General features: G+C 46.5%; 2 protein-coding genes across 2 annotated transcripts; both read left to right on the top strand.

The window, feature by feature from the left end:
- Window positions 1-29,470: 29,470 nt before the first annotated feature.
- Window positions 29,471-86,547, top strand: prkg2l (protein kinase cGMP-dependent 2, like). Its single transcript, XM_078199295.1, has 18 exons — window positions 29,471-29,940; window positions 32,252-32,418; window positions 40,311-40,424; window positions 42,354-42,459; window positions 43,425-43,488; window positions 44,462-44,539; window positions 47,894-47,988; window positions 50,754-50,822; window positions 52,356-52,454; window positions 55,224-55,365; window positions 57,469-57,605; window positions 65,329-65,418; window positions 68,391-68,532; window positions 71,002-71,165; window positions 77,580-77,702; window positions 80,228-80,290; window positions 82,600-82,666; window positions 85,148-86,547. Exons 1-18 carry the CDS (start codon window positions 29,471-29,473, stop codon window positions 85,241-85,243), a joined length of 2,286 nt encoding a protein of 761 aa, XP_078055421.1. The 3' UTR covers window positions 85,244-86,547.
- A 15,799-nt stretch (window positions 86,548-102,346) lies between these two features.
- Window positions 102,347-108,422, top strand: LOC144480183 (protein FAM241B-like). Its single transcript, XM_078199338.1, has 2 exons — window positions 102,347-102,588; window positions 105,137-108,422. Exons 1-2 carry the CDS (start codon window positions 102,490-102,492, stop codon window positions 105,380-105,382), a joined length of 345 nt encoding a protein of 114 aa, XP_078055464.1. The 5' UTR covers window positions 102,347-102,489; the 3' UTR covers window positions 105,383-108,422.
- Window positions 108,423-144,179: the final 35,757 nt, after the last annotated feature.

Below are 144,179 nucleotides of genomic sequence, written 5' to 3'. Positions count from 1 at the left end.
GGGGGGAATTTTCCCGTTCTGCCCACCACGGGAATCATAGCGGAGAGGGGGAGGTGCAAAGGTTCATTGACCTCAGGCAGGATTTTCCAGTTTTGGGACAAGCGCGGCTGGGAAATCCCATCCGAAGAGTGAGAGTCAATGGGTGGAATCTTGTGCTCTCATTGGTGGTGAGCTTGAAGGCGGGAAGGGCATGTAATCAAGTGGGATGGTGGCAGATTGGAACACTGGCACTTCCTGTCTCCGCCAGAATTAGATTGTGGACGGGAAAATCCATGACCCACTATCTATTGAGGCCTTTAAGTGGCCAATTAATGACCACTTAAGGGACTCTTCCCACCACGGTGGTATTAACTGAGTTGCGGGACATCTATTACAATGTGCCGTGCAGGGCAGCTTCACTGTGTGGCCAGATTGCCACATACAGTGTGTGGGGAGGGGGGGAGGTGCACCATCGCAGGCATTCAATGCCTGATTCAGGGATTGACTCCAGGATGGGGGTTGGAGGGGGGTGCCTGCAGAGAGTGACCCTCCTGCATCCCTCTCCCAGCAGCCCCCCACCCTACAAACCTCTCTGTCCCCTCACCACAACTCCCCCTCCCTGGGAGGCAGTGGCGTAGCGTGGTATTGTCACTGGACTAGTAATCCAGAAGCCCAGGGCAGGTTCTGGGGACCGGGGTTTAAATCCCGCCACAGAGGATAGTGAAATCTGATTCAATAAAAAACAAAATATGGAATTAAAATGTCTAATGATGACCATGAAACCATTGTCAATTGTCGTAAAAACCCATCTGGGTTCACTCATGTCCTTTAGGGAAGGAAATCTGCCGTCCTTACCCGGTCTGGCCTACATGTGACTCTAGGGTCACAGCAACGTGGTTGACTTTTAAATGCCCTCTGAAATGGAGGGCAGTTAGGGATGGGCAATAAATGCTGACCCAGCCAGTGACGCCCACATCCTGTAAATGAATTTTTAAAACATTCGTTCTCTGTGGCCTGGCTCGCTCCTGGGAATCTGGTCGATGTTTTTATTTCCTGCAGTAGTCGCTGCCTCTCCATGGTGCTGCTGATTGGCCGGCAGGACCAGGCGGGCAAGTCTTCCACTCCCAGAGGTTGTGATTCTGGCAAAGACTTACTCATCACCTCGCCACTGCCCGATTGGCTTGTGATCCGGCACACCTTCCCCAGAAAAGGGGGAGCGTGTCTCTGGCCGGCTCCCAGTCCGCAGGTGAGACCAACAGCCCCTCAACAAGATTCCGCCCAATGGTTTTGGTTTTCAAATATGGAATTAAGCGAACACATCTTCCAGTTTCAACACAGGGGCCATGTAGAGCCTTAAGACAAGGCTGAAATCCTTACAACAATCACTGGATGCCAATGTAAGCAATCTGTAAAACTGAAACTGCTTCTGCATTTATAAACACAAACACCTGGCTGTTTGCAAGGTGGACCCAGTATCAGAGTTCGAATCCTGGTCTCGTCTCGGTGGTCACTCTCAAACTTTGCCTCTGTGCTGTTTGCCAGAAACTGAAATCTACAATGACGTTAAAGTTTATTTTTTAGTGTCACAAGTAGGCTTACATTAACACCTGGTCGCCTCATTACAGGAAGGATGTGGAAAAGATTGAAAGGGCGCAGAGGAGATTTACAAGGATGTTGCCTGGATTGAGTGGCATGCCTTATGAGGATAGGCTGAGGGAGCTCAGTCTTTTCTCCTTGGAGAGACGTAGGATGAGAGGAGACCTAATAGAGGTATATAAGATCCTGAGAGGCATAGATTGGGTGGACTCTCAGAGGCTTTTTCCCAGGGTGGAAATGGCTGCTACGAGAGGACACAGGTTTAAGGTGCTGGGGGGTAGGTACAGGGGAGATGTTAGGGGGAAGTTTTTCACACAGAGGGTGGTGGGCGAGTGGAATCGGCTGCCCTCAGTGGTGGTGGAGGCAAACTCAATAGGGTCTTTTAAGAGACTCCTGGATGAGTACATGGGACTTAATAGGATGGAGGGTTATAGGTAGGCCTAAAAGGTAGGGATATGTTCGGCACAACTTGTGGGGCCGAAGGGCCTGTTTTGTGCTGTAGTTTTTCTATGTTTCTATGTAACACTGCAATGAAGTTACTGTGAAAATCCCCTAGTCGCCACACTCCGGCGCCTGTTCGGGTACACTGAGAGAGAATTTAGCACAGCCAATGCACCTAACCAGCACGTCTTTTGGACAGTGGGAGGAAACTGGAGCACCCGGAGGAAACCCATGCAGACACGGGGAGAACGTGCAGACTCCACACAAACAGTGACCCAAGCCAGGAATCGAACCTGGGTCTCGGGTGTTGTGAGGCAGCAGTGCGAACCACTGCGCCACCCCAGTGTCCTTCCAGTTGAAATTTACAATTGGAATTCCTGACTTTGTGAGGATCACAGGAATCTGAAAGAAATTGACAAATTACTCCGGTTATTTCGCATCATCATTGGCAGCATCGAAGGCAGTGATTAAACACACGCTGTTAATTAAAAAGAAAGACTTGCATTTGTGTAGCACCTTTCACAACCCCAGCCCTCCTCAAAACCCTAAAGTTTGTTTATTATTAGTCACAAGTAGGCTTACAGTAACACTGCAATGAAGTTACTGTGAAATTCCCCTAGTCGCCACACTCCGGCGCCTGTTCGGCTCAATGCACCTAACCCGCACGTCTTTCAGAATGTGGGAGGAAACCAGAGCACCCGGAGGAAACCCACGCAGACATGGGGAGAACGTGCAAACTCCACACAGACAGTGACCCAAGCCGGGTTCCTGACACTGTGAGGCAGCAGTGCTAACCACTGGGCCGCTCCATGCAACCAATGCAATGGTTTTGAAGTTCAGTCACTGTTGTCGGAAACAAGATAACCAATTTGTGCACAGCAAGATCCCACAAACAACAATGTGATAATGACCAGATAACCCATGTTTGTGATACTGATTGAGAAATTATATTTGTCAGGACACCGTGGCTAGCTCTCCCTACTCTTCTTTGCAAGAGTGCTGTAGGTTACAATGCATCAATTTAACAGTAAGCGTTGTGTGATATACCATCTCCCTGCACTCCTCACTGCCTCAAAATCAAAATTCCTGAATGGGTGGAATATGGAATGATGTGGAGATGCCGGCACATTTCCACTCCATCTGACGAAGGAGCAGTGCTCCGAAAGCTAATGGTATTTGCTACCAAATAAACCTGTTGGACTTTAACCTGGTGTTATGAGACATCTTACTGTGGAATATGGAACCCAATGTTGTCCCCTCCTTTATATCATTGCTTCCCAGATATCAAAGGTGTGAAATTCCTCTCCTCTCACACTCTTGTCCTCTTGCCAAATTACAAACTTCAAACTCCAATCTTCATGCCAACTCTGCCTTTAACTTTGCTGACTCAGTTTCTCAAGGTTAACTCGGGGTGGAGGGGTGGGGGGGTGGGTGGGGGGGGGGGGGGGGGGTGGGGGAGAGAGAGAGAGAGAGAGAAGGGAGATGAAACACCCGACCGAAAAATCACGTTTCATGAAGGACTAGAAATGTTTACGGCCAATTTCAAGCAAGGGTCACATTTTCCTGCAAAGTTTCAAAGCCCAGTAATGGCTACAATATGGGAATGACATCCCACCATTGCTGGTACATAACTCACCCCAAGTACTTGCATAATCTGTTTTATCAGAAAATCTAAAGCTCCAATTCATTTAAACGCATGTCAGCTACTCCCTCGGTCCACTTCGACAAGTAATCCCTACGAGACTGTCTGTCTTTTGGTGTGGAGGAAGGAAGCTGTAGCCTTGTCAGAAGAATTGAGATAAATGCAAAAAGAAGACAGATGTGTTCGGACTTGAAAGAGTCTGGAAAAGCTTGCAAGTTGCATAATGGATACTTGACATGACACCGACTGTCCTACCAGTCAATTGCTCAATATTTTATATTCAGTGAGAAGATGTGAAGATTAATTCAGGAAAGGAATCAAACTGCTGCGTCTCTTTCAAATAGATCTTCAAAAACAAAACACAAACAAATGTAGGAAATAGAATAGAGACTAGAGTACATAATGATGATGAGTGTTTACATTTAAAGTTAAAGTTTATTTATTAGTCACAAGTAAGGCTTACATTAACACTGCAGTGAAGTTACTGTGAAAATCCCCTAGTCGCCACACTCCCACACCTGTTCGGGTAACACTGAGGGAGAATTTAGCATGGCCAATGTGCCTAACCAGCACATATTTTGGACATGATGTGGAGATGCCGGTATTGGACTGGGGTGGGCACAGTAAGAAGTCTCACAACACCAGGTTGAGGTCCAACAGGTTTATTTGGAATCACGAACTTTCAAAGGAGCAGCGCTCCGGTCTTTCGGACTATGGGAGGAAACCCATGCAGACATGGGGAGAACGTGCAGACTCCACACAAACAGTGACCCGAGGCTGGGAATCGAACCCAGGTCCCTGGCGCTGTGAGGCAGCAGCGCTAACCACTGTGCCACCGTGCAGCCCTTTTTACAGGATGTTGTCACAGGTTAACTTCCAAAGATGGTTCTCACTGAGTAAGAAAGCTTGTTGAGGAAATTTTGTAAGCTGTTCCTTCTCGTTTATCATTCAGAACTTTGTTCCAGCAATGTTCCTGCGATTGTAGCTAAATAAAGCTTTTACTGACAGAGAAATTCATTATTACACAGCAAGTTGTTATGATCTGAAAGGCACTGCCTGAAAGGATGGTGGAAGCAGACTCAATAATAATGGCAGATGTGAACTGGATATATACATGAAGGAGAATAAATGTCCTGGATTGCAGGAAAGGACAAGGGCAATGGGACTAAGTGCTTAGCTCCACGTCCTCTGCTGTGGCCTGTGCCACGACTGTAGTTCAGTTCAGTCAGAGAGAACACTCGAGAGGAGCTGAATATTGTCCTACCTGACATCACCATCATTGCCATTTTCCCAGATTTTCTTGTGATGGCACAAGTCCAAACTTCTGTTAATATTGATTCAAATCGGAAAGGTTTCAGCTGATAAATGACAGCAAACATGACGTTGAAGGAACCGTAATCCTTGAATTCTTCGGCAGACATAGTTCCTTGAGAACCAAGCTTTGTCACTATCCTCTCATAATGTTCCTCATGACAAACGCTGCTTGTAGCATATCTGCAGGTTTTGGGACATGTATTTCAAAGTTTAAAGTTAAAGTATTTATTAGTCACAGTGAGGCTTACATTAACACTGCAATGAAGTTACTGTGAAATTCCCCTAGTCGCCACACGCCAGCGCCTGTTCGGGTCAACGCACCCTAACCCGCACATCTTTCAGACTGTGGAAGGAAACCAGAGCACCCTGAGGAAACCCACGCAGGCACGGGGAGAACATGCAAACTCCGCACAGACAGTGACCCAAGCCGAGAATCACACAGGGGTCCTGGCACTGTGAGGTAGCAGTGCTAACCACTGCACCACTGTGCAAGTAGATATCCCCAAGTATTTTCTACATTTTGAATACTAGGTTCTGTGGAGGAGTCAAGAAACTTGGGGTCTAAGTACTCGAATCAATAAAGCCAGTCGGCAGGTACACAAAGCAAACAAAAAAGCCAATGGAATACACAGCAAAGTAAGTTATGCTTCATTTGTATAAAGGTTTAATCAGACCCTGTCTGGAATACTGTGTTCAATTTGAGGCAACATTCTTCAGGAGGTGATAGCCTGGTGGTATTATCACTAGACTATTAATCCAGAAACTCAGCTAATGTTCTGGGGACCCAGGTTCGAATCCCGCCACGGCAGGTGGTGGAATTTGAATTCAATAAAAATATCTGGAATTAAGAATCTACTGATGACCATGAAACCATTGTCGATTGTCAGAAAAACCCATCTGGTTCACTAATGTCCTTTAAGGAAGGAAATCTGCCGTCCTACCCAGTCTGGCCTACGTGTGACCCCAGAGCCACAGCAATGTGGTTGATTCTCAACTGCCCTCAAACAACTAGGGATGGGCAATAAATGCTGGCCAGCCAGCGATGCCCATGTCCCACAAATGAATAAAGGAAAAGGAAGGATATAATTGTCCTTGGTGGGAATGCAGCAGAGAGTGCAGATGTTAAAAGCACTTGATGAGGTAGCTCAGAAGAAGCATTTCTTCTGTTGAAGGAATCGAGGGGGCATTATCTTAGGAAGTGAGCCAGTCCAAGTGCAAGATTCAGAAACACTTCTTTGATAAGAGAATTAGTAGAAATTTGGAACTTTCTGCATCAGTGGTTATGGAAGCTCATGAAATCACAGCTTTCGGGACTGAATTAGACTATTCTTAGGGAAATACGAAGGTAAGGAATTGAGGTGCTGCCAGCCTTGATCTAACTGATTGGCAGAGCAGGACCCAAGGGGCTGAATGGCCTCCTGTTCCTGTGTGATTTGGTTCCAATAGAACTTGCAGTGTTTTTGGGTGCTACGGTCTGAATGTGGTTTTAACTGTAGTCGAATCAGTCTGCAATAATTGAATCATTACTGCACCATGAGATGTTAAGTGTTTGGAATTGGCTGAAGATGGAAAATACAAACATCAAACTGGGTATTATTTTAAATTGTGACTACGCGGAATAAAAAGTTCTCTGTTTAAAGTTAAGCTGTTATCAGTGTACCATAGCAAACAATGATTGGTTGCCAAATGCGTAATAATTTAATGCTTTGAAAGCAAGTCAGCTGGAAACGCAACTAAAACCAAAATAGAACTCCTGCTTATTGAGAACAAACTTTAAAGTAAAAAGTTGTTTTCTTTGTGTCGGTTAGATAAGGCAATATTTTCAGCTTGTGAGAAATGTTCAAACTGTAAATATTCAACTTTTTCATAGAATCATAGAATCCTACAGTGCAGAAAGAGGCCATTCGGCCCATCAAGCCTGCACCGCCCACAATACCACCCTGGCCCAATTCTGTAACCCCACATATTTATCCTGCTAATCCCCCTGACACTAAAGGGCAATTTATCATGGCTAATCAACCTAACTCGCACATCTTTGGACTGTGGGAGGAAACCAGAGCACCTGGAGGAAACCCACGCAGACATGGGGAGAATGTGCAAACGCCACACAGTCACTCGAGGCTGGAATCGAACCTGGGTCCCTGGCGCTGTGAGGCATGATGTGGAGATGCCGGCGTTGGACTGGGGTAAACAAAGTAAGAAGTTTAACAACACCAGGTTAAAGTCCAACAGGTTTATTTGGTAGCAAAAGCCACACAAGCTTTCGGAGCTGCAAGCCCCTTCTTCAGGTGAGTGGGAATTCTGTTCACAAACAGAGCTTATAAAGACACAAACTCAATTTACATGAATAATGGTTGGAATGCGAATACTTACAACTAATCAAGTCTTTAAGAAACAATGCTGTGAGGCAGCATTGCTAACCACTGTGCCACCGTGCTGCATCTAAACACATTTCCTAAACACAGGTTTTGAATAACCTGCGTAGAATATGATCCAATTAATGTTAAAACTCTTCACATGTGGGACCTTTTGATCGTTTCGGACAAGCTGTGAAAAGGCTTGCCAGAGTTTCACCGAAAAAGCTCTTCAGATACAATGCTTGGATCGGTGCGTTGTTGCTGCCCCCTGGGGGAGCAGAAATAAATTTCACTTTATTGTGGGACTGAGATTATTCTTCATAACAGAGTGAATAGGAGTTGGAATAGTCCATTTGGGCCTGGAGTTTTCTCAGCCATTCAATCAACCCCCCTTTCCTGTCCTGTCCTCATACTCTTCCATTTCCTCTTATGGGACCAATGTTAGCATTCATGTTGAAAGGGCTCGAATACAAGAGCAGGGATGTATTGCTGAGGCTGTATAAGGCTCTGGTCAGACCCCATTTGTAGTATTGTGAACAGGTTTGGGCCCCATATCTAAGGAAGGATGTGCTGGCCTTGGAGCGGGTCCGGAGGAGGTTCACAAGAATGATCCCTGGAATGAAGGGTTTGTCATATGAGGAGCGGTTGAGGAGTCTGCGTCTATACTCGATGGAGTTTAGAAGGATGAGGGGGGATCTAATTGAAACTTACAGAATACGGAGAGGCCTAGATAGAGAGAACATGGAGAGGATGTTTCCACTATTAGGAGAGACTAGAACTCGAGGGCACAGCCTCAGAGTAAGGGACACCCCTTTAAAACTGAGATGAGGAGGAATTTCTTCAGCCAGAGGGTGGTGAATCTGTGGTGAATCTGTGGAACTCATTGCCACAGAGGGTTGTGGAAGCCTCAATGGCCTCTGTTCGCTCCAGTTAGGTCGGGCCGCCAGCCCATTAGCGGGGAGCAGTTGTAAACCCCGCTGGAGGGAACCACTCCTGGCTCGGTGAGTGGGGGATGCTAGCAGACCCAGAGACTTCAGTCCCAGGCACTGATTACTCCAAAATTCCTGGAGCTGGAGACACGTGGAGGTGGTGGTGCCCAGAGGGGAGGCTGCTAAATGGCCTCTGCTGATGTCTCCTGGCCTGGTGCACTGCCAGAGCAGCTCAGCAGGCTGGGAGAATCACCCCCTGTGTGTCGTCAGGGACCAGATCAGAAACTCCAAGGTATATTATGAAGTTAACCTGGAACCCCGACTTTATTTGATTTTTAGCATTAGCGCGAGCATAAAGTGTTTCACTCCAGCTGTGATTTGACTGGCCTACTTGGAAGCTTTTATCAAACGAAATTTGTTTAACAACTGTTGAGAAGTTGCATATGTAAGATTAGAGTGGTGTTCGACAAATGTAAATAGTGAAAAGAAATGCTAAAAAAAAAGAAATCATACAGCATTGTCTTTAAAAAGCAGGTATTTTTATGCGTGGATTTTTAATTACAGAGTGCAGGCCGCAAAAGCTGATTTTTGCAACATCTGGTATCAAAGCCTCGAATCAGTGTTCCAACCTAACAAAACAGGCTTTTGAATTGGACCAATGGGTTTAAAGCAAGTACGCAGAGACACAGAACCAATAGAATTCAAATGTGAGGCTAGTTGACAGCCTCAAACCACTCAGAACACTGTGAGTGTAATTCCAGGCTTATAAACCCAGAAAAAGCAGGGGTGGGGGGGGGGGGGGGGGGCGGGTGGTGGTGGTAACTGTCAGAGTATGCTTGCCGCTTCTTGAGTCGGAAAGAGGGAAGGCAAGGCTCTCATGTAAATCCTGCAATTTCATGAATGTCTTCATAAAATCATTATCCGAATAGAGAGAGAGACCAACTCAGAAAGTGTTCCAGATGAGAACATCACCGGAGAAAGTTCATACTTCCAAAAGAAGCCTGGTTGTATATTATTTGAGAGTGACTGGATTCTGTAATGATTTATTTCATTATTCCTGAAAGAGTCTTGTAATATTTGAACAGCATTCTATTGGGATTTTATTCAGTTTGTTCATTGTTTTAATAAGGTTGTCACCAGTTTAAAAAAAATAAAGACCTGTTATTTGTTCATGATAGAGAGTGTCAGATCCTGCTTTAATTTACCAAAACCAGTAGCTTCTTACTCCCTCACACGCACGCATATAAGATTCTGAGGATTAGAAGAGAATTAGCATAACTTCTACCAGTTGAAATACTTAAACATGACAAGGTATAATTTTTAACAGCTAGCTATCTCTATAGTTCCAATTTAAGCAATATCCCCACAGACATTAATCCCACTTCAGTATCAGTTAGCATAAAATCATATAGGCTTAAGTGGGTGTTAGACTTCCAGCCTTTTAACACACATGGGCAGAGATACAGGAATACATCTGTCTTCTCACTCCCATACAGCAGCCTCCAGCGAAAGATCTCTCTTCAAACAGCAAAACTTCAGAGAAAGAGACCTATTTTCTGGCAGGTCCCAGATTCCAATCTCCAAAGAGAGACAGAGACACACAGAGAGCTACTTGTCTCTAGAAATCTCAAGCAGCAACTGAGGTTGTGTCTCTCTCTGTGAACCTAGCCCCACCCAGTCACATGATTTTTCCTGTTAATAAACCCAATCAAGCCCCACTCTGAAAAACCCCACGGGAAAACACTAAAATAACAACACTGCATTAGCCCAGATTAAAACAGACACTCCAACAATTAGGATCAATTCTGCTTCTGCAGTATCAGCATGTGGGCTGCCGGTTATAGACAGAGCGGCACCGAGTTAATAGAGCTGACTGCTAAAAAACATCCTGCACAAGAAACATGACACAAATACATTTCTGAAGGCACAGTATGGTCACACGATTGTCATTATCAGACTGTTGGACCTGATTCTTCCATTTTGATGCTAAGTTCCCGTGCTGGTGGGAAAACAAGAGTGTTTCCTGCTGGCGCGAGCAGCGTCCAAAGATACTAATTAGGGAACTTCGAGCAACCTGCCAGCCAGCCCTGCTGTTTCGAGACTGGGCTGCCATTTTTAAAGGGCTCCCCAATCTCCGTCCTCAGAGGTAGACCCCCATTCCCACAAAATATGAAACAGCGCACGCCTCCCCCAAGGATCAGCCACTCACCAACCTCTCATCGAAGAGGGACATCCTCCCCACCTACAATTAACAGGTAACCCCCCACGCCGTGCATGAGGGTGACCCCACCCATCCTCCCCGCCTCAGCCCCCCCCCCCCCCCACTCAGCTCCTGATCATCTCAGAACTCCCACTCAGGCCCCCTTCCCCCTCAGACCCTCCACTCAGACCCCCCTCTTCAGGCCATGTGGCATTGGAAGTGCCCACAGTGCTCTGCCCCTCACCCTAACCCCTTTGCTGTTGGCAGCCTGCAGGGAAAGTGTCCCTCAAGGGTCCTGGGGGCTCGGCTGGGGGCCACTAGATTTATCATATTTGGTGATGGGACAAACTAAATATAGGGTCAGAGGGGCAAACAAGAGTCTCTACTTAAAAGAGGTCTAATGGAATGACAACTTTCATTTTTCCAAGAATTTTAACCCATGTAATGATTTCTTTTAACACAAAAGTAACAATCAAGGTTACAGGCAAGAATTAAATGGAAATTAAAACAGTAATTCCATGTGATGCTCATCACTGTCCAGTAAACCCTTATGTGGTGATCAATTGTTCTGTGTTTGATTACGTGAGTCTATTTACTGTTAATGCTCACTGTGCTCAATTGGTTTAGCCTGGGTGTGGACTCAGAGGAAAGTAAAGAAAACTGGAGAAAGAGTTAAAGCATTCCATGGACAATTGATCCTAAAGCACTGTGACCAAAATCAGTTACATACATAGACACTGGTGTGATTGCTGCACACCTCTGGGATATACAGAATATACAATCCCCCCTCGTCCCTATATTTTGCTGCTTGGTTGTGGGGGGGGGGGGGGGGGGGGTGCTGCTTGGGCTGTGCAAAAAAGTTTGGAATGTGGGAGAGCAGACGGCCCCAGAGATCTTGCCCTGTTGGAAGGATTTCAAACATAAAAGTAATTCTCATGGAGACACACCACAGAAACTGGCTGGTTCACCCGATCACTTTACGTTCATGTTCATCCTCCGCATGAACAGTATCTGAATCCCATATTACAGAACAGAATCATAGAATCCCTACAGTGCAGAAGGAGACTATTTGGCCCATCGAGTCTGCACTGACCACAATCCCACCCAGGCCCTATTTCCGCAGCCCCACTTATTCACCCTAGCTAACCCCCCCTGACACTAGGGTCAATTTAGCATGGCCAATCAACCTAACCCGCACATCTTTGGACTGTGGGAGGAAACCGGAGCACCCGGAGGAAACCCACGCAGACACAGGGAGAATGTAGAAACTCCACACAGACAGTGACCCGAGCCGGAAATCGAACCCAGGTCCCTGGCACTTTGAGGCAGCAGTGCTAACCACTGTGCCACCGTGTCCCTGGGAATCGAACCCGGGTCCCTGGCACTGTGAGACAGCAGTGCTAACCACTGTGCCACCGTGTCCCTGGGAATCGAACCCGGGTCCCTGGCACTGTGAGACAGCAGTGCTAACCACTGTGCCACCGTGTCCCTGGGAATCGAACCCAGATCCCTGACGCTGTGAGGCAGCAGTGCTAACCACTGTGCTACCGTGCCCCCGGGAATCGAACCCAGGTCCCTGGCGCTGTGAGGCAGCAGTGCTAACCACTGTGCTACCGTGCCCCCGGGAATCGAACCCAGGTCCCTGGCGCTGTGAGGCAGCAGTGCTAACCACTGTGCCATCGTGCCGCCCTAATATTCTCACTCTGTTTCCCATATCCCTTTCCCCCTTTCCTGCAATCACCTAATTGAGCTATTTAAACATTTATATGGCCTCTGATTTTTGCTCTATCATTTTTAATCTCCGCGCTCTGGTTTGCTATATTTCTGAGTTTCGAATCATCTGAAATTCTGCCCGGTATCTCAAATCTATTTCAAGAAGGAGCAACACTGTACTCCAACCATGGCCTCCGCTGTGAAATCATTCTCTTTTAAAAAGAATCCCTTTGGTATAATTAATTACTGATGATATCCTAATGTTGCTGCCTTGGTTTTAAAACACCCCCTTCACCCCTTGTACTGAAATCCCACTCTCAGCACATTCTCAAAGCCAGTCACGCACACCAGACCTTCCCAGTTATTCAAATAGTTCATAAATAAAAACAAAATACTGCTGGAAACCTGAAATAAAAACAGAAAATGATGAAGTACTGGCAAGGTATCTAGAGGGGATGGGTGTGCAGGCAGTGCAATGTTCCTCTTGCACTATGTTCGAGGTGAGGGACGACGTCAGTGTCCCTGCTGATTATACCTGTGAGAAGTGCATCCATCTGCAGCTCCTCCAAAACCGTGTCAGGGAACTGGAGCTGGAGTTGGAGGAACTTAGGATCATTAGGGATGCAGAGATGGCCATAGACAGAAGCTTCAGGGATACAGTTACTCCGAGGAATGAAAATAGATGGGTGACGGTGAGAGGGGCTGGGAAGAAGCAGTCGGTGCAGGGATCCCCTGTGGTCGTTCCCCTTAGCAATAAGTATTCCGCTTTGGATACGGTTGAGGGGGACGACATACCAGTGGTGAGCCGCAGTGAGAGGATCTCCGGCACTGAGTCCGTCCCTGTGGCTCAGGAGGGTAAGGAGGAGAGCGGGAGGGCAATAGTTATTGGGGACTCATTAGTTAGAGGGATAGATAGGAGGTTCTGTGGCAGCAAAAGAGACTCGAGGATGGTTTGTTGCCTAGCGGATGGCAGGGTCCGTGATGTCTCGGACCGTGTTTTCCGGATTCTTAAGGGGGAGGGGAAACAGTCACAAGTCGTGGTACACATTGGTACCAACGACATAGGTAAGAGAAGGGACAGGGATTTAAAACAGGAATTTCGGGAGCTGGGCTGGAAGCTGAGAGCAAAGACAAAACATGTGGTCATCTCTGGTACGCTACCGGTGCCACGTGATAGCGAGTTGAGGAACAGGGAAAGAGTGCACTTAAACATGTGGTTGCAGGGATGGTGCAGGAGGGAGGGTTTCAGATACGTGGATAATTGGAACACGTTCTGGGGAAGGTGGGACCTCTACAAACAGGACGGGGTGCACCTGAACCAGAGGGGCACCAGTATCCTGGGAGGGAAATTTGCTACGGCTCTTCAGGGGGATTTAAACTAATTTGTCAGGGGAGTGGGAAAAGGAGTTGTAGTCCGGAAGTCAGTGTTGAAGGTGGTGAGATATTGGGGAAGGTATCAAGGTCAAGGGTGGGTACCGGTAGACAGGAAGATGGGTTGAAGTGTGTCTACTTCAATGCAAGGAGCATCCGGAACAAGGTGGATGAACTTGGGGCGTGGATTGTGAAGGAGGAAATTTTCCAGAAAACCATATTTGCATCATCAAACATATTTTTATTGGACTAATTGGCACCACTCATAACGGGCCAACAATGCAGAGGGGCACCCCCGGATGGATATTCGATCGGGTCTCCCCCTGCACAGCTGAGAGACTCACGAATTTCAGAAACTACGGAAGATCCCTAATCTGCCTAGCAACAGCACGTAGCGGCATTTTTAAACTGGCCAAGGCAGACATAAAAATCTGATAAACTAAGAGATAAGGATAAAAGGTTAAGAATGAAATACCCCAGACACCCAACAGGACAGGATGACATTAACACTCAATCTCACAAGCAGGAAACACAGACACGGAACAATAGGATCAATTTAAATAAGAGGACACATAGAGATGGTAATGGGAAACGCATTTAGACACCGGGGCAGGACCAAGTAATCCCATTAACACGAACACACACCATACAAATGCTAATCCATGAAACTTCCTAGGGACTTTTGAAACTGACAGACCACTTTATACATTGTGTAAAAAAAGGCATAATCAAATGTTCCCGCGCGAATTTTGGATCCCTATAAAGATCCAGAGCTGATGTGATTTAATTGAGATCAACGTGGCCAAGCCACTGTTTCTGAGCTGGCTACGGGGGTCTCCCTGGGATCCCAGTAATTGTACAATAAAGACACGCTTTGAACCTTGATTTGCGACTCAACTTCTATTCTGCACTGGTAAGGGATATTTCCCTACAACAAAATGGCGTAGTCGGCAGGATTTGATATCTGACTTCTGACTGATGGCCACAGTTTGAAAGTCGGGATCAAATTTAAACGAATCTGATACAAATCCAGAGCAGTCAAAGGCGAGTGCAGGTCTCCGTTCAAAGTGAGGTACCTTTAAGGGTTAGGGTTTGTCTGTTTTAAGTATTGTTGTCTTGTAGAACTGTATAATCTTGCCTAAGTTTTTAAATTGAAACAGAAGTCCGCACTAAAGAGGTACAGGTCAGAACGACCGCGTGGAAAAAGGTAAGTAACTTTTAACTTTAATAGGAGTAAAGGACCAGAGGTAAAGATAACAGGTTTTGGGCTATTTGATAACAGGAATTAAGACTAATATAAAGATAAGTACCGCATGCAGAACTAATTGGTATAACTAACCCAGGATTGTAAATGAAACCGCTGTCTGTGCCAAGGCAATAGGACAAGGGAGTGCTTGACTCAAGGTGCCCTACCCTAAACTGGACGTTAAGAGGAGAAATCTCCCACGCTAAGGTTGGGTTTTGAAGCGGGCGCTAAGAGGCACAGGCACTCAGGGTGCAAGGCACGGACAGTGTAAATCGGGTAACAACACTGACTCTGAAGGGACGAACAACCTCAGAGTCGATACAGTTACTAACTATAACAGGGGCTTTGATAACAGAATACATGTGTGTAAGTGTTGAGGAAAAGGGGACCCGATCCATCCTGACCAAGAGACACGACGACGGAGGATCCATTAGGGACCCGGGCGGAGTTTGATAACCTTGTTCGTCTGTAGGGAACACCACAGCCCATAGCAGGATACCCGGTTTTGGGGTAACGGATCAACCCTGCTAGTGGGGGTGGTGGCCGAGCGGGAGGCGTTGTACTTAGAGGGGCTGGGAACAGGGGCGGACAAACCCACTAAACAACCAGCACACATCCCAATAAGACAACACAAAATAGTCCAAGCGTGAGGTGTCAGGAATAGTTGGGGGAGCCCAGGGGAAAGAGACCCACTGGAACCTCACTACGAGGCCCTACAGCAATACAGACGGTGCTGGGGCAGTATCAGTGACAGGAGATAAGGGAGAGAGTTGAGGCACTTTTACTGTAGCAGCCAGCATACGGGGGTTGCAGGACTGCTAGACAGAAAAATGGCAGACCACGTTGTTAAGGGAGAAACTGCAGTAGCTCTCATTTTGAAGTATCTGTTAGCCAGAGAAGCGATTGTTGCAAAGATGAAACGGAACGGGTGGAACGCATCACAAACTTTAGAAGATCAAAGAAAGTGGGTAGACGGAGTTAAACGGGACAAAACAAAAGTAATGGGAGTAATATTAGTGACCCAGTTAGCTGGACTAATTGAGGAAGTAAATGCCTCAATGGAGGAGAGACACAAAGAGACAGAACAAATTAAAGTATTACAGGAGAGAGTGAGGGAATTAGAATACAGAAACCACACTGCGGAGATAACGCAGAGATCAGAGGAAACGGACCCTCGGCGCCCATACGAGTCAGTGCAGAAACATACAGCCACTCCAGCATCAAAAGAAAACATAGACAATTATAATCTAGCGCCAGTCACGAGAGGAGGGACGTTAGCACAACCAAAGGCAACCTATAAGCCTTTTACGCCAGGGGAAAGGCAGCAGATGGATAGGAGAGATCTTAGTTTTTGTATTTCAGTGTGTTTGTGAGATCTGGTAGCTTGTCGAATGTAGGTGGTTGTTGTTGTAATTAGATTGAGAGCAGGGAGCTCTTTGTTCCTGTGGAATGTTTGCTACAGGCAGTGGGTGCAGTACATTGCACCTTGGTTTAGCCTCAGGGGGCTGGGAGAGTGTTAAAACTGTTAAAGATTAAAGTGATAGGATTTCTCGAATTTACTTCTGTTTTGAGTCAATTACAGTTTGGAAGAAAGAAGAATAAAAGCGATTGTCTTAATCAATGTTCTGTATTCTCTTTGAATGTTTTACACTCATCCCAGTCTGAAATGATAAGTTTGAATGAAAAAGGATGTACTGTGGAATGACTTTTGGAAGCTTCCATGTGTGTGTGTGTGTGTTTAAACAAAGTGGTTGCGTGGATGCTTTGTTGTTGTTTGTTTTAATGTTAAGAAAGGATTTAAACCTTGGAAGGAAGCATGTGCTCTTTCCTTTGTCTTGAAGTAGAAATTATAAGAGTTAGTTGAGGCGTTAAGAGAAGAAAATAAGTTATTTTGTGGAAAGGTAGAAAAGCAGGAACAAAAGACTGAGGTCTATGAATTAGTTTAAAGTATATCAAGTCAGTGAAATACAGTATTAATCGCAGAATATCGCGATTTGCGAACGTCAGATAGTTTAGTATTCTGAACTAGTTAAAATTATGTACTGCCGTCAGAATTTCATGAGCCATCAAGGTTCAAGGTTTGCCAAATATAAAAGCACTGCAAAGCTTAAAACCTAGCCAGTTAAGAAACCAAAATGTTCCTAATCAAATAACTGGTATGTATTGTACCTGCTTTGATTTTGATTCGGCGCCTGTTACTTTTCCTAGAGTGCGGGGGTTTCGATCTGGAGCTCAGTTTAAAAATAGAAACGGCTTGAATTAAAAGGGTTTGGATATCACGGGTACGATGTGTAAAGTGGTATGATACAACTGCCGCTTGATTATTTTCATTATACAGTATAGCACTGCCATATAGACACAAGAATAACATCAAATCCTGAAAAGCCTTAACCAACTTTGTATGATATATTCATATACTATATTGGGCATTGATAAAGACATAATTATTTTGTGAAGTACTGTGGTGTAGCGCTTGCACGCAAACAAATGATCAAATTAGAGATAATGTAAGAGTACTCATATAAAGATCGGAACTGTATGGCATGTGATTTTAATGGGGAAAGCGATGTCTTTTGATAAGATTACATACAAATGAATGGATGTCCAATTGCAGCCAAAAAAGGCCAGTACAAAGTGTTATTTAATTCACACTAAGCTTGCTATGGATGGGGGATGCCAATTCAAGTTGATTCGGACCAGGGAACACATTTCACAGGAAAGGTTCTGAAAAACATTTGCCAACTATTAGGAATAAAACAAAAATTTCACATCCCCTATCACCCACAAAGTTCCGGGATGGTGGAGAGGATGAATCGGACTCTAAAAATAACAATGGCAAAAGCAATGCAATCCTCAGGTAGAAATTGGACAGAAGTCCTACCTGCAGTTCTGATGAGGCTTAGGGCGACCACAAATCGAACTACTGGCTTGACTCCATACGAGCTGATGACCGGGCGAGCAATGCACTTACCCGAAAACATTATTACAGGCTGGACAGATGTGGGTCCGATAAAAGATAGGATCCGACAATACATCCGAGACCTTAGCACCCAATTGAAGGGGATGCGCCGGTCCGTAATTTCTAATCAGGCACAGGTCGACGCAGAGGGGGACTCAGAAATATTACCAGAAGTCCCAAAGGCCGGGAGCCGGGTATTAACAAAAGTGCTTCCTGCAAAACCAGGATTTGCCCCAAGATGGCACGGACCTTACGAGGTCATTATTAGCGGAGATACCTGTGCCTGTATAGATATAAGGGGACAGGGGGTCTGGAAACACTGGACCCAATTAAAACTATATGAGGACAAATGAACTAAAAAAATACCGTTTTGCTCATTCAACTTCCACAGGAACCAGGACCAGATCTACTATCAAGACGTCGGAACCAACTACTTTTAATTTGATTGCCTGTTTATTTTCTGTATATACTGTAATTGTAAAATACTGTTGAAAAAAAAAAAAGAGCGATATGGGAACAGGGACATATCTGATAATAACCCTGACCATTGTAAATACACTCCAACATATGGGGGTTAGGGGAGCAGAACCACCAATCATGGAAGGAAACCTATTCCTGAAAACACACATCCAGATCTATGGGAATAGGACCGCTTGTTACCCCTCAGCGCGATCAGTAAACTCCCTATTCATCGCAACACCAGGGTGGCTCCCACAAGAGTTATTCACTATTGACACATCGGGGGCCCCCTGCAAAGAACATATTGGGTACTTTAAGCAAGGGATACAAGGAAGGTGTGTAGAGCTCACTGAGCCGGGAATTCTAAGGGGGACGGGACCCCAACCGGAGGAGACACATGGGAACTACCCACAATGTTTTAAGGGAGAGGGATGGGGGTGCGTGCATGCCTTTGTCCCTAAAAATGATTCGTGCGCTGAGGCACATTGTGCTCTCCAGGAGTGCCGGGTCCGGGAAGGACACTTCACTTGTGACTGCAAGCAACAAAAATGCATTGCAGTCACCGCGGGTAGGCAGCTTATGTGTGGCAAGTGCAACGGCACCCACGTAAGCTCAGCCTCGGGGACATATCCATTTGATTCTCGCCAAGAGGTACAATCAAGTGGACAGTCAAGGGGGAGGGAAGGTTCCACAAGATGGGGCCATGCGGTCAAACGACCCCGGGGTAATGCATGTTATCGGGTTAAAGACGGGTACGTGTTTTTATTTAAAAATGTATATATGACGGCCACAGACAGGCCTCCAAGGTTCTTTTCCGTAGGGACAATCAGACCTCTCACGGTTCCATGCCCAAGTGAAGGGCATGTCCAGAAACGCATAGTGACCAGGGCCATCAGCGCAGAATTTTGCTCCGACTGGCAGGCCCCTGTCACACTAGGGTCTTCTTTAGGATATGGATTTCTGGGGACACTATCCCTGGGAGGCGCCGCAGGGGTGATCAGTGCCAGTAATAGGAACTTCTTCATATGTGGACTGACCATTTTAGGAAACAACACCCTACAAGCATTAGGCGCAATTGACCAAGAACTCGCAGAACTCAGACTATACACACAACAAACGAGATATGCGGTGGACTATCAGCTAGCCAGACAAGGGGGGGTATGCACCATCATCAAGGAAAAATGCATCACATACGTACACGACGAGACACTAAACATAACAGCAGCCATGTCCGGGATACAAAAGCAATTGGATAACTTTAAACAGGGGTTAACAGGGACTGATGGGTGGTTAGGATGGCTGTTTAACACAGTTTGGGGAGCATATATTATGAAGGGATTAATCCTAGTAGTAGCCATCCTGTTCACACTCTGCCTTGGCCTAACCTGTATTAAAGTGATATGTGCAAATATTACATCAAGAATGCTACCCACTGCCAGTATCCAGATGCAAGAACTTAACAACGACCCAGAAGAGGAGGAACAACGGCAAGGACAACAGCTGTACAAATCACTGTTCCTCTGAAGGTCGTCCATGGGGGGTCAGCCATGAATGGCACCCCCTGGACGAGAGGAGGGACTGAAGGAGGAAATTTTCCAGAAAACCATATTTGCATCATCAAACATATTTTTATTGGACTAATTGGCACCACTCATAACGGGCCAACAATGCAGAGGGGCACCCCCGGATGGATATTCGATCGGGTCTCCCCCTGCACAGCTGAGAGACTCACGAATTTCAGAAACTACGGAAGATCCCTAATCTGCCTAGCAACAGCACGTAGCGGCATTTTTAAACTGGCCAAGGCAGACATAAAAATCTGATAAACTAAGAGATAAGGATAAAAGGTTAAGAATGAAATACCCCAGACACCCAACAGGACAGGATGACATTAACACTCAATCTCACAAGCAGGAAACACAGACACGGAACAATAGGATCAATTTAAATAAGAGGACACATAGAGATGGTAATGGGAAACGCATTTAGACACCGGGGCAGGACCAAGTAATCCCATTAACACGAACACACACCATACAAATGCTAATCCATGAAACTTCCTAGGGACTTTTGAAACTGACAGACCACTTTATACATTGTGTAAAAAAAGGCATAATCAAATGTTCCCGCGCGAATTTTGGATCCCTATAAAGATCCAGAGCTGATGTGATTTAATTGAGATCAACGTGGCCAAGCCACTGTTTCTGAGCTGGCTACGGGGGTCTCCCTGGGATCCCAGTAATTGTACAATAAAGACACGCTTTGAACCTTGATTTGCGACTCAACTTCTATTCTGCACTGGTAAGGGATATTTCCCTACAACAATTGCTACTTGGGACTACGATGTTGTGGCCATTACGGAGACATGGGTAGAACAAGGACAGGAATGGTTGTTGGACGTTCCGGGGTATAGATGTTTCAGTAAGTGTAGGGAAGCTGGTAAAAGAGGTGGAGGAGTAGCATTGTTAATCAAGGATAGTTTAACGGCTGCGGAAAAGCACTTTGAGGGGGATATGCACACTGAGGTAATATGGGCTGCAGTTAGAAACAGGAAAGGAGCGGTCACGTTGCTAGGAGTTTACTATAGGCCCCCAAATAGTAATAGAGATGTGGAGGAAGAAATTGCAAAGCAGATTATGGATACGTGTGGGGGTCACAGGGTAGTTGTCATGGGGGACTTTAACTTTCCAAATATTGATTGGAACCTTTGTAGGTCAAATAGTTTGGATGGGGCACTTTTTGTGCAGTGTGTGCAGGAGGGTTTCCTGACACAATATGTGGATAGGCCGACAAGGGGTGAGGCCACATTGGATTTGGTACTGGGAAATGAACCGGGCCAAGTGTTAGATTTGGTTGTGGGAGAGAACTTTGGAGATAGTGACCACAATTCGGTGTCTTTTGTTATTGCAATGGAGAGGGATAGGGCCAGACGGCAGGGCAAGGCTTACAATTGGGGGAGAGGTAATTATGATGCGATTAGGCAAGAATTAGGGGGCATAAGATGGGAACAGAAACTGTCAGGGAAAGGCACTGATGAAAAGTGGAACTTTTTCAAGGAACAAATACTGGGTGTCCTTGATAGGTATGTCCCTGTCAGGCAGGGAGGAAATGGCCGAGTGAGGGAACCGTGGTTCACAAAAGAGGTGGAATGTCTTGTGAAAAGGAAGAGGGAAGCTTATGTAGGGATGAGGAAACAAGGTTCAGATGGCTCGATTGAGGGTTACAAGTTAGCAAGGAATGAGCTGAAAAAGGGGCTGAGGAGAGCTAGGAGGGGACATGAGAAGTCCTTGGCGGGTCGGATCAAGGAAAACCCCAAGGCTTTTTACTCTTATGTGAGGAATAAAAGAATGACCAGGGTGAGGTTAGGGCCGGTCAAGGACAGTGGTGGGAACTTGTGTATGGAATCAGTAGAGATAGGCGAGGTGATGAATGAATACTTTTCTTCAGTGTTCACCAAGGAGAGGGGCCATGTTTTTCAGGAAGAGAAGGTGTTACAGGCTAATAGGCTGGAGGAAATAGATGTTCGGAGGGAGGATGTATTGGCAGTTTTGAATAAACTGAAGGTCGATAAGTCCCCTGGGCCTGATGAAATGTATCCTAGGATTCTTTGGGAGGCGAGGGATGAGATTGCAGAGCCTTTGGCTTTGATCTTTGGGTCCTCGCTGTCCACGGGGATGGTGCCAGAGGACTGGAGAGTGGCAAATGTTGTTCCTCTGTTTAAGAAAGGGAATAGAAATGACCCTGGTAATTATAGACCGGTTAGTCTGACTTCGGTGGTTGGTAAATTGATGGAAAAGGTCCTTAGGGATGGGTTTACGACCATTTAGAAAGATGCGGATTAATCCGGGATAGTCAGCACGGATTTGTGAAGGGCAAATCGTGCCTCACAAATTTGATAGAATTTTTTGAGGAGGTAACTAGGTGTGTTGATGAAGGTAGGGCGGTTGATGTCATATACATGGATTTTAGTAAGGCGTTTGATAAGGTCCCCCATGGTCGGCTTATGATGAAAGTAAGGAGGTGTGGGATAGAGGGAAAGTTGGCCAATTGGATAGGTAACTGGCTATCTGATCGAAGACAGAGGGTGGTGGTGGATGGAAAATTTTCGGACTGGAGGCAGGTTGCTAGCGGAGTGCCGCAGGGATCGGTGCTTGGTCCTCTGCTCTTTGTGATTTTTATTAATGACTTAGAGGAGGGGGCTGAAGGGTGGATCAGTAAATTTGCTGATGACACCAAGATTGGTGGAGTAGTGGATGAGCTGGAGGGCTGTTGTAGGCTGCAAAGAGACATAGATAGGATGCAAAGCTGGGCTGAAAAATGGCAAATGGAGTTTAACCCTGATAAATGTGAGGTGATTCATTTTGGTAGGACTAATTTAAATGTGGATTACAGGGTCAAAGGTAGGGTTCTGAAGACTGTGGAGGAACAGAGTGATCTTGGGGTCCATATCCACAGATCTCTAAAGGTTGCCACTCAAGTGGATAGAGCTGTGAAGAAGGCATATGTGTTAGCTTTTATTAACAGGGGGTTGGAGTTTAAGAGTCGTGGGGTTATGCTGCAACTGTACAGGACCTTGGTGAGACCGCATTTGGAATATTGCGTGCAGTTCTGGTCACCTCACTATAAGAAGGATGTGGAAGCGCTGGAAAGAGTGCAGAGGAGATTTACCAGGATGCTGCCTGGTTTGGAGTGTCGGTCTTATGAGGAAAGGTTGAGGGAGCTGGGGCTGTTCTCTCTGGAGCGGAGGAGATTGAGGGGAGACTTAATAGAGGTTTATAAAATGATGAAGGGGATAGATCGAGTGAACGTTCAAAGACTATTTCCTCGGGTGCATGGAGCTATTACAAGGGGGCATAACTATAGGGTTCATGGTGGGAGATATAGGAAGGATATCAGAGGTAGGTTCTTCACGCAGAGTGGTTGGGGTGTGGAATGGACTGCCTGCAGTGATAGTGGAGTCAGACACTTTAGGAACATTTAAGCGGTTATTGGATAGGCACATGGAGAACACCAGGATGGTAGGGAGTGGGATAGCTTGATCTTGGTTTCAGATGAAGGTCGGCACAACATCGTGGGCCGAAGGGCCTGTTCTGTGCTGTAATGTTCTATGTTCTATAAAAATCTCAGCAGGTCTGGCAGCACCTGTGTGGAGAGAAACAGAGTCAGTGCTTTGTAGCATTCCCACAGTGCAGAAGGAGGCCATTCGGTCCATCAAGTCTGCACCGACTCTCCGACAGAACATCCCACCCAGGCTCTACCCCCGTAACCCCACGTATTTCCCCACTAATCCCCCGAATCTACACATCTTGGGACAGCAAGGGGCAATTTAGCCTAACCTTTAAATCTTTGGAGTGTGGGAGGAAACCGGAGCACCCGGAGGAAACCCATGCAGCCACAGGGGTGGGGGGGAATTTTCCAGCTGCGCTCACCACAAAACTGGAAAATCCCGCCCAAGATCAACAGGCCTTTCCATGGTGTGCCCCTCGCCCGCTACGATTCCGGTGGCGAGCGGAGTGGAAAAATTGGCCCCGGGGGGAACGTGCAAACTCCACACAGAGAGTGACCCAAGCCGGGAATTGAACCCGGGTTCCTGGCGCTGTGAGGCAGCAGTGCTAACCACTGTGCCACTGTGCTGCGCCCTAATACATGAACATCTCCCCTCCCCTCATCCCCACCTCTCTCTCATTTTAACATGCTCCTCAAAACCTACCCTTTGACTAAGACTTTGATCCTAATATCTCCTTGTGTGGGCGCCACGGTGGCACAGTGGTCAGCACTGCTGCCTCACAGCGCCAGGGACCCAGATTCGATTCCCGTCTTAGGTCGCTGTCTGTGTGGAGTCTGCACATTCTCCCCGTGTCTGCGTGGGTTTCCTCCGGGTGCTCCGGTTTCCTCCCACAGTCTGAAAGACGTGCTGGTTAGGTGCACTGACCTGAGTGTGGCGACTAGGGGAATTTCACAGTAACTTCATTGTAGGGTTAATGTAAGCCTTACTTGTGACATTAATAAATAAGAAAAAACTTGTCAAATTATATGAGCAGCCAGAATTGGTGAGTTTTTCCAGCAGTTTTTGTTTGGTACAGATAGTTCCAAAATTCCCTTCGGAATCCTTCCTTTGCTGATTATACACTGGCTCCTGGAACACGCATGGAGCCTTCATGGATACGGCAGATCAGTTCTCCGATTTGTACACATTTCCCCCGACACACACACAATACATGGCCCTTCTCCGCTAGAGGGAAGCGGTGAGATTGAGAGCTGTTGTCCCAAGGCTGTGGGATCTCATCCCCTCTCCAGCAGTGCGTCTGAGCTGTCACTGGGCGAGGGGGTCTCCCCCATCACAACAGCAGCCAGAGAGAGAGAGACGGGGCAAAGCACACACCCCAGCATTGTCGCTGCTGCAATGGGGGGTAACCAGGATTTCTCCAGCACTCACTCAGTCCAGCTCTGAGAAATAAATACTGGCGGATTTTCACCAGACTGGGAGCAGCCAGCATCATTATCTGTGAGTTTTCAGTGTCAGCGCTGAAAAAAACTGCTGGATATTTCCATTTCGATCAAATTCGATTTTAATGATATTTTTATATCAATATAACTGCTTTCTTCATCCTTCCTACAGTGGCTGCCTGAAACCTGTTACTTTCCACCAGGGGCTGAGGTGAGGGTTAATATTTAAACCAGCAACGATTTCATGACAATTTGTCGATTTATTTGCAGCGAGCAGGATTGTGCATCGCGTTTGCACAGTTCCTCAAAGGTTTCCTGATATCATTGTTCAAAACGCAGTTTATAACTCTGAACTTTCACCCTCCCTCCTTCAATGCTGCAGCCTCACGTACCCCATTCCCAATCCCCCCACTTGTTTGCAAGTTTGGAGAGTGAGGGGAGGGTTTGGTGTGATTATTATTTCTCTCTGTCTCTCAGAAAATCACAAGGTTGGGGTGTGCAGATGTGGGTAAAAAGCAAATTACTGCGGGTGCTGGAATCTGAAACCAAGAGAGAAAATGCTGGAAAATCTCAGCAGGTCTGGCAGCATCTGTAAGGAGAGAAAAGAGCTGACGTTTCGAGACAAGATGACCCTTGGTCCACAAGGGTCCCCACCAAGGGTCGTCTGGACTCGAAACGTCAGCTCTTTTCTCTCCTTATAGATGCTGCCAGACCTGCTGAGATTTTCCAGCGTTTCCTCTTTTGGGTTCAGGTGTAGGTCTTTGTTTCGAGTTCTCCGAAAGGTTTTGCCATCCATTCCCTGAACCGTTGCCACTTCCTTTGTGATTTATTTTTCAGAGCGAGTTCCAGCATTAATGGGACAACATTCAGACAAAACCATTTCATCCTCAACTGTATGAACTATTGGAACATAACCCAGGATTGCAGTGAATCTGCGCTGCAAAAAAATGGGTGCTGTTTTTATTCAATGATTATTGCTGATTGGAGTGAAACTATCAGGGCAAAGGCTAAGATTTGAATTCCCCAATGTGAGGTCCCAGTCCCCATCCTGTCCCATTTCTCTCAGGCCAATCCCCATTTCTGAATGCTGTGGTCACTGGACATTTCCAGCGATTGGGGTAATGCTGCTCAAAGGCAGGGTTTAAGTTTTCTTAAGTTTATTTATTAGTGTCATGAGTAGATTTGCATTAATGTTGCAATGATGTTCCTGTGAAAACCATAGAATCATAGAAACCCTACAGTGCAGAAGGAGGCCATTCAGCCCATCGAGTCTGCACTGATAACAATCCCACCCCAGGCCCTATCCTCACAACCCCACACATTTACCCCATTAATCCCTCTAAGCTACACATCCCAGGACACCAAGGAGCAATTTAGCATGACCAATCAACCTAACCCGCACCCCCTTGGAATGTGGGAGGAAACCGGAGCACCCGGAGGAAACCCACGCAGACACAGGGAGAATGTGCAAACTCCACACAGACAGTGACCCGAGGCTGGAATTGAACCCGGGTCCCTGGAGCTGAGAGGTAGCAGTGCTAACCGCTGTGCTACCGTGCTGCCCAAATCCCCTAGGGTCTGGGCTGGCCTGGCCAGCTATGGGAAACCATGCTGGGCAAGGGAACCTCATTTGGCATGAGACCAAAAATGTGCTTCCTGATGTTGGGATGAATTTTAGCAGCTAGATTCTCGGGATTTTGCAGATGGTTAAAAGCGAGTCGAGCTTCCTGACGGACAACATAAGAACATAAGAAATAGGAGCAGGGGTAGGCCATCTAGCCCCTCGAGCCTGCCCTGCCATTCAATAAGATCATTCAATGCCAGGAAGGCCTAATACACGCATTAACATGCCATGCATGCTCATTAAAAGTTGATGTTATTTATTAGTGTCACAAGTAGGCTTACATTAACACTGCAATGAAGTTACTGTGAAAATCCCCGAGTTGCCACACTCTGGCGCCTGTTCAGGTACACTGAGGGAGAATTTAGCATGGCCAATCCGCCTAACCTGCACGTCTTTCAGACTGTGGGAGGAAACTGGAGCACCCGGAGGAAACCCACGCAGACATGGGGAGTACATGCAGACTCCACACAGACAGTGACCCAACCCAGGAATCAAATCCGGGTCCATGGGGCTGGGGGGCAGTAGTGCTAGCCTCTGTGCCACTGTGCATCTCACCAGAATTAAGTTCCCCACTGGTAAGAAATTAGACCGTTGGCATTGACGGCTGCACAGATACTGACGAGGTAAACTTCTTCCATGACTAACGATGTGTTGCTGCTCTCTGAGGAGTGTCTGTAAATGCCTGCCTGTGCTTGAAACTAGGAAGTGGTCACGGAAGCTGGCTGGAGGATGACCAAGGGTAAAGGGTTAGGGGGGTGGGGGAGAGTGGAGTAGCGGCCAAGCAAAGGCGGAAAGGGATCGTGCAGACTGTCAGGGTGTCTTTAAATAAGGTGCCTGGGCCTTCGTCGCCATGTGGTAAAAGCAAGAATAGCCCTGCCCCCACCATTCCACCATGCTAATTGGCAAGCTTCTCACAGGTACATATGTGATGGGCTCAGCAGGGCAAGATTACATGGGGTCAGCTTGCTGCAACCCTCCCCCATCCCATTCACCCCCCCCCCCCCCCCCCGCTGCCTCCCCCCACCCCCAGCGGAAACCACTCTCACTTTTCCACCTGCCACTAAACTCAGACCAGAATGATCCATCCCAGCCGGCGTGTCTGGGAGCCTGAGATCAACAATATTCAACGTCCCTCTCCATTCTTCCCCCTCCCTCATCCCTTCCTCTTCCTCTCCACCATCAACCCCCATCCTCTCACTCCCCTCTCCACCCCCACCCCTCAATGAGCCTCAATCTTGTTTTTCATTTTTGATGTGGTTACTTTGTTAAAATCAGTAATTTAGTTGCCATGTTACCACTTTCCGTTAACGTAGATGTGTTGGAACTGAGGGCGGAGCAGAATCACCAAGGAACTGGAAGATTATCCAGGAATTGAAGACACCCCAAACTTATTTCTTCTTCTTCTCCCAGTCCCCATCCATCTGCAATTTTCCCCTTTGTCTCAAGATACTCCTCATGCACAGATGCTTGAATTCACAGCCATCAAACCCCTTACTCTGAGAGTTCAGAGGTTGCAGGAATGGTAGAAATGTCACTTTATTGGTTTAAGCTCAGCTGCTGATTTATATTCTGATTGAGAACTGATAGCGTAGCAATCGCTGCAAAATAAACTCAACATGTGAATAATTACACAGGAAGAGTTTTGTTGCGTACTCGCTCAGTGAGGGATAATTCCAGCTCCCAATGTTTGTCTTGATGCAGGATTCATTTGTTTAGGGTGTGGCTGTTGGATATCTCCTGTTTCCCGATTATTCCTACTGGTAATAAAGTAATAAAACTATAAAAATAAAACAATGTGCAGAGGTTATTTAGACCGGAAACATTTAACAAACAGATCATTTTGAAATTCCGGCCATCTGTCTGATTTAAGTCTGGACCAGTTATCGCGAAAAGTAATTTGTGGTAATCATTATACAGATTAATTGCTTTGAGGAGGTTTATTTGATTCAATCAATGCTTTCCCCTGCAAATAGAAATAGTTATTGTTTCTATTCCACTCGCCAAGGGCTAATGGTGTCAGTCATGGCTTTGTTGATGGCGCGCTTGTGTCTGTGACTCAATCATCATAGAAATCATAGAAACCCTACAGTGCAGAAGGAGGCCATTCGGCCCATCGAGTCTGCACTGACCACAATCCCACCCAGGCCCTACCCCCACATATTTACCCGCTAATCCCTCTAACTACGCATCTCAGGGACAATTTGTAACCTGGCCAATCAACCTAACCCGCACATCTTTGGACTGTGGGAGGAAACCGGAGCACCCGGAGGAAACCCACGCAGACACGGGGAGAACGGTCAAACTCCGCACAGACAGTGACCCAAGCCAGGAATCGAACCCGGGTTCCTGGCGCTGTGAAGCAGCAGTGCTAACCACTGTGCCACCGTGCCACCCAATACACTACCGCTCTTTCTCAAAATCCCCTCAGTACAATCACAAATCAGAACAGTGTAGTTCTCCCTGGTGTCCAGCGCCAATATTTAACCCTCAGTCAAATCACTTAAAGGCAGATTATTGCGTCATTATCACACTGTTGCCTCTGGGACTTGCTAAGTCCATTGGCTGCTGTGTTTCTGACATTACAACAGATCATAAGCTCAGTTTGGGTGATTAATGGAGTGGAAGACACACCCCACCACATCCACCATCGACTCCCTACAGTGCAGAAAGAGGCCATTCAGCCCATCCAGCCTGCACCAACAACAATCCCACCCAGACCCTATCCCCGGAACCCCACGTATTTACCCAGCTAGTCCCCCTGACACTAAGGGGCAATTTAGCATGGCCAATCCATCTAATCCGCACATCTTTGGACTGTGAGAGGAAACAGGAGGACTTGGAGGAAATCCACGCAGACACGGACAGAATGTGCAAACTCCACATAGACAGTCACCCAAGGCTAGATTTAAATCTGGGTCTCTGGCGCTGTGAGGCAGCAGTGCTAACCACTGTGCCACCCCCCAAGCTGTGCCCTGGGGATATTGGGCAAAGCGTTAAGGAAAGCTATTGCATGTGAATTTTAAATATCACTGTTATTTTCAAAAGAGTTGATTGTTTATGGAACAGAAAATAGTTCTGAAAGAGTTTCAGGCAGTAGTCACTCAGCAACCTGTGGTTTCAATGATATTCCCACTGTGTGAATGTTTGTATTCCTACAGCAGTCTGTCCAGGACCGTGCGGAGAGGTGTTGGGGATGATTTATATCTTCACAATGGGAAACGGGTCTATAAAAGCACCGAGACCTGAGGAAGCCAATTCCACTCCCAGCCTGATGGGACCCCCGTTGGAGATCTTGGAGAAGCTCAAGAGGAAGATTCTCAGCCTTGAGGAAGAATTAAAGAGGAAAGATGAGCAACTGAAGCAAAAATCAGAGAAAATCAAGTTCCTGGAGAAAGAGCTGAAAGGGAAGCATTCTCAGATAGACAAACTTCAGGACGCTATCGGGTACAACACAGATCCTGTGTCCCCCACTGTCAGACAACACAAGAAACTGGTCAGTGTCATTAACGAGGGGCCAAAGCGGTTCGCACAGGTGGCCACAGAGATTCACCGACGTTTGAAGGCCAAGGAGGGCGTGTCTGCAGAGCCCACCTCCTGGAATTATTACTGTCACAATGTTCAGAAGTCCCCCATTGAGCAAGTTCGAGTGCGGAAGGACTCTGGGTGAGAAAGTAGAATGTTCCTGTCCTAGGAAACACACACACTCACTAATTCCCCATAGCAATACAGCAGATATGTAACTCCCACAACATCCCACCCTCCACCAGTTAAAATTCTGCTCCAATCACCTATAAAGCCCATCCACCTCTCACCCCGAGAAACCTGCCACACATTTAACCTCAACCCAGTTACAAATCCAATCAATTGTGGGCTCACTAGAATCTTCCAAAGGGGCATTCTCCCTGTGGTCACCACCCATCCTTCACCCAGCATCCTGAAAACAGACTATCTGTTATTTAGCACAATGCTGTGTGTGGGATCTTGCTGTGTGAAAATTCAGTGCTGCGTTTCTTACCTTACAGCAATGACTACACTTGGAGAAAGCACTTCATTGGCTGTAAAGCGTTTCGGGATGTCCTGAGGTCGTGAACTGGGCTAGAAAATAACAAGAAATAACTCAAATTTCTAAAGGATCCTTCTCAAGCCCAGCTTTTTCCAAAGAGCCAATGTGATTGTGAATGATGAACATTGCGTTCATCCATTCTTGCAATGTAACAGGCGGGCATGATGGGTTAATCCTGCAGGTTAACTTTCTCTGCCACATTGGCATGAGTTGGCAAAGAATCCAGTTCCCTGACACTCCAGAAAGATGCAGAGAGAGGCTGGCTGAAATTATAAAATCAAGGGATCATAGAATCCTACAGTGCTGAAGGAGAGGCCATTCGGCCCATCGAGTCTGCACCGACCATAATCCCACCCAGGCCCTACCCCCATAACCCCATGCATTTACCGTAGCTAGTCCCCCTGACATCAAGGGGCAATTTAACATGGCCAATCCACCCAATCCGCACATCTTTGGTCTGCGGGAGGAAACCAGAGCACCCGGAGGAAACCCACGCAGACACAGGGAAAACATGCAAACTCCACACAGACAGTGACCCAAGCCAGGAATTGAACCCGGGTCCCTGGCGCTGTGAGGCAGCAGCGCTAACCACTGTGCCACCGTGCCGCCCCGGTATCTCTAGCCTTACCTGCAGCTGGAATTCTATGGTCTCACATTCTCCCTGACAGTGAGAACGGAGAATCGCAGCCACAGGCGAGGCTGGAGAATTCCATCCTGTATCACCATCTCATTGCCACCAGCTGGAGATCTGGGAACTCAACTCCCTCCGTGAGCTGGAAAAGTGAGTCAAGGATGGCCTAAACGTTTATGCGATGATCTATGTTGAGATGGTCTTTGCAATGATGATTAAGAAAGGGAAGTTTGCTGCTTCAGCTGGCAGCCATCTCACCTCTGAGTCACAAAGTTCTGGCTTCAAATCCCATTCCAGGGCTTCAGCACAAAAATGTAGGCTGACATTCCTGGGGCAGCACTGAGGGAGTGCGCCACTGCCAGCGTTGCTGCCTTCTGGGTGAGATGTCAAACTGAGGTCCCACTTGCCTCAGGAGAATGTAAAAGATCCTGTGATGCTGTTTCAAAAAAGAGCAAGGGTATTCACCCTGCTCTCCGGGTATTCATTCCTTAACCAACATTGTGAAAAAGGCAGACTACCTGGTCATTATCACATTGCTGTATGCGGCATAGAACTTAGACCCAGTACCGCCCAGGAACAGGCCCGCCGGCCCACGATGTTGTGCCGAACATCACGCCAAATTGAACTAATCCCTTCTGTCTCCCATGGTCCATATCCCTCTATTCTTTACATATTCATGTGCTTATCGAATCCTGCCACGGCAGATGGTGGAATTTGAATTCAATAAAACTATCTGGAATTAAGAATTTACTGATAACCATGAAACCATTGTCGATTGTTGGAAAAACCCATCTGGTTCATGTCGTTTAGGGAAGGAAATCTGCCATCCTTACCTGGTCTGGCCTACATGTGACTCCAGAGCCACAGCAATGTGGTTGACTCTCAATTGTCCTCGGGCAATTAAGGATGGGCAGTAAATGTTGGCCAGCCAGTGACGGCCAGGTCCCACGAATGAGTAAAAAAATCAAAAGCTCCTTAAACTCCCCCATCGTATCTGCCTCCACCACCACCCCTGGCAGCGCGTTCCAGACACCCACCACTCTCTGTGTAAAAAAATCTTGCCACGCACATCTCCTTTGAACTTTCCCCCCTCACCTTAAGTGCACGCCCCCTAGTATTAGATCTTGCTGTGCCCAACTTGCCTGCCACGTCTCCGACATTGTAACTCATCTCTACACTTCAAAAACCCCTTCATTGGCTGTAAGAACACTTTGAGATGTCTGCTGCTTGTGATCACTGTAAGTCTTTTGTGATAATCAGAATAACAATCTACTTGACAGCTTAAAGAAACTGATCACAGATGCAATCATGCATAATGACTTCCTGAAGAAGCTGGAATCCCTGCACGTGCGGGAGATTGTGGAGTGTATGTACGAGAGGAGCTACCAGCAAACAGACCTCGTCATTCAGGAGGGAGAACTGGGAAACCACCTCTATGTTCTGGCAGGTGAGTCTGAATTTATTGGTAACCGTGTGCTCCCAGTGACAAGAGGCTTCAGGCATGTGCTCCTTCATAAAGAGGGACTCATGGCTCGGTAAACTGAGTTAGAACAGTGAGGAATTACTGAGGGACAAGCAACAGAAAATCCCCTTTAGTCCAAAGTTTGTCTTTTGATCCTCGTTAAGATTCATCTCAAGTATTTAAGTTGATTTATTAGTGTCACAAGTAGGCTTACATTAACACTGCAATGAGGTTAATGTGAAAATTCCTTAGAATCATAGAATCCTACAGTGCAGAAGGAGGCCATTCAGCCCATTGAGTCTTCAACCACCACAATCCCACCCAGGCCCTATCCCCATAACCCTATGCATTTACCCTAGCTAGTCCCCCTGACACTAAGGGGCAATTTTAGCAATGGCCAATCCACATCACCCACACATCTTTGGAGTGTGGGAGAAAACTGGAGCACCCGGAGGAAACCCACACAGACACGGGGAGAACATGCAAACTCCACACAGGCAGTGACCCAAGCCAGGAATTGATCCTGGGTCCCTGGCGCTGTGAGGCAGCAGTGCTAACCACTGTGCCACTGTGCCACTGTGCCTCCAGTATAGAGCCAGATCCTAATCCTGAAAACAAAAGGGAAAATGCTGAAAAACCTCAGCAGGTCTGGCAGCATCTGTAAGGCGAGAAAAGAGCTGGCATTTCGAGTCCAGACGACCCTTTGTCAAAGCCCAAGATTTCAGATTCCAGCATCTGCAGTAATTTGCTTTTATCCTGATTCTGAAAAGTTGCCGCTTCCACCTGCTTGCCCGTTTCCAGTCTTCTCCTTTTCACCTTCTCTTTTTCCCTTCCCCTACTACCCCCAACCTTCCCCTCTTTATAGAGGAGGATTGTAGAGATCGACTGTCCTGTCGGTATGTGTTGAGTTGGTTGGTATGTATTGAATTGGTTGGTATGTGTTGAATTGGTTGGTATGTATTGAATTGGTTGGTATGTGTTGAATTGGTTGGTATGTGTTGAGTTGGTTGGTGTGTGTTGAATTGGTTGGTCTGTGTTGAGTTGGTTGGTATGTGTTGAGTTGGTCGGTATGTGTTGAGTTGGTTGGTATGTGTTGAATTGGTTGGTATGTGTTGAGTTGGTTGGTATGTATTGAGTTGGTTGGTATGTGTTGAGTTGGTTGGTATGTGTTGAATTGGTTGGTATGTGTTGAGTTGGTTGGTATGTGCTGAATTGGTTGGTATGTGTTGAATTGGTTGGTATGTGTTGAATTGGTTGGTATGTGTTGAGTTGGTTGGTATGTGTTGAATTGGTTGGTATGTGTTGAATTGGTTGGTATGTGTTGAATTGGTTGGTATGTGTTGAATTGGTTGGTATGTGTTGAATTGGTTGGTATGTGTTGAGTTGGTTGGTATGTGTTGAATTGGTTGGTATGTGTTGAATTGGTTGGTATGTGTTGAATTGGTTGGTATGTGTTGAGTTGGTTGGTATGTGTTGAATTGGTTGGTATGTGTTGAATTGGTTGGTATGTGTTGAATTGGTTGGTATGTGTTGAGTTGGTTGGTATGTGTTGAATTGGTTGGTATGTGTTGAATTGGTTGGTATGTGTTGAATTGGTTGGTATGTGTTGAGTTGGTTGGTATGTGTTGAATTGGTTGGTATGTGTTGAATTGGTTGGTATGTGTTGAATTGGTTGCCAACTGGATTAGGACTGAGTATTTTTTTTGAAAACTGCAAGTTTTACACATTAATATAATATCAGCCCCATTCCCACTTGTGAAATATTCCTATAGGTTAAAAACTATTATAATGGCGACAACAGATTAATTCACTCAAGAGTGAATGAAGGACATCTGGATCCTCTTGTTGTCTGAATGTAGCTGTCCATCCATCCAAAATTGAAGATGTATCAGTTTAACATGTGACTGTGACCTCATTAGAATCAGACCAATATGTAGAAAGTGCAACCGTCATCTTTTATATCATTATTAAGGTGACTATTGAAACAAGAGAGTTCCAGCACAAGTCTCTAACTATCCTTGTCCACTTCAAATAATTTTGACCAATGCTTTCCAGAATGCTGCAACAGTATCGACTAAGTTGTGATGAAGAGTTAGCGTGCTGTGAAAATACTTAACGGATTACAGGATAGGATAGGATCATTATGAACAGGAGGAGGCCGTTCAGCCCCTCAGGTCAGCCTCACTATTCAGTCAGACCACAGCTGATTTGTATGTCATCTCTAGTTAGAATCATAGAGGTTTATTGCATGGAAACAGGCCCTTCGGCCCAACTTGTCCATGCTGCCCAGTTTTTACCACTAAGCTAGTCCCAATTGCCAGCGTTTGAAACGTTTATGCGATGATCTGTGTTGAGATGGTCTTTGCAATGATGATTAAGAAAGGGAAGTTTGCTGCTTCAGCTGGCAGCCATCTCACCTCTGAGTCACAAAGTTCTGGCTTCAAATCTCATTCCAGGGCTTCAGCACAAAAATGTAGGCTGACGTTCCTGGGGCAGCACTGAGGGAGTGCGCCACTGCCAGCGTTGCTGCCTTCTGGGTGAGATGTCAAACTGAGGTCCCACTTGCCTCAGGAGAATGTAAAAGATCCTGTGATGCTGTTTCAAAAAAGAGCAAGGGTATTCTCCCTGCTCTCCGGGTATTCATTCCTTAACCAACATCGTGAAAAAGGCAGACTACCTGGTCATTATCACATTGCTGTATGCAGCATAGAACTTAGACCCAGTACCGCCCAGGAACAGGCCCTCCGGCCCACGATGTTGTGCAACCAATCTTACCCATGTAACTGTCTAAATGCTTTTTAAAAGACAAAATTGTACCCGCCTCTACTACTGCCTCTGGCATCTCGTTCTAGACATTCATCACCCTCTGTGTGAAAAAATTGCCTCTCTGGACCCTTTTAAGTCTCTCCCCTCTCACCTTAAACCCTTTCCCCATATCATTGATGTCCTTATCAAATAAATCAAATCAAATAAAAATCCAATCATCTCAGACTTGAAAATTCAAACTGACTATTTCTGAGAGAGAATTTTAGATTTCCAGAATCTTCCGTGTGAACCAGTACCTCTTGATGTTGTACCAGACGGTCTGGCTCCAATTTAAAGATTGCATTATGGACTGACGGATCCCTAACTCATTGAACACACTTCGTGAACACTGTGTGTACATCTGGGAGAACATGGTGCGGTGATGGACATATGCACCATTTAATTTCCAAAGTGCTTATGCACCAACGTTACTCCTGTACACTAAAGCAAGAATCAGTGTGGTGTATCAGTGCTGTGTATCAGTGCTGTGTATCAGTGCTCTGTATCAGTGCTGTGTATCAGTGCTGTGTATCAGTGCTGTGTATCAGTGCGGGGTATCAGTGCTCTGTATCAGTGCGGTGTATCAGTGCGGTGTATCAGTGCGGTGTATCAGTGCTGTGTATCAGTGCGGTGTATCAGTGCTGTGTATCAGTGCTGTGTATCAGTGCTGTGTATCAGTGCGGGGTATCAGTGCTCTGTATCAGTGCGGTGTATCAGTGCTGTGTATCAGTGCGGTGTATCAGTGCTGTGTATCAGTGCTGTGTATCAGTGCTGTGTATCAGTGCGGGGTATCAGTGCTCTGTATCAGTGCGGGGTATCAGTGCTCTGTATCAGTGTGGTGTATCAGTGCTGTGTATCAGTGTGGTGTATCAGTGCTGTGTATCAGTGTGGTGTATCAGTGCTGTGTATCAGTGCGGTGTATCAGTGCTGTGTATCAGTGCGGTGTATCAGTGCTGTGTATCAGTGCTGTGTATCAGTGTGGTGTATCAGTGCTGTGTATCAGTGCTGTGTATCAGTGCGGTGTATCAGTGCGGTGTATCAGTGCTGTGTATCAGTGCGGTGTATCAGTGCTGTGTATCAGTGCAGTGTATCAGTGCGATATATCAGTGCTGTATATCAGTGTGGTGTATCAGTGCGCTGTATCAGTGCGGTATATCGGTGCTGTGTATCAGTGCGGTGTATCAGTGCGGTGTATCCGTGCGGTGTATCAGTGCGGTGTATCAGTGCGGTGTATCAGTGCGGTGTATCAGTGCGGTGTATCAGTGCGGTGTATCAGTGCGGTGTATCAGTGCGGTGTATCAGTGCGGTGTATCAGTGCGGTGTATCAGTGTGGTGTATCAGTGCTGTGTATCAGTGCGGTGTATCAGTGCGGTGTATCAGTGCGGTGTATCAGTGCTGTGTATCAGTGCTGTGTATCAGTGCTGTGTATCAGTGCGGTGTATCAGTGTGGTGTATCAGTGCTGTGTATCAGTGCGGTGTATCAGTGCGGTGTATCAGTGCGGTGTATCAGTGCTGTGTATCAGTGCTGTGTATCAGTGCTGTGAATCAGTGCTGTGTATCAGTGCGAAGTATCAGTGCGGTGTATCAGTGCTGTGTATCAGTGCTGTGTATCAGTGCGATGTATCAGTGCGGTGTATCAGTGCTGTGTATCAGTGTGGTGTATCAGTGCGGTGTATCAGTGCTGTGTATCAGTGCTCTGTATCAGTGCGGTGTATCAGTGCGGTGTATCAGTGCTGTGTATCAGTGCGGTGTATCAGTGCTGTGTATCAGTGCGGGGTATCAGTGCTGTGTATCAGTGCGGTGTATCAGTGCGGTGTATCAGTGCTGTGTATCAGTGCGGTGTATCAGTGCTGTGTATCAGTGCGGTGTATCAGTGCTGTGTATCAGTGCGGTGTATCAGTGCTGTGTATCAGTGCGGGGTATCAGTGCTGTGTATCAGTGCTGTGTATCAGTGCGGTGTATCAGTGCTGTGTATCAGTGTGGTGTATCAGTGCTGTGTATCAGTGCTGTGTATCAGTGTGGTGTATCAGTGCGGTGTATCAGTGCTGTGTATCAGTGCGGTGTATCAGTGCTGTGTATCAGTGCGGGGTATCAGTGCTGTGTATCAGTGCTGTGTATCAGTGCGGTGTATCAGTGCTGTGTATCAGTGCGGGGTATCAGTGCTGTGTATCAGTGCTGTGTATCAGTGCTGTGTATCAGTGCGATGTATCAGTGCGGTGTATCAGTGCTGTGTATCAGTGTGGTGTATCAGTGCGGTGTATCAGTGCTGTGTATCAGTGCTCTGTATCAGTGCGGTGTATCAGTGCGGTGTATCAGTGCGATGTATCAGTGCGGTGTATCAGTGCTGTGTATCAGTGTGGTGTATCAGTGCGGTGTATCAGTGCTGTGTATCAGTGCTCTGTATCAGTGCGGTGTATCAGTGCTGTGTATCAGTGCGGTGTATCAGTGCTGTGTATCAGTGCGGGGTATCAGTGCTGTGTATCAGTGCGGTGTATCAGTGCGGTGTATCAGTGCTGTGTATCAGTGCGGTGTATCAGTGCTGTGTATCAGTGCGGTGTATCAGTGCTGTGTATCAGTGCGGTGTATCAGTGCTGTGTATCAGTGCGGGGTATCAGTGCGGTGTATCAGTGCTGTGTATCAGTGCTCTGTATCAGTGCGGTGTATCAGTGCGGTGTATCAGTGCGATGTATCAGTGCGGTGTATCAGTGCTGTGTATCAGTGTGGTGTATCAGTGCGGTGTATCAGTGCTGTGTATCAGTGCTCTGTATCAGTGTGGTGTATCAGTGCTGTGTATCAGTGCGGTGTATCAGTGCTGTGTATCAGTGCGGGGTATCAGTGCTGTGTATCAGTGCGGTGTATCAGTGCGGTGTATCAGTGCTGTGTATCAGTGCGGTGTATCAGTGCTGTGTATCAGTGCGGTGTATCAGTGCTGTGTATCAGTGCGGTGTATCAGTGCTGTGTATCAGTGCGGGGTATCAGTGCTGTGTATCAGTGCGGTGTATCAGTGCGGTGTATCAGTGCTGTGTATCAGTGCTGTGTATCAGTGCGATGTATCAGTGCGGTGTATCAGTGCTGTGTATCAGTGCGATGTATCAGTGCGGTGTATCAGTGCGGTGTATCAGTGCTGTGTATCAGTGCGGTGTATCAGTGCTGTGTATCAGTGCGGTGTATCAGTGCTGTGTATCAGTGCGGTGTATCAGTGCTGTGTATCAGTGCGGGGTATCAGTGCTGTGTATCAGTGCGGTGTATCAGTGCGGTGTATCAGTGCTGTGTATCAGTGCTGTGTATCAGTGCGATGTATCAGTGCGGTGTATCAGTGCTGTGTATCAGTGTGGGGTATCAGTGCTGTGTATCAGTGCGGTGTATCAGTGCGGTGTATCAGTGCGGTGTATCAGTGCGGTGTATCAGTGCGGTGTATCAGTGCTGTGTATCAGTGCGGTGTATCAGTGCTGTGTATCAGTGCGGTGTATCAGTGCTGTGTATCAGTGCGGTGTATCAGTGCTGTGTATCAGTGCGGGGTATCAGTGCTGTGTATCAGTGCGGTGTATCAGTGCGGTGTATCAGTGCTGTGTATCAGTGCTGTGTATCAGTGCGATGTATCAGTGCGGTGTATCAGTGCTGTGTATCAGTGCGGGGTATCAGTGCTGTGTATCAGTGCTGTGTATCAGTGCGGTGTATCAGTGCTGTGTATCAGTGCTGTGTATCAGTGTGGTGTATCAGTGCGGTGTATCAGTGCTGTGTATCAGTGCGGTGTATCAGTGCGGTGTACCAGTGCTGTGTATCAGTGCGGGGTATCAGTGCTGTGTATCAGTGCTGTGTATCAGTGTGGTGTATCAGTGCGGTGTATCAGTGCTGTGTATCAGTGCGATGTATCAGTGCGGTGTATCAGTGCTGTGTATCAGTGCTGTGTATCAGTGTGGTGTATCAGTGCGGTGTATCAGTGCTGTGTATCAGTGCGATGTATCAGTGCGGTGTATCAGTGCTGTGTATCAGTGCGATGTATCAGTGCGGTGTATCAGTGCTGTGTATCAGTGTGGTGTATCAGTGTGGTGTATCAGTGCGGTGTATCAGTGCTGTGTATCAGTGCGATGTATCAGTGCGGTGTATCAGTGCTGTGTATCAGTGCTGTGTATCAGTGTGGTGTATCAGTGCGGTGTATCAGTGCTGTGTATCAGTGCGGTGTATCAGTGCGGTGTACCAGTGCTGTGTATCAGTGCGGTGTATCAGTGCTGTGTATCAGTGCTGTGTATCAGTGCTGTGTATCAGTGCGATGTATCAGTGCGGTGTATCAGTGCGGTGTATCAGTGCTGTGTATCAGTGCGGTGTATCAGTGCTGTGTATCAGTGCGGTGTATCAGTGCTGTGTATCAGTGCGGTGTATCAGTGCTGTGTATCAGTGCGGGGTATCAGTGCTGTTTATCAGTGCGGTGTATCAGTGCGGTGTATCAGTGCTGTGTATCAGTGCTGTGTATCAGTGCGATGTATCAGTGCGGTGTATCAGTGCTGTGTATCAGTGCGGGGTATCAGTGCTGTGTATCAGTGCGGTGTATCAGTGCGGTGTATCAGTGCGGTGTATCAGTGCGGTGTATCAGTGCTGTGTATCAGTGCTGTGTATCAGTGCGGTGTATCAGTGCTGTGTATCAGTGCGGTGTATCAGTGCTGTGTATCAGTGCGGTGTATCAGTGCTGTGTATCAGTGCGGGGTATCAGTGCTGTGTATCAGTGCGGTGTATCAGTGCGGTGTATCAGTGCTGTGTATCAGTGCTGTGTATCAGTGCGATGTATCAGTGCGGTGTATCAGTGCTGTGTATCAGTGCGGGGTATCAGTGCTGTGTATCAGTGCTGTGTATCAGTGCTGTGTATCAGTGCTGTGTATCAGTGCTGTGTATCAGTGTGGTGTATCAGTGCGGTGTATCAGTGCTGTGTATCAGTGCGGGTATCAGTGCTGTGTATCAGTGCGGTGTATCAGTGCGGTGTATCAGTGCTGTGTATCAGTGCGGTGTATCAGTGCGGTGTATGAGTTTTGAGTAAAGGTTACTGTTGTTGTGAATAAATTTTCTCTCTCATTTTAAAGATGGGGTTTTGGAAGTTATGCAGAATGGCAAACTACTGGGACAGATGCATCCTGGGACTGCGTTTGGAGAGCTTGCGATCCTGTACAACTGCAAAAGGACAGCGACAGTCAAAGGTAATAACTAATTCCCTCAGTGAATATTTGCCTTTTTCATCCTCTCTGCACCTCGGTTCACAACTGGCCTGGAATCATGCACTGAATCCCGCAGAGACGCCTCTGAGCTTCTGGAATGGACATCTTCACATTCAGCAGCATAACCCCAACCTGTTTCTGGGGCTAAAGAACTGAATCCAGCCTCAACAGCTCGTGCTGTGTGTGCATGTGTGTGCATGCACGCATGTGTGTGGGTCTGTGTGTGTGTGTGTGTGGGTCTGTGTGTGGGTCTGTGTGTGTATGCATGCATGTGTGTGGGTGTGTGTGTGTGTGTGCATGTGTGTGTGGTGGGCATATGTATCATAGAATAGAATCATAGAATCCCTACAGTGCAGAAGGAGGCCAGTCGGCCCATCTCATGGATAATTAGTATATCATTGCGGGGCTAATTATAAAGAACAGAGAAAAGTGCAGCTTAAGGACAGGCCCTTCAGACCTACAAACCCATGCTAATTGGTCTGTATCCCTCTATTCCCTCCCTATCCATGTACCCATCCAGATGCCCCTTAAATGTTGCTAATGTGCCTGCTTCCACCACCTCCTCTGGCAGCGCGTTCCAGGCACCCACCACTCTCTGTGTGAAAAGCCTCCCCTGCACATCTCCCTTAAACCTTCCCCCTCTCACCTTGACACTTCCACCTTTGGAAAAAGTCTCTGACTGTCCATCCTGTCTGTGCCTCTCATAATTTTGTCGACCTCTATCAGGTCTCCCCTCAGCCTCCGTCTTTCCAGTGAAAACAATCCTAGTTTATTCAACCTCTCCTCATAGCCAACACCCTCGAGACCAGGCAACATCCTGGTGAACCTTCCTTGCACCCTCTCCAAAGCTTCCACATCTTGCTGGTGGTGTGGCGACCAGAACTGCATGCAGTACTCCAAATGCAGCCTAACCAAGGTTTTATATAGCTGCAACATGATTTCCCAACTCTTGTACTCAATGCCCCAGCTGATGAAGGCAGGCATGCCACATGCCTTCTTAATCACCTTGGCCACCTGTGTTGCCACTTTTAGGGAACTATGGACCTGCATGCCCAGATCCCTCTGTATGTTAATGTTCCTAAGGATTCTGTTATTTACAGTATAATTAGTATACAGTATTATTAGTATATCATTGTGGGAGTATTTAGCATATCATCGCAGGGGTAATTAGTATATCATCGTCGGGGTATTTAGTATATCATCATGGGTGTAGTTAGTATATCATTGTTGGGGTATTTAGTATATCATAGTGGGGGTATTTAGTATATCATAGTGGGTGTAGTTAGTATATCATTGTTGGGGTATTTAGTATATCATAGTGGGGGTATTTAATATATCATAGTGGGTGTAGTTAGTATATCATAGTGGGTGTAGTTAATATATTATCGTGGGGGTATTTAGTATATCACAGTGGGTGTAGTCAGTATATCATCGTGGGTGTATTCTTTGTTGCCTTCACTGAGACAAGTCTCCCTGTTCTTGAACCCAATCCCGGATGGGTAAGTGGCAGAGGAACATTCTATCTCACTGTGAAGGGTTTAGTGGCCGAATAGCTCTTGTATATGTAATTCTGCCTATCGACAGGTGGAGATTGTCCAGGGGATGGAGGGAGAGAGATGGAGGGAGTGGAGAGAGGGTGAAGAAGGGGACACAGTGAGGGAGATTGTCCCAGGGGCTGGAGGGAGAGAGATGGAGGGAGGGGAGAGAGGGTGAAGAAGGGGACACAGTAAAGGAGATTGTCCCAGGATTGCGCTGTGAAGTAGATTGTCAGAAGTTCGAATCCCTTTCACAGTTTTATCACCAAACAACATGGTCTTGAGTTACCATTCGTACAAAAATGAAACCTCAGTCCTTTCAGTTTTTCTTCTGTGATTGGAAGTGTTAACTGTTTCAGTGCTGTGTGTTTTTCAGCTGTGACAAAGTCTTGGATTTGGGTTCTGGATCGCCAGGTTTTCCAGAGCATCATGATGGAGACAGCACAGGCGAGAAACAAGAAATATTTCAATTTCCTCACCAGGTGAGAGCTCGGAGCCACTGGCTGCCCGAGATACAAAAACGGATTGTGTGGAATCAAGGCCTGTCCGGACTGGGGACTGATTATCTCACAGCTAACCCAATGTACACTGCGCTCCTGGGGAATGAGTGCACAGATTCTACCCTGGCCGTCGCTATCCTCTTTGCTCTTGGGCATTTGAAATTGGCAATAAAACATATCTTCAGAAACAAGTGTTGGAATAGTCAGTGTTATAAATTGAAGATAGAAACCTGGGGGTATCTAGACAGAGAATACAATTCAACCCAGGCTTTCACACTGCGTAATTAAAAATATCCAAGTTGTTTCTCACTTTCCGTCCCTTTGTGATCTCATTCATTGATAGAAAGACCAAGATTTCTGAACCGGGGAACGAATGTTACATTTCATGTGTTGTGTTCATCCACAGAGGTGAAGGAATTAGTCCATAAGACCATAAGACATAGGAGCAGAATTAGCAGAATCTGCTCCGCCATTCAATCATGGCTGATATTTTTCTCATCCCTATTCTCCTGCCTTTTCCCCATAACCCCTGATCCCCTTATTAATCAAGAACCCATCTATCTCTGCCTTAAAGACACTCAATGACCCGGCCTCCACAGCCTTCTGCGGCAAAGAGTTCCACAGATTCACCACTCTCTGGCTGAAGAAATTCCTCCTCATCTCTGTTTTAAAGGATCGTCCCTTTAGCCTGAGGTTGCGCCCTCTGGTTCTAGTTTTTCCTGCTAGTGGAAACATCCGCTCTATGTCCACTCTATCCAGGCCTCGCAGTATCCTGTAAGTTTCAATAAGATCCCCCCTCATCCTTCTAAACTCCAACGAGTACAGACCCAGAGTCCTCAACCGTTCCTCCTACGACAAGAGTTCAGGGCTTGTTGTCTGTATATTGGCCAGTGCAAACATGGAGAATTTTCAACATTTAAAAATAAATGTGTATGTTTTTTACTCAGTGTTTCCCTGCTGAAAGATTTACCTGAAGAGAAATTGTCAAAGATTGTAGACTGCCTGGAAGTTGTAAGTAAAATCTTTCTCTAAATGCAAGAATCTCTGGAAACTCATTCAGTTACAGATAGAACTTAGTCTGAAATGATTAATTTTCTCTCCTATTTAACAGGAGCTCTTTCAAAGGATAATCTGATGGCAAACATAGAAACATAGAAGATAGGAGCAGGAGGAGGCCATTTGGCCCTTCGAGCCTGCTCCGCCATTCATCACCATCATGGCTGATCGTCCAACACAATAACCTCATCCTGCTTTTTTCCCATAACAAAGAACAAAGAAAATTACGTCACAGGAACAGGCCCTTTGGCCCTCCAAGTCTGCACCGACCATGCTGCCCAACTGAACTAAAACCCCCTACCCTTCTGGGGACCATATCCCTCTATTCCCATCCTATTCAAGTACTTGTCAAGACGCCCCTTAAAACTCACTATCATATCGGCTTCCACTACCTCCCTCAGCAGCGAGTTCCAGGCACCCACCACCCTCTGTGTAAAAAACTTGCCTCATACATCTCCGTTAAACCTTGCCCCTCGCACCTTAAACCCTGTGCCCCTAGTAATTGACTCTTCCACCCTGGGAAAAACTTCTGACTATCCACTCTGTCCATGCCCCTCATAATCTTGTAGACTCCTATCAGTTCGCCCCTCAACCTCCGTTGTTCCAGTGAGAACAAACCAAGTTTCTCCCATCTCTCCTCATAGCTAATGCCCTCCATACCAGGCAACATCCTGGTAAATCTTTTCTGTACCCTCTCCAAAGCCTCCACATCCTTCTGGTAGTGTGGCGACCAGAATTGAACACTATATTCCAAGTGCAGCCTAACTAAGGTTCTATAAAGCTGCAACATGACTTGCCAATTTTTAAACTCAATGCCCCGGCCAATGAAGCTTATCAGTCCAGGGTTTATTGTAATTATTGAGCTTTTTTTTTGTGAAGCTTCTTTTAAGTGCCTGATCACGGTTTGTAATCTCTCCATATCTGTTAGGATTATTACGATAAAGGAGATTACATCATTCGAGAAGGAGAACAAGGCAACACCTTCTTTGTTATTGCAAAAGGAAAGGTAAGAACTCAAACGGGGAATTAGAAGGGCAAAAAGGGGTCACGAAATGCCCTTGGCAGACAGGATTAAGGAGAATCCCAAGGCATTTTATTCATACCTTAGGAACAAAAGGGTTGTCAGGGAAAGAATCGGACCTCTCAGGGACAAAAGTGGGGAATTATGCTTGGAGCCCAAAGAAGTAGGGGAGATCCTAAATGAATACTTTGCGTCGGTATTCACAAAGGAGAGGGATGTGTTGACTGGGAGTGTCTCGGAGGGGAGTGTTGAACCGTTGGAGAAAATCTCCATTACAAGGGAGGTAGTGTTAGGTTTGTTAAAGAATATAAAGACTGACAAATCCCCAGGGCCTGTTGGAATCTATCCAAGGCTGCTCAGGGAGACGAGAGATGAAATCGCTGGGCCTCTGACGCAAATCTTTGTCTCGTCACTGGACACAGGTGAGGTCCCAGAGGATTGGAGGATAGCTAATGTGGTCCCGTTATTTAAGAAGGGTAGGAAGGATAACCCGGGAAATAATAGGTCGGTGAGCTTGACGTCCGTGGTAGGGAAGTTGTTGGAGAAGATTCTTAGAGATAGGATGTATGCGCATTTAGAAAGGAATAAACTCATTAACGATAGTCGACATGGTTTTGTGAGAGGGAGGTCATGCCTCACTAACCTGGTGGAGTTTTTTGAGGAAGTGACCAGAATGGTTGACGAGCGAAGGGCCGTGGATGTCGTCTATATGGACTTTAGTAAAGCGTTTGACAAAGTCCCTCATGGTAGGCTGGTGAAAAAGGTTGGATCTCATGGGATAAAGGGGGAGGTGGCTAGATGGGTGGAGAACTGGCTTGGTCACAGAAGACAGAGGGTGGCAGTGGAAGGGTCTTTTTCCGGCTGGAGGCCTGTGACTAGTGGTGTTCCGCAGGGCTCTGTATTGGGACCTCTGCTGTTTGTGATTTATATAAACGATCTGGAAGAAGGTGTAACTGGGGTGATCAGTAAGTTTGCGGACGACACAAAATTGGCAGGACTTGCAGATAGTGAGGAGCATTGTCAGAGGCTACAGAAGGATATAGATAGGCTGGAAATTTGGGCAAAGAAATGGCAGATGGAGTTCAATCCTGATAAATGCGAAATGATGCATTTTGGTAGAAATAATGTAGGGAGGAGCTATACGATAAATGGCAGGACCATAAACGGTGTAGATACGCAGAGGGACCTGGGTGTGCAAGTCCACAGATCCTTGAAGGTGACATCACAGGTGGAGAAGGTGGTGAAGAAGGCATATGGCATGCTTGCCTTTATAGGACGGGGCATAGAGTATAAAAGTTGGGGTCTGATGTTGCAGATGTATAGAACGTTGGTTTGGCCGCATTTGGAATACTGCGTCCAGTTCTGGTCGCCACACTACCAGAAGGACGTGGAGGCTTTGGAGAGAGTACAGAGGAGATTTACCAGGATGTTGCCTGGTATGGAGGGGCTTAGTTATGAGGAGAGATTGGGTAAACTGGGGTTGTTCTCCCTGGAAAGACGGAGGATGAGGGGAGACTTAATAGAGGTGTATAAAATTATGAAAGGCATAGATAGGGTGAACGGTGGGAAGCTTTTCCCCAGGTCGGTGGTGACGTTCACGAGGGGTCATAGGTTCAAGATGAAGGGGGGGAGGTTTAACACAGATATCAGAAGGACATATTTTACACAGAGGGTGGTGGGGGCCTGGAATGCGCTGCCAGGCAAGGTGGTGGAGGTGGACACACTGGGAACGTTTAAGACTTATCTAGATAGCCATATGAACGGAGTGGGAATGGAGGGATACAAAAGAATGGTCTAGTTTGGACCAGGGAGCGGCACGGGCTTGGAGGGCCGAAGGGCCTGTTCCTGTGCTGTATTGTTCTTTGTTTGTTCTAAGATTATTCTAAGAAGTTTATTGGCATTTATTTATCTAGTTCTGGAATGTCGAGAGAATTCCACTCTTGTGTAAAGAGTCATCATCCAGACTCGGAACGTTAACTCTGTTTCTCTCTCCACAGATGCTGCCAGAGCTGCTGAGTTTTTCCAGCATTTTCTGTTTTTGTTCCATTCTTCTGTGGTGGCTTGCTTAATAATAACATCCCATGGGGTTTCTGACAGATTGGTTGTTGTTGGTGCAGGTTCAATGGCCCGAATGGCCTCCTTCTGCACTGTAAGGATTCTATGGCCACTATTTTACGACCTTGCTCGGGCGAGGCTCGTAAAATCCCACCCGGGGCCAACAGAGAATTCTGTTCTGCGAGTCTTGCCCACCTCGATTCCGGGACGAGCATGAGGGTAAAGTTCCGGCCTATGATTCTATGTTTCTTGGATTGAAGCTCTCTCTACACAGAGGCTGAAATCACACTTTGCGACAAGAGTGGTGAATGAATGAACTCTTCCTCAGTGTCAGCGTGGCTCACTTGGTAACATTTTGACCTCTGAGTTAGAATGTCACAGGTTCAAATCCTTTTTGAAGTTCAGAATCAAGGGGTTGTGGCTTTAGTAAAAGGGGAGTTTCCCTGGTGTCCTGGTCAATATTTATCCCTCAATCAACATCACAAAAACAGATTCTCTGGCTGGTATCACGTTGTAGTTTATGGGATCTTGCTATGTGGAAATTGGGTGTCGCATTTCCTGCATTTCAATGGTGACTACACTTTGAAAGTATTTCATTCGATGCAAAGTACTTTGGGAGATCCTGAGCTTGGGAAAGGTGCTATAGAAATGCAAACTATTTCTTCCTTTTGGAAGATATTTAAAATGGCCAGGTGGGCATTTTTAAAGTGTGTGTGTGTATTTATTAGTGTCACAAATCGGCTTACATTAACACCGCAGTGAAGTTACTGTGAAAATCCCCTAGTCACCACACTCCGGTGCCTGTTCGGGTACACTGAGGGAGAATTTAGCATGGCCAATGCATCTAACCAGCACGTCTTTCAGACTGTGGGAGGAAACCGGAGCACCTGGTGGAAACCCACGCAGACACGGGGAGAACGTGTAGACTCCGCACAGACAATGACGTAAACCGGGAATCGAACCAGAGTCCCTGGCACTGTGAGACAGCAGTGCGAACCACCGTGCCACCGTGCTGCCCCAAGGACAAGTAACATTCTTCCCTAACCTGACAATCTTTTGATCCATTTCATTGCACTTCTGAGCAATCTCATTGTGCTTAGATTGCGTGTGATGTGTGTGAACACACCAGTGGCCTGTAATCCCCTGCATATGAAGTGTTTTATAATGTTCTGGGGATGTGGTGAATTATTATATAAATACCAGTGTTTATCTGAAGGTGTGAAATTCTCCCCATCCGTGTTTTATCTGGCAATGCATTGACACAGTTCTGTTGGTCTGACACAGGTCCGTGTGACGCAGACAAGAGATGGAGATGAAGACCCGCAAGAAATCAAGATGTTAGGACCTGGAGAATACTTTGGAGAGAAAGCATTAATTAGGTACAGGAATGGGGAGGGCACAAAATGGTACTGATCTATTCTGGGCTAAACAATTGCAAATGATACTTTAATCTGTGCGAAGGCCTCTTCCAGAAGAAAGCATTCTGGAATATATTTTAACCCTTTGGCTTCTTCCTCAGTGTATGGGCTGTGAGAGCCCCTAACCAGTCCCCCTCCCCCCCATTTCACCCCCCACTGGACTAACTGCCCTATCTGCTGATATACAGATAGTTCCGGCCATGGGAAGAGTCTTCGGCTGGAATTTTACCGCCTCGCCCGCCCCGGAATCGGGGCAGGTGCGGCTCGCAGAGCGGAATTCTCCGTTGGCCTCGGGCAGGATTTTACGAACCTCGCCCGAGCGAGGTCGCAAAAAAATCAACCGATGTCACATCCTGTCAGAATGTTAACCAACTGACACATTCTAATACTTTGCAGTTTTCTTCAAGAGGAAAGTGCAAAGATACAAGGACAATGATTACACCATCCAGTCAGAATGTTCCTCGGCCTGTGGGACCTTCCACTACTTTAACCACAGGCCATTCCTCAAGGGAGGAGTGTGAAAATACAAACAAAAATCACAATAAGATATCAGAAGGATGTTTAGGTTCTGTTGTATATTCGGAGCCTCCATGCTGCTGGTGTTTGCTTATCTGGGTTTCCTGGTACACACAGTTATAACAGGAAAATACCACTCCACAAATCCTCCTTGTCTTGAAGAAGTGTAACAAAGTGAAAATAAGTGAAAAGTCAAAGAACAACAAAAAACAAAAGCAGCCTAACAAATGTCTCCATTGTCCGAATCCCAGGCCTCCCACTCGCTGTAACTTTGCAATCATTGTACCTCCAATTCTGAACACAGTTCCATTATTTACTCACTCCTCCACTGCTCACAGCAGATTCATTGATTAAAGTTGCTCTTCTCCCAAGACACAGGCGCCAATTTCAGTGCTCGGGCAATGTACAGGGAATGCTTCCTCACTTACTGCTGTGAGGTTGGGATGAGGAATCCTCACAAACACCAGATGCTGAGTAGATCAAAGAGAAAGCGATTTCGACTGCACATTGAGATACAAAACAATTTCTCCTGATCTGAGTTCACTACTGATACTTTTGTGTCTGAGATTAGCCAAGAAGAAAGGGACCTTGGCGTGTTTGTCCACCAAGGCAGAAGGGCATGTTAGTAGGGTGGTGAAAAAGGCATATGGGACACTCGCCTTTATCAACCGAGGCATCGATTACAAAAGCAGGGAAGTCACGTTGGAGTTGTATAGAACTTTGGTGAGGCCACAGCTGGAGCACTGTGTGCATTCTGGTCACCACATTATAGGAAGGATGTGATAGCACTGGAGGAGATTCACCAGAATGCTTCCTGGGATGGAACGTTTCAGTTATGAAGAGAGGTTGGATAGGCTTGGGTTGTTTTTGTTGGAGCAGAGAAGACTGAGGGGCGACCTGATCGAGGTGTACAAGATTATGAGAGACATGGACAGAGTGGATAAGAAGCAGCTGTTCACCTTAGTTGAAGGGTCAGTCACGAGGGGACACAGGTTCAAGGTGAGGGGCAGGAGGTTTAGGGGGGATGTGAGGAAAAACCTTTTTATTCAGAGGGTGGTGACAGTCTAGAATGTGCTGCCTGGGAGGGTGGTGGAGGCGGGATGCTTCACATCCTTTACAAAGTACCTGGATGAACACTTGGCACATCATAACATTCAGGACTATGGGCCAAGTGCTGGCAGATGGGATTAGCTGGGAGTTCAGGGGTTTCTAATGTGTTGGTGCAGACTCGATGGGCCGAAGGGCCCCTCTGCACTGTATGATTCTATGATTCTAGCCAAAAAGGTTAAGGAGTTTACTGAGTGTCCATTTAATGGTTGTGACAACAAGATGTGAAGTATGTCACTGACCTTTTAGACGCTGTGTTTGATCCTCTCCCCAATACGTCCCTGTTACCATCCTCCCTCTCTTTCTGTCTGTGTCTTTGCTCACAAAAATGCAGAAAATCAAACATCTCATTATTCACTGCAGTGGGATTTAGTCTTTGATTCACCCTAGATGTGAATCTGAGGAGTTCTTTCTGAATAACAAGAAAAAAATTCTTGATCAAATCCAATTAACTGGGGCAGCATTGCAAATTTCCTGAGGTTGCCCCATAGAGAAAGCGAGTGTTAAAGATGTTCATGGTTTCTCTGCACTGAATGTGTGCAGCATTGGGATAAACAAACAGATTGGCTGTGACTTGAATAATTTATCAGGTTTAGGCACCAATGTTAATTTTCTGAGTGCTGAACTAGTATGTTTCGTGGTACGGTGGTTAGCACTGCTGCCTCACAGTGCCAGGGACCTGGGTTTGATTCCCGGCTTGGGTCTCTGTCTGTGCGGAGTTTGCACGTTCTCCCCGTGTCTGCGTGTGTTTCCTCCGGGTGCTCTGGTTTCCTCACACAGTCTGAAAGACGTGCTGGTTAGGTGCATTGGCCGTGCTAAATTCTCCCTCAGTGTACCCGAACAGGTGCCGGAGTGTGGCGACGAGGGGATTTTCACAGTAACTTCATTGCGGTGTTAATGTAAGTGCACTTGTGACTAATAAATAAATAAACTTTTTTCTGAAATTATATATATTTTTTAAATCGATTAACTTGTGAAGTGTAATGAGTTTATGTTCAGAAGAAAAAGTAATGTTTTAATTCTGGGAGAGTTAAAGAGTGTTTAAATAGTCATTCTGATCAGATTTTGTTTCCAGGTTCTCGATCTTCTCTTTCTTTACACAGTGAGGACCTCCGTTCTGCAAACATAATCGCAGAAGATGATGACACACAGTGCTTGGTGATAGATCGCGAGTAAGTCTCGCTGTGGAGTCAACTTTCCGCCAAAGTGACCTCCTGTGTTACTGCAATTTTAAATAGTATTTTTAACCTTGGTGTGAATAATACTGTGAGACATAGAATCAGATAGCTCGGACTTTTAGGATGACTGGGATTCCCTTCCTTTCTGGAGAGTTGGAAGAGAAGGACCAGCCAAAAAAGAGTCGAAGGGCAACATTTTATTTCTCCTTTCTAACAGTTTAATAAGATGTAGACCCGGATTTTCCAGCCCCGCTCACCCCAAGACCAGAAAATCACGCCCAGAGTCAACGGGGTCTTTGCATGGTCCGTATCCTGCCCGCTTCGATTCCCGTGGCGGGCGAGACGGGAAAATTTCACCCCTACTATGAATCAGGGTAAAAGGGTTGATGTGAAAAAGAATATTTTGATTATCGAATTTTTATGTATAAAATAATAAACTTCATGGAGACAGATGTTTATTTGCGTACATTACATTTATTGAAAGAAAAGACATTTGCTAATTTATCGTTTTAATTGCAAAGCAGAAAAGAATACGACTTAGCCCTGAACATGACTTAAAATCACCTTCTTCCTCAAGTTCAGCGTCAAATAACACATCCTAAGCTGCTTCATAGGGATCAGCAGCAACAATCATGTCGTCATTTTATAACAATGGTTTCATAGTCATCGTTCAACTTTTAATTCCAGATTTTTATTGAAATCAAGTTTCACCAACTACTATGGTGAGATTTGAACCTGGGTCCCCGGAGTAATCTCTGGTTACGAGGCCAGTGACAATACCACTGCGCCACCACCTCCTCCACAGTCTCAGCCTTCTGTTCATAAATCTGATAGACCGTCCAGAGCTGGCGTTGAAATCCCCAATGTTTAATATTTTTGTTTCTTTCAGGGCAAAGATTCCGATAGATGCACAAATAACCGTGCAGCAGTGAGAGAACTCCAGAGAAGAATGTTAGCGATTGGAGGAAGCTCGCCACACAGCTCAGGCTTTCCTCTATTTACACGTTTATTCTTAGGCATCTGCCTATGATGCGTAGAGAGCTTCCTCCAATCACTGATGTTCTTCTCCAATATCTGGAATTCTCTCACTGCTGCACAGTTATTTGTTGGTTCTGCAAACTTAACAACTTGAGGTTTGGATGGGGCTGTGTAGCTGCCATTCCTTCTTGATGCCATATTGTCAGAAAATATGGGCCAACATTTGTACCGTTCTTCAGCGTGGCCGTGTTTGTGAGTGGCGGCAGCTGCCTGTTTCCATTTCCCAGTTGGAAGCTTTTCCTCCTCTCAGCCAGTTTTATTGGACAGAATGCGAGTGAGTGCAGCAAAGGAAAATGTGAGGGAAATGCACATGATCCCCAAAAAATTAGTAGACATGACTTTCATATCAGGAAATTAAAATTAATGCTAATTATCATTACCATGCAGTTTCATTATAATTTCATGAGGGAATTAACGTGACCAGATTAAAGATTTGTTTGAAATGTGTGAGTCCATACATTGAAATATGTTTTTAATTTGTGTCCTCAGCATCTTTAACCAAATGGTTGGTACGTACGAGGAGCTGCAGATAAACCTGAAGGAATACGTGGCGCAATTGTCCCGCAGTGACAAACAGAGGAATACAGCGTCAGTATCCTTCAATCATTTCTCATTGTTCAGCTCCAGGTTGGGGCGGCGAGCTGCTAACTTGGTGTATTCATTTGCAGCAGGTCTTGTGATTTTACAGCATTAGTAGAGATGTCCTTGTGCTTCTCAGTGGTTGGCATTCCATCCTCCCAGTCGCAAGGTTGTGGGTTCAAGTCTTACTCCACAGATTTGCACACATTATTCTGTGGCCTGGTGCTCCAGTGCAGTACTGAGGGAGTGCTGCACTGTTGAAGGTGCTGTCTCTCAGTTCAGAACAGGCACCGGAGTGTGGCGACTAGAGGATTTTCACAGTAACTTCATTGCAGTGTTAATGTAAGCCTACTTGGGGCTAATAAATAAACTTTAAAATTTAAGATGTTAAACTGAGGACCTGTCTGCATTCTCAGGTGGAAGCAAGAAGTCATTGTGCACTATCTGAAGATGAGTGGGGGAATTTTCTGGCTTTCTTCCCTCAAAACTCCAAAAATAATTCTTGGAGATATCCCGCCCTCTCTTCAAAAACCTTCCGAAAATATTTCCTCTTGGCCACAAGGCTCATTGAAACGTTAGAACTTCTGAAGGGCAGGTTAGTCTGAACACCAAGAGATTGGGCGGGGTTTTACGGCCCTGCTCGTCCCAGAACCGTAAAATCCCGCCCGAGGTCAACAGACATTTCCATTGTCCATCCCTCGCCCACCCCGATTCCGTGGCGGGTGGGCGCGGTAGAATTCCGGCCATTGTTTCTGCTGGTTGGGGAAGTTCAGAATTAGGAGCCAGTTGTTTAGCACTGAGATAAGACTCTTATCATTTCTTCACTCAGATGGTTGTGACTCTTAGAATCCTCTACTCCACTGAGTTGTGGATGCTCCATTATTGAATATATTTAAGGCTGAGAGGGACAGATGTTTGGTCTCTCAGGGAATTAAGAGATGTGAGGAGCGAGTGGAAAAGTGGAGTTGAACCCCGAGATCAGCCAGCCGTGTTTGTATGGAATAGCAGAGCGGGCTCGATGGGCCGAATGGTCTACTGCAGCTGCGATTTCTACTGCTCCTCGATTCTTATTTCCTTTCCCACTCCCTTGCAAACAGTCTCATATACTCATTAATGGACAACAAGAGTATATCATTGCAAATAATATGTTCCAACCACAGATTTCACAGTCATACAGAATACTGCAATGAATAATTTTGTTCCTATCTTCGTTTTTTTTAAAGAATCGGACCTTTGAATTAATTCACTTTTATTCGGTTTAATTAATTTTTATTCAAGTACAGATAATTAATGTATAACAAACATTATGGGCTGGCCCGGTGCCTCACAGCGCCAGGGACCCGGGTTCAATTCCCAACTTGGATCACTGTCTGTGTGGAGTTTTCACATTCTCGCCGTGTCTGCGTGGGTTTCCTCCGGGTGCTCCGGTTTCCTCCCACAGTCCAAAGATGTGCAGATTAGGTGGATTGGCCAAGGTAAATTGTCCCTTAGAGTCTCATGATGGATTATTGGGGCAAATATGTGGGATTAGAGGGATAGGGCCTGGGTGGGATTGTTGTTGAAGGGCTGAATGGCCTCTTTCTGCACTGTAGGGATTTTATGATCTCCAGGCTTTGTTGTAATTTGCATCCAATTTTATTCTGGGATTGAACGCATATCAGCAGCTTTGCTTATGGGATAACGTCAAGGTTTGTACAGAATTCCACACTGGTGTTTCAGTACACGTGCTTACGAATCCTGGCTGCTTGAGACTTCCTCTCAAACCCCACGAACCGGAACATTATTAAAGAGCTATCCAGCCCTGTAATTATCAATAAACACAGATGCAAACCACAGTCTGTGGAACAGGACACAATCAAGGACAATTTTGATTTAAAAAAAACTCACCCTGACAAGCTAATAAATTCACACAAAAAGGAGTTAAAGTGATTGTTTAAATAACAAGCTAAAAACCAAATCCTAAGGCAGTAAAGAAGATTTTTTTTACTTTACAAGAAGCAGTTGTGAGATAACGCTCATTGCTGTAAAGGCAAGAATGGGGTCAATGTAAAAAGATTTTACAACGAAAGTGCTCATTCATCACTGACTGTTAACTCCAGGTAAAGGGATGGTAAAGGAATTTATAAACCAAGGAGAAATGAGCAGGAAATATTTACTTCCCGATATCCACTTACAGTTTCTGTTGGCTTTGGGTTTATACGGACAGGTTGTTGCTGATATTTCATGTAATGATTGCTTTCGATTGCTCTGTATTTCAGCTCCATTAGACCATAAGACATAAGAGCAGAATTAGGCCACTCGGCCCATCGAGTCTGCTCCGCCATTCAATCATGGTTGATTTTTTTCTCATCCCCATCCTCCTGCCGTTTCCCCACAATCCCTGATCCCCTTATTAATCAAGAACTATCTATCTCTGTCTTAAAGACACTCAATGACCTGGCCTCCACAGCTTTCTGCGGCAAAGAGTTCCACAGATTCACCACTTCCCAGTTGAAGAAATTCCTCCTCATCTCTGTTTTAAAGGATCGGCTCTTCAGTCTGAGGTTGTGCCCTCTGGTTCTAGTATTTCCTACTAGTGGAAACATCCTCTCCATGTCCACTCTATCCAAGCCCCTCAGTATCCTGTAAGTTTCAGTAAGATCCCCCCTCATCCTTCTAAACTCCAACAAGTACAGACCCAGAGTCCTCAACCGTTACTAACGGTCACAGCCTCCGTTAAATTTTCTTTCCCTCACTTCACTGTCACTGAGAGTAACTGGAATTCTTTTTATTCCCCAGGCCCCTCACGTTTGCTTCCTCCGAGTGCAGTGAAATCCTGCGGCTGAGGGAAAAGGTGGCCAGGTTTTCAAACTCATGCCCTTTCAGAAACTTTGACATCGTTGCCACTCTGGGCATGGGGGGATTTGGGCGTGTGGAGTTGGTAAGTGGAAGGGAAGGTGACGGAGGATGCTGGGCAATAGATGGATAATGATGTTATAATTGTATTATGATAATGACAATTTATTCTTGGACATTAGTCACCCATCCCCTTCTTGACTTAAAAATACACGACGCTCTCACATTCATTAATACATCCATTCAATCTGCTTTCAGTTACAGAGACATGTATTTGCATTTCTTAGACTTGTTTTGGATCATTAGTAACTGTCAGAAGAAAACTATTAACCATTCTGTTGTCTTGGGCAATACTTTAATAGAATTAATCATTGCTTTTTTTGTTCCATTCAAACATTACATGAACATTTAAAAACATTCCTTAGTCACCAATGTTGTCCAAACCTGTGTGTTTTAGCTTCTGTAGCGAATAAAGACACAAAGTCGACTTTAAATATTTAAACACAATTTCCTTTATTCTGTAGCTACCGGGACTTACCTAGGATACCTCGCTACCGAGGATGCTACCAGGACTTGATAGTTTGGGTTATAAGGAGAAGCTCGATAGACTGGGACTTTTTTCTCTGGAGCTCAGAAGGCTGAGGGGTGATCTTATAAAGATCTATAAAATAATGAGGGTCATAGATCAGCTAGATAGTCAGTATCTTTTCCCAAAGGTAGGGGAGTCCAAAATTGGAGGGCATAGGTTTAAGATGAGAGGGGAGAGATACAAAAGGGTCCAGAGGGGCAATTTTTTCATACAGAGAGTGGTGAGTGTCTGGAACAAGCTGCCAGAGGTAGTAGTAGAGGCGGGTACAATTTTGTCTTTTTACATGGGTACGATGGGTATAGAGGGATATGGGCCAAATGCGGACAATTGGGACTAGCTTAGGGGTTTTAAAAAAAGGGCAGCATGGACAAGTTGGGCTGAAGAGCCTGTTTCCATGCTGTAAACCTCATAGACTGTCATAAAATCATATGGTGCAGAAAAGGCCTTTTAGCCCATCAAGCCTGCACCGACAACATTCCCACCCAGGCCCTATCCCCCTAACCCCACATACTTACCCCGCTAATCCCTCTAACCGACACATCCCAGGACTCTAAGGGGCAATTTAGCATGGCCAATCCATCTAACCCGCATATCTTTGGACTGTGGGAGGAAACCGGAGCACCCGGAGGAAACCCACACAGATACGGGGAGAATGTGCAAACTCCACACAGACAGTGACCCAAGCCAGGAATTGAACCCGGGTCTCTGGAGCTATGAGGCAGCAGTGCTAACCACTGTGCCACCGTGCCGCCCCTATGACTATGACTCTATGTAGCTACTTAAACAGCAGTAAATACTTGCAATGCAGAAACCAAATACTCACTATCTGTTACTTTACTTAACTTAAGGTTGATTTCCACTTGCAGTTAAAACCTGGCCAGGATTTTGTTGTCACATTGAATCAGTTCTTTGTTCTCTTCTCCTTCCAGATGTTATCTCTCCTTGTGAGCCGGGTTCCCGGGTTCTTCACACTGCCTTTCTAAACAAGCTCTTTGTGTTAGCAGAGTTAAAACTCCAACCAACCCTTGGTAACCAGCCAATGAATTGATCAGAAACCCCAATTGCATCGTTCGATTAGGCCAATCAAATACAGCCAGAATAATGTCATTGGTCACTCCAGACCTCATCTCTCGGCCCCATAAGAGCAGATTGTTTACATTCCAATGCCCGGATAAGGAACACTGGCTCCAAGAGTCTGTTCACAACTCATCCCTGCCAAGGACAAGCTGTTGAATCCGACACCTTCTGTCCTTTGACAAATTCCAGGCCATTGGCCACAGGAAATCCCAGCACAGTGAAAAAAAAAGCAACTTTACCAAAAAATTCAGGTTTGCTTGATTGAAGATCTTTCAGCATATTAAAAGTTCAAACTCCTTTCAGCCACACCAATGTAGCTTCTCAGATATTAATCTTCAACATTTTGTTGGGCTCTCAAATTCATTGCTTTGTGTTCAGTTTCCTGTTGATTAAGCTGCTTCCCCTGGAGTTTGGCCCCTATTAGTCTGAGTATCGTTGTAAGATGTTTGATAATGTATCACGCATTTAGTGCACAAAGACGCAAGCCATTAAATTGTGGTGAAAATTTTCTGAAAACTCCAGGTGAAACTGAAGGATGAAGATGTCACCTTTGCTTTGAAATGTATCAAGAAGAAGCACATAGTGGAGACTCGACAACAAGAACATGTTTACTCGGAGAAGAACATCCTTCTTCAGACCAAATCCCCATTCATTGTGAGGTCAGTAAAGCTTCATTCACAGGACAAGATCATCAGCAATCACTGCATGCTATCCGATTGTTCACAAAATTAACCATATAAGTGTGTGTGTGTGTATATGTCTGTATGTGTGCGCGTGTGTGTGTGTATGTGTGGGCACGTGTGTATGTGTGTGTGAACATAAGAACATAAGAAACAGAAGCAGGAGTAGGCCATCTGGCCCCTCAAGCCTGCTCCGCCATCCAATAAGATCATGGCTGATCTGATAGTGGGTTCAGTTCCACTTACCCGCCCGCTCCCCATAACCCTTAATTCCCTTATTGGCTAAAAACCTATCTATCTGTGACTTAAACACATTTAACGAGGTAGCCTCTACCGCTTCATTGGGCAGAGAATTCCAAAGATTCACTACCCTCTGGAAGAAGAAGTTCTTCCTCAACTCTTCTAAATTGACTCCCCCGTATTTTGAGGCTATGCCCTCTAGTTCTTGTTTCCATTGTAAGTGGAAACAATCTCGATGATTCTACCCTGTCGAGCCCCTTCATTATCTTATATGTCTCTATAAGATCTACCCTCAACCTTCTAAACTCCAATGAGTACAGGCCCAGTCTGCTCAATCTCTTCACATAAGCCAACCCCCTCATCTCCGGAATCAACCTGGTGAACCTTCTCTGCACCCCTTCCAAAACCAATACATCCTTTCTTAAATAAGGGGACCAAAACTGTACACAGTACTCTAGGTGTGGCCTCACCAGCATCTTATACAGTTGCAGCATGACCTCCCTGCTTTTATACTCCATCCCTCTCGTGATAAAGGCCAACATTCCATTTGCCTTCTTGACCACCTGCTGCACCTGCAAACTGTGTTTTTGTGATTCATGCACAAGGACCCCCAGGTCCCTCTGCACAGTCGCATGTTGTAATTTTTCATCGTTTAAATAATAGTCCCTTTTCCTATTATTCCTTCCAAAGTGGATAACCTCACACTTACCAATGTTATACTCCATCTGCCAGATCCTCGCCCACTCACTTAACCTATCCAAATCTCTCTGCAGACTCTCTGTGTCTTCCACGCAATTTGCTTTCCCACCCATCTTAGTGTCATCCACAAACTTTGTTACCCTACACTCGGTCCCCTCCTCCAGATCATCTATGTATATGGTAAATAGTTGAGGCCCCAGCACCGATCCCTGCGGCACGCCACTAGTCATCAACTGCCAACCAGAAAAGCACCCATTTATACCTACTCTCTGTTTTCTGTTAGATAGCCAATCTTCAATCCACGCTAACACTTTACCCCCAACTCCGTGCACCTTTATCTTTTGCAGTAACCTTTTGTGAGGCACCTTATCGAAAGCCTTCTGGAAATCCAAATACAATACATCCACTGGTTCCCCCCTGTCAACCGCACTTGTCACCTCCTCAAAAAACTCCAGTAAATTAGTCAAACATGACTTTCCCTTCCTGAATCCATGCTGCATCTGCTTGATTGAACCATCCATATCCAGGTGTCCTGCTATTTCTTCCTTTATGATAGATTCCAGCATTTTCCCAACTACGGATGTTAAGCTAACCGGCCTGGAGTTACCTGCCTTTTGTCTACCTCCTTTTTTAAACAGTGGCGTCACATTAGCTGTTTTCCAATCAGCTGGCACCTCCCCAGAGTCCAGTGAATTTTGATAGATTACAACTAATGCATTTGCTATTGCCGTTTCTTTTAGTACCCTTTTAGTGTGTGTATTTGTGTGCGCGTGTGTATGTGTGTGTGTATGTGTGTGTATGTCTGTGTGAGTGTATGTGTATGTGTGTGAATGTGTGTATGTGTGTGTGTATGTATGTGTGTGTGCGTATATGTCTATGTGTATGTGTGTATGTCTGTGTGTGTATGTGTAAATGTATGTGTGTGTGTGGGTGGGCGCGCAAACATGTATAAATGCATTTTTTAAATTCATTCGTGGGACACGGGTGTTTAAGTTTATTTATTATTGTCACAAGTAGGCTTACATTAACACTGCAATGAAGTTACTGTGAAAATCCCCTAGTCGCCACACTCTGGTGCCTGTTCGGGTACACTGACGGAGAATTTAGCATGGCCAACGCACCCTAACCAGCATGTCTTTTGGACTGTGGGAGGAAACCGGCGCACCTGGAGGAAACCCACGCAGACACAGGGAGAATGTGCAAACTCCACACAGACAGTGACCCAATGTCGGGAATCGAACCTGTGAGGCAGCAATGTTAACCACCGTGCCACTGTGCCACCCTGTGTCACTGGCTGGCCAGAATTTATTGCCCATCCCTAGTTGCCCCAGGGCAGTTGAGAGTCAACCACATTGCTGTGGCTCTGGAGTCAGATGTAGGCCGGACCGGGTAAGGACAGCAGATTTCCTTCCCTAAAGGACATTAGTGAACCAGATGGGTTTTTCCAACAATCGACAATGGTTTCATAGTCACCAATAGATTCGCAATTCCAGATTTTTTTTTATTGAATTCAAATTCCACCACCTGCCATGACGGGATTCGAACCCAGGTCCCCAGAACATTAGTTGAGTTTCTGGACTAATAGTCTAGCGATAATACCACTAAGCCATCGTCTCCCCAATGTGTGTAGAGTTGTGTGTAAGTATGCATCTTTAAATGTGTGTATTTGTGTGGAGAACTTGTGTCTGTGCAGTTAGGAGTGTATGTAAAAAAAACAGAAAGTACTGGAAATACTCAGGAGGTCATGCAGCATCTGTGAGAAAAACAAAGGCAACATTCCAGGTAGATAACCTTTTATCGGACATTCTCTCTCCACAGAAGGTCCCTGAAACTGCTGAGTGTTTCCAACATTTCCTGCTTTTGTATCAGATTTCCAGCATCTGCAGAATTCTACTTTTCATTGTGTGGGTGTGTGTCTGTCAGTGAGTGTGTGTAAGCCCATACTGTCTTTAAGCTGTGGATACATTTCATTAACGAGTGAGTCCTAATCATATCCAGATGTTCTCTGACACTGTTTTGTCAAACAGAGGTTTGAGAATCAACCACACAGCTTTCCCGTATCACCTAATAATCACTTGAAGCAGAGATTTCAGTCCAATGTAATCATTGCACGTTAGTGTCTTACCCACAATAACGCTGGAAATCTGAAATAAAATCAACAAATATTGGAAATGCCCAGCAGGTCAGGCAGCGTCTGTGGAGAGAGAAACAAGAGCTAATTTTCAGATCTTTCATCAGCATGGGAAAAGTGAGAGATAGAACAGACTTTTAAAAAGTACAGAGCGAGGGAGAGGGGAATGTGGAACATCTGGGAAAGTCAGTGATGAGATAGATGGCAGGGGAGATTCAATGACAAAATGGGTGATGGTGCAAGCCACAGGAAGATGGTAATGAGACAAGTAAATAAACAAGGAAATAGAATGGTCCCTGACCAGAAACCCAGGGTCAGACTTGTAGAATGAACAAGAGTTTTCAGCAAAGCAATCATTCTATTGAATGGGTGATCCAGAACTGTTTGATTTGCTCTGTAAGACCAAGTACACCGCAATTGTGGATTGACCAAAGAAATGAGTATTGGGCGCATGGTGGCACAGTAGTTAGTTCTGCTGCCTCACAGTGCCAGGGATGTGGGTTCAATTCTGGCCTTGGGTGTCTGTGTGGAGTTTGCATGTTCTCCCCGTGTCTGCGTGGGTTCCCTCCGGGTGCTCCGGTTTCCTCCCACACTCCAAAGATGTGCGGGTTAGGTGGATTGGCCAAGTTAAATTGCTCCTCGGTGTCAAGGATTGTTGGGGTAAATATGTGAGGTTATGGGGGTAGGGCCTGGGTGGGATTGTTGTCGGTGCAGACTCGATGAGTCGAATGGCCTCATAGAATCATAGACTCCCTACAGTGCAGAAGGAGGCTCTCAAATTCATTGTTTTGTGTTCAGTTTCCTGTTGATTAAAATGTAAGGTGCTTCACCTGGTGTTTTGCCGTAACCCCATGTATTTACCCCACCAATCCTTCTAACCTACGCATCCCGGGACACTAAGGGACAATTTAGCATGGCCAATGCACCTAACCTGGCGGCACGGTAGCACAGTGGTTAGCACTGCTGCTTCACAGCGCCAGGGACCTGGGTTCGATTCCCGGCTTGGGTCACTGTCTGTGTGGAGTTTGCACATTCTCCTCGTGTCTGCGTGGGTTTCCTCCGGGTGCTCCGGTTTCCTCCCACAGTCCAAAGATGTGCGGGTTAGGTTGATTGGCCAGGTTAAAAATTGCCCTTAGTGTCCTGGGATGCGTAGATTAGAGGGATTAGTGGGTAAAATATGTAGGGATATGGGGGTAGGGCCTGGGTGGGATTGTGGTCGGTGCAGACTCGATGGGCCGAATGGCCTCTTTCTGTACTGTAGGGTTTCTATGATTTCTATGAACCCGCACATCTTTCGAGTGTGGAAGGAAACCGGAGCACCCGGAGGAAACCCACGCAGACAACGTGAAGCCTCCACACAGACAGTGACCCAAGCCAAGAATCAAACTCGGGTCACTAGAGCTGTGAGGCAGCAGTGCTAACCACTGTGCCACCACGCCGCCCCCTTCTGCATTGTTGGGATTCTATGGAAGTAGTCGAATAAGTTCTCTGTTTCATTGCGTTTAATAATTTCCCACCTCAATGCAGTACTTCGTAAAAACAGCAGGTTTTCTCCTGCTCTCCTTTTCCAGTCCACACTTTGGTTTGAGCGATAATCTTCCTGATTAATGCGCTGTAATATTTAGTGAGTAAAATGGGGACAGTCATCTTGAGAAGACAGGATTCTGATTCTGACACTTACGCACCCCAACACTTGCTGTCTGGTGCTGTGAGACTATTGTTGCTTAAACCAGAATTGGAGCATGTCATTTTCAGATGTCGTCAAAAAAATTCAGAAATGTCTGATGAAAATGAATTGTTCCTCCAGCTGACAGAGTAAAAATTAATTGATTTTTAATGGATTGTGTCATCGGTAGCAAAACCTTCTGTTGCAGCTGCTTGTATAAGAGTATACCGAATTCTTTCATCATAGAATATTTTAGAATAATTTAAAACTAAAAGAGTAAATACCGATTATTATAGACAGTATTAATGTACTTTGCACCAAGTGTTATCAATCCAGGGGCTGTAGAGGATATTTCACTCTTTTGCAATGATCCTATTAGTTCAGAGAAAAAATAAGCTGCATTTATGTAGCGCCTTTCCACATCAACTGCAATTTCTTTCCAAGTGGCGATGGTGTGTGTATGACTTACAGTTGTTGGTCTTTCCATGTGCTTGTTCTTCTTGGTGGCTGCAATTGTATGGGGGGTTGGTGAGGTCACACCTGGAGTATTGTGTGCAGTTTTGGTGTCTTTATCTGAGGAAGGATGTCCTTGCTGTAGAGGGAGTGCAGCGAAGGTTTACCAGGCTGATTCCTGGGAAGGCAGGTCTGTCATATGAGGAGAGACTAAGTCAGTTAGGATTATATTCACTGGAGTTTAGAAGAGTGCGAGTGGATCTCATAGAAACTTATACAATTCTGACAGGGTTGGACAGGATGGATTCAGAAAGAATGGCCAGAGTTTTACCGCCCTGCCTGCCACGGGAATCGGAGCGGGCGAGGGGTGGACAATGGAAAGGTGCGTTGATCTCCGGTGGGATTTTATGATTTCGGGATGAGCGAGATCGTAAAATCCCGCCTAATGTTCCCGATGGTGGGGGGAGTCCAGAACTAGGGTTCATAGTTTGAGGATATGGGGTTTCGAACTGAGGTGAGGAGAAATGTCTTCACCCAGAGAGTAGTGAATGTATGGATTTCACTACCACAGAATGTAGTTGAGGCAAAACCCTTGTGTGATTTCAAGAAGAAATTAGTTGGGGCTAAAGGGATCAAGGGATATGGGGGGAAGGGGGGTTTGGATATTGAATTTGATGATCAGCCATGATCAAGATTAATGAAGGAGCAGGGTCCATTCTATTTTGTATGTTTTATGGGTTTGGTAAATTATCTAATTTTCCTTAACTTGCAGAGTTCCCAGATCTTTATACAATCTTCAAACCTATTCCTCCTTCATTACGATCATCTCAGCCTACCCTCTGCATTCTTTTATCCAATAAGTTTCTGGTTCAAATCGCCTTCATCTGAGGACATGCTAAGAGGAAGCAACACTTGGACTCACCTGTTCCAGTTTCTCATGTCCCGATCTCTATTAATCTGTGTCTCCAGTTACTCCTATTAATGCTCTTATTCTGTGGCACACTGGTAATGTCACTGGGTTAGTAATCCCACAGCCCAGCCCAAAGCTCTGGAGGCACCGGTTCAAATCTCACCATGGCAGCCTGTAAATCTGGAATTGAAAGTTAGTTTCAATAAGGGTGACCATCAAACTATCATTGAGTGTTTCAAAATCCTATCTGGTTCACCAATGTCCTTTAGGGAAGGAAATCTGCCGTTCTTACCCGGTCTGGCCTACATGTGACTCCAGACCCACAGCAATATGGTTGACTCTGGAATGGCCGAGCGAGCCACTCACTTCAGGGGCAAGTAGGGATGGGCAACACATGTTGCTCTTGCCAGTCTTGCCCACATCCCATATTAAAAAAACACTGGACATCGGTTGATGAGAAGTGATTCACTTAGGATGTAAACGCAACTTAATTAACCGTTTATCTGAAGCCGGTATCTCGCATTACTAATGAAGAAGGTGAGTTGTGCTGAACGTTATCAATGTCTAATAAATGCTTTCTCTTGCCTTTCTCATCAGTGACCATTTCTTTTCCTGTATTTTCACCTCGTTGACATGTTGAAGAGTTGGAGATTCTGTTGGTTCAGTTCAATTGGGCAATTTAGTTGGGTTGACAGGTTTATCAGTTCTATTTTCCATCCAGTATACGGGCACCATTCACATCGTCAATTCCCAAACTATTTCACAGGAGAATAATGAGACCCAAATGGACAGCAAGCCACTGAAGGAGATATGAGGAAAGGTGGCAGAACGAGCTTGGTCAATGAGATAGATTTTACAGAGCACTCGAGAGGAGGGGAACGAGGTAGCAGGGCAGCAAATGAACAGAAGCAAGTGATTCAGCCCCAGAAAACATAGAAAACATAGAAAATAGAAACAGGAGTGAGCCATTCAACCCTTTGAGCCTGCTCCACCATTCATTTTGACCATGAGCCTGGGGTTCACCATGGATAAGCGTACCCCCAACAAACAGTCACTGTCCATAGAGTAGATGGGGCAGGTGGACTGGGGGAGCAGGGGAAGAAATAGGGTGCTTCTCCCCATCTCCAACAGGCTGATATAGAGTCATACAGCACAGAAAAGGCCCCTCGGCCCATCAAGTTAGAATCCAACATCATTTCTTTCAGTTTATTTTATTCGTGTCACAAGTAGGCTTACATTAACACTGCAATGAAGTTACTGTGAAAATCCCCCTAGTCGCCACACTCCGGCGCCTGTTTGGGTACACTGAGGGAGAATTTAGCCAATGCACCTAACCAACACGTTTTTCGGACTGTGGGAGGAAATCGGAGCACCCGGAGGAAACCCATGCAGACACGGGGAGAATGTGCAGACTCCGCTCAGACAGTGACCCAAGCCAGGAATTGAACCCAGGTCCCTGGCACTGTGAGGCAGCAGTGCTAAGCATTGTGCCATCGTGCAATGGAAAAATGAAGCTAACCATTGTAACTCATGGAGGTTTGATGTGAGGCATTATTAATTGAGTGTGGAGATTGTCTAACCTTCAGCCTCCTATCCCTTACAGGTTGTACCGAACTTTTCGTGACTCCAAGTATGTGTACATGCTCCTGGAGGTGTGCCTGGGGGGAGAGCTGTGGAGTATCCTCCGTGATATGTGAGTGAATGTCTGTTTTATCGTGCTTAGTATAACAATACAAACAATATGTAGCAAAGTAGCACCAATGTTTTAGACAAGCGACAACAACTGGAATAGAAAGCAGAGGAACCTCTGCTTCATTTGTTCAGAGTCCATTGACAATAACTCCTTTCAATCTTGGGCACCTCACCTCAGGAAGGATATTTGGGCCTTGGAGGGACGATAGATTCACGAGAGTGAAGCTGGAATTGAAATGGTTAAGTTAGGAGGACAGCTCATGTAAACCTGGCTTGAAACCCTTCAGAATTTAGAAGGATTGGGGCTGGTCAAATCCAAGTGCTTGAAATGATTTGTTTAGATTGATGAAGGGAAACAAATTCCTCTGGGGGTGAGTACAGAATGAGGGGCTCCATCTTAAAATTAGTGCCAGGCTGTTCAAGGGTGAAATTAGGAAGCACCTTTCACAAGAAAGAAAGTGGAGTCTGGAAATCTCTCCCCAAAGCTCTCTGAATGATGGGGGGGTCGGAGGGCGGGGGGGGCGGGGGGGGGGGCGCTGGCTAGTATCAAATTGGCCGTTCCTTATGCTGCACGGTTATGAAGACCAATAACAGCAGTGTAAGGCTGAGTACATCACTGACAGCAATTTGGGACCTTTTATAGAATCCCTACAGTACAGAAGAAGGCGAATTGGACCATCGAGCCTGCACCAACAATCCCACCCCGGCCCTATCCCCGTAACCCCACATATTTATTTACCCAGCTAATCCCCCCCCGAAACTAGGGTCAATTTAGTGTGGCCAATCAATCGAACCCACACATCTATTGAACAGAACCTTGAGGCAGTTGGGATTGGGGTGAATCGATCGATAGGTTTAATAAATCCGGCTCTACCTGCCTGAGGAAAGGCGGCCAGACTGTTGGCCACCGCCATCTCAGTAAAAATCACACATCAGTGTGGATTACAGGGGAGAAGGTCATGTTTAGCAGTTTAGTGGGAGCAGTTTGGGACGCATACCCTGAAGGTCACAGTAACCTTGGAGGAGTGAGCGGGATAATTTCTTCACTGTGGTTTCAGTTGGAAGGACGAGGTGGTGCTGACAAAACTGTTGAAAATCCAGGTCAGTACCTCAGCATAAACATCAAGATCAAAATCAGCAGTGGTTCCCAATTCCACAGAGGTGAATTCCACTTGGCTGGTTTCCTAATCCTTCCCCATAACCTTGACAGAAAGTCTTCTGAAATTCTAGACAGTCAATTGTAATGACTTCAGTCAGGCCATAGAGGTTGGCCCATTGGAGTATGAACTCCCTGATTAAGAGTCCAATCGATGGGCCAATAAGGGAGTCCGAAAGGATGGTCAAATGGATGGATTGTAAAGAGGTCATTAAAGACTTAAAGAGCTGGATGGGTTTAGCCGAGAATTCTAAACTCCTGGGAGAAGGGTAGGTCGTAGGCTGAGGCCCAGAATGCAGAGGGAGAGAAAGAATGAAGTTGTGTTTTTGTAGCACCTTTCCTACCTCAGGATGTCCTCAAAGCGCTTTACTGCCAACGGGCTACTATTCAAAGTGTTGTGATGTCAGAGTCGTGGCAGCCCATTTGTGCATAGCAAGATCCCACAAATGACAAACAGCGACCAAAACACCAGTTGCCCAAAGGATGAACTGGACTGAAGTGTTTGCTTCACAAAGATTGGGCCCAGTGGGATACTTTCTTGAAAGTATATTCTCGGCTGTCCGGCTGAATATTTACTGAATAAGACCATAAATCATAGGAGCAGAATTAGGCCACTCGGCCCATCAAGTCTGCTCCGCCATTCAATCATGGCTGATACTTCTCTCATCCCCATTCTCCTGCCTTTTCCCCGTAACCCCTGATCCCCTTATTAATCAAGAACCTATCTATCTCTGTCTTAAAGACACTCAATGACCTGGCCTCCACAGCCTTCTGCGGCAAAGAGTTCCACAGATTCACCACTCTCTGGCTGAAGAAATTCCTCCTCATCTCTGTTTTAAAGGATCATCCCTTTAGCCTGAGGTTGTGGCCTCCTAGTTTTTCCTATGAGTGAAAACATCCTCTCCACGTCCACTCTGCCCGTTGCTTTAGAGTCCATGTTTTTGAGCTGAATAGCAGCCAAACTAAAATTCAGTAAAGGGGGATATGAGTTCACTTTTCCGCACATTAGGGTTTTGGATTGGGGGCTCCATGAAGTTAAGGTGCCCATGAAACTGTTCCTGAGGTCAAATCCCAACTGTGCGGCCACAGAAGCCCGGATTGATGGGGATTGCCGCAGTGTGTTAAACAAGAAGAAACCCCAGCCTCCATGGGGGAATCTGAACCCAAGGTTAACCCTGACTCCACACACATCAGGTGTGAAGCTTCCTCTTTCGCAGGTCAAACTGGCAAAACCATTCTGGGCTAATGGATCATCTGAGTTTTTTTAAATTCATTCATGGGACATGGGCGTCGCTGGCTGGGCCAGCATTTATTGCCCATCCTTAGTTGCCTGAGGGCAGTTGAGAGTCAACCACATTGCTGTGGCTCTGGAGTCACATGTAGGCCAGATCAGGTAAGAACGGCAGATTTCCTTCCCTCAAGGACATTAGTGAACCAGATGGGTTTTTCTGACAATCGACAATGGTTTCATGGTCATCAGTAGATTCTTAATTCCAGATATTTTTTATTGAATTCAAATTCCCCCACCTGCCGCGGCGGGATTCGAACCCGGGTCCCCAGAACATTAGCTGAGTTTCTAGATTAATAATCTAGCGTAAATACCACTAGGCCATCGCCTCAACCATTAGCTGCCGTAGACACAGAATGTAGATACATTAACAATAACACACACAAAAGAGCTTTGGCAATAACTTCCATTTATATAGCACCTTGAACACAGTGAAACATTCCAAACATCTTCACAGCGGCAAAGACCAAACACAAAGAACCAGGTTTCTTTGTCCCTGTCAAAGCTGAGTTTGTAACTTTGTTTTCAGGTGTTTCTTCGAGGAACCGACAGCGCGGTTTTGTGTTGGGTGTGTGGTGGAAGCCTTTGATTATTTGCACAATCGAGGAATTGTTTACCGGGATCTCAAACCGGAGAACTTGCTGCTGGATTCAGATGGATATGTGAAAATGGTATGTCCGCCTCCCAGGCCGCATCTGACCATGTTATTCACCCACTAGGATATTGGAACATAAGACCCTGGAGCAGGACTACACCGTTCGGCCCTCTAACCCGCTCCACCAATCAATGTGATTATGGCTGAACTTTGACTTCGATCCACCTGCCCGCCCACTCCCCATAATGGTTTGATTCCCTGAGAGGCCAAAACATCTGTCCATCAAACAGCTGCAGCCTCTTTCCAACACTGATATCTGGAGAGAGCTTTCCTTCGTTCAAACCTAAGGGCAAAGATAATTTGAAGTTAGAATTGCCAACCCTGATTGCTTGCGTTCATAGAATCCCTACAGTGCAGAAAGAGGTCATTCAGCCCATCGTGTCTGCACCGACCACAATCCCACCCAGGCCCTATTCCCGTAACCCCACATGTTAATCCCCCCTGACACTAGGATCAATTTAGCATGGCCAATGTACGTAACCAGCACGTCTTTCAGACTACGGGAGGAAACCCTCACAGACACGGGGAGAATGTGCAAACTCCACACAGACAGTGACCCAAGCCGGGAATCGAACCCCAGTCCCTGGCACTGTGAGGCAGTAGTGCCAACCACTGTGCCACCGTGCCACCTGGAGTGTTGATGAGCTTGTATGTTCAGTTCTGAACAGATCTGGCCAAGACCTGTCCATCGTACAACAGAGGGAGCTGGATTCAGTTTGGGGTGTGGTAACTAGTCAGAAATTCTGTTCACACTGCGGACAGGAACACTAACATTTCCCAGTCCATCGAATTCACTGCCACTGTCTACATTTGCAACGTGTCCATTAGTTTCCAGGCAACATCTCATCATTAGCTGTGCACAATTTGATGCTGCGTTGGATTTTCACCCTGTGCAATGTCAAAGCCAAGTGAAGTGCCTGTTTCACAGTGCGGGGCTCCAGCAAGCAGTGAGGACCCAGCTGTAGGGTCCCAGTAATTTCCAGGAGCAATTCAATCTCCGCAGAGCTGTCAGTATTTACATTGCTTTCAGCCAGGGAAGGCCTATCCCCCAAGACCTCACAGCTCCACATTGCCCAGTTATGTGGGTTGGAAGCTGCAGCATGTTTCCTTTTTAGATAAACCTCCTTAAAATCCACATTGTGAGCAGAACACAGAAGCTTTCATCGTCCACACAATGCGGGGAGTAAATGTGAAAACTGCCCATGCGGCAGAAATTCTGCTGGAATTGCCGGTCAGTCTTTGTTCTGAAATGATGGAGTGTAAAATTAGAGCAACTGTTCCCAGCGGCCAGAAAACACAGAGGTGAAAGATCACTGGGAAAATGAGCGGAGAGGGCTATGCGGAGAATGTTCCAGTGCCTCACTGGGTTGCCCTCTGATCTTTGAGTCTGGCGGTTGTGGGTTGAAATGCTACTCTGGAAACACAGAAACTAGAAGCAGGAGGAGACCATTCGGCCCTTCGAGCCTGCTCCACCATTCATCTTGATCATGGCTGATCATCAAATTCAATATCCTGATCCCTCCTTCCCCCCATATCCCTCAATCCCTTTAGCCCCAAGAGCGATATCTAATTTCTTCTTGAAATCAGACAACATTTTGGCCTCAACTACATTCTGTGGGAGTGAATTCCACACATTCACCACCCTCTGGGTGAAGACATTTCTCCTCACCTCAGTTTTAAAAGGTTTATCCTCAAACTATGAACCCTAGTTCACTAGAGACTGAAACAATGAAATCTCGGCTGCCTTTTTAATGAGATGTTAGTTCAAGGCGCTGACTGTTCCAGGTGTCTGTAACAGATCCCCTCTCTCTCTTTCCCACCCCTTTTCCTCTCTCTCTGCATTTTGCCCTTCTTCCACCTCTCTCCCTCTCTCCATCCCACTCAAAGGGCTGTGAATCTTTACAATCCTTTAGTGCAGAGAGTACTGGGTGCTCCATCGCTGAATATATTTAAGGCTGGGATAGGCAGGGAGTGTATGAGAGAGTGGAGAAGAAGCCCAGAGTAGCCACGACTGTAATCAATGGTGGAGCAGGCTCACTATGATCTCGTCCTGCTCCTAACTCTTACATTTTTATGTTCTTTTACCCCTCTCTCTCTTTCTAACCCCTTTCTCCATCTCATTTCTGCCCTTTTCTCCCTCTTCTCTCCACTTCCTCCCTTTCTTTCAACTCTCCCTGTCTCTCGCTCTGCATCCTCCCGCCTCTCCTTCACACTCTGTCCCTCCTCTTCCTCTCTTCCTCCCTCCTTCCCCACCTCTCCCTCCCGCCCTGCCTCCCCTTCCCCCTCCCCCTCCCCCTCCCTCCCCCTCCCCCTCTCCTCTCCCCCTCCCCCTCCCCCTCTCCTCTCCCCCTCCCCCCTCCCTCTCCCTCTCCCTCCCCCCTCCCCCTCCCCCCTCTCCTCTCCCTCTCCCCTCCCTGTCCCCCTCGCTCCCTCTCTCTCTCCCTCCCCCTCCCCCTCCCTCTCTCCCTCTCCCTCTTCGCATTAGGCTGATTTTGGTTTTGCGAAGAGGATTGGCCTCGGCAAGAAGACGTGGACATTCTGTGGAACTCCGGAGTATATTGCTCCAGAGATCATCATGAACAAGGGGCACGACTTTGGGGCAGACTATTGGTCTCTGGGAATCCTGGTCTTTGAACTGCTGACTGGAAAGTGAGTATTGAAGCAAAGTGTCGATCTGACAGCAACAGCGCAGGAAGCACTGGCACACCCCTCAAGGCAGAGGGGCAAATCCTCACTTTATTGGATAGTTTAAACAGGTGCCCCCTGGTGTGTTTTATGGTGACAGAGGTTGGCAGTGGGATCTTCCAGCCGGTCTCAATGCCGGGAACGCGCCTTGGGGGAGCTACCGTCGCGGGAAGATCACACCGAGAAGGGCCAGAAAATTCAGCCCCCTGTTTTTAGAGTTCATAGAATCCTACAGTGCAGAAGGAGGCCATTCAGCCCATCGAGTCTGCACTGACAACAATCCCACCCAGACCCTATCCCTGTAACCTCAGGTATTTACCCTGCTAGTCCCCCTAACCTACACATCTTGTGACACTAAGGGGCAATTAAGCATGGCCAATTAACCGAACCCGCACATCTTTGCAGAGCGTTATGGCACAGAAGGAGGCCACTCAGCCCATCCTTAAAAGGGCAACCCTGTCATTAACATACGTTCATGTCACAGCGGTGGTTAAATATAAAACTTTTTGTTATGTTGTGTTATGTTGGAGTGATATTGAGGGAAAATGTCTTGTGGTTATATTGGAATGAGCAGTCAGGAGTTACACCTTCACTGGACACTTACATCAGCACAGTGTACTCACCCTGTGCACCGACTGGAATCAACCATCTCACATTCACAATGAAGAGTTCCTGCCTGCCAGCCACTGCAGTTTTACACTGATATTTTCTTTAGCTCTGCTGCCTCACAGCACCAGGGACCCGGGTTCGATTCCAGCTTGGGTCACTGTCTGTGTGGAGTTTGCACGTTCTCCCCGTGTCTGCGTGGGTTTCCTCCGGGTGCTCCGGTTTCCTACCACAGTCCGAAAGACGTGCTGGTTAGGTGCATGGGCCATGCTAAATTCTCCCTCAGTGTACCCGAACAGGCGCCGGAGTGTGGCAACTAGGGGATTTTCACTTTAACTTTTAAGAGGTGATGTTGCTCGTTTAGAGGGCTGGTGCAAACCTGATGGGCCAAATGGCCTCCACCTGCGCTGTAACAGTTCTGAGGTAGGCCTTCACTGAGCATGTTTGGATTTGGGACGATGGGATTGTGGAAGAAACGCGGGGTTTAATATTATTCGTAAGTTATGGCTTTGATTTTACTTCCACTTGGCAAAGGAGACGGGTCCATCAGATGATTCGTTCCAACAACATTGATGTCACTGGGTCATGCGTTTTGTCATTAGCCAAACGAGGGGGATTGCCACAAACAATTCTGTGAAGATAGAATCTCTTTAGCATGTTCATTTCATCTTACTGGGAATACAATAACAGATTCTGTTAGTAAAATACTATTTATACAGCAACAGCTTTCCTAATCACTGACTGACAATGAGACATCGACATGTCTTTTGTTGGTCGGTCTGGGTACAGAATAAATTCAGGTAGCATCTTGCGCTGCTCCTTCTCGAAAGCTCCTTCAGCGAGTCGTACATATGATAATCACCTTTCTGTATTTCAGTGAACTAAGTGATTAACATATTCCTTTTCTGAAGTGAAATCTGTTCCTTTTACCCTGAGCTGGGAGGCAGGATGTTAATGTTCTCTTGCTGAAGGATTGGGAAGAGGTTGAACACTGTGGTTACGTTGGGGTTTTATTCTTCAGGGACTGGGGATTACTCTGCTCCATTACTCTGCTACAGTGAATAACTCTTCACTACGGAAGGTTACATTGATTGGGATAGAATTGCTCTCAATGCAGAATTTACTCTTCAACAGAACGCAGTCATCAACACCACAGCAAGAACATTCTCCCTGTGTATGCGTGGGTTTCCTCCGGATGCTCCGGTTTCCTCCCATGGTCCAAAGATGTGCTGGTTATGTACATTGGCCATGCTAAATTCTCCCTCAGTGTACCCGAACAGGCGCCGGAGTGTGACAACTAGGGGAATTTCACAGTAACTTCATCGCAGTGTTAATGTAAGCTTCAATTATGACACTAATAAATAAACTTAACTTTGTCCTTATAGAATCCCTATAGTGCAGAAGGAGGCCATTCAGCCCATCGAGTCTGCACCATCCAGACCCTATCCCCATAACCCCATGCATTTACCCTAGCTAGTCCCCCTGACACTAAGGGGCAACTCAGCATGGCCAATCAACCTAACCCACACATCTTTGGACCATGGGAGGAAACCGGAGCACCTGGAGGAAACCCATGCAGACATGGGGAGAACGTGCAAACTCCGCACAGACAGTGACCCGAGGCCGGAATCGAAAGTCAGTCTGCACAGAAACAGGCCATTCAGGCCATCTGTCTCCCATGTTGAAGCTCCACAAGAGCCTCCTCCCACCCCACCACCATACCCTTCCTTTCTCTCTTATCTATTTATCGAGCTTTCCCCTTAAATATGTCTGAACTTTTTGTCTCAAACACCCTCTGTTGTAGCGAGTTTCGCATTCTCACCATTCTCTGGCATTTTCTAGAAAGCCACCTGATTCAGCTAACCAATCAGCTTGGCATTCGACGCGGGAGATCTATTTGCTTTTTTTGCACTGCAATTATTTTACTTGTTGGAAAAAATATGGCTTCAAGACGAAGGCTGGTGATTTATTGGCAATCACACGACAGAGATGAGCTTGAAGCTTGTTTCTGGAGTTCAGTTGGGAACTCAGTTTTCAAGTAAAATAATGACTATATTTATAATTGTTATACTTAATAAAGTTAAACATCCCATGGGTGGCTCACCCTCTCGATTACCAAACAGAATTTGACATCGAGCCACATTAGGAGATATTGGAAAAGGCGACCTGTAGCTTTGTCAAAGAGGTAAGTTTTGAAGAAAGTCTTAAAGTGGAAGAGAGAGGATGGAGAGTTTTAGAGAGGGAACTCCAGAGCTCAGGGTTTAGTCAGCTCAGGGCAGGGCCACCCACAGTGACATGCATGAACAATGTTTGAGTTGGGAGAAACCAATGGTTCCATCAGTGAATAGATCTCCCAGCACAATAATAATTTACTCACAAAAAGGGCTATGGTGGAAGAATCAATCCAGACTGGTCTTTAGGTTCAAATTGGTTTAGACCATAAGACATAGAATCATAGAAATCATAGAAACCCTACAGTGCAGAAGGAGGCCATTCGGCCCATCGAGTCTGCACCGACCACAATCCCACCCAGGCCCTACCCCCACATATTTACCCGCTAATCCCTCTAACTACGCATCTCAGGGACAATTTGTAACCTGGCCAATCAACCTAACCCGCACATCTTTGGACTGTGGGAGGAAACCGGAGCACCCGGAGGAAACCCACGCAGACACGAGGAGAATGTGCAAACTCCACACAGACAGTGACCCAATCCGGGAATCGAACCCAGGACCCTGGAGCTGTGAAGCAGCAGTGCTAACCACTGTGCTAGGAGCAGAATTAGGCCACTCGGCCCATCGAGTCTGCTCCGCTATTCAATCATGGCTGATATTTTTCTCATCCCCATTCTCCTGCCTTTTCCCCATAACCCCTGATCCCCTTATTAATCAAGAACCTACCTATCTCTGTCTTAAAGACACTCAATGACCTGGCCTCCACAGCCTTCTGCGGCAAAGAGTTCCACAGATTTACCACTCTCTGGCTGAAGAAATTCCTCCTTATCTCTGTTTTAAAGGATTGTCCCTTTAGCCTGAGGTTGTGGCCTCTGGTTCTAGTTTTTCCTCCTAGTGGAAACATCCTCTCCACGTCCACTCTATCCAGGCCTTGCAGTATCCTGTAAGTTTCAATAAGATCCCCCCTCATCCTTCTAAACTCCAACAAGTACAGATCCAGAGTCCTCAACCGTTTATTGTAAGATACTTCCCCAGTGCAACTGACCTACAAGAAGCTCCACCTTCAAGGTGTTCCAGCTGTTTCCATGTGTAGTACAATCAATGTCACATGTTTAACTAGCAATTCTCTTCACAACATCATTGCCACACACTGTGACGAGTCGTATATTGACAGCATTCTCTCCAAGTACCTCCTGATTTACTTATGGACATCCAACAACATATTGAGAAATGTTGCACAGAATTTTCCTCACAGTGAATTATCATATAAGAACATAAGAACATAAGAAATAGGAGCAGGAGTAGGCCATCTAGCCCCTCGAGCCTGCCCCGCCATTCAATAAGATCATGGCTGATCTGACGTGGATCAGTACCACTTACCCGCCTGATCCCCATAACCCTTAATTCCCTTACCGATCAGGAATCCATCCATCCGCGCTTTAAACATATTCAGCGAGGTAGCCTCCACCACCTCAGTGGGCAGAGAATTCCAAAGATTCACCACCCTCTGGGAGAAGAAGTTCCTCCTCAACTCTGTCTTAAACCGACCCCCCTTTATTTTGAGGCTGTGTCCTCTAGTTTTAACTTCCTTATTAAGTGGAAAGAATCTCTCCGCCTCCACCCTATCCAGCCCCCGCATTATCTTATAAGTCTCCATAAGATCCCCCCTCATCCTTCTAAACTCCAACGAGTACAAACCCAATCTCCTCAGCCTCTCCTCATAATCCAAACCCCTCATCTCCGGTATCAACCTGGTGAACCTTCTCTGCACTCCCTCCAATGCCAATATATCCTTCCTCATATAAGGGGACCAATACTGCACACAGTATTCCAGCTGCAGCCTCACCAATGCCCTGTACAGGTGCATCAAGACATCCCTGCTTTTATATTCTATCCCCCTCGCAATATAGGCCAACATCCTATTTGCCTTCTTGATCACCTGTTGTACCTGCAGACTGGGCTTTTGCGTCTCCTGCACAAGGACCCCCAGGTCCCTTTGCACGGTAGCATGTTTTAATTTGTTTCCATTGAGATAGTAATCCCATTTGTTATTATTTCCTCCAAAGTGTATAACCTCGCATTTCTCAACGTTATACTCCATTTGCCATATCCTCGCCCACTCACTCAGCCTGTCCAAATCTCTCTGCAGATCTTCTCCGTCCTCCACACGATTCACTTTTCCACTTATCTTTGTGTCGTCTGCAAACTTCGTTACCCTACACTCCATCCCCTCCTCCAGATCATCTATATAAATGGTAAACAGTTGCGGCCCGAGTACCGATCCCTGCGGCACGCCACTAGTTACCTTCCTCCAACCGGAAAAACACCCATTTATTCCGACTCTTTGCTTCCTGTCGGATAGCCAGTCCCCAATCCACTTTAACACACTACCCCCAACTCCGTGTGCCCTAATCGTCTTCAGCAGCCTTTTATGGGGCACCTTATCAAACGCCTTTTGGAAATCCAAAAACACCGCATCCACCGGTTCTCCTCCATCAACCGCCCTAGTCACATCTTCATAAAAATCCCAACATGTTCGTCAAGCACGACTTTCCCCTCATGAATCCATGCTGCGTCTGATTGATCGAACCATTTCTATCCAGATGCCCTGCTATCTCCTCTTTAAAAATGGATTCCAGCATTTTCCCTACTACAGACGTTAATCTGACCGGCCTATAGTTACCCGCCTTTTGTCTCCTTCCTTTTTGAAACAGCGGCGTAACATTAGCCGTTTTCCAATCAACCGGCACTACCCCAGAATACAACGAGTTTTGATAAATAATCACTAACGCATCCACTATTACCTCTGACATTTCTTTCAATACCCTGGGATGCATTCCATCCGGACCCGGATGGAATGCATCCCAGGGTATTGAAGAAGGAATTGGAAATAGTTTCCAAGCAGAGAAAGAACCCCCTGCCCCACCACCACAGACCCTGACATTCCAGGCCATATCACCATAGTAACCAGAGAGGAAATGGTGCTAAGGATGAGGAGCAACATTTCAGCTGTTGTGATGAAGAGGATTGTAATGAGGCTCTCAACTCCTTCAGATACAGACATGTTTTGTGTGTTTTTCCAATACCAACACCATTCGCATATTTTCTTTATTAAACACCCTTGTTGGTAACTTGTTGTTTTTGTATTTACCATGAACCTTATTGACCGCTCATGTGTTACTCAGCTGAGATTAATCGAATTGCCCAGTTACAGCATAGTGGCACAGTGGTTAGCACTGCTGCCTCACAGCGCCAGGGACCCAGGTTCAATTCCGGCCTCGGGTCACTGTCTGTGCGGAGTCTGCACATTCTCCCCGTGTCTGTGTGGGTTTCCTCCGGGTGCTCAGGTTTCCTCCCACAATCCAAAGATATGTGGGTTAGGTTGATTGACCATGCTAAATTGACCCTAGTGTCAGGGGGTTAGCAGTGTAAATATGTGGGGTTATGAGAATAGGGCCTGGGTGGGATTGTGGTCGGTGCAGACTCAATGGGCCGAATGGCCTCCTTCTGCACTGTAGGGATTCTATGATGATACGTAGCTCTGTCGCCTAAACACAGGCCCAAGCTGATTAATGATCCAATCTTTCTGTCTCTCCAGTCCTCCATTTACAGGGCCTGATCCAATTCAAATTTACAACATGATTTTGAGAGGAATGGAGAAAGTGGACTTTCCCAAGCGAATTTCAAAGCGACCCGAGGATTTGATCAGGAGACTGTGCAAGTAAGTGGCAAATATGACCCTTCATTACAACAAGATGCTCAATACCAATAGGTGGAACATGGCTATTCCTAAAGAGATCCATCTGTTAGCCAAGCATTTTAATCCTTCATAATTTTATATCTTAGTTTTGATAAGCCTTTGCCGCATTTACTAAATCTGGGGAGTGTCCACATTCTTCCTTTGTGAAGACTGAGGTGAAGAATCCATTTAAACTGTTTATCATTTCTTGTATATTATTGATAAATTTATTAAATCTACCCCCTAATGGGCCATCCTAACCTTGAACTTCCCAACTGGTCTCACATTCCTTCCACCTTCCTGTGTAACACCAAATTCTTCTCTTCCTTTTTCCAATTCCTTCTTCAGCTAATGTTGGGGGAGGCTGTGGTTTTGTCATTAGACTGGTATTCCAGAGACCCCAGGGTAATGATCTGAGGAACTGGCTTCAATGGCAAATGTTGAAAAATGGATTCAATAAATGTATGGAGTTAAGAATCTACTGATGACCACGAAACCATTGTCTATTGTTGTAAAAACCCATCTGGTTCACTGATCTCCTTCAGGGAAGGAAATCTGCCGTCCTTACCCGGTCTGGCCCACATGTGACTCCAGAGCCACAGCAATGTGGTTGACTCTGAAATGGGCTCGTAAGCCACTCAGTTCAAGGGCAATTCAGGATCTGCAGTAAATGCTGGACCTGCCAGCGACGCCCACATCCCCATGAACAAATAAACAGAAATCCCAGTCATTGTGTTTTTGAGAGTGTTTCTGCTTTGTTTAAGTTCCATCCTGATTCACCAATCGCGGTTTGTGACTCATCTCGTAAAGGAGGCGGGAAAACATTCTGGGGGAGATTCTCCCAAAAACATTCTAAGTGTCGAATTCACGTTAGAACTGGAGTAAATCATGCTGTTTTTTCAGCGGAAGTTTTAAAATGAATCTCCCGCACTCTGTGCATTGTAAAGTGCATTAGCATGATTCACTCCAGAAATAAATGGGTGTGGTGTCAGTGCTGAGATCGACGCATGCGCAGTGACCCCGCACTGCCGGCCTCCCGATTATTGGCCAGCTCAATCGCTGGCCAGCCCCATGACCCCCGCAAAGCCAGCCTCCACCCGCGCTCCCCCCCCCCCCCCCCCCCCCACCCCCACACCTCTCCCCACGGCCTGATCGCTGGCCTCCCCGACCATACCCGGGCCCAGCCACAACACCCCTCCGATCCCCTCCCCCGACAGTGCCAACTCTCGGCAGTGCCAAACCACACCCCGCCCGCAACCCCAACCCCACCTGCCGTCCCAACCCACCCCGCAGTGCCGACCACCCCCCTCCCCCGCGGTCCCGACTGTCCCCTAGCCTGCCCCGATCGCCGGCCTCCCTCCTTCCCCCACCGATCCTGTCTGCAGAGTGGCAGCGGGAGCCCTCCCACACCCCCAGTGATCGCCCCACCAGGCCCCACCCTCTCCAGGCCCAGGCCCGCTAATTGTATTTAAATGATATTAAAATCCCTTTCTGCATACCGAATGTAGCTCCACGCCTGTTTCTACTGCGGAACTGACTGCGCCAGAAATCGGGAGAGACGCTCGGGGCTGGAGGCCCAGCGGGACGGGAGAATCGCTCCCTCCATCTGCTTTCTGCCGCAGTTTTCCATTGAGTTTGATTTTCTTACCTGGAGTAGGTTTAATGATCAAATGCCCCCAACCTCACTCACCCCCCCCTCCCCCACCCATTCCTGACACATGTATCAGTCCCAACAAGTGGATTGGAATCATTGAACAGAATCATAGAATCCTCACAGTGCAGAAGGAGGCCATTCGGCCCATTGAGTTTGCACCAACCACAATCCCATCCAGGCCCTATCCTCATAACCCCACATATTTACCCTGCTAATCCCCCTAACACTAGGGTCAATTTAACATGGCCAATCAACCTCATTGAGTCATAGAGGTTTACAGCATGGAAACAGGCCCTTCAGCCCAACTTGTCCATGCCGTCCCGTTTTTTAAACCCCTAAGCTAGCCCCAATTGCCCACGTTTGGCCCATATCCCTCTATATCCTCCTTACCCATGTGACTGTCTAAATTATTTTTAAAAGACAAAATTGTACCCATCTCTACTACTACCTCTGGCACTCCAGACACTCACCACCGTCTGTGTGAAAAAATTGCCCCTCTGGACCCTTTTGTATCTCTCCCCTCTCACCTTAAACCTATGCCCTCTAGTTTTAGACTCCCCTACCTTTGGGAAAAGATATTGACTATCTAGCTGATCAATGCCCCTCATTATTTTAGAGACCTAACCTGCACATAGAATGAGGGACTCCAGTTTTGCCTAACCTGCTGTATGTTTCCAACATTTTTTTGTGTTGAATTGGACTTTAGTTTTGTTCGATGTGTTTCGAAGGGAACGATTTTGCTATTTAATTGTCTTCAGATTTTGATGTGTTTTCACGATGAATGAATTATAATTTTGAAACCGATTCATTAATTGCGATCATATTTTAACATATTTGTTTGCTAATTGTGCAGAGTTAATCCAACAGAGAGGTTAGGAAACAAGAAAAATGGAATAAATGATATTCGGAAAAACAAGTAAGTGAGCAGACAATTAAAGGGTGTGTTGAATGGATATTGCTGCGGTAATTAAGGTGTTGGTGGGAGACCAGCTCATGGAAATCTAGAACTTTCTCCCCCAAAACGCTGCTGAACCTGGGAGCCAATGGAAATCTTTAAAACTGGGAATGTTAGATTAGTGTTGGCTCGGGGTTATTACAGGTCAAAGAACAAATACAGATAACTGGAGTTCAGATGCAGCCAAGATTGAATTTAATGATGGAATGGGTTTGAGAAGCTGAATCATAGAATTCCTACAGTGCAGAAGGAGGCCATTTAGCCCATCAAGTCTGCACCAACTCTTCAACAGAGCATCTTACCCAGGCCTTATCCCCGTAACCCCACGTATTTATCCCACTGATCCCCCTAACCTGCACATTTCGGGACATGAAGGGGTAATTTAGCATGGCCAATCCACCTAGCTTGTACATCTTTGGAGTATGGAAGGAAACTGGAGCACCTGGAGGAAACCCACACAGATATGGGGAGAACGTGCAAACTCCACACAGTGACCCAAGTCAGGAAATGAACCTGGGTCCCTGGCGCTGTGAGGCAGTAGTGCTAACCACTGTGCCACCCAATGGCCTCCTGTTGCTGTGAATGGATTGGACTGGGTGACCACCACACACCTGCGCAATGGACAGCTGAATGTGTTGAGTGTCGCTGGTTGGCTGACGAGAAGATGTTTACAGTATGGTTTCCTCCCATAGTCCAAAGTCATCCGGAGCTGGTATCGAACACTAACAATACTCAGCCTCTCTGTATCTCAGGCACGTCGCTGACAATATTCCCAGTGGCTAGCAAATCCTGGGACAGTGTGTGTGGTGGGATTTACATTCTGAGTGGCCAGTGGGCAAGGGTCAACACTGACAACCACAGACTCCATAAAATGATCCCTTTACCCGTTCCTGTGCTGGGAATGAATGGGAGCAAAATCCATAAATCCCGCGGGAATGGTAATCTTCACCTTGATCATCATGAAAATTCACCATAAAAGAATTAAAATGTGAAAGATTACAGATGTGACCACCAGCATGGGACAACCATATACAGGTAAATCCAGTGGGGAATTCAGGAGAAAGGTCTTTACGCAGAGAGTGGTGAGAATGTGGGACTCACTATCACACAGAGTGGATGAGGTGAGTAATATAGATATATTTCCAGGGAATCTGGACAAACACATGAGGGAGAAAGGAACAGAAGACTATGCAGATAATGGCCCAGATGGGCTGAATGGCCTGTGTTTCTGTGCTGCAAAAGTTGGACTAATCCAGATGAGAATCACTCGACGTTCTGAGGAATTAACAGAAAAGAAATTCAGTCAAAATCAATCGCCAAACATGTCATGAGCCAAATCTATTCAATAAATCCTTCTCGGGGAAAGGGACAAAAATGTGAAAATAAAGGGGGTTATTGAGAGGAAATTACCATCGATGCCGTGGGCGGCACGGTGGCACAGTGATTAGCACTGCTGCCTCACTGCATCAGGGATTCAGGTTGGATTCCTGGCTTGGGTCACTGTCTGTGTGGAGTTTGCACATTCTCCCGTATCTGCGTTGGGGTTTCCTCCGGGTGCTCCGGTTTCCTCCCATAGTCCAAAGATGTGCGGGTTAGGTGGATTGGCCATGGTGAATTGCCCCTTAGTGTCGGGGGAACTAGCTAGGGTAAAATGCATGGGGTTATGGGGATAGAGCCTGGGTGGGATTGTAGTAGGTGCAGACTTGATGGGCTGAATGGCCTCCTTCTGCACTGTAAGATTCTATGCCGGAGAACTGGCAGAAAGACAGGTGACAGGCTGTTAATGTGCTAACACCCATCATGGAGTTGGGGAGGGAGTGAATGTGAAAGTTGTATTTACTCTCATTTTAATTCAAATCTGCCCCTTTCCTAAAAAAGTTGTGATTCTGATCTCCACTCACTGCCCTGTCAAAAAATAATTCTTGCTGTGAAGCATTTGAAAGTATTTGGTGTTCCTCTGCTCTGCCTGTTGGCCCTGTGTCAATAAATTGGATTTGTCTTTTTGAACTGAACTGTAACTTTTGTTCAGGGAAGGTGTTCAGGGAAGTTCAACACGGAGTCCTAACGCTTCCTGGTATTCTGTTATCCATTTCGTAAAGCTTTGATATTCAGTGGAACACAAGTCTTAATCTGCACATTGTCCTCAGAGTGGGTTTCATCCCTCCCTTTCTAACTGAGAGTTGCCACATCACTGATATCAACAAAATAAATGACCCATCTTTAATAATCACAGCACAAATTCACAGTGAGATTCATTCACTTTGTTTCAGATGGTTCCAAGGCTTTGACTGGGAAGGGCTCAGGACTCGGAAGATGCAGTCTGTTCTTCGCAGGGAGGTAATGATAACTTTATAAATGGTTCCCAGTTGGGTGTACTCCCCAGGAGCCTTCACGTTTCTCAGTTAAGGTTAATCAGAATGCTGATAAAACAATAGATGTTTTCTTTCTACGTGTGTGAGGCGCAGCATGGTCAGTGCCAAGGGGTCTAATGCCTTTGGGGGGAATTCTCCCGTCCCGCCCGCCATGGGAATCGTAGCAGGTGGAGGGGCGAATCACGCAAAGGTCCATTGACCTTGGGTGGGATTCTCCGGTTTTGGGTTGAGCGCAGCCAGAGAATCCCACCCTTTATTTCTTCCTTCAAGAGCAACAGAGCAGAATAAATCTGGGCATTTATTCTGACATCATACTGGTTTAAAACATCTCTTTTTATAGCCTGTTCCTTTCATTGGCAGACTTGAATCTCCTTTTCTTGGATTGGCTCCTCTTCCCTAAGACCATAAAATATAGGAGCAGAATTAGGCCATTTGGCCCATCGAGTCTGCTCCGCCATTCAACCATGGCTGATAAATTTCTCAACCCTATTCCCACGCCTTTTCCCCTGTAACCTTTGATCCCCTTACCAATCAAGAACCTATCTATCTCTGTCTTACATATACTCAATGAGTTGGCCTCCACAGCCTCTTGTGGTAACGAATTCCAAAGATTCACCACCCTCTGGCTGAAGAAATTCCTCCTCATCTCAGTTCTAAAGGAACGTCCCTTTAGCCTGAGGCTGTGCTGTCGGATCCTAGTCACTCCGACTAATGGAAACATCTTCCCCACGTCCACTCTATCCTGGCCTCTCAGTATTCTGTAACTTTCAATGAGATCCCGCCCCCCCTCATCCTTCTAAACTCCACTGAGTATAGACCCAGAGTCCTCAAATGCTGCTCATACGACAAGCTTTTCATTTCCCACCTGCCCCAGTCTTCCCCTTCAGTGACTTTCCATCATTTAAAGGCCGCACTTACCCTGCGCCTGTCTCTCTCCCGTTAATCTGCCTGCTTGCTGGGTGAAAGTTACAAAGCTTTGTCACTGCCTTCTTGTTTCTCATGCTGTGACAATCAGAGGTGGTCTTCTGATTGGCTGTCAGAATCCCATTCACAATGCACCGTAGTCCATTCTCAAACTTTATCCCACATTATTCGCCCTATTCTGCAGACTAATGTCAGGGTGCCGGATCAGGAACTCCAAGGTATATTGTGAAGCCAGACTAGACCCCAACAAGTTTTCTATTTTGGCATAAATGTGAGGAAAGGATGCTTGGCTCCCGGAGTAATTCCACTGAGAAATTAGAGCTCTTTTATCAAAACAAGCTTTCTTCAAAACACAGTTTAAGAATAACCCTAACAAAATAAAACTGTTTAACTCTTAACCATTGAACAATCTTTAAACATGAAAAGAAATAACTCTTAACTTCTAACTTATCACTATTCAGTTCCAATTAAGCAATATTTCTCTTATAGACTTAAATCCCACTTTAAAAATAGTTAGCAAATCCAGGCAGACTTGCTCTTACCTTTGTTAACAGCTTTGGAGCTTCCAGAGAGATTTTGTAGAGAGAGTGAGAGCTGTTTTGTGAGCTGCTGTCTTTAAACAGCCCTCTCCAGTAACTCATCACAGAAAGCTGTTTTTCTCAGTTATTAACCTAACTCCTTCCATTTCTACTATCACATGACTATATGACCCTAACACACCTTTCCAATACTTTAATCAAGGAAACACCTCAACAGCTCTTCTTTGACAAACAAAAGCTCATTAAGCCTTCTGCTAAATAAACACTTGCATGGTTAAAAATGAATGATTATCCTGCTTCCCAGCATCTGCCGTATCCCTTCCAAACAAACCGACTGCTTGTAACAAAACACTGAATCCTAAAGCAGTGCTCCCTTAAAGATAAAATATATTAATAGCATAGTATCATCACACGAAGCTGACTTTTAACCTGCCAATCTGCCCCATCCTTCACCCCAACGGGGAAAGGTCCATGGGCGGTAAGAATGGGAGAGATTCCTGCTCAGCCATGCGATGGAAAGAACATTGGCATCTCAATCGTCACTGTCCAGAGCTCCATATACAACATTGGTGTAAAAGGTGCACGGTAACCTGGACAACCTGGGTGAACTGTTAACATCACAATCTTTCCTATTAACCCTTTAGTGGATCAATGTGGAATTCGCTACCCCAAAGTGCGGTGGATGCTCAGACAGAGAGTAAATTTAAGGAGGAGTTAGACAGATTTTTAATTGGTAATGGGTTGAAAGGTTATGGGGAGAAGGCAGGAAAATGGGGATGAGGAGCATATCAGCCATGATCGAATGGCGGAGCGGACTCAATGGGCCGAATGGCCTAATTCTATTCCTATATCTTATGAACTTATGATTGAATCCCCCCCTTAATTTTACACATTCCAGGGAATACAAGCGTAGTCCATGCTCCCTGTCCCCACAATCTAACCCTTTCTCGCCCCGCCGATCTTTTTCTCACTTCTTGCTTCAGTTCAAAGGTCCAGTGGATCACAGCAACTTCGACAGTTTCACCCCAGAGACCGATGAGCCTTCGGATGAGTTCTCCGGCTGGGACGAAGATTTCTGAGGAATGATCCCCATGCCCTGGGATATTTCTGGGATGAAAGACAAAAAAATTCAGGAATCTCGGTGGAGACAGAATCTTCCTATGATCCGCTTCTTCTCTTTTTTGATAAACAAACTCCTCAACCCATTCACCGTCTGAAGGTTGTGTTCAGGTTGGATGTTCCTGGAGTTTGGGAGTCTTGCCTGCCCCGGGGAGGCAATGAGAAAGGTGGGACTCTATGGACATGGGTGTAAGGAGCAAGGCGAGAGATGTCCCTCGGTACTGCAGTCGAGACACCTTCGCTTGCTGTGTGAGTTGTCCCAGATAATGGGGGAAAGCTTCCTGTGTCAGTGTAACAATTTTAATCAGGAATTTCCTGATTAAGGGCCCATTAAAAGATGTCCCCGATTAAGGGCAAATTGATGGTCCAATGAGGAAGCCCCATGCTCTGTACTTAAACAGGAGTGTCAGTTCCTCTGGCACTCCGGATGGAGACTGTTTACTGAAAACACTTTGTGTTGTTGGATCTTGTAAATAAAGGAATTTTGGTGATGGGATTTCCACCTCCGAGGACTTATTACAGTCAGTTACTCCATCTCCCCTAACGATACTGTGAACAGGAGGCATGCTCTATGAGCAAAGGGCAGGTGCTGGAAAGTGAGTACTAATCCTCAGTGGTTACTGACCCCGTCAAAAATGCCAATAACTCCTTTGCCGAAAATGTAGACAGTGGCACGGTGGAAAAAATATTGGTGTAATTGTTGTGAAGCTTAAAGGACAAAAGTTACAGTTCAGTTCAAAAAGACAAATCCAATTTATTGACACAGGGCCAACAGGCAGAGCAGAGGAACAGGAACGTGGCCATTCAGCCCCTCGAGCCTGTTCTGCCATTCGTTTAGATTATGGCTGATCTGTATCTTAACTCCGTCGAGCTGCCTTGGATCTGTAATCTGTCACGCCCTGACCCTGTTAAGAATTGTTCACCTCAAACTTCAGATTTTCACCTGACCCTCCAGTCCCGACAGCTTTAGAAAGAGAGAGTTCCCGGCAAATTTTCCTCCTCAGTGTTGGTTTTTTTAAATATATTGTGCATTATTTACATTATCTTTCATTAACTAAAGCAAGGCGTTGGTGATTAGATATGTTGGAATATGCATCGGATCAAATCACAGATGATCAGTGTGTAACCAGGGGTAATCCCTGTGGCTGCAGTTCGATTTAAGGCCTTTGTAAATGTTTCATTTCTTCACCCATTCAATGACTATGTGACTTAAGATGTTAAAATGTTTAACATTTTGTTAGAAACAAATAAACTTTTAACAGTTGAAGTTCTCTCCTATTTCTGTGCAGTGACAAGCTGTGTGGAGTCACTGTGGAATGTGTGGACTCAGGAGTCTATAATCTGTAAACATGGTGTGATCTACATCGAGACCTAGCAACCTGGCCCTGGGGTCTGGGCTTCAGCCCCGGCCTGGAGCCAAGGAGGGGCCTCAAGAATAATTGAACATGTTTTTATTTATTCTTGGGATGTGGGCGTCGCTGGCTAGGCCAGAATTTATTGTCCATCCCTAGCTGCCCTTGAGAAAGTGACCGTGAGCTGCCTTCCTGAAATGCTGCAGTTCATATGGTGTAGGTACACCCACAGTGCTGTTAGGGAGGGAGCTCCAGGATTATAATCCAGTGACAGTGAAGGAACGGCAGTATATTTCCAAATCAGGATGGTGAGTGGCTTGGAGGAGAACCTCCAGGTTGAGGTGTTCCCATGTGTCTGCTGCCCTTGTCCTTCAAGATGGAAGATGTCACGTATTTGGAAGGTGCTGTCTAAGGAGCCTTGGTGAGTTGCTGTGGTGCATCTTGTAGATGGTACACACTGCTGTCACTGTGTGTCTGTGATGGAGGGAGTAAATGTTTGTGGATATGGTGCCCAACTCATATGGGCTTGCTTCGACTGGATGGCGTTAAACTTCCTGACCCATTGTTGGAACTGCTCTCATCCTGATTACACACACACACAATCCGATCCGGATTAGACACACAATCCGATCCAGATTACACACAACCCGATCCGGATTAGACACACAATCCGATCCAGATTACACACAACCCGATCCGGATTAGACACACAATCCGATCCAGATTAGACACACAATCCGATCCAGATTACACACAACCCGATCCGGATTAGACACACAATCCGATCCAGATTACACACAACCCGATCCGGATTAGACACACAATCCGATCCAGATTACACACAACCTGATCCGGATTAGACACACAATCCGACCCAGATTATGCAGAATCCTATCCGGATTACACTAATTCTCCGGATTACGGTCGGACTCGGAACAAACCCTCATTTAGCGAGTGGCCAATTAGAATTGTGAGTCCAGCATAAAATCCCGAGCAGACTGAGAGCAAAGATCTCCTTCTCCACAAATGAAAGGATTAAAGGAAAAAGTGAGTGAGAAAGAGAGAGAATGAGAGACAGGGAGAAGGAGTGAGAGTGTGCAAGAAGGCTAAAGGTAAAAATATCCCAACTAAACAATCACTTGTTTCATTCTAATATTGAGCTGAACTGACTGAGTCAATTGTGCCATTAGAAATGTAATTAGAATATAACCGTGGAACGATTCCCGATTCTGGCGCCTACTTAATGATCAGCTGACTGTTTCTATAGCGATATCTTATTGACAGAGAAAACAACGAGAGGCCATGTGACCTGGTACCATGACAACAGCATCATAACTGAAGACTCTCAATCAAGATCAGAACACAATATCGGATAAATCGGTGTTTCTGAATTAATGTGCTTTAACCAGAATTCCCAGCGACTGCGTCAGCCCAGAATCTGCGGCAGGTCTTGCAGCAAGTTCACTGCATTGCTGTTACTACTGTGTGGATCTGTGAAGTGGCGGCACAGTGGTTAGCACTGCTGCCTCACTGCACCAGGGACCCAGGTTCGATTCCCAGCTCGGGTCACTGTCTGTGCGGAGTCTGCACGTTCTCCCCGTGTCTGCGTGAGTTTCCTCCGGGAGCTCCGGTTTCCTCCCACAGTCCACAGATGTGGATTGGCCGTGCTAAATTGATCCTTAGCATTCCAGGATGTGCAGGTTAGGGCGATTGGTGAGGTACGTACATGAGGTTGAGGAGATAGAGTCTGGGTAAGGTGCTCTATCAGAGAGTCAGTGTAGACTTGATGGGCTGAATGGCCTCCTTGTGCACTGTAGGGACTCGATGTCAAATCCTACAAGCAGCAAGAGGTTATAAATCAGTGTCAGTCCCACAGAAACGTCACCTCACCCTCAAATTTCCCATTCACTGATTTTTGTTACCTGACTGGAATACTTAGATCTTTTCCCTCAATTATTTTCCCCTTGAGTGACCAAGTAAAGACACAGAGTCGACTCACATTTCACTTAAACAAAACCTTTCTCTTTAACATTTCACAAACCAACACACAACACAAACATATATCAGTCGCAACACTTTAACTTACTCGATTCCATTCACTTAACTTCAACCTGAACTTCGATTCTAACTCTCATTTAACTTTAACTCATTTAACTTTCAGTTTTGACAGAAAACAAATACTACCCGCTTGAGTGAACTGGCCAGGTCCGCTCCCGGTACCTGGTACCGCTCTGGGTACGGATCTTCCTCGTGTCTCTTTGTTCTTCTCTGAAACTGATCTTCAGGGCACACCTCGCAAATGTGATTCTCGAGTTTCTGCTAAGAAAAAGAGTCAAAGTTTTTCTTTTTAATCTTAAACTTTGCACACCCTTCCCAGAAAGTTCACGGATGTCCTTAAGGAGGGAAATCTGTGTCTCTTGCTTCACACGAGCCCTGCATGTGACCCCAGACCCACACCAACCCTTAACTGCCCTCTGGAATGGTTCAGTGAGTGACTCAAATTGTTTCCCAGGGGCAATTAGGGATGGGCAATAAATACAGCCTTGTCGGCTGTATGAAAAATGTGAGGCATGTATGAACATTTTTCACAGCTGATTTTTCCCTCGCTTTTTCAGTTTGAAGGGTTGAGCGGTAAGTGTGAAGTATTAAATATAAATTGACACCATAAATCCTTTCATTCTCATTCTGCAACACACTGTTATCCAGGAAGCACAAAGCTCTGAAGCAGTGATGACCATGGAAGGGAAGTGTGGACATTACAAGGAATACAGAGGGACTATAAGATAGATATCACTTAGCAAGCACACAGCCCCAAACTAAGGATATTAGCAATGTCAATCATACAGCAGATACTAAAGAAAGTGAATGGAATGTTGGCATTTATAGCTAAAGGAATAGAATATAAAGGTAAGGAAGTATTGTTACAACTATACAAGGCATTGGTGAGGCCGCACCTGGAGTATTGTGCACAGTTTTGGTCCCCTTATTTGAGGAAAGATGTAGTGGCAGTGGAGGCAGTTCAGAGGAGGTTCACTAGATTGGTTCCAGAGATGAGGGGTTTGTTGTATGAAGAAAGATTGAACAGTTTAGGCTGATACTCTCTGGAATTTAGAAGAATGAGGGGAGATCAAATTGAGGTGATAAAAGGTATGGATAAAGTAGACGTGGAGCGGATGCTTCTTCTTGTGGGGCATTCTAGGACAAGAGGTTCATAGTCTTAGGATAAGGGGCAGCAAATTTAAAACAGAGTTGAGGAGAAACTATTTCTCTCAAAGGGTTGTGAATCGGTGGAATTCGCTGCCCCAAAGTGCGGTGGATGCTGGGACAGTGAGTAAATTTAAGGAGGAGTGAGACAGATTTTTAATTGGGAATGGGGGTTGAAGGGTTATGGGGAGAAGGCAGGAAAATGGGGATGAGGAGCATATCAGCCATGATTGAATGGCGGAGCGAACTCGATGGGCCGAATGGCCTAATTCTGCTCCTATATCTTATGAACTTATGAACAGTGCCCACATCCTGAAAACCATTACAGTAAAGGAAGACCAACTAGCTCATCTTAACCCATTGAAGCATGTGATGGATTTGCCTGGCAACAACATGACCCAGAATTAACAAATGGAATGATGGGATGTAATCTACCTAACAACAAGGTAGACGTTGCCAGCGGCCCACATTCAAAGGGACTGAAGAGATGCGTCCTTTTCCCAGTAATGAGATTAGCAGACACCTAGATAAGATCCGATGTACATTGCCCTGTCATCAGGAAGCAGTTTAGCGAGATGAATGAGGGATCAGAGGAGACATATAGATTCTGATTTCTGAGAGACAGACAACCCATTATACGGTGGGCAGAATCAAAGAGAGCCAAGGGTATAATTATCGACCCCTGAAGAAGCAGAATGGCCAGTTTAACATCTCACAGGAAGGCCAGGGTAGCATCAAACAGAAAGCCAGCTAACAGCAGAGGCCCTTTGTAAAGCCTTACAGCAAAGGCAATTTAAATCTCTTCCCAGACTGGCTCATCCTCTTGTTATTGTGTGCTAACTATAATTGGATTTAATTTATAGATTTGTTTAAGGTGCAGGTGGTTTGGGGAACAGGTGAGTCTTATTGAGTTCAGTATGGGGAAGATCGTTTGGAGCAAGGGGTAAGTTCTAGATAAAATTGTGTGTATGTGTATAATGTGACTTATAGAATTATAGTCCTGTTTGTGTGCATTTGTCTTTTCTTTCATTAATAAATAGTCTTTAGTAATTGATACACTCTGACTGAGCTGCTTCTCACAGCTGGTTTCGTGTGACTCCTCACACCCAATAATATACACCACCATGAAGCAGTGTCTGGCGTTGAAGTGTCCTCATGGATAACATCAGCCTGGTTCACGACACTGCAGCAGAACTCGGAAATATCTGTTTCTCTGATTCTCGGGATTTCTCGTCCAGCACCTTTGCAAACATCCATTCCGTTAGTGAACTCAACTATTGCCTGAAGTCAGCTTTTGTTAAGAGTTCCACTCCACGACCTGTGAACCCTGATAGGCTGGGCCCACGTTATAAAACTCTCTTTACTCCACACTTTCCTCTCAGAGGAAACACTTCCCCTAAATCTACCCTGGTGGCTCCTTCATTACCAAGAACCTTCACCAATCTCACAACTTGTTGTAATTTCACTGGGGGATTTTCACAGCAACTTCATTGCGGTGTTAATGTAAGCCTACTTGTGACACTAATAAATAAACCTTTTACTTTTACCTTTCCATACATTTCCCAACTTACGCACGCTCTGTAAGCCATTCTGCACCCTCTCCTTTCCTTCTCCTCTATGTACTCTATGAACGGTATGCTTTGTCTGTATAGCGCGCAAGAAACAATACTTTTCACTGTATACTAATACAGGTGACAATAATAAATCAAATCAAATTTCTCTAAAGTCTTCCTTCAGAGAAGAATAAGAAAGGTTTGCATTTATATAACATCTTTCACAAGCTCGGGATTGCACTTTACACACACTGGCCGCGATTCACCCAAAAGTGCTGAATTGGCAGGAAAACTGTTCTAAATCCCGACTGTTTTCTCAGTGCAGCTTCTCACCAGAGTTTCCGCACTCTGTGCTCTGCAGAGGTCCCAGTCGTGAATCTCATTAAAAGCCCGGGGAGAGAGGGGGGGTGGGTGCCCATTCACGCCGGAGTTTAACGGCCCTGGAACTCAGCGCATGTGCAGTGGCCCCGATCTGTCAGACTCCCTGTTTACTGGCCAGCTCGATCGCTGGCCAGCCCGGGACCCCCGCAGTGCTGCCCCCCCAGCACCCACCCCCCTTCCCGGGGCCCGATCGTGGCCCCCACAACATTCCTGGGCCAGCCCTGAGCCCCCCCCCCACACGTCCCAGGGGTGCCCCGATGCACAGCCCACCCCGCCAGCAGTAGCGATCCCCCCCACCCCCCTCAACCCGGGGGACCCCCCCACCGCTGCCTACCCCCCGTCCCAGGTCCAAGCCCCCCCGAGTGGCAGGCCCCACCCCAATGCCTGATGAGCAGTGCCAAGGTGCCCCCTGGGTGTGGGCACTTTGCCCCTTGTTCAGTGCTGGGAGCACAGGCTGGCACTGCCAGGGTGGCAATGCCCAGGGGGCACCACCCCCCCCCCCCCCCACTGCCCGACCCCCTGGGGGGCCCCGGTTGCACCCCCCCCTTCATTCCAGCGGAGTCTCCCGCTAGTTACCCAAACATGGGGAGCTAGTCTGAACCGTGCCGGAATGAAGTACCCCAGGCTGGGTGGGAGATTCAATCGGGACTGTTAACTTCCCAATAATCACATTGAAAATACATTAAAAATACATTTTAAAAAAGGATACAAATGACTTACCTGCCTTCCCGCCGGTCCCCAGCACGGTCCGGTCTCCAGCCCTGTCCGGTCTCCAGCTCTGTCCGGTCCCCAGCACCGTCCGGTCCCCAGCCCTGTCCGGTCCCCAGCACCGTCCGGTCCCCAGCCCTGTCCGGTCCCCAGCACCGTCCGGTCCCCAGCACCGTCCGGTCCCCAGCCCTGTCCGGTCCCCAGCACCGTCCGGTCCCCAGCACCGTCCGGTCCCCAGCACCGTCCGGTCTCCAGCACCGCCCGGTCCCCAGCACTGTCCGGTCCCCAGCACGGTCCGGTCCCCAGCACGGTCCGGTCCCCAGCCCTGTCCGGTCTCCGGTTCTCGGAGATGCGCGTGCATTCCCAGTGCATGCGCAAGTCCCGGAACAAGGCCGACAACGCGCATCTCCCACCGCGACCGGCCAGAAAAGTTGCGGGTCGCGATGGGAGATTCACGGTCAATATTTCTGTCGTGTCATCACCATTCTTATATCGGGAGCTCTGCACCCAATTTACACACAGCAACCTCCTTAGGACTTGGTTAACACGACTGTGCATTGGCCGTGCTAAATTCTCCCTCAGTGTACCCGAACGGGCGCCGGACTGTGGCCACTAGGGGATTTTCACAGTAACTTCATTGCAGTGTTAACGTAAACCAACTTGTGACACAAATAAATAAACTTTAAACGAGTAACATTACTTACTTGTTCAACAGGACAAACCAAAACCTAAACAAAGGGATGAAATTATAATTCATCCTCACACAGTTTCTGAAGATCTTCTTTCTGTCACCGGTCCCAGTCTACAAAGTAAATGGTTCAATTTGATTTTATAATCCCTTTATTTCATCTACACCCGGCTCCCACTGCACTTCTACACTTCAATCGGGGTTTTTTATGTTGAAGATGAAAGGAAAATGGTTTTCAAGTACTCGGATACTGTAACACTTGTAATCAGCGACAGCTTTCACGAAATATATATTAAAAAAACACAACCTGGAAGATCCAAACAGGTTTGTAATATTCGCTTTTGATCTCAATGCGGAAACTTGCTGCTTGTTACTGGGCTGTGAGCTCCACCTCCTGGGAACTAAGGGTTTTACAGGTGGAATGAACAGAAAAAAATGTTGAAGGCAATAGACAAATTAACCTTTCACATCTACCCCTCCAAGGTGGCACAGTGGTTAGCACTGCTGTCTCAGCGCCAGGGAGCTGGGTTCAATTCCCAGCTTCGGTCACTGTCTGTGCAGAATCTGCACATTCTCCCCATGTCTGCGTGGGTTTTCTCCGGATGCTCCGGTTTCCTCCCACAGTCTGAAAGACGTGCTGGTTAGGTGCATTGGCCGTGCTAAATTCCCGCTCAGTGTACCCGAACAGGTGCCAGAGTGTGGCAGCTAGGGGATTTTCACAGTAACTTCATTGCAGTGTTAATCTAACTTGTGACTAATAAATAAACTTTAAACAACCTCCAGCTTGATAACCCTCCAAGATCTCTGCACTCCTCCAATTCTGGTCTCTGAAGCATCCCCAATTTTAATCGCTCTGGCATTGGCGTCCGCACCTTCATCCATTCGGGGCCTAAATTCTGGAATTCTCTCCCTAAATCTACCTGCCTCACCACCTCTCTTTCCTAATTTAATCTGTTCCTTAAAACCAACAACTCTGCCCAAGCTTTTGATTCTAATTTCTCTTAATGTGGTTCATCTTCCAATCCTGTTTGATAATGCAGCTGTGAATTGGGGATGTGTTGAAGATGCTACATAAATGCAGTTGTTGTTCTATTATGACAACAAAAAGAGGAGCGAAGCATTGAAGAGATTGGAACTTGCAGATCTGAACTTTAACCTGGAGGTGTTGTTCGACCAGGAGAGGAGAAAAGGCAGAGAATGCTGAGTGAGTGTACTTGGTGTGAATTTAATCTTTGATTCAGTATCAGAGTCTGAGCTGTGGAAACAACTAAAGCTGGTGAGTCTGGACAGGGGGGTGGAGGAGAGAGGGGGAGAAATTGCCTCAAAACTGTCACTGTGCAATGGAAGGGTCTTATTCACAAAACGTAAATGATACGAGGATCGGATGGGTGTAGGATGAACCTGGGCTGATCTGGGGGTGGTTTATGCTGACTGAATGAGCTGCAATAAGGGTGGTTCACATGGAGTACTGGCACTGAGCGGTCCCGGCGCTGTGTCTCATTCTGTTCATGGGCAAAGTGATCTAAAGGTTTTGCGCCATGACCTTCTCCTGTTGAGGAATGGTTTGGAATTCTGTCTGTTCTGACAATGACAGAGTGGGATGGTTTGGGACTTTTCTTTTACAAAGCTCATCATAAATCCAGGTTCAATTTGATGTGAAAATGAGAAAGACGGGGTTGAACAGCAGAGAGAGAGCACAGCATGGAATGGTCACAGAAGCTTGTCTTTCATCTGATCATCACTGGGAACTCAAACACTTGGAAAAGATAAAGCTGCAAAGGCTTTTATCCAAACCCCATCATAGAGACCACTCTGCCCAACTGAGCCTCATCCTATCCCACCCTTCATCTCACCCCATCAACATACCCTTCTATTCCTCATGTGGTGGGTATGTACTTACACCAAATCTGTTGTCATAAAACATTGCTAAGATTTAAAACCATTCTATCATACTTGATGTGTTGGTATTAATCACCCTACTCTTTGAAGGTTTAATCTGCTGTGGGTAGGGTTAAGCCTTAAACTACTCCTTAACCACTGTCAGCGTGTACTGGATTACCACCAGTAGTGGTGTTGGTGAATATTGATCCGGGAACTGGGGAGAATTCCCCTGTGCCTCTTCGAAATAATCATTTACATCAGTTCAATATCACCTCCAAAAGATGGCACTCCCTCAGTATAGTATTGGACTCAATTATAGGATCCCTGCAGTGCAGAAGGAGGCCATTTGGCCCATCGCGCATGCGCCAACTCTCTGTCAGAGCATCTTACCTGGGCCCTAACCCGTTAACCCCATGTACTTATCCCACTGATCCCCCTAACCTACATATTTGTGGACACTAAGGAGCAATTTAGCACGGCCAATCCTGCACATCCTTCAGATTGTGGGAGGAAACCCACGCAGACACGGGGAGAACGTGCAGACTCCACACATGATGTGGAGATGCCGGTGATGGACTGGGGTGGACGCAGTAAGAAGTCTCACAACACCCAGTCAAAGTCTAACAGGTTTATTTGGAATCACGAGCTTTCGGAGCGCTGCTCCTTCATCAGGTGAGTCAAACTCCGCACAGACAGCGACCCAAGCCGGGAATTGAACCCGGGTCCCTGGCGCTGTGAGGCAGCAATGCTAACCGTGTCATCCTGGATATTGCGTTTAACTCTGTGGAGTGGTATTTAAATCCACAAACTTCTGAGCCAGTGATGAGTGTGCTGAGTCAGGTCACCGTTAATCTGAATGATTGCATTCCCCCACAGAGCGAGAGGAAACATTATGTTGCACAGGTTACACCATCAGGCACCCAAGATCTGATCTAAAGAACAGTAAGTGATACCACAGCGCACACAGACTGGGTCATGTATGTGCCACGTTGGTGATCATGTGTATCACAGCCTGGGCGAAGCTATGGACGTGAATATTTCTTCACATTCCGCGGGGTGTTGAATGGGATACGCTGTAAAAATCAATGAGTGTGACAGGGAAAGTGTTACAGGAAATAAAGAGGACACTGGCAGGAAGTGTGACCTTTAACCATTGCAGGACAATGAAGCGGCAGAGATTCTTATTCCAATTATTCAATCTGTTATTTTATTTCAAAGAATTAAAGTTAGAAACAAAGAAAATTACAGCACAGGAACAGGTCCTTCGGCCCTCCAAGCCTGCACCGACCATGCTGCCCGTCTGAACTAAAATCCCCTACCCTTCCCGGGACCATATCCCTCCATTCCCATCCTATTCATGTATTTATCAAGACGCCCCTTAAAAGTCACTATCGTATCTGCTTCCACTAGCACCCCCCCCCCCCCCTCCCCCCCTCCCTCGCAGCGAGTTCCAGGCACCCCATCCTCTGGGTAAAAAAACTTGCTAACATCAGCTGCCGCTTGCAATTTTCAGGACAATATTTTGCATCGAGTGAACCTCTTTATTTTTAGCAAAGGCTGTATGAACAGGAAGGTATTTTTAGTCCTTACACCTGAAGGTACTCAGTCTGCATCCACACCTAATGGAACAAGCAGCTCAATGTCGGCCTGAAGCACACATGGTCACCACAAGGTGGCAGTCACCTTCAACAGAAAAGCTCCCAGCCTCTCCCTCTCTGCCCCATCATTAAAACTGCAGCTAAACCCCCATCTCTCTCACTGCCCCCATACCTACCCCTGACAACCAGCAGAGACGGAGCTGATGCTGAAACTCTATCCCTTCCCCATTATTTCAGAATCAAGAACATTGCAGCACGGAAAGTGACCTGTCCTTTGTCACATTCATCATCTTGAATATTGCAATGATTTTGGGGTCACGCTAAAACCCACGACCATTTCCAATGAGTGCTGCTGTGTTAACTGAAAATCTGAAATGTCGATTCTGATGAATTAAAATGAGGGAAGAAATTTAAACTGATGTTCCAGCGTGGTACTGCGAGGGAGTGCCGCATTGTCACGGGTTCTGGCTGTTAGCCCCAAGATTCCCTCTGTCCCCCTGGGGAGGGGGGTTGGGGGGGGGTGGGGTAGGGAGAGATCTCATGGCATGAAGAGGAGCAGGGGGAGTTATCTGTGTCCTGACCAATGTTTATCCCTCAATCAGCATCACAAGTAACAAATGATCTGCTCACTATCACAGCAGGTGCTCCGGTTTCCCCCCACAGTCCAAAAGATCTGCTGGTTAGGTGTATTAGCCATGCTAAATTCTCCCTCAGTGTACCCGAACAGGTGCCAGAGTGTGGCGACTAGGGGATTTTCTCAGTAACTTCATTGCAGTGTTAACGTAAGCCTACTTGTGACTAATAAATAAACTTGGGCAGCACAGTGGTTAGCACTGCTGCCTCACAGCGCCAGGGACCTGGGTTCGATTCTCGGCTTGGGTCACTGTGTGGAGTTTGCACATTCTCCCCGTGTCTGTGTGGGTTTCCTCCGGGTGCTCCAGTTTCCTCTCACAGTCCGAAAGACGTGCTGGTTAGGGTGCATTGGCCATGCTAAATTCTCCCTCAGTGTACCCGAACAGGCGCCGGAGTGTGGCGACTCGGGGAATTTCACAGTAACTTCATTGCAGTGTTAATGTAAGCCTACTTGTGACAATAAATAAACTTTAGACTTTAAGTGCTGGTTGTGGGATCTTACTGTGCACAGATTGTCTGCCATATCTCCGATGCTACAACAGTGACCACACTTGCAAAATATTAAAGTGCTTTGGGACATTGTGTGGCCGTTAAAGGGCGCTATATCAATGAAATTCACCTCTGTTGGATTGGCTAAGCTAGGAGTGGAAAGCTCACATTTGAGATATGAATTAATGTGTTCAGTGATGAAGGATATTTTGAATCTTTGCTATATTTACGATCTCCTGAAATGCGAGTGCACCAAATTCAAAACTAAACCTTGGAAATGTCGCGTGGCACAGGTTGTTCAGTGTGACGTGTCCAGCCGATCTGTATCTGTGGGATCTTGCCTAATCTTCATTCCCCCTTCTGAGTGAGTGAGGATGCTTTGGGGAGATGTGCTATGGCACTGAGTGGAAATCTATGCTGGAGGTTTCCATTCACCGCACAGAATACGGAGCTAATCGCATTTGTAGATTGTTCCTGCAGCCCGGGCTTGGGGAATAAAACCTGACTACAGAAAAGGTGTCTTACCCACATCGCGACATACCAGGATCAGGGAAATGCAACAATAAAGCTCGTGTACAACGTGGGGCCTTCGCTGCCGACTCTTCAAGTGTCACTCTACATTTTCAGCTTGGCTGCTCAGGAGAAGGCCCAGACTTAACCCCCAGTGACACTGAGGGTAGGCCACGCTGAATAGGAATTCACAAGTCTATACAGCCCAACTAACTGAAGCACATGTGTGTTGAGGAGCTGCCTCCAGCTGCCCTCCATAGTTACAGGGCCAACTCTGAGAAGTTCCATGCCTCACTAAAGAAACCATTTCTTTCTAACGAGACCTAATTTGGGCTGAATAGAGGCACCGTTATATATATGACATTTTCATTGCAAACTAACAAGTAAAGAAATTCAATTATCGCTGAAAGCTCCTTTCTAATCGCTCATTCATTTAGTTTGTCTCCAAATTAGTTTGCATATAAAAGCCATCAGGTCATTCATCAGCAGACAAAAAGCAAAGAAAATATTTTTTATCGTTTAAAAAAAAAACAAAGAGGGAATGAACAAAGCAGCCAGATTTCAGGGCAGACAGCTCTTCTCCAACATGTCTAAGGTCTTCCGTCATTGAGGTCGAGAGCTGCAGCCTTTTATATAGTGTCACAGTCAGATAATGTCCCTTCAGCATCATGGAAGCAGCAACCGTCACAACATAAAGCACGAGGCCACAAATCAGCCACAAAGCTCGCTGTTTCTCCACCGAACAACGTCACCTCGTATTTAGTTTAGTCGCCTGGAACTCATTGCGAAACTCCGTCAGTAATCCCCATTAAACTGAAGTAGCATCAGCCAAACAGAACACAGGGTGGCACGGTGGCACAGTGGTTAGCACTGCTGCCTCACAGCACCAGGGACCCAGGTTCAATTCCAGGCTTGGGTCACTGTTTGTGCGGAGTTTGCACGTTCTCCCCGTATCTGCGTGGGTTTCCTCCGGGTGCTCTGGTTTCCTCCCACAGTCCAAAAGACGTGCTGGTAAGGGTGCATTGGCCGTGCTAAATTCTCCCTCAGTGTACCCGAACAGGCGCCGGAGTGTGGTGACTAGGGGATTTTCACAGTAACTTCATTGCAGTGTTAATGTAAGCCTATTTGTGACTAATAAATAAACTTTAACTTTAAAAATCTTTGGCGCGTGGGAGGAAACCGGAGCACCCGGAGGAAACCCACGCAGACACGGGGAGAAGGTGCAAACACCACACAGACGGTGACCCAAGCCGGGAATTGAATGGTCTGAGAAAGTATTCACTGACCGTATATTTATGACCATATTGAGGCTGCAGATGGAATCCGGGGGAGAGTTGGGCGAGAGGGTAGATTAGGGATGTGGGGTAGAGTTGGGGGGTAGATTGAGGAAGTGGGGAGAGTTGGGGGTAGATTGGGGCAGTGGGGGAGAGTTGGGGGAGATTGGGGGTGTGGGGGAAAGTTGGGCATAGATTGGGGCAGTTGTGGGGAGTTGGGGGAGATTGGGAGTTGGGGGAGATTGGGAGAGTTGGGGGATTTGGGGGTAGATTGGGGCTGTGGGAGAGAGTTGGGGGAGATTGGGGCTGTGGGGGAGAGTGGGGGAAATTGGGGTAGATTGAGGTTGTGGCGGAGTGTTCGGGTAAATTGGGGTGGTGGGGAGAGTTGGGGAGATTGGAGATGTGGGGGAGAATTGGGGGTGATTGGGGTAGATTGGGGCTGTGGGGGAGAGTTGGGGGTGATTGGGGTAGATTGGGGCTGTGGGGGAGAGTTGGGGTGATTGGGGTAGATTGGGGCTGTGGGGGAGAGCTGGGGGTGATTGGGGTAGATTGGGGCTGTGGGGGTGATTGCAGTAGATTGGGGCTGTGGGGGAGAGTTGGGGGTGATTGGGGTAGATTGGGGCTGTGGGGGAGAGTTGGGGGTGATTGGGGTAGATTGGGGCAGTGGGGGAGAGTTGGGGGTGATTGGGGTAGATTGAGGCTGTGGGGAGAGTTGAGGGTAGATTGGGGGAGCTGGGGGAGAGTTGGGAGTAGATTGGGGGAGTAGGGGGAGAGCTGGGGTAGATTGGGGGAGTTGGGGGAGAGTTGGGGGTGGATTGGGGGAGTTATTGGGGGAGTTGGGGGAGATTGGGGGTTGGGAGAATTGGGGGTAGTTGGGGATAGTTTGGGGCTGCGGGTGAGAGTTGGGGGGATTTGGGGGGAGATTGGGAGGGAATTGGGGTAGATTGGGGCAGTGAGGAGAGTGAGATTGGGGTAATGGGGGAGAGTTGTGGGAGATTGGGAGGGAGTTGGAGGAGATTGGGGTTAGGTTGGGGGGAGTTGGTGGGAGTGTTGGGGGAGATTGGAGGGAGTTGGGGGAATCGGGGGTAGATTGGAGGGAGCTGAGGGAGATTAGGGCAGTGAGGAGAGTTGGGGTAGATTGGGGCTCGGTTGGGGGAAGTTGAGGGGAGAGTTGGGGCAGATTGGAGTGAGCTGGGGAAATCGGGGGTAGATTGGAGGGAGTTGGGGAGATTGGGGGAGTTGTGGGAGATTGGGGATTGGAAGAGTTGGGGGCTAGCTGGGGGTAGATTGAGGCTGTGGGGGAGAGTTGGGGTGGTTGGGGGTTGATTGGGGGACTTGGGGGAGAGTTGGGGGTAGATTGGGGGAATTTGGGGAGCTCAGGTAGATTAGGGGGAGTTGGGGTAGATTGGGGGTTGGGAGAGTTGGGGGGATTTGGGGGGAGATTGGGAGGGTGTTGGGGTAGATTGGGGCAGTGAGGACAGTTGGGGGTTGATTGGGGTAATGGGGAGAGTTTTTTTTAAAATTTTCAGAAACCCTACAGTGCGGAAAGAGGCCATTTGGCCCATCGAGTCTGCACCGACCACAATCCCATCCATGCCCCAGCCCCATATCCCTACATATTTACCGCTAATCCCTCTAACCTACACATCTCAGGACTCTAAGGGGCAATTTTTAGCATGGCCAATCAACCTAACCTGCACATCTTTGGACTGTGGGAGGAAACTGGAGCACCCGGAGGAAACCCACGCAGACACGAGGAGAATGTGCAAACTCCACACAGACAGTGACCCAAGCCGGGAATCGAATCCAGATCCCTGGAGCTGCGAAGCAGCAGTGCTAACCATTGTGCTACCGTGCCGCCCCAATCTCTCCCCTACACCCCCAATCTCCCCCCAGCTACTGGGGCTGTGGGGGAGAGTTGGGGGGATTTGGGGGGAGATTGGAGTTGGGGTAGATTGGGGGTGGGTTGGGGGTAGATTGGGGGGTGTTAGCAGTAGATGGGGGTTGGGGAGAATGGGGGAGAATTGGGGGGAAATTGGGGGCGTTGGGGGAGATTCGGGGGAGTTGGGTGTAGATTGGGGCAGTGGGGAGATTGGGGCTATGTTGGGGGAGTTGGGGGGAGAGTTGGGGTAGATTGGAGGGAATCGGGGATTTGGGGGTAGATTGGGAAGCAGTTAGGGGTAGATTGGCAGTGTGGGGGAGAGTTGGGGGTAGATTGGAGGGTTGGAGGGAGATTGGCGGAGTTGGGGGTAGATTGGGGGGAGTTGGGGGAGATTGGGGTGGTTTGGGGGAGATTGGGGGGACGTTAGGGGTAGATTTGGGGGGTTGGTGGAGATTGGGGGAGTTGGGGGTAGATTGGGGGAGTTGGGGTTAGATTGGGGAAGTTGGGGTTAGATTGGGGGGAGTTGGGGGTAGATTGGGGGCAATGGGGAGATTGGGGCAGTGGGGGAGAGTTGGGGGTAGGTTGGAGGTAGATTGGGGGGAGGTTGGGGGAGATTGAGGGAGTTGGGGGTAGATTGGGGGCAATGGGGAAGATTGGGGCAGTGGGGGAGAGTTGGGGGAAGTAGGGGGACTTGGGGGGAGTTGGGGAGAGATTAGGGGTGTCGGGGAGAGATTGGGGGGAGTTGAGGGGAGGTCAGGGCTACACGGAGACTCTCTCCATTGCGGAGATTGAGTAGTTGAACGGGACTGTTGTTGCGGAGAGGCTTTGCCGGGGAAGGGAAGGAGCTTCTATCGGAGTTGATTCTCTGTAACACTGATGACTCACATTTCCTCTGTGAGTGTTTGTGTGGGGAAGTGTGTGAGAGGCACAGGGACTGGGATATTACAGCAGGAATATTACAGCAGGGACTGGGATATTCGCTGCGTTGCTCCTGTCTCTGGCTCAGTGTTGTCTCTTTCTCTGCCTCCTGCCCCTGGAACAGAGCGCAGGAAAATGGTTCGCATTCTGGCTAATGGAGACATTGTACAAGATGATGATCCCCGCATCAGGAAACAGCCTCAGGGGAGAGAGAATCTGAACAGACCGCGGCAGGTCAGTACCACTCACACAGCAGCAGCTTTCAAACTGGGTTGATTCTCCTGTTGCTGCTGTTTTATACATTTAACAATCTGTGAATGTGGGAGTTTCCCTTGTTGGCGGGTTCCAGGCTGGGTTGGGAATTCACAGAATTGTTACAGGGCGGAAAGAGGCCATTCGACCCATCTTGCCTGTGCCAGCTCTCCAGGTGGGCATCACCTCCACCTACAGGAACCCCCCAGGGACCGGGATCAGTTAACACCCTTTTGGTTTCAGGGCCAAGAGAGCAGCTGGCAGGATTTTTGCCAAATGATATAATTGGATCATTTTTTAAAGTTTATTTATTAGTCACAAGTAGGCTTACATTAACACTGCAATGAAGTTACTGTGAAAATTCCCTAGTCGCCACACTCTGGTGTCTGTTCGGGTACACTGAGGGAGAATTTAGCACGGCCAATGCACCTAACCAGGATGTCTTTTGGACTGTGGGAAGAAACCGGAGTCATAGAGGTTTATAGCATGGAAACAGGCCCTTCAGCCCAACTTGCCCATGCTGCCCTTTTTTTTAAACACCTAAGCTAGTCCCAATTACCCGCATTTGGCCCATATCCCTCTATACCCATTTTACCCATGTAACTGTCTAAACACTTTTTAAAAGACAAAATTGTACCCGCCTCTACTATTACCTCTGACAGCTTGTTCCAGACACTCACCACCTTCTGTGTGAAAAACTCCATGAAACCCATAAGACCATAAGACATAGGAGCGGAAGTAAGGCCATTCGGCCCATCGAGTCCACTCCACCATTCAATCATGGTTGATTTCAACTCCATTTACGCACGCAGACACGGGGAGAATTTGCAGACTCCACACAGACAGTGACCCAAGTTGGGGATCGAACCTGAGTCCCTGGCGCTATGAGGCAGCAGTGCTAATGACAGTGCCACCATGCCACCCCATACAGTACAGATGGAAGCTCTTTGGCCCATCATGCCTGTGCTAGTTCTTTAGCAGAGCGATCCACTCTCCCTGACCTTTCCTCATAGTCCTTAAGTGTTTTCCTCTTCTAGTATTTATCCACTTTCCTTTTGAAAGTTATTATTGAAGATTTTGGTCTGTGCTTTTCAGGTCACCGGATCCAGCTGTGGAAAAGCCCTTATCTCATGTCAACTCTTTGTCAGTTGCCATAATTGTGTGTCCTCTGGTTTCCGGCTCTGCTGCTGAATAGGGGTTTCTATTCTCTGAAAGCATAGGGCAGTGCGGTTAATATCTCCAAAACTCCTACATCTCTTGTCACATTTCAGCCGGTGCTCTCTGAAAGGTCTGAGTTGCTCTTGAATTAACTCTTTCCTGAGAGTTTGAGCCGCTGTCACTATCGGATGAGAGATTCCTTCTCATCTCTAACTTTGACCATGGCCTGCGAATGGTGTCCTCTAAGCAGCGTGATTTACATCAATACTCTCTCTGAAGGAGTGCAGCTGGTGCTGTGCTTCTGTTACTAGGCTAATATACCAGAGAGCGAGAGGTCAGAACTGACCAACTTCACAAATTGAAGTTACAGAGACGTCACTGCACAAAAGGAAGCCATTTGGCCCATCGAGTCCATGCTGGCTCACTGCAGGACAATTCAGTAATTCCCATATAGAAACCCAAAATCCCAAAGCTCTGGAGTGAGATCTGAACCCACAATATTTTGTTTCATGTGCTATCCATTAAGCCACACCTAACCAACTGTTTTTTTTTCAGTCTTGTCAGTTAAAGGGACTCCCAAGACTATCAGATTGTCTTAAAAGTCCAAGTAACCTTTAGGGAAGGAAGTGCAGTTTTGGTGTCCTTATCTGAGGAAGGATGTCCTTGCTATAGAGGGAGTACAGTGAAGGTTTACCAGACTGATTCCTGGGAATGGCAGCTCTGTCAAATGAGGAGCGACCAAGTCGGTGAGGATTATATTCACTGGAGTTTAGAAGAGTGAGAGGGGATCTCATAGAAACTTATAAAATTCTAACAGGGTTAGACAGGGTAGATTCAGAAAGAATGTTCCCAATGGTGGGGAGTCCAGAATTAGGGGTCATAGTTTGAGGATAAGGGGTAAATCTTTTAGAACTGAGGTGAGGAGAAATTTCTTCACCCAGAGGGTGGTGAATGTGTGGAATTCACTCCCATAGAATATAGTTGAGGCCAAAACGTTGTCTGATTTCAAGAAGAAATTCAATATAGCTCTTGGGGCTAAAGGGATCAAGAGATATGGGAGGAAGGGGGGATCAAGATATTGAATTCGATCATCCGTCATGGTCAAAATGAATGGCGGAGGACGCTCGAAGGCCGAATGGCCTCCTGCTTCTAGTTTCTGTGTTTTTATGTTTCTAAATCTGCTGCCCTTACCTGGCCTGTGCCTCTATGTGACTCCATACCCACACCAACATGGTTACCTGCCCTCTAAAGTGGCCTAACATACTAACTCAGGGCAACTAGGAATGGCCTATCAATCCCGAACACTAGTATCGAATAAAACGCTGGAACGAATGCTGATTTTTATTTTTGTTATCCTATCTTTTCCCACCAGGGTTTCATCCATAACTCCGAGAATACGAACCCACTTTATCAGGGACAAGGCAACCAAGGACGTTCACTGTTTGCGGATCTGAATCAACGTTTAATCAGCATGGGATTTCCACGGTGGAATCTGGGAAATCAAGTCATTGAACCAATCATGTCAGTCATTCTGATCCTGTTGCTAATGATGTTCGGAATGCGGGGCCTTCTCCTGATTGGTGGCTTGTATCTGTTCTCACGATTTACTCAACGGTAACCGGATTCAGTGCTGAGTTTTTCTACCCGGCCCTGTACAGGTCTTCCTGATTCTTCCTTTCTCCCTGCTTGAAAAAACTGGTGAACAGAAAATATTTACAGTTGAAATAATGGAATGAAAAGTGACTGTTTAAACCTCAACAGCTCAATTGCCTGCAAGGTTTGGACCTTTTTCCTGTTGGATCACCGTTGAGCAAGTGTTTCAGAAATGCCGGACTTTGGGGGAAAAAATCATTCCTCATTTTAATTGCTTTCGGACAACTTTACTTTTGAATCTTTCTCTGTTGATTGGTTGAGTTTGTATGAGAGAGCTAGTCACGAGATGAAAAGCTGGTAGTGTGGTTGTTCTGGTGATGTATAAAGCCATCTGGTTCGCTAATGTTCTTTAGAGAAGGAAATTGACGTTTCTTACCCGGTCTGGCTCACACGTGACTCTAGTCCCACATGACAGTGTTGGCCCTTGACTACTTGTTTTGAATTGACCTGGGTTTTGGCAAGGAGCTCCGAGATTCTGTATCTAATTGCAGAATTATCATTGAATAGAATCATAGAATCTCTACAGTGCAGAAAGAGGCCATTCAGCCCATCGAGTCTGCACCAACCACAATCCCACCCAGGCCCTATCCCCATAACCCTACTTATTTATCTTCCTAACTCCCTGACACTAAGGGGCATTTTTAGCATGGCCAATCAACTTAACTCACACATCTTTGGAGTGTGGGAGGAAACCGGAGCACCCGGAGGAAACCCACGCAGACACGGGGAGAATGTGCAAACTCCGCACAGACAGTGACCCAAGCCAGGAATCGAACCCAGGTCCCTGGCATTGTGAGGCAGCAGTGCTAACCACTGTGCCGTCCCATCATATCATAGAATCGTACAGCTCAGAAGAGGCCCTTCGGCCCATCGAGTCTGCACCGACACATTAGAAACACCTGAACTCCCATCTAATCCCATCTGCCAGCGATTGGCCCATAGCCCTGAATGTTATGATGTGCCAAGTGCTCATCCGTTAGAATTAAAGTTCTGTAAACATCTCCTCTTTCCACCTGAGTTCCCGATTGTACACGATTGTATTTTGAACTTTGTTTTGCCTGTTGCCAGCTTTGTGAGTGCAGTACAAAGTGAGCTGTCACCCCCCGTGACCCAGGAATGTCCTCTGGAGGTTACCTCTGTGCCTGTCGATTAGAAATGTCGGTCTCACACCCGATGCAACTTCTCCATCTCCTGGTTATTCCCAACACCCAGCACTGGTGGCAACTTTCACAACTGGATGTCCAAAACCTGTCTGGGGACAATCTCAGAGAAAATTCGTTGAAATGCGTAATAATTCTTGTTAAGGGAAAATGTTCAGGATAGTGGGAGGGACAGTGTAAGAGCATATATCTCATCCTTAGGCTTGCATCAAACCCAGATTGATAGAACAAAATTCACTTCTGTCTCAGTGGAAAGATGATTAGTTCCGAGGAATTAACAGTATAAAGAATTACCCATTGTGCCCATGGCCCGTTTTGAAACAGCCTCTGTAATCTCATTCCCCCACCATTTCCCTAAATACTTTCTTCTCAAGAACATAGCGATACCCCCCCATTCATTTTCTTAGCCTCCATGCACCCACCAATGCCTTTGTTGATCTCCCCCAGTCCTTTTCTGAATGTGGACCTTGATGGTTGATCCCAGAAGTCCACAGAATCCTGGCACCTTCAGTCAGATCGCCAACCTTCCAGCTTCCGGAGCTGCAGGGAGTTACGCCCGATATCTCCCGCTCGGAAATGTTGCGAGGGGTCCCGACCGTGAGCTGACACCCTGATCATCCTGCAACTGAAGCAGACACACGGTGTCCGGATGCAGCCCAACAAATTTCCGAAAATGTTTCCGGGAGGTCCCAGTGACTGAGTGGCCGAGAAGAGAGTGGGGACTCAAACCAAAAGAGAAAACGCTGGAACATCTCAGCAGGTCTGGCAGCATCTGTAAGGAGAGAAAAGAGCTGACGTTTCCAGTCCAGGTGACCCTTTGTCAAAGAGTGGGGACTGATCCTGGTTCCTCACCATCGTGACAGAGCGAGTTCACAACTGAGCCACCCAACCTCAACAACCAATGTGCAAAACCTGGCACAGCATCATCATGGCATTTGGGTATCGCCAGACTGTGCAGGCCCAGACGTTCCCCATTGAGTCACTTGGTTGAGAGGACCCTAATGAAGATTGCGTAATCATCACATTTTCATTAGCGCATCCACCACATTGGACCAAACTTCAGTCTTGATGGTATTCTCTGTTTTACTGAACATTTTTTTATCCATTGGTGGGACACGGGCATCGCTGGCTGACCAGTATTTATTGCCCATTGTTTGCCCAAGGGCAGTTGAGAGTCAACCACATTGCTGTGGATCTGGAGTCACATATAGGTCAGACCAGGTGAGAACGGCAGATTTCCTTCCCCAAAGGACATTAGTGAACTGGATGGTTTTTTCAGACGATGGTTTCACGGTCATCAGTAGATTCTTAATTCCAGATATTTTTATTGAATTCAAATTCCACCATCTGCCGTGGCGGGATTCGAACCGGGGTCTCCAGAACATTAACCGAGTTTCTGGATTAATAGTCTAGCGATAATATCACGAGGCTATCGCCTCCCCCTCTCAGTCACCTCTGAAATAACTCAGATGCTCTGGAATGTTCTGAGGATATTGTTGCGATTCATCTGCCCCACATTGACGGAGCGATTCTTAAACTTACTGTGAACTGGAAATCTTTACATCTAACCCTTTCTAAATAGTAGAAGCCAATTAAATAATTCTTACTTCCTTTCAGCAATTTATAGATTATGAACAATAGATGGTGTGTATCTGATTAGTAAAAAAGTTGTTATATTCCAGCAGGTATGACATCTGATATCTTTACTGTTCCTCTCAATGAGTAGAGTGCTTTTGGCTTCCCTGAATGTAAAACTTCACAGGAGCTCTTGAAAAGCAGCATTTTTTTTAGGAATGAGTAAAGATTGGAGAAAGAATTAATTGTTGAATAAAAGTCTGTACAGGTCTTCAGTCTTTTCTCTGTGTTTCTGACCATGACGATTTGGGGCTGGTCACAGTAACTTTAAAGTCAAGAAGGACAGTCTGAGGGTACCCATCACTCCTGTGCTAGCTCTGGTAAAACAAACACCATTCAGGCCCCTTCCCCAAAGTCTTTCAGATAGTCTCATTATTTTCATGAAAAAAATGTCCCCTTTATTCAGCGTAAAATAGATTTTTGTGAGAAGACAATGTAAAGTTAAATAAAAAGTGAAGCGGAGAAGAAGAACAGCACAGTGGTTAGCACTGCTGCCTCACAGCGCCAGGGGCCCGGGTTCGATTCCCAGCGGCACAGTGGTTAGCACTGCTGCCTCACAGCGCCAGGGGCCCGGGTTCGATTCCCAGCGGCACAGTGGTTAGCACTGCTGCCTCACAGCGCCAGGGGCCCAGGTTCAATTCCCAGCTCGGGTCACTGTCTGCGTGGAGTCTGCACGTTCTCCCCGTGTCTGCATGGATTTCCTCCAGGTGCTTTGGTCTCCTCCCACAGTCTATAGATGTGTAGGCTAGGTGGATTGGCCATGCTAAATTTCCCCTTAGTGTCAGGGGGACTAGCTAAGGTAAATGCAGGGGGTTATGGGGATAGGGCCTGGATGGGATTGTGGTCAGTGCAGACTCGATGGGCCGAATGACCTCCTGCTGCACTGTGGGGTTCAATGATTCTATCAAAAGGGATCGGGGGGGGGGGGTGCGGGGGTTGCACTAAACTGGGAATATCTCAGTCTGAAACTGGCAATCAGAGCACTATTACGTTGTACACGTGGGCCCCTCAATTTGGAAACCAATATTTGAAAAACTTGTATGAGGGATCTGTTGCTTATTGAACAATGATCTTTATTGTATTCAGTGCTATTTGGAATTTGGCTGCTGATTTTGAGGATTTATATTTAGTTTTGATGGTTTGCTTGCTGGAGAGGTTTTGAGAATGCATCATGTCCACTGCAAATAGCCACAGGTACAGCAGCCTCACACGGTTGTTAGGTTGCTGTAGTTTTACAATCAGGAAATCCACCTTTCTACAGGAAGTCCGGCCTCCCCAGCACTAACTCCTCTTCCATTTCTTTCGGTTTCTCCCGCATCACAAGGCTGGTTGGTCATTGGCACGGATTGAAGTGAGGTTTATGATCTCAGTTGAGATCCGTAACCGTTGATTTTGAAGGAAGAGGTTTGAAATCCCAGTTATTTACTGAAAGCGTGAAGCCACAGGTTTCCACAGTTTAAACAGAAGAACAATAAGAAGTCTCACAACACCAGGTTAAAGTCCAACAGGTTTGTTTGGAATCTGAGCGCTGCTCCTTCATCAGGTGAGTGGAGAGGTGGGTTCACAAACAGGGCATATATAGACAGAGACACAATTGCAAGATAATGGTTGGAATGCGAGTCTTTACAGGTACAGACAATGTGAGTGGAGAGAGGGATAATTACAGGTTAAAGAGATGTGAATTGTCTCAAACCAGGACAGTTGGTAGGACTTTGCAAGCCCAGGCCAAATGGTGGACACCATTCGACAATCACCAGGCAGGAGTGTTCCCTTCCTGTTGAGGAACACTTCAGCAGTCACAGCCTCCGGTCTTCGGGTAAGCGTTCTTCAAAGCGACCATCAAGACACACAACAGCGCAAAACCGCCTAGCAGAAACTGATAGCCAAGTTCCGCACACACGAGGACGGCCTCAACCGGGATCTTGGGTTCATGTCACACTGTCTGTAATCCCCACGACTTGCCTGGGCTTGCAAAATCTCACTAACTGTCCTGGCTGGAGACAATTCACATCTCTTTAACCTGTGCTTAACACTCTCTCCACTCACAGTGTCTGTACCTGTAAAGACTTGATTACCTGTAAAGACTCGCATTCCAACCATTATCTTGCAATTGTGTCTTTGCAAACCCACCTCTCCACTCACCTGATGAAGGGGCAGCGCTCCGAAAGCTTGTGATACCAAATAAACCTGTTGGATTTAACCTGGTGTTGTGAGACTTCTTACTGTGCCCACCCCAGTCCAATGCCGGCATCTCCACATCATAAACAGAAGAATTTTCACCATACAAGAGTCAAACAAAATTAACACAAAATATTAATTTTGGTAACCACTTATACTCTAAACCCCAAAATCATCATAAGTTAAATATGAATTAACAGGCAGATTGTAGTCAATAATAAACTGTAAATGGCAGATATAATTAAGAGGGATCTTACAAATTGGTTCGGCTGTCCATTCTGCCTATGTGTCATCAACCTCAGTCAAAAAGTCCTTCAAAACTCGCATTTTGCTCACACTTCTTCTAGGATTTAATCTGATTCACAGCCAACAGCAGGGCATAACCAATCGGAGTACTGCGCACACAGTCTTACCAAATCATAGAAACCCTACAGTACAGAAAGAGGCCATTCGGCCCATCGAGTCTGCACCGACCACAATCCCACCCAGGCCCTACCCCCATATCCCTACATATTTTACCCACTAATCCCTCTAATCTACGCATCCCAGGACACTAAGGGGCAATTTTTAGCATGGCCAATCAACCTAACCTGCACATCTTTGGATTGTGGGAGGAAACCGGAGCACCCGGAGGAAACCCACGCAGACACTTCACAAAATTGGCACACATCTGCAGAACCTTCTCAACTCCGTCTGGGTGGAGTAGGTCCTCACTGAAACAGCCGCAGCAACTGTACATTTGCCTATTATTGGCTTCAGGATCTCCTCTTCCGCCTGGGATCATCCTCTGAGCTGAGATGTCTCTGTGTCCTTTTATCTTGTTTTAACCTGTTTCAGTCTGTCCAGAAGTTTTGGTTTCCAATCTCAGTTTCAGTTCTAATTTCTTTAGAAACTAGGAGGGTCAGTTTCTTTTCTCAGTTTTCCTGTTCAGTTAGGCTCTGTGTCAACAACACAAGCTTTGAAACCACCTATCAGATCACAGTGGGATAACTGTGGTATTACATGTTCCTGATAGCTTCGTGTTCAGTTCTCTTGATGGTGAAGTCCTTCTCAGGGCATTCATTCTCAGAGTCACCTGGCCAATGGCTACTTGTAAAAAACTTCTCGGTTTTACTCCAATGGATTTCACACACTGGCCTTCCGTTATTGCACATTTTATAAAATCCCTACAGTGCAGAAAGAGGCCATTCAGCCCATTGAGTCTGCCCTGACCCTCCAACAGAGCGTCCCACCCCTGTCCTTTCCCGTAACCCCATATATTTACCTCGCTAATCCCCCTAATCTACATGTCTTGGGACACCAATGTGCAATTTAGCACAGTCAATGCACCTAACCGGCACATCTTTGGACTGTGGGAGGAAACCGGAGCACCCGGAGGAAACCCACGCAGACACAGGAAGAATGAGCAAACTCCACACAGACAGTCACCCAAGGCCAGAATTGATCCCGGATCCCTGGCACTGTGAGGCAGCTGTGCTATGATAAATGATTTGTTTTTTAAAAGAGGGTTGTACTTTTTAGGCTGTTTATTCAGGACATTTCCATTTTCAGTAGGGTTTTGCTAACATTGATGGAATTGAACCTGTTGTGGAGAGAAAGACTCACCAAAATCTAATTTGCACCAAAAACAACAACTCTCCTGCACCTGGCTATTGCCTGTAACTCGAAACAAAGGATATAGAACAATGAGGACTAAGCCTATCAGACCTGCACTCTGTACATTAAGCAGCATTGGTTCACAGTGACGGTGCTTTCTGAACAGATTGGGGAGCTTGTTCAGGTCTATAAACCACAGACACTAGGACAGACACAGCTTTGTGAAATGCTGATGTTTGAAATTTAAGTTCAGCTCATTGTTCTGTTATTTTCATGAATACATTCCCCCCTCCACCCAACTCTTCCTCTGGCTTCTATTCCAAACCTTTAATTCAGTTTTGGAACTTGAGCAATATTATTTCAGTCTCCATGGAGTTGCCCTTTACTAATTGACCCCACAACAAGCTGGGTCGCGCTCTCACCCTGGGGTTAATTAAATTATTTTCCAATTTCTACAGCGGCATTTCTCCACCTCCTCAATGTGAGGGAAATGCTGTAAATAACAATCCAATCCCGAAAGCCTCTTTTCCGTGCAAACTTCCCAAAGACACAGTAAATGTTTCAGAAATAGTGTTTTTTTATTATTAAAATGTAGCATTAATAATGGAGCCTCAGTTAGAATTGGGGAGGGGGGGGGGATTATCCCAGCAAAACCGGGAACTTGAAGGTTCTCATTCCCACAAGATGGCTCATCTACTGTTCAGATGTCCCATCCGGCAGGAAGTCGGATCAATGGGGAACACTGGTTGGAAAAGCTATGTTGTGGAAATGCCGGCGTTGGACTGGGGTAAACACAGTAAGAAGTCTAACAACACCAGGTTAAAGCCCAACATGGTAAATGTTAAATCAACCTGTTGGACTTTAACCTGGTGTTGTTAGACTTCTTACTGGAAAAGCTATCCCAGGCCAATCAGTGTAAGATCAGGATGAGATGGAGATCCCATCATATTAAATGGGGAGACATCCGGGGGAGGGGGGGTTGGTGTTAAAAGCCAAGGTCAATGTTTTTGTGAGCCAAAAACCATAGCAAAATATAGAATACAGAACTCACAACAATGTCTCATGCATGACTTGCAAAAGTGTCTCGAACTCAGGGAGGCAGAATCTGTAAACCTCACTGGGAAATGACAGAGACCCCAGAATAACAGATACCAATGGGATACTGGGACCCTGGTTTACAAACCTATCCTGGAGAGAATCGTGCTCAGGCCTGTGATGATGCAACCATGGTTATTGTAGAGATTAAAGGCACTCAGAGAAGATGTGGTATTTCCAGTGAAGAATATCTGAAGGTGGATCTTCAAAGACCTGGGTGAAGATCACAAAACCGTGAGCTACAGAGACCATTGACCCCCCACTCGCCTCAGCGAAACACCACCTTGTAATTTCTGTGGCATTTCTTTCAAATTGACCAGAGAACCTTCTAGAAACTCAACTCACTCATTCAAACCAGGAACCCACTTTCAGTTCCACGCTGTCCTGACATTACCCGCCAACTACCCGCCAAGTCTACAAGATTATGAGAGGCATGGACAGAGTGGATAGTCAGAAGCTTTTTCCCAGGGTGGAAGAGTCAATTACTAGGGGGCACAGGTTTAAGGTGCGAGGGGCAAGGTTTAAAGGAGATATATGAGGCAGAGTTTTCACAGAGGGAGTAATGGGTGCCTGGAACTCGTTGCCAGGGGAGATAGTGGAAGCGGATACGGTAGTGACTTTTAAGGGGCATCTTGACAAGTGCATGAATAGGATGGGAATAGAGGAATATGGTGCCCAGAAGGGTCGGGGGTTTTAGTTAAGTCGGGCAGCATGGTCGGTGCAGGCTTGGAGGGCCGAAGGGCCTGTTTCTGTGCTGTAATTTTCTTTGTTCTTTGTTCTAACTGACTGGAGGTGGACTGACTGGAAAAGACACAACACATTAGCCAACCCACAGAATACATCAAAACCCAAACCCTAACCAAATATTCCTCTTAAAGCTTGCTTGTCATTAAGCCAGGAAGTGAAGGATGTGCAATTGCTGTACATAACCGGGACCACAATGGATTGACTGCTAAATTGCACATTGGTGTCCCAAGATGTGTAGATTAGGGAGATTGGTGAGGTAAATATGAGGGGTGGCGCAGTGGTTAGCACTGCTGTGACACAGCGTCCGGGATCCGGGTTTGATTCCCGGCTTGGGTCACTGTCTGTGTGGAGTTTGCACATTCTTCCTGTGTCTGTGTGGGTTTCCTCCGGGTGCTCTGGTTTCCTCCCACAGTCCAAAGATGTGCGGGTTAGTGGATTGAACATGGTAAATTTCCCCTTAAGTGTCCCGGATGTGATAGGTTAGAGGATCGGCAAGGTAACTAGGCAGAGATAGGGCCTGGGTGGGATTGTTGTCGGTACAGACTCGATGGGCCGAATGATCTCCTTCTGCATTGCAGGGATTCTATGATTCAAATTATTTCTGCTTGAAGAAAGTGTACGGTAGTGAGTTCCAGCCTGTACCGCTGGGGGTTCATCAATACCTGGACTGAGGAGGGTGTGTTCGGAGAACTGGAGAGTTCAGGGGATGTAGAGCTGGAGGAGCTATAAAGCGATTTATCCGCGAGGATGAGAATTTTAAATTGTTGGTATTAGGGGACTGGGAGTTAATGTAAGTCACCAAGTACAGGGCTGATCAGTAATACGCCATTGTTATACAAGAGAGAAAGCTACAAACACAAGGCAGGCAGGTATTGAGCTACAGATCAGCCATGATATGTTCTATGATAGAACAGACTCGATGGGCCGAATGGCCTACTCCTGCAGTGATGGTCCTATGAGTGGGACTTAGTGGAGGATAAGATTCAGGCAAACAATGTTCCTCGAATGAATCCAAATTGAATCCTATATATATTAAAATATCAAATAGGTATTTCCATCAAAAACAGATCTAACTGCATCTCAATGATTTATATCGATCACCATATACCAATCACAAACTCCACGTGATGGAGAATGCTGTCACTGAGGAAGTTCTCAGCACCTTTCCAGACTATCCCGTCATGGGGAGCGGGACAGTGAGTCCATCATTGTCGAACTCAGCAAGGCCATTGACCATCTTGCCAGCGGTAAAGCCCCAGGAAACAACGGCATTCCACACAAAATCATTAAAGTGGAAAACTGACGCTGCTGCAGCATCTCCAGGAACGTTAGTGTCTCTGCCGGAAGGAAGGATTTGTGCCTCAAGACGTGTTTGCTGCAGAAATAGTTGCCTTGTACAGAAGCAAAGGGTGACTGACTGCAACAATTCCTGAGGCTGCTCCTTGTCCAGTATTTGCTTGTGTTGCTGTGATCAGATTGTAGATGATGCGTCTACCCCGAGTCTCACTGCAGCCTCCGAGTTGGCAGATCGACAGTTCACAGGATTTTCTCACTCTGGCAGTTACTGAAGTATTGCGTTGCTGACCACTCCACATTGTCTTCATTGACATCGCCAAGGCCTTTGACCTGGTCAGCAGAGACGGACTCTTTAAGCTACTGTGAAAAATAGGCTGCCCACCTGGATCCTGGGCATCATTTCTACATTCTATGAGTTTCATCAGGTACAATAGGGCATCATCAGATGCTTTCAAGATCTCCAGTGAGGTAAAGCAGGATTGAATCCTGATACCAACTCTCTTTGATATAACTTTTCTCCATGTTGTTGCTGTATGCTATTGGCAACTCAAATGAGGGTGTCTACCTGCATAGAAGATTGAAATCATAGAAACCCTACAGTGCAGAAGGAGGCCATTCGGCCCAACGAGTCTACACCGACCACAATCCCACCCAGGCCCTACCCCCACATATTTTACCCGCTAATCCCTCTAACCTACGCATTTCAGGACTCTAAGGGGCAATTTTTAACCTGGCCAATCAACCTAACCCGCACATCTTTGGACTGTGGGAGGAAACCGGAGCACCCGGAGGAAACCCACGCAGACACGAGGAGAATGTGCAAACTCCACACAGACAGTGACCCAAGCCGGGAATTGAACCCAGGTCCCTGGAGCTGTGAAGCAGCAGTGCTAACCACTGTGCTACCGTGCCGCCCCTCAGAGGCATCTCAGAGACAAGAAAGTTGCTCAGCTTACCAAGGCTGCACACCAAGACTAATGTCTGTATTGTCTCACTTCACACATTGCATTTTGTCAATGAGGCCATAATGGGCTCCAAATTGGAGTTGACTTGTAGCAGCTTAGAGATCAGTTCACCTGAGCTGCCAGGAGTTTGGACTGACAATCAGTGTCAGGAAGACCAAATTTACAGGCCTCAGGACACTGAGACTCTGCCGTCCATCAACACTGACGACCTCACTCTGCACATCATCAACAGCTTCACCAACCTTCGATCAACACCCAGCAGTAACCAGCCTCTTGATGGCCTGGAATTATCAAAGCCACAGATTGTCATGTGAAAGTTGAGAGGTCAAGTGTGGACCAACTGCAAACTAACCAAAAATACAAGGCTCCATGTGTAACCATCTTGCATCTTCAGCACTCTCCTTTATAGTAGTGGGGCGTGGACAACTTATACAAACCAAGAAAAGTGACTGAAAAGCTCCACAGGTTAGGTGGATTGGCCATGCTAAATTACCCCTTAGTAGTGAATGGATTAGTCGGTAAATACATGGGGTTACAGGGATAGGGCCTGGGTGGGATTGTTGTCAATGCAGGCTTTATGGGCCAAATGGCCTCCTTCTGCACTGTAGGGATTCTACCACTTGGGACATTTTTGCTACATCAAAGGTGCTGTATAAATGCAAGTTGTTGTTGTTTAATTTCAGGTGTGTTAAGACAATATGAAATTGCTTGGGTGCCTTGTAGATGACTTTTGCATCAGAATATGGGTGAATGTGGTGATGTAGATTCCTCTCACTATCATAGAACAGTACAGCACAGAACAGGCCCTTCGGCCCATGATGTTGTGCCGAGCTTTATCTGAAACCAAGATCAAGCTATCCCACTCCCTATCATCCTGGTGTGCTCCATGTGCCTATCCAATAACCGCTTAAATGTTCCTAAAGTGTCTGACTCCACTATCACTGCAGGCAGTCCATTCCACACCCCAACCACTCTCTGCGTAAAGAACCTACCTCTGATATCCTTCCTATATCTCCCACCATGAACCCTATAGTTATGCCACCCGAGGAAATAGTCTTTGAACGTTCACTCTATCTATCCCCTTCATCATTTTATAAACCTCTATTAAGTCTCCCCTCAGCCTCCTCCACTCCAGAGAGAACAGCCCTAGCTCCCTCAACCTTTCCTCATAAGACCTACCCTCCAAACCAGGCAGCATCCGGGTAAATCTCCTCTGCACTCTTTCCAGCACTTCCACGTCCTTCTTATAGTGAGGTGACCAGAACTGCACACAATATTCCAAATGTGGTCTCACCAAGGTCCTGTACAGTTGCAGCATAACCCCACGACTCTTAAACTCCAACCCCCTGTTAATAAAAGCTAACACACTATAGGCCTTCTTCACAGCTCTATCCACTTGAGTGGCAACCTTTCGAGATCTGTGGATATGGACCCCAAGATCTCTCTGTTTCTCCACAGTCTTCAGAACCCTACCTTTGACCCTGTAATCCACATTTAAATTAGTCCTACCAAAATGAATCACCTCACATTTATCAGGGTTAAACTCCATTTGCCATTTTTCAGCCCAGCTTTGCATCCTATCTATGTCTCTTTGCAGCCTACAACAGCCCTCCAGCTCATCCACTACTCCACCAATCTTGGTGTCATCAGCAAATTTACTGATCCACCCTTCAGCCCCCTCCTCTAAGTCATTAATAAAAATCACAAAGAGCAGAGGACCAAGCACTGATCCCTGTGCCACTCCGCTAGCAACCTGCCTCCAGTCTGAAAATTTTCCATCCACCACCACCCTCTGTCTTCGATCAGATAGCCAGTTACCTATCCAATCTGCCATCTTTCCCTCAATCCCACACCTCCTTACTTTCATCATAAGCCGACCATGGGGGACCTTATCAAACGCCTTACTAAAATCCATGTATACGACATCAACTGCCCTACCTTCATCAACACACTTAGTTACCTCCTCAAAAAATTCAATCAAATTTGTGAGGCATGACTTGCCCTTCACGAATCCGTGCTGACTATCCCGGATTAATCCGCATCTTTCTAAATGGTCGTAAATCCCATCCCTAAGGACCTTTTCCATCAATTTACCAACCACCGAAGTAAGACTAACCGGTCTACAATTACCAGGGTCATTTCTATTCCCTTTCTTAAACAGAGGAACAACATTCGCCACTCTCCAGTCCTCTGGCACCATCCCTGTGGACGGTGAGGGCCCAAAGATCAAAGCCAAAGGCTCTGCAATCTCATCCCTTGCCTCCCAAAGAATCCTAGGATATATTTCATCAGGCCCAGGGGACTTATCGACCTTCAGTTTATTCAAAACTGCCAGTACATCCTCCCTCCGAACAACTATTTCGTCCAGCCTATTAGCCTGTAACACCTTCTCTTCCTCAAAAAACATGGCTCCTCTCCTTGGTGAACACTGAAGAAAAGTATTCATTCATCACCTCTCCTATCTCTACTGACTCCATACACAAGTTCCCACTACTGTCCTTGACCGGCCCTAACCTCACCCTGGTCATTCTTTTATTCCTCACATAAGAGTAAAAAGCCTTGGGGTTTTCCTTGATCCGACCCGCCAAGGACTTCTCGTGTCCCCTCCTCGCTCTCCTAAACCCCTAGCGGGTTTAGCCTTCTCTCCTGTCCTGTGGATGACTATCTGCCAGGTGTATTCTAAATTCCTTTTTGCTGTTAGCACCATCAGCAGCTCGGAGATTCCAGTCTCTCCCTGTGTCTGTGTTCACAATGAAGCTCTTCTCAAAATGAACGATCTCTCCCCTTGCGACCCCTTTTTCTGCCGTGCATCTTGTATCAGCTGGGATGTCAGGAGGGGTTAGGCTATTTCTTTCACGAGCGCACTCACTATCAATGCTATAAAGCAGCCGTCTCCCCACAGGACTCCTTTCATCTTGTCTGAAAGGTGTTGTAATATCCCCAGGTTGTTAATGGTTTCAGGAGCTTCGATCCTCTTATTCAACGGTTTAATAAAATGGGCCTTTGGAGCTCATGCTCTTGAAGTGTGACCTGTCCCTGACCTTGAGGGAGTATGGCACGAGGAACAACAATCTTCCCACCAACTAGTACTTGCTTACTCCATAACTTTGCACTAAGTTCATTTCAAAATGTTGGGATTCTTCCTTAACCCAGACTTTTTTGAATGACCTTCATCTGCAAATGGCTGCATAAGATAAAGGTGCACAGTGTTAGGGGTAATGTATTAGCATGGATAGAGGATTGGTTAACTAACAGAAAGCAAAGAGTGGGGGTAAATGGGTGTTTTCCCGGTTGGTGATCAGTGATTAGTGGTGTGCCTCAGGGATCAGTGTTGGGACCGCAATTGTTTACGATTTACATAGATGATTTGGAGTTGGGGACCAAGTGTAGTGTGTCAAAATTCGCAGCTGACACTAAGATGAGTGGCAGAGCAAAGTGTGCAGAGGATGCTGAAAGTCTGCAAAGGACAATAGATAGTCTAAGTGAGTGGGCGAGGGTCTGGCAGATGGAGTACAATATTGGTAAATGTGAGGTCATCCACTTTGGTAGGAATAACAGCAAAATGGATTATTATTTAAATGGTAAAAATTGCAGCATGCTGCTGTGCTGAGGGACCTGGGTGTCCTTGTGCAGGAATCTCAAGGAGTTGGTTTGCAGGTGCAGCAGGTAATTAAGAAGGCAAATGGAATTTTGTCCTTTATTGCCAGAGGGATGGAGTATAAAAACAGCAAGGTTATGTTGCAGCTGTATAAGGTGCTGGTGAGGCCACACCTGGAGTACTGTGTACAGTTTTGGTCTCCTTACATGAGAAAGGATATACTGGCACTGGAGGGGGTGCAGAGGAGATTCACTAGGTTGATTCCGGAGTTGAGAGGGTTGGCTTATGAGGAGAAACTGAATAGACTGGGGCTATACTCATTGAAATTCAGAAGAATGAGGAGACATCTTCTAGAAACATATAAGATTATGAAGGGAATAGATAAGATAGAAGCAGGGAGGTTATTTCCAATAGCAGGTGAAACTAGAACTAGGGGGCATGGCCTCAAAATAAGGGGGAGCAGATTTAGAACTGAGTTGACTGAGGGTTGTGAATCTATGGAACTCCCTGTCCAGTGAAGCTGTTGAGGCTACCTCATTGAATGTTTTTAAGGCAAGGATAGATACATTTTTGAACAGTAAAGGAATTAAGGGTTATGGTGAGCGGGCAGGTAAGTGGAACTGAGTCCATGAACAGATCAGCCATGAATGTTGGAGCAGGCTCGAGGGGCCAAATGGCCTATTCCTCTTATGAAACCCTGCAGCTCCGATCGGAGCCTCCAACTGCGCATGTGGAGAAAAAAGAAATGATAGAATGCGGTTCCCCTGCCGCATCGCTCCCGGGCCAGATAATGCTTCCCCCTGACCCCCCACAGATATTGCCCCACCCCCACAACATTACTCCCCCCACCCGCCCGCCACCCAGACCGATCGTTGCCCCTTCCCCCCTTTCTCCCAACGATCACAGACAGAGTGGCAGCGGACCCCCCTCTTCCCCCTCGCTCATCTCAGGCAGAGAGATCCACCCTCCACACCCCCTCCCAACAGATATCAGGCAGGGTGATCCCCTCACCCCACCCCGGACCCTCCCGCGCAAGACCCCCATCTTCTCCGGACTCCGATGACTGTGTGTCACCTCCCTCTCTTTTCCCTGTCCCCAATCATTGAAGCGCTGATCCACCCCCCCCCCCCCCCCCACACCCCCTCTCTCCCCCCCATCAGCACACCTGCAAGTGCTCACTTGCTTTTCCCTCAATGGTAACAAGCAAACTGCATGGAACTTGCTGGAATGTTCTGCCAAACTGCCTGCAGCTAATCTGCCCTAACGAGGGGCAGCTCCATAAAAACTCCAGAATGGACAGGCAGGCAGTAAAGGACAACCAGCCCCCCGATTCTCTGAGGGCAACCTGGGGATGCAGCAGAGGCGAGGCAGGACACCCTCTTCCCCCCAGGAGGACGCAGACCCAGGGGTTTTGATGACAATGCAGTCTGGGAGAAAGTTGCTGCCTTTGTCAGTTCCAGGGCACTGGCCCCCCAATCCGGGAAGCAGTGCTGGAAAAAGGTCAATGACCTCTTCCGGGCCGCAAGGGTGAGTGCTGAACCCCATCTTGCATCTTCCCCCAAACCTCCCCCAGATCCTCTCATCCCCAGCATCCTGCATGTTCCCAGCTCCTGACCCCCAAGCACCTCCTTCCTTTCCCCCCAATGAGCCCCGCTGCGCTTGCCCTCTAAGGGCCACCACCTGATACTCTACAGGAGTCACGCCACCATTTCTTTCATGGCTCCTTCTGTCTCCACAGGAGAAGACCGACCACAACACGCGTGACAGAGCAAAGACAGGGGGTGGTGAGACAGACCTCCAGGTTCTCACCCCCTTTGAGGAGCCGGCACTGGAGCTGTCAAGGGAAGGGGAGATGCGGGCTGCCGTCAAGACATGAGCACCTGTCAATCCTCCACTCATTTTGAGGCAACTTCTCGGGGGCAAGAGTTTTGGGTGCGAGGGGCAAGGTTTAAAGGAGATGTACGAGACATGTTCATTTGCACAGAGAGGGTGGTGCCTGGAACTCGCTGCCGGGGAGGTCGTGGATGCAAATACGATAGTGACCTTTAAGGGTCATCTCTACAGCTATGTGAATGGGATAGGAATAGAGGCGCATGGACCCCGAAAGGGTAGGGGGTTACAAATCAGATGGGCAGCCTGGTCGCTACAGGCTTGGAGGGCTGAAGAGCCTGTTCCTCTGATGTAATTTTCTGGGTTCTTTGTTCTATGTTAAATGGAGACATGTGATTATGTGTTTGGCATCCCGGATTCCTCTTACTTCCTTGCACTTAACCTTGTGTCCTGTGTTGCAGGGACAGATCCAGACGTCCCAGAGCCTTCTAGACTGCAGTCCCCGGCTACAGCTCCTGCTCATCCTGATCAAGACAGCTCAGACGAGTCCTCGGAGGATATGGGTGAAGGACCTCCGAGGGTGGCACCGTTTTGGCGTCAGCTGCCACCTCACAATTCACCATCCCAGATACTGACATGTCGGTGGGTCCAGTTAGTGTTGAGGCTTCTGGGTCACAATCTGGTGAGCACGACACATCTGCTGATGTACATCGGGTGGAGGAGGGAACTTCCGCTGACACGCGGGGGCCTGCCTGAGGCGAGGACTCAGCTGGCCCCAGGCTACATGCTGGGCCTCTGAGATCACTTCTCCCTCAGCTGCTGGAGATGCAGCAACAGAGCCAGCGAATGCAGGAGGGGCTGACGGCCACACTGGACCGACTGAGAGACTGTTGGGAGGAGTCCCAAGGCTTTCAGGTGGACCAGCAATTGCCTGTATTGCGTGGTTCCCAGGCCAATACTGCGAGGGTGGCGTCTGCGGTGAAAGCCTGGGGCAGGGAATCCTCACCATGAGTGGCAAGCGATGGCCGAGTCACAGCAGGCCACAGCGGAGGGACTGAACAGGCTTCTCCAGATTCTGCGGCCCATGGCTGAGAGGCTCGAGAGCTTGCAGGAGACCCAGCGGGACAGCGCTGAGACACAGCGGGCTATGGCAGCAGCCCTTTAGAACGTGGCCCAGTCACAGAGGGTCATGGCTGAGGGGCTGTGAAGCACGGCCCAGTCTCAGAGGGCACTTGCTGCAGCCATTGACAGGTGGCTCCCAACTCAAGTGGCCATCGCCGGGCTCGACCACCATGTATATGACACAGGTGATCCTCCAGGACTGGCAGTGCCAGGTGATGCCAGAGCTTCTGGAGTTCACTGCAGAAGCACCACCGTCCCATGGAGTGACCCAGGGGCCCACAGCAACCCCGAGGGAGGAGGAAGGGCTCAAGCCCATGCCGGGGTCTTCCAGCCAGGAGACTGTGGCTGTGGCTACACCTTCTGACTCCCCCCTTCCTGACACTGGGACATCCCAGGGGCAGCGGGATGAAGAGAGTGTCATGGAAACATCCCAGACACCTGGAAGCAGGCCAGGGCCCTCAAGGTCCAGGGTCTCCAGAGAATGCCCACCATGCGCATCACAGGCCGTGGGGCACGGTAAGCAGCTGGTCCCTTCCACCTCCGATGTACATTCTGGAGAGTCACTGAGATGTAGTGGGAGGCCACGTAAAGTTAGGAAGTTGTAGTTGCACTGAGATGGCACGGGTGAAGGGCTGCACTAGTTAGAAAGATATTTAAACACCTTAACGTTTTCTGTTCACTGGTTTTTATACTAGAACGCCTTATTTAAACACCGTTATTGTGAATAAATGTTTTTTCACCACCCACCTGTGACTAATTTGTCTCGAATATCTTCTCTTCCATTGATGATCGCCGGAGGGATGCTTCATGTTGATGTCAGTTGGGGAGGCCCCTCAATGCTGTGTCACTGAGAAAAGGAAGCCATTGGTTCCCCAGATCCCACGAGTGATTCCCTCCCATCCCCCACCCCACCCGCCCCAGGGCCCTGTATGGGGGTTTCAGATCCCTTACCCACTACACAGACATGGGCCCAGGTGCCAGCGTGCATGCGGAGCTCAGGTAGGAGTCAGACTAGTTTGCGCCAGGACATCATCATTATGGTGCTTAGCGAGTCGTCATCACCCTCCTGCCTGCCAAAGAAACTCTCTAACACAGCGTACCCAGGCCCACCACTCTGGTGTGACAATGTTGCAGGATATAGAAGGAATTTTTGGGGGAGCGGGGGGATGGAACCCTCAGACACAAACCCCTAGTGAGTGAACCGCCTGGTGATCAAGGCCTCCCTAGCTGCCCTCGCATGCCTCATTTGGGCTGCCAGCTCTTGAGCGTCTAGTTGGTGTTCCTCGGCATGCTCTTCCTCATCTTCCTCCTCCTCTTCCTCCTCCTCCTCTTCCTCTTCCTCATCTTCCTCCTCCTCTTCTTCCTCCTTCTCATCTTCCTCCTCTCCTTCCTCCTCCTCCTGCTGGTCATCCTCCCCAGCGACGCCCAGCTGATCAGCCTCCATGTCTTCCTCCTCCTCCAATAGGTCACCTCTCTATAGAGTCAGGTTGTGCAGGGCACAGCATACCAACACAATGCGGGAACAGATCACTGGGCTGTATTGTAGGGCGCGGTGCCGATCACAGCCATTTTCGGGCCTTGATAAAGTGGGAATCTGCGCAGACGTGGGCGCAGATCGCACTATTCACCTCACGCCCGACTTTACCAAGTTTTCATGCCTGAAAACAGGCGCAACGTAATGGTAAAATCGGGCCCAAAGCATACCATTCATAGAAAAGGAAATGAGAGAGTGCAGAATGTAGTGTTACAGTCATAGCTCGGGTGCAGAGAAAGATCAACTTAATGCAAGGCAGGACCACTGAAAAGTCTGACGGCAGCAGGGAAGAAGCTGTTCTTGAGTCGGTTGATACGTGACCTCAAACTTTTGTATCTTTTTCCTGACGGAAGAAAGTGGAAGAGAGAATGTCCGGGGTGCGTGGGGTCCTTAATTATGCTGGCTGCTTTGCCGAGGCAGCGGGAAGTGTAGACAGAGTCAATGGATGGGAGAGGGGAAGAAACCCTTTATTTCAGCAGCGGAGATGATAAATTACAGAACACAGATTTAAGGTAATTGTCAAAAGCACTAGCGAGAAGGTGAAGAGATATTTCCTCATGCAGTTGTGACCTGGAACGCACTGCCTGAAAGCAGATTTAATAATAACTGTCAAAGGGGAATTAGACAATGACTTAAAGAGGAAATGTGTACATGGCTCTGGGGAAAGAGCAGGGGGCGAAAACAATTGGAAAGATCCTTCAAAGAGCTGGCACAGGCACAATGGGTCAAATGGCCTCCTTCTATCCTACATGGTTTAATGATCAACTAATGCACTGTCATTATCACAGTTTCTGTTGGCAGGCTAATGAATGGGATTATGGAACACATTGCACATCATAGCAGTACAATTCCATTATGATATATAATAAAATACGATTAAATGAATGTTAAAAAGCAGTGGTTCTGTATTTTCTTTCAATATTGGGTAGCACTTCTGGTGTGAAATAGTTATCATCATCCAGTCTGTTCGAGCCAGCCCCATGAAAAGCTTATTAAAGTTTTTTTTCTGGATCCGTTTTCATTCTAAGTATATTTAAATTAAAACCTATTCAGATAAATTTATACAAGCCCAAAATCCCCAGTGGGGCTTAGAGGAACCGTCCCAGTGTCTTGCGACGTTTCGAGTACAGCCTCCCACAATACAACAAAAAGTATGTTGATGGCAAACTAATGCTTGCAAACTCTTTTCAGTGAGTAGCTGTGCAGTATTATGCGTAATAGCCATGTGTGCTGGCCATTTCCTCACACCTTCCAAAGCTTTTGAGTTTATCCTTGTGTTCTGAATGGTGGAGAATTACCATAATTATCTGCACCTCCTAGTCCGAGAGCACCATTATCACATGACTCGACAGAGGATTATTCCCATTAGCTGAAGTGGTGCTTTACCCCCCTGTCCTTTTAATGATGTATTGGATGCCAGGGGTGGCGATTTGAATGCAATCAACAGATCGGAATTTGGAATGTTCTTTTCACAGACAGAAACAGTGGAGGGTCTGCAGACAAAGGGGCAGTTTTGAGCACAGGCTCACTAGCTCAGCAGCAAGAGAACATCTACCTTGACCCTTGATTTTTGTTTTCTATTCAGATTATTTTTTTTCTCTTCGAGGATTGAGAGGATTTATTAGACATTTTGAACCCTGCCTAATAAGTGTTCTCCTTTGCGGAGAGCAAACACAAATCCCCTTGCAATGGCTGGACCACCAGTAACTCTCGTGTGCAGATGTCTCCTTCATTTACCAATGAACGCATGTAAAAGCCCATCTGTTGCTGCCCAGGATTTAACTCCAGTCATCTATAGGCCCCAGATTAAACCCTCATCAGAAAGCAATGCCCCTCCTCATGGTATCACTTTCAGCCTGGAGTAATGTAAACACACTCAGCCCCGAGGATGCAAATCCGACCAATCTCCTTCTTTATAAAGCCCACACTTCCCATTTGAAGGAAACGCGATTGTCTCATTTCTTTTCCCAGATTTTTTTCTCCATAAACAGAAGAGTTGCAAAAGGAAATAACCGGTTAATGAAGGTGAAGGTTCTGTTTTTGTATAGCAGTAAGGAATAAAGTTTATTTATTAGTGTCACAGCTAGGCTTACATTAACACTGCAATGAAGTTACTGTGAAAATCTCTTAGTTGCCACACTCCGGCGCCTGTTCGGGTACACTAAGGGGAAATTTAGCATGGCTGATGCACATCTTTCAGACTGTGGGAGGAAACTGGAGGAAACTCATGCAGACACGGGGAGAACGTGCAGATTCCACACAGACAGTGACCCAAGCTGGGAATCGAACCCGGGTCCCTGGCACTGTGAGGCAGCAGTGCTAACCACTGTGCCACCGTGCCGCCCTTTCACAGCTTGATAATAGATACAGTCCATAGACAATAATAAATCAAAGCAAATTTCTTACGATAAAAAACTGTTAATGGAAGACTCTCCAGAACAACATAGCTCTGCAGTGGATAGTCTCTGCATCAAATAGGATGATAGGGGAGGTTCAATCCTCATTCTCAGAAGTTGTATTTATAGTTTAAACAAATATTTGGTGCCATACTGAGGGAGTGCTGCATTGTCGGAGATGTTCTATTTCAGATAAGAGGTTAAAATAAGTCACTGTCTTCCCTCTCAGGTGGATGTTAAAGATCTCGCCACACTGTTTGAAGAGCAGAGACGTTCTCCCTGGTATCCTGGGCAATATTTATCCTTCAACCAAAATCATTCAAACCCACTACCTGATCATTAACTTGATGCTGTTTATGGGAGCTTGCTGTGCAGAAATTGGTTTCCCTGCATGATAACAGAGACCATCCTTCATCATAGAAAGATTCTATGTTGAAAGTAAACAAAGCTGTGAAAGGTGCTATATAAATGCAAGTCTTTTTTGTCATTTCTTTCTCTAATTTCTTATATTGTTACAAGTCTTTGGAATGGAAAGGGTTACACTGTGATATATGCAGTAAGAAGTCTAACAACACTATAACCTGGTGTTGTTAGACTTCTTACTGTGTTTACCCCAGTCCAACGCCGGCATCTCCACATCTGTGATATCTGACCAATGCTGATATATTGAACTATTATTGAACTATTTCTCTGGCTTACTTTTCTATTCCTGTTACACTTGCCTTCCATCCCGAAGGTGCTGAGATATTACAAAGCTGTAATTTCCTGGGTAGCTCATTCTCAGTGTATGAACGTGATCAATGGGTGCCACCGTGAGGTGGGATCACCTTTATTCTCAGTCTTGCCCTTGCCCAGCAGCACCCTGATGATACGTCACACTGAGGCGAGGCGGGGGGGACGGGGCGGGGGGGGACACAGCAACGAGGAGCGAGCAACCGATTCCCCTTCTCAACTTGAACGCTACTGAATTCAATTATAACTCCCAGAATCCCATGGCTGAGACCATCTAACCAAACATAGAGAATGGGCTCAAACCCACGTACTGTCCTGAGGATGACTCCATTACTAACAAATCAGCAATGTCTGTAAAGGTTCTCAACCTATTGGGCAGTTTGAGGTGTGGCTTCAGTTTCAAAGCAAAATTGGCAATTGTCTGATCTAAAATGTTACTGTGTAAATCAGGGTATAAACTACTTTGTAAACTAGAAACATGCGTTCATTGTAACCAAAATGTTTGGGGCAGCATGGTGGAACAGTGGTTAGCACTGCTGCCTCACAGTGCCAGGGACCTGGGTTCAATTCCTGGCTTGGGTCACTGTCTGTATGGAGTTTGCACATTCTCCCCATGTCTGCGTGGGTTTCGTCCGGTTTCCTCCCACAGTCCAAAGATGTGTGGGTTAGGTGGATTGGCCATGCTAAATTGCCCCTTAGAGTCAGAGGGACTAGCTAGGGTAAATGCATGGAGTTATGGGGATAGGGCCTGGGTGGGATTGTGGTCGGTGCAGATTCAATGGGCCGAATGGCCTCCTTCAGCATTGTAAAGATTGGAAAATAGTTAAAATGTCATTTTTAAGGATTTGAGATTTATTGCAAACGCAGTCACTTTCCTTCACAAGGTAAAGTGGCTAAAACATTTTCTGAATGACCTGAAAGTTTTTGAATGAGAGCTTGTATATTTAAACCACCTTAGCTTTAACTTTATTCTATCTCTCTTCTCTGAAATCGGTGGACCAGATGTGGTGACACAGAACATATCAGAGTGTGAAAAGAATAAAGAAGATATTTGCAACTTATTCGTGTCTCATTTAATTTAAACACCGTGATCCCTTCTGAGTGAGTGAGGATGCTTTGGGGAGATGTGCTATGGCACTGAGTGGAAATCTATGCTGGAGGTTTCCATTCACCGCACAGAATACGGAGCTAATCGCATTTGTAGATTGTTCCTGCAGCCCGGGCTTGGGGAATAAAACCTGACTACAGAAAAGGTGTCTTACCCACATCGCGACATACCGGGATCAGGGAAATGGAACAATAAAGCTCGTGTACAACGTGGGGCCTTCGCTGCCGACTCTTCAAGTGTCACTCTACATTTTCAGCTTGGCTGCTCAGGAGAAGGCCCAGACTTAACCCCCAGTGACACTGAGGGTAGGCCACGCTGAATAGGAATTCACAAGTCTATACAGCCCAACTAACTGAAGCACATGTGTGTTGAGGAGCTGCCTCCAGCTGCCCTCCATAGTTACAGGGCCAACTCTGAGAAGTTCCATGCCTCACTAAAGAAACCATTTCTTTCTAACGAGACCTAATTTGGGCTGAATAGAGGCACCGTTATATATATGACATTTTCATTGCAAACTAACAAGTAAAGAAATTCAATTATCGCTGAAAGCTCCTTTCTAATCGGGTTTGTCTGCAGTCTGGTTAGCATATAAAAGCCAGCCGACCATCCATCAGAGAACACAGGCACTAAAGGAAAATATTTTTAATTCTCCACGTGAGAAAACACAGATTTAAAGACCAAATAAAAGGTTTAAACCCTTTTGTCATTTAGTTTGTATATTTGCAAGTGGAATATAGGTTACTCACTTTGTTTCAAGAGACGAAATAAAATGCTCTCCCCAGTTTGTAAAGGAGAAAATGAAATCTGCCTTGTTTTTAAAGGAATTGATTTCTTCCGGGGTGAGTGGGTAGGTTGGAGGAAGTTTTGACAACTTATTTACCATGATGGGCTAATATATGTAACCGATTCCTATAATTAAGCTTCGTGTATTAATTAAATTTAAAGGTGACGGAAGACTCCATTTTTTTTGTAATCAAGATGTTTTTGAGATTAGGAAGTTTCACTCACACAATCTTTCTCTAAGTGGATCTGTGGGCATCAACGTTCCCCATCTTTCCCAGGATAGAATCTTCGTCGGATCCATGTGAGACGGAGGAGGTAGTCACTCACAGACAGTGTTTACTTCGCTCACCCGGAAAAATTTGCAACGTAGGATGTGGCCTTTCGGCCCATTGTGTCTATGCAAGCCCACCAGCAGCCATCCAGCATAATCTGACTTTCCAGCTCGCAGTCCATAGCCTTGTAGGCCACAGTACTTCAATTGTATATGCTTGTACGTTTTAAATGTGATGAGTGAGGGTTTCCACCTCTAACACTCTTTCAGGCAGCGAGATCCAGATCCCCACCACCCTCTGGGTGAAAAATCCCCCCACCACCACCCGCCACCCACCAAATCTCTTCTAAATCTCTTAACTAAATCCATGCTGGTTATGGGTTCTCAGTCAGCAACAGTAGAGCTTTCCTCTCCACCTCTTTCTGGGTATATGAATACCCGGCTTATTCTTGGTAATTCATAAGAACATAAACATAAGAACTAGGAGCATGAGTAGGCCATCTGGCCCCTCGAGCCTGCTCCGCCATCAATAAGATTATGGCTTATTTTTTTGTGGACTCAGCTCCACTTACCCGCCCACTCACCATGACCCTTAATTCCTTTACTTTTCAAAAATTTATCTATCTTTGCCTTAAAAACATTCAATGAGGTAGCCTCAACTGCTTCACTGGCCAGGGAATTCCACAGATTCACAACCCTTTGTGTGAAGAAGTTCCTCCTCAACTCAGTCCTAAATCTGCTCCCCCTTATTTTGAGGCTATGCCCCCTAGTTCTAGTTTCACCCGCCAGTGGAAACAACTTCCCTGCTTTTATCTTATTTATTCCCTTCATAATCTTATATGTTTCGATAAGATTTCCTCCCTCAATCTCCTAAATTCCAATGAGTATAGCCCCAGTCTACTCAGTCTTTCCTCATTAGCCAACCCTCTCAACTCTGGAACCAACCGAGTGAATCTCCTCTGCACCCCCTTCAGTGCCAGTATATCCTTTCTCAAGTAAGGAGACCAAAACTGTACACAATACTCCATAGTAATTCTTATTGGATGATTTTAGTGAATTGATCATTGAGGTCTTTGAAATCAGTTATCTATGCATTTTTCAACTGGATAATAATGTACAGCACAATGTGACGAATAGAAATGGCTTGTTGAATCTTGTTGTACGAATAAAATGTCAAGATGGATTTATCATTCTCCCCACCAGACCTGTCTAAGGGTTACCAATTCTGATTGGACGTAATCCTGGAGGTTTCATCACATGACCTCCGGCCTCCAATTGGCTCACACCTACACCTTCGCCATTGGTTGCCTGACAGTGCCCTATCTTCCCACAGCCAATCAGAAAGTGAGCAGACTTTTCATTCTCCAATTGGATAATGAAAAGGATTAATCTTTCGAAACCCTCCCAAGGAACGAAACAAAGCATTTAATGAAAATGAAGAAAACGCCTTTTGTTTCAAACCACCAATGATTTCTCTCCTGAACTTTGTTCACAGCAGCGTTCGTGAAATTAATCTACTATCCCCAAAGCCTGAGGGACAATCGGAGAGGGTTGGGAACTCTAAACTGCCCCTCTCTCTGAAAGGTGGAATTCTGATCTCAATATTATTGGGTTTTGTGAACAGCAACTTCTGTCTGGGTGGGTGGTGAGGGGGAGCTGTGAATCATAGAATCCTACAGTGCAGAAGGAGGCCATTCAGCCCATCGAGTCTATACTAATCACTAACCACCCAGGCCCTATCCCTATAACCCCATGCATTTACCCTGTTAATCCCCCTGACACTAAGGGGCAATTTAGCATGGCCAATCCACCTAACCCACACATTTTTGAATCATTGAACCCTCATCAATTGTGAAAGTGTTTTCAAAGAGCCCTTTGGTTAAGGCAGAATGTTGATGTTTTTCGCTATCAAAGCTATTGGCCAGGTAGTGGTCTTCAATGTGGAATCTGCTCTCTAACTACTAAATGCAGATAACTGGATAATGGGCATAATGGAGGGCCAGTTTTGAGATGAAGGTGTCTATGTCCCTGTCAGGGGGTGAACCCATGATCAGGCAGGGAATGAGGCTAGCCCATTGCACTGGGGGTGCGTGCTGACGCCTGCGCTGGTGGTTTGCCCAGGCTAGGGTAAAGTATCAGGGTAGCCAATGAGGTTAAACCGAGGCTTTACCTGATGCAATTTTTTCAAAGCCATCTCAGCATTTTGGTTAAAATGAAGCGTTAGATCGAGCCTGGGAAGGGATGCAATGCCTCATCCTGTCACTCACCTGATGAAGGAGCAGCGCTCCGAAAGCTCGTGCTACCAAATAAACCTGTTGGACTTTAACCTGGTGTTGTGAGACTACTTACTCATCCTGTCAACTTGGATCTTGTTTGATTGAGCCCAAGACGGGATGCAACATTTTGTCAGCTTGGATCTTGTTTGTCCCTCATGCCAGGTATCATGATTGGATTTAATTTGAATTGATATTTTTGATTAGAAATAATGTACTGAAAGGTGGCAAAAAAATCTCCCGATCCCAGTCCGCTGCCGTGCACCCACCCCCCTCCCCCCTCCCTCCAGCCCCTCCAATGCAGCACTGTTTCCATTTGAAATTATGGAATATTCCCACAACTAAAACATCAGTTCCACACTTCAGTTTTGAAATTCTGATCAATTGATTGTTAGCCCATGCTTAATAATGCCTCATAAATAATCCTCTGGACTGCTATTCTAACAGTGGTTCTTCCCCCATTTAAAGTGGGTTAATGCTGCTCAAATAGCAACACAAAGGAATTTCATGTGTTAAGCGCTGATATTTGAAGGCGCTGGTTTTGAGGAATGTTTTCCTGTACCTGAACATTAACCCTGTGAATCCCATTCACACTGGCCTAGGTTTCACACTCCACTACACCAAGACTCTTCCAGCTGAACTGAGCAATGTGCCATTGTCCCCTCGCAATTTGTCAACAATTAGTTTGGTATAAAGATGGTAATCCAGGATGTGTTCTTTTTGAGTTGCACCAAGTGTGGGAGGCCGCTGAGAATGGAGATGGAGAATTTATTTCTTGCTCGGTTAAGACTGTGGAAATGCAGTCATTTCATGAAAGGAACCATATTCAAATTGGTGAGGATTGACTCCCTTTTATAAACAGTCAGTGGTCTGGCCAAAGACAAAACATCCTTGTGTTTGGCACCACAGTGTAGGCAACAGGCGCATTTAGCTGCACCGAGTCTCTTGGTGATGAGTGGCAGTATGGCACTGATATCCACTGACCCTTCATTGTGCTTTGGAGCACGGATCATCCATCATAGCAAAGCTTGAAAGCGAAGCCGATACACCCAGAACAGAGGCAGCTCAATTAGTTCAATCATCTATCAGTTAAAAAGACAATGCAATAATTCATAATGTTTGTGGTCATCCTGCCCCGGCTCCTTTGAAGTGCTGATTTGCTCAGCATTGGGAGAGGCAAACAAATGCAAATTTACCTGTAAAAGTTTCTATTTAAAAGGGGGGGGAGGGATAGAATTTGACAGTGGATGGCTCGGTGAGCAAGTTGAATAGTCGGGGAAAAGGCCTAATTAGTGTGAGAGAGGATAATGGAATCAGCTGCGGTCTCGCTTCCAGCTCCTCCCCTTCTGGCCGGGGTGCCTTGCTATTCTGAACATATTCCCTGGCTTTGTCTCAGAGCCTGACTCTTGTTCAAGCTTTTGTCTGCACGATTGGGTAGAGAAGGAGAATCGGATGATGATGGAGATCGTATTTTGCTCTTTCAGAACAGAACAACACACTCCACTACACTGAGGTTCTTTCACTCTCTCTCGACTAACTCCACACTTTCTACATCAAAAAGAGACAAAACCCCTCCTGCAATAAGCACAAGGCAATTTAAACCTTGAATAAAATTCCTTCAATGCCTTTTTCGACAATTGGGATCTCCATCCTATGTTTCTCCAAACATTGAGCTAAAAGACTCTGCGTGTCACTCACTTTGCTGGGATATACATGATATTTTGTCAGCTTGGATCAGCTTTGATTAGGACTCTCTGGTTGTTACGGTAAACACAGTAAGAAGTTTAACAACACCAGGTTAAAGTCCAACAGGTTTATTTGGTAGCAAAAGCCACAAGCTTTCGGAGCCTTAAGCTCCTTCTTCAGGTGTGTCCAAACCTGTTGGACTTTAAGCTGGTGTTGTTAAACTTCTTACTGTGTTTACCCCAGTCCAACGCCAGCATCTCCACATCATGTTAGGGTTAACGCAGCATTAGGATTAGAATAGGGGTGATAGGGTTAAATTATTAGTGTTAGGATTGGAGTTAGAGTGTTAGGTTTAGAAGTTATGATTAGGATATTAGGGTTAGAGGTTATGATTAAGGTTAGGGGTTAGGATTAGGTGTTACAGTTAGATTATTAGGTTTAGGGGTTATCGTTTGGGTGTTATCATTAGAATACTGTGGTTAGAGGTTAGGGGTTAGAGTATTAGGGTTAGCGATTAGGGGTTAGAATATTATGATAAGAGGTTAGGGTTCGATGTTACGGTTAGGTTATTAGGATCAGAGGTTAGAGGTTAGGGTTAGATGTTACGGTTAGTTTATTAGGGTTAGAGATTATTGTTAGAGTGGTAGGGTTAGGAGTCAGAGTTTGGGTATCTGGGTTAGGGGTTAGAGTTTGGGTATTAGGGTTAGAGTTTATGCTTAAGGTTAGCATGTTAGCGTTAGGATCCCCCACTTCAGCCCAACTGTCTTTACTGCTGCTTCATAGCAGATTGAATTGGAAAGATAAAAGTTCATGTTCCAGCATTGCAATTCTAAAATTATAAATTAGTAATTGTGCACTTACACTAAGTTATCTACATGCCTCAATACATTTCTCGATTATGCACCCACCCATGAGACTCAGTCAGATATTCCTGTGAATGTCTTGGTGAATGATTATGCAGAATGCACAATTCTTTTTCGACTGACACAGCCTCCCTGAGAAGGAGCTCTACAAACGGCGGAATGTGTTGGAACATTTTGAGCCTGTGTCAAAGCATTTGGGTAAGGGTTAGGGTTACGGTTAGGGTTAGTGCAGCTTTAATAGAGTAACTGCACCAACACTGGGTTGAAAGAGCCTGTTGCATTTGCATTGTCTCTGCACTGTGCCTGTAATTAATATAAAAACATTCAAAATAGCAGCATAATCATTGGTTTCAGATCAATGAAACTATTGATCAGAATACAAAATCTTTGTTTATTTATTAATTGCAAGTAGGCTTACATTAACACTGCAATGAAGTTACTGTGAAAATCCCCTCGTCGCCACACTCCAGCGTCTGTTCAGGTACACTGAGGGAGAATTTAGCACGGCCAATGCACCGAACCCGCACGTCTTTGGACTGTGGGAGGAAACCGGAGCACTCGCAGGAAACCGACGCAGACACAAGGAGAACGTGCAAACTCCACACAGACAGTGACCCACGAATCGAGTCCCTGGTGCTGTGAGGCAGCAGTACTAACCACTGTGCCACCGTGCCGCCTGCAATGAATGCCCTTTGACCTAGGAGTCAGAGGTTATTCAGAAGTGCTCCATAATCTCTGCGAGCCTTCCAGGTGTGAATGCATCGTTCATTCTGGCATCACAGCTTCTGAAGACTGACTTGATAGATATCTTTCAAATTAGGGAAGAGTTGGAGAGGATAGACTTAGAGAAAAAATTTTCAACTGAGGGGAAGAGCAAAACTAACGGTCATAAATATAAGATAGTTAGTAATAAATCTAAGAAGGAATTCAGGAGAAATGTCTTTATTCAGAATGTAGTGAGGATGTGGAACTCGCTGCGAGGAAGAGCATAGATAAATTTCAGGGGATGAGGGATAAACGCGAGGGAGAAAGGAATAGAAGGATATGCTGATAGGCTGAGAGGAAACCTTGTGATACATAAACACTGACACATGACCTGTTGGGCCGAATGGCCTGTTTCAATGCTGTACAATCTATGTAAAGTTGTATCAAATTAATAATGATTGTTGGAGATGGATGAAATATTTGAAGATTTGGATAGCTGCAATCACAGTGCTGGAAGAACAGTCTTGTTCCTGACAAACTAGAGTGGGTAATCACCAGGCACTTACTGTAACAAACACTCCAGCAACAAAAACCATCCACTTGTCATGTCCCAGTAAATTCCGAACTTCAAATAAATTTTTATATTTTAAAAACGGATCACAAAAGGCTGCAAAGGGTGCTTGCCTGAGGATCACTTAACTTTGTTTAGAACATAGAACATAGAACATTACAGCGCAGAACAGGCCCTTCGGCCCACGATGTTGCACCGACCAGTTAAAAAAAAAAACTGTGACCCTCCAACCTAAACCAATTTCTTTTCGTCCATGAACCTATCTACGGATCTCTTAAACGCCCCCAAACTAGGCGCATTTACTACTGATGCTGGCAGGGCATTCCAATCCCTCACCACCCTCTGGGTAAAGAACCTACCCCTGACATCGGTTCTATAACTACCCCCCCTCAATTTAAAGCCATGCCCCCTCGTGCTGGATTTCTCCATCAGAGGAAAAAGGCTATCACTATCCACCCTATCTAAACCTCTAATCATCTTATATGTTTCAATAAGATCCCCTCTTAGCCGCCGCCTTTCCAGCGAAAACAATCCCAAATCCCTCAGCCTCTCCTCATAGGATCTCCCCTCCATACCAGGCAACATCCTGGTAAACCTCCTCTGCACCCTCTCCAAAGCCTCCACATCCTTCCTGTAATGTGGGGACCAGAACTGCACACAGTACTCCAAGTGCGGCCGCACCAGAGTTGTGTACAGTTGCAACATAACGCTACGACTCCTAAATTCAATCCCCCTACCAATAAACGCCAAGACACCATATGCCTTCTTAACAACCTTATCTACTTGATTCCCAACTTTCAGGGATCTATGCACACATACACCTAGATCCCTCTGCTCCTCCACACTATTCAAAGTCCTCCCGTTAGCCCTATACTCAACACATCTGTTATTCCTACCAAAGTGAATTACCTCACACTTCTCCGCATTAAACTCCATCCGCCACCTCTCGGCCCAACTTTGCAACCTGTCTAAGTCTTCCTGCAAACTACGACACCCTTCCTCATTGTCTACCACACCACCGACTTTGGTGTCATCAGCAAATTTGCTAATCCACCCAACTATACCCTCATCCAGATCATTAATAAATATTACAAACAGCAGTGGCCCCAAAACAGATCCCTGAGGTACACCACTTGTAACCGCACTCCATGATGAATATTTACTATCAACCACCACCCTCTGTTTCCTATCCGCTAGCCAATTCCTGATCCAATTTCCTAGATCACCCCCAATCCCATACATCTGCATTTTCTGCATTTTTGTAGGTTAAACCAGGAAATAAAGGGGTATTCCAGATGTGATGTTGAATCAAAACTTTCCTGAAATTAATTCAAAGGGGTATTAATTATCAACGGAATCAAATACAAAGACACTGCCTGTCTCAAACACTTAAGGTGTGAAACAAGAACACAAAAGCTGCTGTGACGTGGGGATACCGGCGTTAGATTGGGGTGGGCACAGTAAGAAGTCTCACAACACCAGGTTAAAGTCCAACAGGTTTATTTGGAATCACGAGCTTTCGGAGCGTGGCTCCTTCATCAGGTGAGTGGAGTGTCTTTGCATGCCGTGTTTGTGGAACTTACCTCTCCACTCACCCGATGAAGGAGCAGCGCTCCAAAAGCTCGTGATTCCAAATAAACCTGTTGGACTTTAACCTGGTGTTGTGAGACTTCTTACAAAAGCTGCTGGCAGAGAGAGAACTCAACCAAAAGCCATGGAACCAGCTGCAAGTCATCCAAGCAGCCAAGGTAATAAACAGAAATACCTTGAAAGCAGGAGAAGGGGTTCCCCCCACCCCCCCGCCTCAACCTGCTCCAACTTCAAGTCCACCTAAAAATCAACCTCTGGAGAGTCAACCAGAAGAAATCTTACAGCTTACTGAGAATCCTTCGATTTACCAGACTTTCATTTCAACATTAAAACATCAAATAGACCACAGACCTGCCACAAAAGAGACTGGGATAATTATACATTGCAGTTGTATTGTTTTGCCTTCATCTGTATATAATCTTTGAGCATGTGAAGTGAGCAAGTGAGACGAGTGAGTGAGACATCGCATTTTTACGAACCCGTGGAAAGTAAGCGACAATAAGTAGCCTCCTGTATTTTTAAACTCACAAAGATTGCTGCTGGAAATTATTGAATTGGGATTCTCACCACCGAGGTAAGAAAGCACACTCACCTCTCACACAAACATTCAGATTATGGGCAGTGAAAGGAAGTCATAAATTCTGTCCATGAAAAAGCTCGGTGCTGCATCCAGGATTTGAACCAATTGAATTTAAAATAAGCTATATCTGACTTTAAAAGGAAAATTGGAAGCAAAAGGAAAAGTAACATAGGCAAAATCATGAACCAAAAACACCAGGGATCACAGCAGAAGCTTTGTGAGTACGAACAATAGTACAAGAGGTATGTTACTGGGCTGGTAACCCTGGGAACTGTCAGTTGTTTTATATATAGAGTATGTTAACTTATCTTAATTCTCAATTATGCAAATATCTGACTTTAAATTAACTCGATAAAATTCAATAAATGTTTTGGTTCGAACAAGACAAGATAGAATCTCAAATGGCAAATAGAAAGAGAAAGTTTATTGCAAAAAAGGAAGAAGTAAACAACACAAAATAGACTTTACAGTTTCTAACAACTGATTAGGTCACCGAAGAGTAAGTTTTCTCCGGTTTCTATTTTGACAGCAATTCTTTAAAGTTCTGCCTCTGGAGAATCTAGCGAGCAAAGATTTCATTCAAAAGCTTTATTTTTAATCCTCTATATTATCAATACCTCCTCTCAGACCAGCCCTGTGTAGTCTCATAATTGGTTAATTTAATTATTGGTTTGTTTTAATTGGAGTTTGCCTAGCTACGTACATCGTTCTTCCAAAGGGACAATGTTTCTTCCGCACTGTCTTTTGTCATTTGACTCTGCACAACTGTCTAGTGCCCAGAGGGCTTAAGCCAAGTTCAGCACAAAATATCTGCTGTGATGCTCATCCAAAGCAAAAGTCTTACAGCAGTTTCAAGTATTTATTTACACGTGATAAACTTTCAAATCAGCCTTCATATCACGGTTTGATTAATGACCATTTCCTCAATCCTTCTCAAGGGCAACTAGGGATGGGCAATAACTGCTGGCCAGCCAGTGATGCCCATGTCCCACGAATAAATTTTAAAAATTACAACTTAACTGAGCGACACCACATGGTCAATCATTCGGTTTCTGGCTGGTTCCTAATTATGCAATAACCTTAATTATCACATGGAGTGCTAACAAAGTACAGAACGCAAGGTGGTTTCTTTAGCGTGTTAGCTTAGTACAATAAATATAACATGAAAATAATCTAAAACCAGAACATGGGCTTTGTTACAAAACTTTAAAAATTGTCAAATAACTTTTCGAAACTTGAAAGTGTAAATGTTCAGTGTCAGCTCTGTTAATTCGGATTAATTATTGATTTGTCACTAATTTACATCGCTTTCAATTAATCTATTTCTTCTGGTTTAACATTGGGTTTTAGAATATTATCACCGCTATAGCCGCATACATATCTACATTGTTAAAACAAAGAACAAAGAAAATTACAGCACAGAAACAGGCCCTTCGGCCCTCCAAGCCTGCACCGACCATGCTGCCCGGCTTAACTAAAACCCCAACCTTTCTGGGAACCATATCCCTCCATTCCCATCCTATTCATGTATTTGTCAAGATGCCCCTTAAAAGTCACTATCGCATCTGCATCCACTACTTCCCCCGGCAACGAGTTCCAGGCACCCACTACTCTCTGTGTAAAAAATCTGCCTTGTACATCTCCTTTAAACCTTGTCTCTCGCACCTTAAACCTGTGCCCCCTATTAATTGACTCTTCCACCTTGGAAAAAGCTTCTGACTATCCACTCTGTCCATGCCCCTCATAATCTTGTAGACTTCTATTAGGTCTCCCCTCAACCTCCGTCGTTCCAGTGAGAACAAACCAAGTTTCTCCAACCTCTCCTCCATACCAGGCAACATCCTGGTAAATCTTTTCTGTACCCTCTCCAAAGCCTCCACATCCTTCTGGTAATGTGGTGACCAGAATTGAACACTATATTCCAAGTGCGGTTTGTTTCTCAAACTAAATGTATTAAATTTTGAGAGTACATATTGTTTTGCTGACAATTAGAAATATAAAAATCCACTCTAAAATATCCTTTAGGTCATGCGCTGAACTTTAGATTATGTTTCCTATTTCACTGCGTTGCCATAATTCACCTCAGCTTTGGTGAATTAGATTAAAACTGGTTCACATACCTGGTGTAATGATCAGCAACGGGAGCTAAATAACTGCCTATTTCTGAGTGAGGCACTGAGACACATCGTTCAACATTGACAGCTTACAGCTGTTCCATTTAAAATATATTAACTGTCTCTGGTTATGATATTCCTGAACAAATTATAGGGGAAAAGATAATGGAATGTTTTATAAAAAAAACAAGAATATTGGAAGAAAAACAGGGACGCTCTCTCTTAACACTGACCCTCTGACAGTGCAGTGTTCCCTCAGTACTGACCCTCTGACAGTACGGCACTCCCTCAGTACTGACCCTCTGACAGTGCGGCACTCCCTCAGCACTGACCCTCTGACAGTGCGGCACTCCCTCAGTACTGACCGTCTGACAGTGCGGCACTCCCTCAGTACTGACCCTCTGACGGTGCGGCACTCCCTCAGTACTGACCCTCTGACGGTGCGGCACTCCCTCAGTACTGACCCTCTGACAGTGCGGCACTCCCTCAGTACTGACTCTCTGACGGTGCGGCACTCCCTCAGTACTGACCCTCTGACGGTGCGGCACTCCCTCAGTGCTGACCCTCTGACAGTGCGGCACTCCCTCAGTACTGACTCTCTGACAGTGCGGGCACTCCCTCAGTACTGACCGTCTGACAGTGCGGCACTCCCTCAGTACTGACCCTCTGACGGTGCGGCACTCCCTCAGTACTGACCCTCTGACGGTGCGGCACTCCCTCAGTACTGACTCTCTGACAGTGCGGGCACTCCCTCAGTACTGACCGTCTGACAGTGCGGCACTCCCTCAGTACTGACCCTCTGACGGTGCGGCACTCCCTCAGTACTGACCCTCTGACGGTGCGGCACTCCCTCAGTACTGACCCTCTGACAGTGCAGCACTCCCTCAGTACTGATCCTCTGACAGTGCGGCACTCCCTCAGTACTGACCCTCTGACAGTGCAGCACTCCCTCAGTACTGACCCTCTGACAGTGCAACTCTCCCTCAGTACTGACCCTCTGACAGTGCGGCACTCCCTTAATACTGACCCTCTGACAGTGCGGCACTCCCTCAGTACTGACCCTCTGACAGTGCGGCACTCCCTTAATACTGACCCTCTGACAGTGCGGCACTCCCTCAGTACTGACCCTCTGACAGTGCAACTCCCCCTCAGTAATGACCCTCTGACCGTGCGGCACTCTCTCAGTACTGACCCTCTGACAGTGCAGCGCTCCCTCAGTACTGACCCTCTGACAGTGCAGCACTCCCTCAGCACTGACCCTCTGACAGTGCGGCACTCCCTCAGCACTGACCCTCTGACAGTGCAGCACTCCCTCAGCACTGACCCTCTGACAGTGCAGCACTCCCTCAGCACTGATCCTCTGACAGTTCGGCACTCCCACAGTACTGACTCTCTGACAGTGCAACTCCCCTCAGTACTGACCCTCTAACAGTGCGGCACTCCCTCAGTCCAAAATTCTTTGGGCTCTGGACTGGTTCCTACAGATTGGGGGGTAGCTAATTTAAGCCCGTTATTCATTAAGGAAGGTGGAGAGAAAACAGGGAACTATAGACCAGTGAGCCTAACGTCGGTACTGGGGAAGTTGCTAGAGTCCATTATCAAGGATTTCATAATTCGGCATTTGGAAGGCAGTGGTATAATCAGACAAAGTCAGCGTGGATTTACAAAAGGTAAATCATGTTTGACAAATCTATTGGAATTTTTTGAGGATGTAACGAGTAGAGTTGACCAATGAGAACCCGTGGATGTGGTTTATTTAGACTTTCAGAAGGCTTTTGACAAGGTCTCATTTGACAGAGTACTATGTAAAGTTAAAAGCACATGGATTTGCTAGCTAGCAGATAGGAAGCAAAGAATTGGCATAAATGGGTCTGATTGGCAGTCAGTGACCAGTGGGGTTCTGCTGGGATCTGTGCTGTGACCCCAACTGTTCACATTGTATGTTAATGATTTGGAAGAGGAAACTGAATATATTATCTTCAAATTTGCAGATGATACAAAGTGGGATGGGAGGGTGAGCTGCGAGGAGGATGCAGAGATGTTTCAACATGATTTGGACAGGCTGAGTGTGTGGGCATCTGCACGGCAGATGCAGTATAGTGTGGATAAATATGAGGTTATCCACTTTGGTAGCAATAATAGGAAGACAGATTATTACTTGAATGGGTGTAAATTGAGAGAGGTGGATACTCAACGAGACCTTGGAGTCCTCATGTATCAGTCGCTGAAAGTAAGTGCACAGGTCCAGCAGGCAGTAAAGAAGGCAAATCGTATATTGGCCTTCATAGCGAGAGGATTTGAGTATATGGATAGGGATGTTTTGCTGCAATTGTATAGGGCATTGGTAAAGCCACACCTGGAGTATTGTGTGCCATTTTGGTGTCCTTATCTGAGGAAGGATGTCCTTGTTACAGAGGGAGTACAGTGAAGGTTTACCAGCTCATTCCTGGGATGGCAGGTCTGTCATATGAGGAGAGACTAAGTCAGTTAGGATTATATTCACTGGAGTTTAGAAGAGTGCGAGGGGATCTCATAGAAACTTATAAAATTCTAACAGGGTTAGACAGGGTAGATTCAGAAAGAATGTTCCCAATGGTGGGGGAGTCTAGGACGAGGGTTAATAGTTTGAGGATAAGGGGTAAACCTTTTAGAACTGAGGTGAGGAGAAATTGCTTCACCCAGAGGGTGGTGAATGTGTGGAATTCATTACCACAGAATGTAGTTGAGGCCAAAACATTGTGTGATTTCAAGAAGAAATTAGATATAACTCTTGGGGCTAAAGGGATCAAGGGATATGGGAGGAAGAGGGGATCAGGATATTGAATTTGATGATCAGCAATGATCAAAATGAATGGCGGAGCAGGCTCGAAGGTCCGAATGGTCTACTTCTGCTTCTAGTTTCTATGTTTCTATGTTTCCAAAGCATGCCGTTCACAGAGTACATAGGGGAGAAAGAAAGGAGAGGGTGCATAATATAGTGTTACAGCCATAGCTGAGGTGTAGAGAAAGCACAGTAAGAAGTCTCACAACATCAGGTTAAAGTCCAACAGGTTTATTTGGTAGCAAATACCATAAGCTTTCGGAGCGCTGCCCCTTCGTAGAGAAAGATCAGCTTAATATACAGTAGGTCCATTCAAAAGTCTGATGGCAGCAGAGAAGAAGCTGTTCTTGAGTCGGTTGGTACGTGGCCTCAGACTTTTGTACCTTTTTCCTGACGGATGAATTTGGAAGAGAGAATGTCCGGGATGCAACCAATCGGCTTCCGAAAATCATGTCTGGGGCTGTGATGCAGTGGTTCTCCACCCCTCACCCAATGAAAGTTGGGCTTCCAGTATTGCTTTTTTGACTCCGGTATGTGGTTCAGGTTTATAACCAGATCCCCGGCAGCAATAAGTGAACCTCAATGTTCATCAGGCCCCCGGGCTTGTTCCCACTCAACGCTCATGATCTGACCTTGTACAGGTGACGAAAGTGTATTATGTCCCGTGTCTGTGCCCTGCCAGACACTGACACTCTGCTTTGTGAGCCCCTGGCATGCCTTTGAAAGCAAATGTCAAGTCTATTATCTACATAAGTGCAGAGAAAGACTGCGTATTGAACCCAATGCCTGGAGAGGTCTCCAGAATAACAAATAGGACCATTGCTTATTAAGTACATGTTTTTCAACATCCAGTTTAATTGCACCTTGAGGGGAGAACTGTGGAAACAGATCATTGTGCCTTAAACACCTAAGGTCTGTAAATAATTTCTTAATCCTCTCACACTTCACTCGCACGAGTAATTGGGTCAAATCCAAAAGCAGCAAAACCCACTGAATATTCAGCAGCTGAAATTGAATAGACTGCTTTAAAATTCACCACATCGCCCCAATAAATCTGATTGACTTTTGTTTGACTGGTTTTAATTCCTCGACAGAGTTGGCAGAGAGAGAGAGATTTTTTTTCTGAGAGAGGGATATTAAAATCCACCCTGTTCAGACATTTGCTGAAGAGCTTTAGCCCGGGGAATGATTGTGTGGCCTGTTCTGCACCGACGTTATCCAAGGCTCGGCTGCCTGCAGGAACAGGTTATGTGGAAAGTTCAGACAGAAGTGTGAAGTACTGCAATGCGTCTTTGACTTGAATTGCAATTCTGCTAGTGTGGTGATCGTGGCATTATCTCAACATCCTTTAGAATCGTAAGACCATACAATCCCTTTGGTGCAGAAGGAGGCCATTCGGCCCATCAAATCTGCACCAAAGCCCCGGAGCATCTTCCCCAGACACTCCCACCCACCCTACCCGTATAACCCCATGCATTTAGCCCGCTAATCCCCCTACCCTGCACATTTTTGG

The sequence above is a fragment of the Mustelus asterias genome, chromosome 28 (genome assembly GCF_964213995.1).
Source record: "Mustelus asterias chromosome 28, sMusAst1.hap1.1, whole genome shotgun sequence".
NCBI lineage: Eukaryota > Metazoa > Chordata > Chondrichthyes > Carcharhiniformes > Triakidae > Mustelus > Mustelus asterias.
The sequence above is the reverse complement of the archived record's forward strand: the minus strand, read 5'-3'. Positions and strand labels throughout refer to the sequence as shown.

What these genes read in the sequence shown, in the direction of transcription:
- prkg2l (XM_078199295.1), top strand. Translation starts at nt 29,471, where the DNA reads ATGATTTATATCTTCACAATGGGAAACGGGTCTATAAAAGCACCGAGA. An exon ending in GACAAACAGAGGAATACAGC is followed by an intron (nt 52,455 to 55,223) that starts GTCAGTATCCTT and finishes TTTATTCCCCAG; the next exon opens with GCCCCTCACGTTTGCTTCCT. An exon ending in TTTGAACTGCTGACTGGAAA is followed by an intron (nt 71,166 to 77,579) that starts GTGAGTATTGAA and finishes CTGTCTCTCCAG; the next exon opens with TCCTCCATTTACAGGGCCTG.
- LOC144480183 (XM_078199338.1), top strand. Translation starts at nt 102,490, where the DNA reads ATGGTTCGCATTCTGGCTAATGGAGACATTGTACAAGATGATGATCCC. An exon ending in ATCTGAACAGACCGCGGCAG is followed by an intron (nt 102,589 to 105,136) that starts GTCAGTACCACT and finishes TTTTCCCACCAG; the next exon opens with GGTTTCATCCATAACTCCGA.